Source organism: Equus caballus, chromosome 16 (genome assembly GCF_041296265.1).
Source record: "Equus caballus isolate H_3958 breed thoroughbred chromosome 16, TB-T2T, whole genome shotgun sequence".
Classification (NCBI taxonomy): Eukaryota; Metazoa; Chordata; class Mammalia; order Perissodactyla; family Equidae; genus Equus; species Equus caballus.
Window position 1 is genome coordinate 29,792,192 of NC_091699.1, and position 144,179 is coordinate 29,936,370.

Genomic DNA, 144,179 nt, shown 5'->3' on the forward strand with positions numbered 1-144,179 from the left:
AATATGTCACTTCTCCTATTCCTTACTCCATGATCTCATCATCGTCATCATCGTCGTCATCACCATCTAGTAGCTAACTGACAAGGATTGGGCACATACTGTATGCCATGCCGTCTGCTAAGCACTTGACACGATCGCATTTAGTACTTTCAGTCCTTGTTGTTATTACTCACCTGTCATCTCCTACCTGTTGGGCAGGTGTGAGGATACTGATAGCTTACAGGTATTGAGCTCTTAGAATGATGGATCATATTTATTCATCATTTCATTTAGTTCTCATAACAACCCTCTGAGGGTGGAAGCATCATTATCCCCATTTTACAGATGAGGGAGCTGAGGCTCAGAGACATGAACTAACAGGTAGCCGGTGAAGGAGCCCTGATTCAAATCCAGATGTGTCTCTCAAGCGGTCGAGGCGTACACTCCAAACGCTCTCCGATTTCAGAAAAGGAAGTTAAATGTGGGCCGCCGTCATTTAAAGAGGAGGCGACGCAGAGCTTTGGCCTTGAAGAGCGAATAAGCGAAACAGGAGAGGGACAATGTGCAGGAGTGAAGGCAGAAGCAAGGATGCTCGTGGCTTGTGTAACGTCAGGAAAGAAACCCGCCTGATTAGAATTCAAAGGTGAGACTGCTGAACGAGACTGGGTTCAAATCCCAGAGAACCTTGAGTGCTTTTCAGAGGAGTGTAGGCTTAACGAGACGAGCTCTTAGTTTAGGAAATCAGTTTGGACTTTGCACATGGTGACGGGGAAACTGTCGCTCTAAGGAGAACCACCTGGCAGCAATGTGCAGCATAGACTGGTGCTCGCAGCATTTTTCTCCCAGTGCTGACAGGCACAAGCAAGGGGACCCAGTGGGTCTCTGGTGAATGAAATTGCCTGTGCTCTCCCTGCCCAGTTTCCCTGCCATATCTACATATAAGAGAACCAGAAAAGAACGGAAACCAGGAAGAATTTTATCTGACAGGATTCTTATGAAAACATAGGTGTTCCACTAGGAAAAAAGCAGTTTGAAATCTACTGTTTTATACCAATGGAATGTACAAGAGATCGATTTACAGATCAGATTGTCAATTAATTAATTTAAAAATAACTGAGTAACTGGAAGCACTTAGCACTGGGATAGGATTCAGGGGTTCTCATCAGCTTTAAGGAAGATTGTGAGTCAAGGCTGTGTTCTGGAGCCCCGCCCACTTTGTAAGGAAGATGGATCCACTCAAGCAGCCCAGTAGACACGTCTCCTGCCCACTCTCCCTCTCTCTCCTCCTCCACCTCCAGCCACTATGATGAGGGCCCATTAAACAGACAAACACAAGAGAAAATGGAGGGGAGAATGCTGTAATAAGATCATAAAGCACAATTACCTCGGCTCATTGGCGAGGGCTTGGAAATACTTTCATTACAGTGAATTGCATCTATCGGCTCGAAACGTTTTCAAAGTAAACAAATGAGTTAGCAATTTACCACTTAGGATTCTCAAAGTGAGAGTTTATCCCACCAAAAGTAATTTTCCATCTCCTCCCCCTCAAGCCTATGCTGTCCTTTTGGCTACAGCATGGGCCAAAGGTTGATAATACTTCTGTATACATTTAGCAAACCCAACCTCTACCAAACTAGGAGAACGGCAAATGATACCGGTGGATAGAGACCCAGGGTGCTTTAACGTCAAATGCACAACTTGATGGCCGTCTCTCACCGTAGGACAGTGGAACAAGCAACTGCAGTGACTCAACATGAAGGGCAGGAATCTCCATAAAGTAATCTCCTGTTATCAGGAAATGTATTTATAACTATTTTGTAGATGGGTACCCATGTCTCAAAGAGGCATACGTATAGTCGAAAAAAACTTGAAGTAGGAAGCAGGAGGACCACGATGTACTCCCAGCTCTATCTCCTAGTTCCTCGGAGATGAAATCGTTTGAATTCTCAGTCTCCTCGTTTGTAAAGCAAGTGAGATGACTTATGGTATCTCAACATTCCTTGTATCTGATTGATGAGCTCATCTAAGACTGATTACCTGTTCAAAACACTTACTCTAAACTTAGTGAGTTTACTTGTTGAGCCCTACATGTGGCCAAGATAAGGAATTTAAATTTGCTTAAAATTTTACCCCTGACACATACAAAAAGTGCTCTGTCACCAAATATTTTGGAAATGCTGCGTCGCACCAAGTTGGCCTGACTTCTTCTTACAGGACTTCTCAGGGCCTTTAATGTGTTATACAAATTGCGGCTCCTTAAGAGGTCTCCAAATTTATTTGATAATAAGACTCAATATTTTTCTAAGGAGAAACACTCACTGGCAGATGCTGTCCTAGGGTCCTCAGCCTCCAGTGTTAGACTCATTCTGCCTAAAAAGACAAGCAGGATGCCTTTGATAGACTACTTACCTTGAGAGCAGAGGTACCAGTCTTCTCTCCAAACTCTGACAAACGGACCTGCAGAGCAGAAATACTGATCACCTGTTTCCCTTACAAGATCTGAATCCATTTTTTTAGGGAATCCCTCTGGAAAAAATCCTGCCAAGCCAATGATCTAGAATTGTACCTGTTCTCCGCCATTTTGTTTTGAAGTCTTGATCTCAGTTGAAAGAGAGAGAGAGGAGAGGTTTAACATGAGTTTGAGGAAAATTCACATCATAGTGAGCGTTTTTTGCTTCTGGTTATTGGCTACCTATATTTTTCATGGCAACATTTAGGTAAGGCATATAAAGAGGAGAAGAAGCTGTAAAATTGAAGTATCTAGCGTCAGACCTACCTGGGTTGAAACCCGGCTCTACTACTCAGAAGTCACTGTGCTTCTGTGTAACATAGTTAGTCTCTCCGAATCTCACTTTCCTCATCTGTAGAATGAGGACTGTGATAGCAGCTACCCTGGAGGGAACTGGGGGTATTATGTGAGATGTATTGAGATTTACTGAGTACCTCCATGTGCAAGGCATAGAGATAGCAAGGCTTTACATTTGGAAATGGAGGCTCTGTTAACTGGTTTCTGTCTTAAATTCCTTTATCCAGATGCCTTATTATTCCAAGTCCTTTTCCTTGGTAGAAAAATAAATATGGTTCAAATTTAGGGGAGAAAAATTAATTGCTAAATGAAATTTACTTGTGTGGAATAGCTAATAAATATTGATCTGAAATAATAAAGAAGTAATTATCTAGCCCCAGTTTTTATCTTAAGAAAACTCTTTAGGGGCTGGCCCCGTGGCCAAGTGATTAAGTTTGCGTGCTCTGCTTCGGCAGCCCAGGGTTTCACCGGTTCGGATCCTGGATGCAGACCTAGCACCCCTTATCAGGCCACGCTGAGGCAGCGTCCCACAGAGCACAACCAGAAGGACCTACAGCCAGAATATACAACTATGTAGTGGGGGGCTTTGGGAGAAGAAGAAGGAAAAAAAAAAAAGATTGGCGGGGCTGGCCCCGTGGCCAAGTGGTTAAGTTCGCGCGCTCCGCTGCAGGCAGCCCAGTGTTTCGTTGGTTCCAATCCTGGGCGCGGACATGGCACTGCTCATCAGACCACGCTGAGGCAGCGTCTCACATGCCGCAACTAGAAGGACCCACAACGAAGAATATACAACTATGTACCGGGGGGCTTTGGGGAGAAAAAGGAAAAAATAAAATCTTTAAAAAAAAAAAAAAAAAAGATTGGCAACAGATGTTAGCTCAGGTGCCAATCTTTAAAAAGGAAAACAAAAGAAAACTCTTAACTATATGAGACTTTCTCTTTTTCTTTTTCTCTCTGGAAAGTTACCAGATATGCTGCAGATTTGCATAACAATCTCTTCCTTTTAATGGAGTACGTAATATATAAGCCTTAGCCTGAAGGCCCATCTTAAGTGCTAAAAATATGTATTAAATATATTCAGCATTATAATGAATAAAACCTAAATCTTTTAGAACTAAATGTTCATCCTGACCCCTCGTATTATTTCAAATGCATTTTATATTAATTGTTTTAAGAAAACTCATCCTCCTGGATTAATATTTCAACTATTTAAAAATAGGTAAACTTTATTGTACATTATCACTTCGATAGACCAAATAATTTTAGTGCCTCCATAGACAATTGGCTTTCAAATTGAAGCATGGTGATTTATTTTTTAAAATAAAGAGAAATTATCAGCATTGAAATAGATTAAAATAGATGTCTTATTTAGAATTACAAAAGCAATTCCATTTTTCATATGTCACATTTAAAGCATGATTATTATTTTAAAAAGATATTTCAGACTGATATTGTGGGTTTGTTAATGAGAAAAGCCACTGTGTAATAGTGATAAAGGATAAAGAGTGAAAAAACAAGCAGACTATCTCTTTTACTTCTTTTGAACCCATCTAAATGAAAATCATTTACACAAAGACAAATGGGACTCAGTTATGAAATTACCAGGCTCACCTATATGCTGTAATAACCAGAAGCCATACGAAGAAGATACACAAAATGTAATCCTCCAGCAAGCTGGAGTCAATTTTAAAATGAGAGCTTCATATACAAGAGTAATAAAATTCTCTTCATTCATATAGCGGAGACAATGTTGCAGCCTTCCAGTTCAAGATGGCAGACCAAACACACTTGTATTGCCCTTCCTCCTCAAATTCCACCATCAAATATTTGAGCACCTACTATGTAACAGGCCATTGAAATGAAAGTGCATTTAATGAGCTAGTGGGCCATCAGGAAGCCAGCTGTTGGGGAAAACTCCCAAACTCAGGAAGCAGAAGGATTAAACTGACAAGCCAGAGAGAACATCAAAATTACAGCCTGTACAGGACTAGGAAAATTTGGTGGTAATCTATTTGCCCTGAGGAGCAACAGAGAAAGTCCAGACTGCTCTTCTTCATCTTCATCTTCTTCATCTAAAGCAGGAGTCGGCAAACTTTCCATAAATGGCCAGATAATAAATGTTTTTAGTTTTGCAGGCCATACAATCTAATCTCTCTCTCAAAAATACTCCACTCTGCCCTTGTAGTGTGAAAGCAATCATAAATGAGACTAGACAAATAAAGCTTTATTTGCAAAAACAGGCAGTAGGTCACAGGGTTGGCAATTTGCCATTGTGGCTATATTCTGTGAAATAGAGAAATAAAAAAATTTTAAGAGGAAACTACCTTGCCAGAATTTTATCTCCAGTCCAGTCTCTCCTCTGCACCCCAGGCCTGTTTCCTGCCTTTCCCCACACCCAGTAATTTCCAGCACTCCCAGCACGCCCGCTGTCAATAAAATGAATATCAAGGATACAGTGAATCCTGGGGATGAATCTTGATGCTTCCTTCTCCACTCTTTGTCTCAACCAACAGTGAACTCGATCTGTTTCACTTCTTAAGTGAATCAGCTCACTGCTGTCCCTCTTTCCTGCCAAGGATGTTAGTAGAAGGCCCCTGGACCACTACCACAGCCTCCCATCAGATCCGTTCTCATCTCCCCTTTCCCACCTCCAATCTCTTCTCCACATTTTCAGTAATTTGTTCAGCGAATATTTATCGAGTGCCTATGTGCCAGGCACTCTTCCAGGCACTGGAGATAAATTGGTGAACAAAAGACAGTTTTTAAAAATCCCTGATCTCTCAAGGCTGGCCCCGTGGCTGAGTGGTTGGGTTTGCGCGCTCCACTGCAGGCGGCCCAGTGTTTCGTTGGTTCGAGTCCTGGGCGTGGACATGGCACTGCTCATCAAACCACGCTGAGGTGGCGACCCACATGCCACAGCTACAAGGCCCCACAATGGAGAATGTGCAGCTATGTACTGGGGTGCTTTGGGGAGAGAAAGGAATAAAATAATATCTTTAAAAAAAAAAAAAATCCCTGATCTCGTGGAGTTTATATTCTGGTCTACATGTGGGGTGGGTGGGGCGGGGCAATAAACATAATATAGAAGAAAATAATAGTGTGCTAGAACATGTGAAGTGCTGTAGGACAAAGCAAAATATGAAAAGGAGTCGAGTAAGGGACATCTGGAGTGCTGGGGCAGGTGTGAATTTAATTAGGGTGGTCAGGAGAAGCCTCCTTGAGAAGGTGAGATTTGAGCAAACTCTTGAAGGAGGTGAGGGTGTCCATCATGTTCCTGTCTATTTGGGGGAAGAGCAATCCTGAAAAAGAAGTTTCAGGACGAAGTTCCCAATGGAGGAACAAGCCTGTGTGTTCTAGGCCCCTCCAGGAGGCCAGTGTGTCTGGAGCAGAGCTGGTGAGAAGACACACGGTAGCTATAGTAGATGAAGCCAAAGACCTAGAGTGTCTGTGAGGGAAACGAGAAACTACTGCAGGGTTCTGAGCAAAGAGTCTGACTTACATTTTGAAAAAAGAGCTAAGGTAGCTGGGGTGATGAGAGGATGTAGAGGGCAAGGGTGAAACCTCCAGTCAGGAGGCGATGACAGTAATCCAAGCTGGAGACAATGGTGGCTCAGAACAAGAAGGGCAGCCATGACAGAGGGCAAGGTGGACGTGGTTGGATTCTAGATATATTGTGAAGACAAAGTCAACAAGATTTCTACATGGGTTGGACATGAGAGAGAAAGAGAGGGTCAAGGGTGACTCCAAGGTCATCTGAGAAGGATGGAGTTGACTTCAACAAAAGAGATTTGGAGTAGAGGCCACAAAGAGTTTGGTTTTGGACACTTGTCACACCGCAGTGGGGGTCTTCTTTTCAAAATCTACTCCTGTCATGCCTGGATATCATTATGTTTTCCCTCTTTCCCGGCCATACAAAGACTGAGACTACCAGTGTGGCCTAGGTAAGGCCCTCATTGGGTCCCTACCATCTCTCTGGCTCTGTATTTGTATGAGACTTACCTTTAGACTCATTCTTCCAGCCACACTGGCCTCCCTCCCTTCAGCTACTTGAATATGGATGCTCTTTCCAATCTCCAGCACAAGCTAATGCATGGAATGCCCTGCCTGGAATGCCCAGCCACCCTCTACTCCCACTGCTCCCATTCTTTATCTCAGTGACATCCTGCTCAGGCTTCAGAGCTCAGCTTAGATGCCACTATTTTAAGGAAACCTTAGGTCTCCCCATATGCTCTCTCCTAGTGCACGACATTTGTTTCCTGTAATTATATAATTGTATGATTATCTGACTCACATACTTCTTCCCCCTAGACCATAAGCTCCCAGGGGGCTGGATTCACGTCTGTTTTGCTAACATTGTACCTCCAGTGCCTTGCACAATATCTGGCATATAGTAAGTACTTAGTAAATGTCTGTTGAATGAATCAATTATGGTTTACTATCCACTAAAAGAAAATGCCAGCTTATACATTTCCTCTCTTCCAGATTCTTTGTGTAATTCTAGTATAAGGAATACTGAACTAGAAAAAACATGAAGGAATTAAAACAACATTATCGTTTATAATAATTAGTAATATCATTATGCTCATTAAGGAGTCTAAGCCATGACTGATCCCTTTCCGTAAAATGTGGCAGGGCTCACCGGATTTCTGGTTCTCAGAAACCAGCTTCTATTACAGACTTGCGTCGTCCATCCTCTTGAAGACAAAGTCACGTGACTTGTTTAGGCCATTAAAACATGAGCAAAAATGACGTGCCTCAATTTCAGGCAGAGGTGTTTGACAGCTGGTGCGTAAACCACTAACTCCACCCACCTGTATTCATTTCCTGTGGCTGTCAGAAGAAATTACCACAACTGGGTGCCTTCAAACAACAGAAATCTATTCTCTCACAGTTCTTGAGCCTAAAAGAACGAAATCAGGGTGTCAAGAAGGCCACTCTTCTTCTGAAGGCTCTAGGGAAGAATCTCTCCTTGACTCTTCCAGGAATCCTTGGTGTTCCTTGGCTTGTAGATGCATCACTTCCATCTCTGCCTCCGTCTTCGCGTGGCATTCTCCCTGTGCGTCTCCTCTCTCCTTTCTCTTATAGGGATATCAGTCATTGGATTTAGGGCCCACTCCAATCCAGTATGACCTCACCTGAACTTGATTACTTCCGCAAAGACCCTACTCCAAATAAGGTCACATTTACAGGTACTGGGGGTTAGGATTTGAAAATAGCTTTTAGTGGGACACAATTGAACCCGTTACACCATCGTACACTGGCAATCATGAAGCACGTGTTCAGATGGAGCCGTCATCAGCCTGGGTCCCAGAGTGACCGCAATGAGACAGGTTTGTGTCTCCCAGTTCACCTCAGTTCAGACACACATCCGCTGAGTAGAGTGGCAGGCTGAATCACCTGCACCAGGTAAAGTACTCATCCCTGTAGCTTTCTGATGACTACATTTAATTGATTCATGTAAATTAAATGTGTCTACCCTGTACATCATTTCTTGTGCCCTGTCTCCAGACTGTCCTCCATAGCATATATTCCTGTTGATCGTCAATTACTTACTGAGTGCCTGTTGTATGTCTATCATTGTGCTATGTGCCAAGAGGGATGTGTGGGAAATTAGACACAGGGATCCTAATCTCAAGGAGTATATAATCTAATCTGGTGGGCAAGATAGGAAAAACTATATGAGTATTAGCTGAAATTGTCAGAGGACACCAAATAATAAGACTTGACAGGCAACCCTACCAGGGCTCCCAGTCTATTCCAGGCCCTGTGCCAAGCACTCTACAGGTATTACTCTTTAAACCCCATGGAGGTGTACCCCATGAGGCTCGTATTTTATACCCACTTTACAGGTCAGGAAACAGAGGCTTAGAAAGGTTTCAGCAACTTGCCCAATGGTCACTTGGGATTGCAATCCAGATCAGTCTGGGTCACAAAAGCAGGGTCCCCTGGACTTTCCTGTACTGCCTCTTCAATTCAGCCGAGCCTTGACGGGACGCAGGAATATGGTAGTCTACACTCTGGACTACACAAAGTTAGGTTCTGCTCACACAGTTCCCCGTGAGCTGAACTGCTCATGTGGCTATATCACCAGGGTGCAGTAAGAAGTAGAATAGAACAGTTAAGCTATTCTTCCATTTGTATTTCAGCGTTGGCAGGTTGGCCTTCCTACCTAACTGGTTTTTACGAACTAATCCAAACTCAAATTTTCACCTTTCCTGTTATAAGATGGGGCTAACTTTCACACTTCAATTTTCTGTCTCAGCCATGGATGCAAAGATTTTTCATTTGGGGGCCTCCATTTCTCCTCTGAAGCATTAAAACAATTAAAAGAAACAACATGAAACCAAACCAACCCTATTCTTAAGTGCTTCCAACCCTGTTTCAATACAGCCTTATGAGGATTGTTTTCCAAACAGCTGTGTATGAAGCCATCCACTTTGAAATCTGTTCTTCCTATGTAGACATAGCCTGTTGTCTATGCTTGGAGAAGCAGGGAATACCCAAGCTGGCACTCAATAGTAGCAAATATGAAATCGACCATTAAAAAAAGAAAAGTTGTAGGAACGTTAAAAGCCAGGTTGACTGGTTTTTACATTTCCCCGGCAGCATTCCCATGCTAGCGTTGGCATGGAGACTAGAAAAAGAAACTTTCCACCAATCTGTCACTTGCTACTGTTTCCACTTATTTTACTGTAAGTCCAATTTTAACAATTTTTTAAAGTTAAAAAAAGAGTTTGATTCATTTTGTTTTCTGTTTCAGGATGTTTCTCAAACATGAAAACACGGGTAAGAAAGGTTATAAAAATAGTCAAAGCCTTGGTTCTCCCAATATTCAGCTGTTTAACATTCAGATAATTGTCTGCTTTTTTTTTTTTTTCTTTCCACAGTTTGTCTGAGTGCTTTGGCATGGGGGAGCCCCACAGTCTGAAAGTAACTTTGTCCCGACTCTCCTCACTGCATTTATTAAAGAGGCTGAAAGACATATCTGCTTCTCAACAATTTGTGGATCTGAAGGGAACAGGGAAAGCTGGAGCTCCTGACGATTCAGGAACAAAGTTGGTCTTCTCAAAACTTGGGTGCAAGCAAGTTTGGCGAGGTTACACTCAGGTATTTTTTAAATCATTTTCGCTGAGGAAAAACAGGCTCAAGATTTGGAGTGAGGCTAGGGTCAGAGGTGGAGACAAACTTGTCGCCAGTCCTCTCATGGGCTGCCTAGAATCCAGGAGGCACTCAATTCATGTTTACACAAACGAACGAATCTCAGTAACGCTGCATGGCATCTTATAAGACGGAAAGGTGATTTTCCTGGGTTGGAAAGGAACAGAAGAGAGAGCTGCCTACCTAGGGCTTAAGGGGCCTCAGGCTGGCACCCGAAGCCAGGCGTTCTCATTTCCCTTTGGCACCATCCTGAACTGCCAGAAGCTGGCGCGATGCTAAAGGAGGGAGGAAACGCATGTGAGGAAAATCAGAGAGGAGAGGCTCGGGAACAGATGTGAGTATAAAGGGAAAGCATTTGAAATGAAAGAAATAAATTGGACTCCCACAGCTGGAAGGACAAACCCCTCCATGTCGTCAGGGATGTGGGATTAGGGGTGATTTCGCTCTCTCTTTGTTCTTTTCCCCCTCATCCACGTTTCCAGTTTATGTGTTTGATGTCTGTCTTTTCTGGTCAGTTACCGGACCACGAGGACAGACCCAGTGGCAGTACCTGGCATAGAGCTGGGTATGAAAGACTTCCTGAACAAATGAACACCGTCAGAGGCTCTTGTTCCCACCCCACACCCCCGGGCCCCCCAGCGCGCTCCCCCAATGTGGCCACAGCGCCTGGCGCGTAGTAGGCGCTCCCTAAACATCTGTAGAGCAAATGAGCTGCAAGTTTTCGGCGCGGAGCACGTGGAGCTTTGGAAACCAGGACGGCCGATGAAGTGGGTGTCAGATCACAAAAGCGACCCGGGCGCGTGCGACAGGCGGCGGCGGGCGAGAGGCGAGAGCGCTGCAGGGCGCGGGGCGCGGCGCGGGGGGCGCTGCCTGCGTGGCGCCCGAGGCGGGGGCGTGGGGGCCGCGCGCCGGCACGTGCTCGGCTTGGCTCGGCTCGGCCGCTGGCGGGGCGGCGAGGGGCGCGCGGGTGCGCGTGCGGGCGCGGGGTGTGTGCCCGCGCCGTGCCCCCTGCGCGTGCTGCCAGGCGGGCGCCGGCGTGAGTCACGGCCCTGCTGCCTTTATAACGGCCGCGAGGCGCGCGGAGCCGCCCGCCCGACCGCTGCTCCGCGTTCCGGCGAGCGCGCCCGGCCCGCGCCCCCAACGTCCCCCAACCGCCGGCCAGGCCCGAGGGCGCCATGAGGAGCCCGCGCTGCGCCCCGCTGCTGCTCCTGCTGCTGCTGCCGCCGCTGCTGCTCACGCCCCCCGCCGGGGACGCCGCCGTCATCACCGGGGTAAGCGGCCCGGGCGCACCTGTCTGCCCCGCTGCGCGCCCGCTGCGCCCCGGGCGCTGGGCAAGGGGACGCGAGGGGCACGGGAGGGTCGCCCCGGGCGGGGACACCTGCCTCAGTCGCCTCTTGGCGCACTTGCAAGAGCGCGCTGCTCCAAAAGCAGCAGACGGCCCGGGAAGAAAAAGGGACCCAAGTGTCACCCCACCGCTTTCATCACCACCTCTCCCGCTTGCTTCCCCCTTATCCCCCTACAGCCTCTCTCCCTGGGTTTGGTCTCTTTTTCTGTTAAGCAGAAAGAAGTTTTCTTTCAGTGTCTTCTCAAACGCTTTTTCGAGACCTTCCAGCCTTGAACCTTAAAATTTCAGGGCTCCTTCCTGAAACGCAAGGAGCAAGACGAATACCCCAAATCCCGAGTCTTAAGCCCACAGTGAGGAGTTTGCTCCCCAATGCATCCTCCGCAGAAACCCTTTGAAATAACTTGGTCGTGTGGGCTCTTCCTGCTGGGTTCCAGGGCTTTTTTTTTTTTCAGCATCTTGAGGTTCTCCCCGTAAAAGTTTTCCGTTTCCAACTCCTGATAAAGCACCTCCAGCGCTCCCGGGTGATTATGGAGCAGGTTGCCATGTAGATGTTTCGACTTAAGACGTCTTCATCATTTGGGGAGATGGGAACTAGTTCAAGCCCCTGCTGCTCCCACCAGCAGTTTTCTTTGTGTGAATCTGAAGGATGAGTTTACAGTACAAAGTAGAAAAGTCTAGTCTTCTTTACATCAGCAGTGCAAAACCGCTGCCATTTCCTGGTGGTTCAACTGCTTCACTCTTTTTTTTAAAGTCTGAAATTATTTTACACCTCCCTTAAATTATTTCGAATACCTAAGTGCACATTATAGGATTCAAATGAAACTTCTATGTTGAAATGATGATATGTAGATAATGAAATAACCTTTAAATTTAAGGGAAATGTCTTTTTGTCTTGAGAAACTAAACCTCTTCTTGTCTCCATGTTCATTAATAGGCTTAGAGCATATTGAAAGCCCTTGTACTTTAACAATATTTAGTTATATCCAATAGATATTTAGTTATGTGTCATGTTATTTACTAGAATAGTTTCGAGGTTTTTTAAAAAATATATTTGAATAGCTTTGTCAGTAGCCAGTCCATGTGGTTGAAAAGAAGTTTTTCCAGGTCTTTCTAATACATGAGAATTGAAACATGATTGGTTTTTTCTCCCCTCTTCCCCTGCTGGCTCATTTTAAATTTCTGCTAATCCTCTGAGCCCAAAATTCCTGTGCGATATAAGTATCTTTTTGTTCCATTCACAGGACAACACTGTTTGAATAGATCTGCAATGAGTTAAGGATGAAGGGCATTAGGAAAACAGCTGTCTAATTAAAAATATATAAACCTAGGCAATTCTTTGTAAATATTTCCAAGAACTGGAGCTTTTTGTTAAAGAATGAAATTTTATCACATTGGATGTTTATCTGTTAGAAAGGTTTAGACTGAGCTTATTATATAGTTATGTGTGCTGTTTTTGTTGTTTTAACTCAGCATTGCAAAAAGAATTTTAAAAAATTTCTCTAAAGCAACGTGGCAATAAAGAAATGTAGTTATGTCTCCATGACAGGAACCATCTGGAGTCAAATGAAAAACTCAGTAACTTATCTAGATACATCGTGTATAGGATGTTAAACATCCAAGTGATTGATTGAATTTTAAAAGATTTTGGCTGGATTTTGATTGTCTTATAAAAAGAGCTGGTGGGGCTCCGTAATTCCTGGTCTTGAGCATCTGTTGAAATAAAATACTGCCTGAAACCTTCACCTTAAATATTTACCTTTTTTTAGTAATATGTGTAGTTATTTAAAAATTGATTTATATGTCCACATAGATTTGTTAAAAGCATATTGGAAAAGATTGCGTACTGAACATCTCGTTTATGGAATGTAATGGCCACGTATACATGATTTCTGGCATACAGATAAAAATTGGAAAATGGAAATGTTATTTTCCTATAAATGTTCAAACACCCCAAGGTCAAAATTGTGGTTTTGGTCCAGATACTTGTTTTAAATAGCCTGAGAAAAAAAATTCTAATCGGGGAAATAGACCAATTCTAAAGCAAGATATTTAGTTGGTCACTTTTAATGAAAAATAACAAACAAGGGTGTGCCCATATATTTATGTTTTGAGAAGCCCCCCAGACTAAGAACTTTGGAGTGTTTTAGTTGTTTCCAATAAATGTGTATTTAAATTTGGGTCTGAATTATAGACTTTTTAATTTCTTACATACATAGTACAGGATGTTTTTACCTTATCATTAGCAAAACAGATTACTGCCTTCCATTCGAACAAAGCATCCTATTTTTTTTGTTGGTTCTAGGAAAGAACAGTAGTTCTTCAGATCTATTTTCATGCAAATAAATTTAGACTTCATTATTTCCATTTAGTAGGGTATGTGAATTCCTCCATAGTTGATTCTTTGATTATGTGTATTTACAGTTTTTATGTTGGGAACAGATGCCTTGAGTAAGCACTGTTGATAGCTGCATGTGTCACTTGCGTTTCTAAATCTGATGGATCTTATAGAATAGTTCAGCTGAGTTTGCAGTGTACACAAAGGTATATCCTAAGCCAATAATTACCTTTTTGCGGGTTACTCACCCCAAAAAAGAGTAACATAAAGGCAAAAGTCTTGGTCTGTCCACTCTCACCCTATGAGATTTCTTTCTTTAAAGAGGAAATGGTGAAAATCAAGTCAGTGGTGTGAGAAACATCAAGTCTCATGAACCAAAATGCAAATATTTGAAAGAGAAAATGAGCACTTCTGAAATTTACATCAGTGCCTTTATGTGTCTGGAGCATTTCATGCCAGATTTAGAGACCATTTAAATCCCTTTTTAACATTGGGCCCAATGTGTTCTGCAGTTAATAGTCATAAAATCCTGTGATTCGATTTATGTCGTTCCTAATGGCCATGTATGGTATAAGACTAATATAGACTCTTTCTTCAAGTTCAAAGCCAATTCAGCCATAAAGCACTAGAAAAAGCAAGCTGCTTTTGTTTTTTTAAAAATCCTTGTTTATTTAAGATTTTCATAATGTGTGGGCCATTATCTAGGCCATTTTTTAAAAACTAGGAAAATCTCTTCTGATCAGATTTTATTGTGAAAATGTGCAAAGCAAAAGCAAGTGAAGATTACAGTTCTTTTTTATATATGTGATTATTAAAATCATAGCAGTTGGAATACCCTATGACCCAGCCATCCCATTACTGGGTATCTATCCTAAGAACCTGAAATCAGAAATCCCAAGAGTCCCTTGCACCCCAATGTTCGTCGCAGCATTATTTACAATAGCCAAGACGTGGAACCAACCTACATGCCCAGAAACTGATGATTGGATAAAGAAGATATGGTATATATACACAATGGAATACTACTCAGCCATAAAAAAAGACAAAATTGGCCCATTCACAGCAACGTGGATGGACCTCGAGGGTATTATGTTAAGCGAAATAAGCCAGTCAGAGAAGGACGAACTCTATATGACTCCACTCATAGGTAGAAGTTAGTATATTGATAAGGAGATCTGATCGGTGGTTCCCAGGGAAAAGGGGGGTTGGGGGGAGGGCACAAAGGGGGAAGTGGTGTACCCACAACATGACTAACAAAAATGTACAACTGAAATCTCACAAGGTTGTAATCTATCATAACATTAATAAAAAAAAAAATGTACTTCAACCAGAAAAAAAAAAAAAAATCATAGCAGTTGGATATTTAAAGAGCATTTTTTTTTTTTTGCCGCTAATTTTAGATTTCCTTAGTTTGAGTCTTACCCGCTATCTACATTTATCTGTTTGTTTATTGCATTTCAGGCCTGCGACAAGGACCCCCAGTGTGGTGGAGGCATGTGCTGCGCTGTTAGTATCTGGGTTAAGAGCATAAGGATTTGCACACCTATGGGCAAAGTGGGAGACAGCTGCCATCCGCTGACTCGTAAAGTTAGTATGTATATTTGTATTCATGGTGGTTCTCTTACGTTTTGGTGCTTTAACCCTGAGCAAGGCGTGTATGACATGACCCCAGGGCAATGTGCGTGAAATGGGAAGTTAGAGAAGATGACAACAGAAAACCACCGCCTCTCTCCTCTCTGCTTCTGTTTTAAAGAATTGTGTCCTCTACCATCTTTATTTTGGTGATAATTTTCATATCATTGCTCTCGTGGCATTAGAAACATTTCATTAAAATAATTCTAAACACATGAATTTGCTTAAAAATTATTTAGGACTATATATATGTATATATATATGTGACTATATGTGTGTGTGTGTATATATATATATATATGTACTGTGTATCTTCTTTGCAGACATCAGAGTCTAGAAGTTCTTGGAAAAGACTTTTGGTATCAGCCCTACCAATGAGGCAGAAGTAAATAAGTTTGTGTTTTGTTTTGCTTTTTTGCAGAACATCATCGAAAGTACAATTACTCTTATATCTTAATTTAAAAGTCCTATATTTTGACTCTATCTACAAAAGATTGTTTGTCATCCTAGAGGTTAATGATATTTAATTTTTCAATTTATCTTATTATCTAATAGCTCCACACTACAGTGACCTAAACAACGCTTTTGAAAAGTTATTGACAATGAGTGGCGTGACCGGACGATGGCGGATTGAATGGGGCTCTAGCCGCTGGGTTGCGGGCTCTCCTGTCTGTAGGGGCCAGGCGCATTTACGTGACCTCAGGCGGGGTGGGTTGGAGACAGGAGGGAGCAGAGAAGTCTGTGGACCCTGGAGAGTCCTTGCCCTTCAGATTCACAACTTTTGAAACACAGTTTGATGTCAGCAAAATCTCCTGGGGATGCCAGGTTGCAGCGTCTTGCTCTCCCAGTCCCACCTCCTGGTCTTACCCAGCAGGAAAGTGAAGTCCAGAGGCACCGAAGGATGCGTCCGAGGCTGGGTGGCCGGTGGAGGCCCAGCTCAGTCTCTCTGCCACGTTCTCTCTACACATTGTGTACTCTCATTTTAAAATAGACTGAATATTTTCAAAGCAAACTGAATTCTACCTTCTGCCTTTTTTTTTCTCATGTCATAGAGTTTAAAACTGTGGTAGAGCCAGACATCTTTCCTGTACTCCACAGTTGCAGAAAGCAGTTACTGTTCGGGCATTGCTGGAATGAACCTCATGAAATAAACTGGCTCAGGTTTAGTGCTATGAGCTGTAATAGGGACTCTGGTTGTTTGGACCCATCTGAAGACTGAATTTGGCTTTCCTGTGGTTTCCTTGAGAAATACTTCCTGTTACGTGTAGACTGTGCCTCCCCATGCTTTTACCACTCGAGACTAGACTGTCATTTTTAAACATGACATGCACCTTCTATTCTTGGCTGTTTTAGAACGGGAAAGGTTCTAAACCATTAGTCGTCTGTCTCCATGCCAAACTCCCCACAAGGAGGTGAAGCTGGCCCAGCCACCTTTGGCACTGATCTCCATTTTTTCATCACCCTTATCGAATGTGAGTCATCTTTTGTACTTTTGAACTGCTGTCGCTGAAAAGTTTACTCTTGACTCAGCCTTCTCCTTTAAGAACGAGGTTGTTTTCGTCCAGTGTGGGTATAACCTCACACGCCCCAGGTACTAGAACCATGCAGCCTGTTTGCTAAAACAAGTGACGAGTGACACAGTCCCTGGAACTGTTTTTGTATTAACAGCAGTAAGAGTTGCCACTTGATGAATGCAGTGATGTACCAGACGCTCTGTGGTAAATGTTGTATTTCTTGTTTAATACTCACAACAAGTCTGTGAACTGGGTTTATTTTTGTCGTGCTTTCCATACAACAGTAAGCCTTGGAGGGCTTTCATAACTGGTGGAGGTCGAAGGTAATAGGTCAGAGGGCAGGCACTGGACTGGACTTCTTTCTGAGGCGCCGTTGTCTCTGCGGTCTCAACCACCATACTCTTCTACCTCCGTGAAAGCTATCATGTTTAATTTGAACATTTTTTAGTCGAGTTAACCAAAACTGATTCGTGTGGGTAAAATGGTCACTGAAATAAAGGATAACGGTCCAGAGTGGGAATTTGTCACATCCTATAGTTCCGATGAGTTTTCCAAATTTGAGGTATCTTTAAAAGAGAACCAAATTCTGTTTCCCCGGTTCCTATATAGTTTCTGGTTCAGGTTTAGTGCAGGGTCAGATCTGAAAGTAAACAAAATCATTCTTCTCCCAAAAGTCCACCGGCAGCTCTACGCTTTTGATTTTATCAAGGTTTTAATAATGAAGCCTTTAATAACAGATTATGGTTTTCATAGCAGAATTGAATGATAGAAGAACTGAAAAAAATAAAGTTTTACATCTGATCTGAACTTTCCTCATATTCAGATGCCCACTTGAAATGTGTTTCTAGGGGCCGGCCCCGTGGCCAAGTGGTTAAGTTCACGCTCTCCGATTTGGCGGCCCGGGGTTTGGCCAGTTCGGATCCTGGGTGCAGACATGGCACTGCCCATCAGGCCACTCTGAGGCAGCGTCCCACATAGCATGGCCAGAGGCGCTCACAACTAGAATATACAACTATGTACCGGGGGGCTTTGGGGAGAAGAAGAAAAAAAAAAGATTGGCAACAGATGTCAGCTCAGGTGCCAATCTTTAAAAAAAAAAAAAAGAGCTGACTCTTTCTCACCAGTGTCAGGCTACTTCTAAAAAAAAGAAAGAAGAAATGTGTATCTAGAACTCAGTGTTACAGCTTTTCCCATTGGTTATTTTACTGTCTTGAATATACATTTTCATAGGTCATTTCAGTGACCCGTTTTTAGTCCCAGAGTTGTTACTTGTACTGGATGAAATTAACCTATCATGGTAAAAATCTAGTTTCTTCCAGAATATCTCTTGACTATTTTCTATTCAAAACAACTTGAGAAAAAAATTTTTTATAAATATATCCTAGTGAAACTCTGCTCTGAAGTTTAATGGCTCATTAGTAGATGGTACAAATGTAAACACCCTATAGAAAATTCTGTTTTAATGTGATGTATTCATTACCCCCCCCCCCCATTTTTTTTAGAAAAAATGAATTAACTCCTTGTAGTCAGAGGGATTCGTGTTTTAAAAACACAGGCTATGAATATGTGAAGGTTACACCTGTTCACATTTTAAACTTTCCATTCTGGTTTGGCTTAGTCATTAACCACAGAAGTCTGTTGTTTTAATAAAGTGAACAATATTTGATGAATGAAATTGAGAACTGTCAGTAGGAACTGATGGCCACGGAGTTCAGCTCACTATTTTATTCCAGATGCATCAATTAGCTTGTACCGTTTAAAGTCACTGTTTGGCTTTCATTTTGTAATTGTACAGTTTTTAACTTTACATTTGGTAATTCAAAACCGGAATAAAATATAAGTCCACCTAAGAAGAACAGGATGCATGTTTTCTAAACACAGTTTTAAGCAAATAATAGTTTTAGCCTGTATTCATTTTGAAGAATTAATTTTTTAACAAGAGTGAGTTACTGAATCATTTGTCTACGGGGAATACTTGGCTGTTTTTAAAAAAAAAAAACGCTAATTTCTATTAATACCTACACTTTTCAGAGTGTACAAAGATTGGCCATTTCCATCCCATTCTGATTACTGATTGACTTTGGAAGTTTATGATTATGTGATTAATACTCATATTTTTATTGCTTATTATGTTATTAATTTTTTCCATTTAAATAGCTGTTTCCTCAAAAAAATTCATCTTGTTTGTTTATTTTGCTTATGTTTATTTTGTTTTATGTTAAAATTTTTAGCATTAGTTTTGCTTTTTTTTTAGCTGCACTTTAAAACTTGACCAATACATTTTCCTTTTCTGAAGAAAAATATTTCAGGTTAAAATGTAGATCTTGTTTGTGTAAAAAAAAAAAGTGGAAGACTTAAAAAATTATTAGCTCTTTTTATTTTAGAACCAACCTAAATGGATGGTTGGTTCTAAAATACACAATTTCAGAATAGAGTGTAAAATTTTTTTAAATACTAACTAAAATATAACTAATATAACTACAAAATTTATTGAAAGATGTGTGGTAGAAAGCACAGTATGCTAATTTCCTCGCCTTTCTTGTCACGGATGTCAAGAGCCACCATCTCCATTTGGCAGCATCGTAGCTGCGATTACAGGTTCAAATCGACAGAGAGACTCACAAGACATAAGTGTGCTTGAGTCTGGTGCAGGGTTTCTCAGCCTGGGCTCTGTTGACTTTTTAGGCTAGCTAACTCTTTGTTGTGGGGGCTGTCCCGTGCACTGTAGGACGTTTAGCAGCATCCCTGAGCTCTATCCACTAGATGCCAGTAGTCCCCCTCCCCAAGTTGTGACAACCAAAAACGTCTCTAGACTATGACAGATGTCCCCTGGGAGGGTTTGTGGGGTGCAGGTTGCCCTGGTTGGGCACCACTGGTCTAATGCTACATTTACAGGCTTACAGGACACAGTATAGGAGATGCAGCATCCTGATTTCATTGGGAGCTTAGCAGCTACCCAAGCACACAGTTGCTTTTGCCTCTCATCCACATGGGGTGCTTGTGGCTGCCACAGATGAGAGACAGGGTGTGTGGGGGCTTCCCTTGACCCACGGAAGCTACTGCCATTATTTCTTGCAAATCTTTTATGCCTTCCTAGTCCCAGAGGCCCAGGGGCATGAACAGCTCCCCCAACCAACTGAGGCCAACCCCCATTCCCTGTTCTCCTTTAGTCTTTCCAAGGACACAGTGCAGTGGGAGGCCCAGGGCCATGTCAGGGCGCCTCCATCAGCCAGGGCCACGTGTTAACCCTTTACTCACAAGAGGGGAGTAGGTAAATAATTGCATTATTTAAAGTTATATGAATATATACCTATTCCAAAAGAATTTGAAGAAACAATTTGAAACTTTACCAAATTAAGATACAATGGCGCTCTTCATAGTTATTAAAACCAGAAAGTGTGGGAGTGTAGGATTTTTAGTTTTTATTTAATGCACTATTATACCATTTGAATTTTTTTGAACTATGTACTTCTATTGAAAAAGCTATAACAAAACTGATTTTATCAAAAAATATAATAAGACCAGTGCTTTTTATGTCACATGACTAGGCTTTTTTCCATGTATCTCATTATATTTTCTTCTTTGACGTAATTGGCTGTTTTGAGAGAAATCACAAAAAATACTTTTGTTTCATATCAGTGCTATTTTTTCTTTTAAAGTGTTGCAAGTGGATAAGAATCATACCTTCCTGAAAGTGCTGAAGGTTCTGCCTTGGGAATTTCTAGAATTTACTGTTTGGAATTCTAGGCTATTGGAAACGTTGAGTTGAATGCATAGTTGGTTCTAAAGTAAACCGTCAAGTTTGGGCTGAATGGCTAGCTCCTTGGCTGTATTCATACATCTGAATATGCGTCTTCTGTAAACACTCTGTCATGCGTTTGTGACCTTCAGACACCTATTAGGGTCGTCACACAGTGTGTGTAGATCTAGAAGTGAGTAGGCCGTTCAACAAATGGGCCAGTATCTACTGAGCGTATCAGATCAGAAATCGCGGTCTTTGTGGTTAGGAGCTCAGAGATGGAAGGGAGAGGGGAAACTGCTACGAGCTGGCGCAGTTAAGAAAGGCTTGCGGGAGGGAGGGAGGAAGAAACGCAGACTGGATCTTAAAAAGGGAACCGGATTCCTTAAGAAAAAGAAAAGGGCATCCAGGTAAACGAGGACCTCCAGGACAGTCTAATCCTGATGTTAAGGTTAGTTGGGACAGATCTCGGTTGAAGTTTATACAATCTTGCTGCCCTCAATAAGAAACTGAATAATACAAAGATGTTTTTGAAAGTGTCGCAAAAACATATGAGCTTGTGGACACACTGCTGGGGTCCCTTCGAGGCCCTGGAGGGGCCTACACAAGTGAGGGCCTGTGGCTTCTTCGGCTGCGGTGTAGGTCCGTCTGAGTTTGGTGTTGTGAGTCACGTTGGCCCTGCCCAGTTCCGGGCAGCGGTGTGCAGGTCATGGGAAGCCCCAGGACCTGAGAAGGTCACCCCTTTACCTTCAGGAGTTCACAGCCTATGGGGGGGCATTGGTGAAAGACGGACATTTCACAGATCTTTTCTTTGAGTGTCTCCTGTGTACCAGGCTGAGTGCTGTGTGCTCGTAACTAAGAGTCCCTTTCTGAGAGAGCTTGGAGTCTGGGAAGGGGTGCTGTTTGAGAAGAGAGCAAAATTTGGAAGAAAGTAGGACTGGGTTTGACTATGACCTGTTCCCTTTTTAGCTGGGTGACCTCAGGCGGGCACATTACTTCACCTCCGGAGGAAGCCGCTTAGCTTGTGTCAAAACAAGGCAGAAATCTGGCACACGGGTTTGGTGTGATGTTCAGACACGATGCCTTATGATGCTTGGCCCGTGGCAGGCTGCCAGTTTGACATTCCTTTTCTGCTGCTTTCAAGGCACCAAGAACCAACCTGACAGGCCAAGGAGTAACCGGGGTGTCATGATACACCAAGCGCAAGACTGTAAGCACCATGAGGGTACTTAGTAGTAGCTGACACTATCTTACTGGTTATCTATATTTCGTCAGTAAAATTTAAACTCCATGGTGGGCAGGGGCCTCTTCCTGTTTGTTCATCACTGTGTCCACAGCACCTAAAACACGGCCTGATATGTCGGTGACACTCAGTAAATGTCTCTCGAAAGAATGAGTAAAGGAAATGTGCTTGGTGTTTTCCATGTGTAACAGCTTGACATGCTCCTGAGAGTTGTAGTTCACTTATTTCAGGCTCCTTTTCCTTGAATATTGCCGCGTATGTTCGTTTGTCTCAACCTCGGCCCTGTTTGGCATTTGGGGCCAGATACGTCTTTGCTGTGGAGGGGTATCCTGTCAATTGTAGGATGTTTAGCAGCATCCCTGGCCTCTACCTACTTGATGTTATTAACACCTCTTCCTCCAAGTTGTGACAAACAAAAACATCTCTGGACAGATGTCCCCTGGGGGCCAGAATCGCCCCCAATTGGGAACCGCTGGCCCACGCAGTAGTTTCAGGCTTAGTGAAAAGAAGCTCTTAAAGTCTTAGGGTCAGGACGGATCGTAAAGGTCGTGGGTTATACCTTCTCTACTATCCATTTATAAGTGTCCAAGCCAATCCAGCTGCACCCACCTCCTCTGACATATTCTCAGTGCCAACAAATGAGCCAGCCAGCCATGCACCCTTTGACACACACAGTGACGGAACCATTCTGAGCACATGGCTGCATGGAGCCGGCCAGGCATGGTGCCCATGTGTAAACACTGTCGTTAACGCCTTGAAAGCAATGCCCTTGCAAAAAGATGGAGTTGGAACAGCTCTGCCTGATCGCCACATTCATGCCCTGCCCTCCTACTGCTTCCCTTTCTTCCCTTTGTTTTTATTGATCTCAATCATCTCCCTGGCCCTTCCAGAAGCATTTTGAAAATGGAAGGCAGGAAAGAAGAAAGAGGAAGAGGAGAAAAAGGAAAAAGGAGGTAAGAAGAACATGAGTGTGGCACCACCCAAAGATAACACCCAGAATAATTAGCCTTGACCATCGTTGGGCTCCGTAGAGTTGGATCTGTCCTATCAGTGCAACCTAAAGATGAGGTTGGAATGGTTCTGCCACTGTCTGCAGGCAGGCTTTCTCTAGGGAGAAAGAAATTGTTTAGAAGGCATCTGGAAGGTGCATCTCAGAGTTTCCCATAAGGACAGGTAATTGGTTTGGGGCGGCCTCTTTTAGTGGAATAGAATAGGAAATACTCTAGAATGATACCTAATAAAGCATTTGAGTTGGGAAACAGGAAGGATGCATTTTTCTGCCCTGTGTAAACTGTAGAAGGATCCCTGAGGTATGAGTCTGTAATATCTTGCCTCTCTCGCATTACCCTGAATTGGAGTAATTTGCCATCCTGTTTCATGGACTATCAACTGCCTCCAGGCCTGGGGTTCAACTTTCTCCCTCTAACTTGCAAAGCAGGCAGATTCTCAAGAGGGCGCCATTCCCAGGGGAGGGAGAATGATTTTTGCTCTTCACCTCTAGAAATCATACATATTTTGAGGGTTCTGCACTTGCCCCTGGCACAGAGAACTACCATGCCGGTTACTGGTTGACCTCCTCGACCCAGCTTCTCTGGTGGCAGGGCTCTTAGAAATATCAGTTCAGTGACTCTTGGAATGACGCTGACGTTTCACTGCTGGCTCTCCCTGTATCGGGGTTTGGTTTGTTCCGTTTCTGCAAATCAAGCTTACCTCCTTCCCTAATTTTCCTTTTGTTCCCCCCCCCCACCATCACCACTGGAATTTTGACTCCTTCTGACATCTGTGTGTGAACTTATATATCCCTCATTGTCAGTGAATTTGCATTTGCTCATTGTATAGATGTGGTCATGCCCATAATGTTATGCTCTCTTTGAGGAGCTTCAACAGCAGGACACTATAAAAAGAACTAAAATGAGAAAAGTAAAAGGCCGTATAGCTTGGTGGTTAAAAGCTTGGTCTTTCTGATCCAGCTGCCAGCCAAACTGCAAGTTCTGGAGATGTGACCTTGGGCAAGTTACTAATCTGTCTGTGCCTCAGTCTCTCATCTGTAAAATGGGTGTAATTAAAGTATTTGCTGTCTTCACGGAGTGGTTGTAGAGATGGGAAAGGATAATCCATGGAAAACTGCTGAGCATATGGCTTGATGAATAGTTAACATTCAATAAATGCTAGCTAGTATTATTAAAAGAAACTTCTCAAGAATAGTTTGGCTTTTTTTGGTTTTTTTGATGTTTCCTGCTCTGACTCAGTGTTCTGTTTTATTTTAGGTTCCATTTTTTGGGCGGAGAATGCATCACACGTGTCCATGTATGCCGGGCTTAGCTTGTTTACGGACTTCGTTTAATCGATTTATTTGTTTAGCCCGAAAGTAATCACTTTGGAGTAGAAACTTGAAATGTGAACAGCCGCACGATGTCTGTAAAGTCTATTTACTTGTGATTGTGCCAAACAAGTAAGATGCCAGAAAGAAATGCTGTTGCTTCCTCAACTTTCCAAGTAACAGTTCTAGCTTTGATTTTTAAATGATGGTTTTTTTAAATTGAAAGAGGATTTTAATTTTGGACAGAAATGTAAAGTGCAAGGCATTATGGAACCAGTTCTCATTTCCCTGTTTGTGTTTTGGTTTGGTTTTGCTTTTTTTTTTTTTAATGCCAATAACTCACCCATTTTCACAAAAATGAGGAGAACAAGAATTTGATATTTTGTTACAGAAACTTATTTTTCCTTAAACCCCTGTCCCCAAGCCCTGGCCCCAGATACACACACACACACACACAGCCCTTTGAGTCTCGTCTCTCACTCGTCAAGGAATTTTAAGTCTGTCACTTTATTCTTTGCCATTTCCCTCTCTGACCTTCTAGCATTTTAAAGTGTGCGCGTGGGGTCCATGTCCTTTAACTTGCTGGCAGAATCACTGACAAGAATCAAGCTTTTTGCTTGATACTTAAACAGTGGAAAGAGTCTAGTGGAACCAGCTGCTCCAGACTTCTCTTCTGTGGGGTGGAGGTTGGGGTGCTTCTGAATTTCCACTGAACTTGCCTCTGAGATGGACTTCAGGTCTGCTGTTTGACTGGGGGGAGGACAGGAGGCATGGAAAGTCAAATTAGTCCAGATTTGTAGATTTGGGGTTTTTTTTTTTTGAAGGCTTTTCTAATACAAGATTACTTTTATTTCTCTTTCTCTTTATAAAACTTTTTTTAAAGTCTCATAGTTAGAGATGTTCCAGAAAATGTCACTTGAAGAGGAAGTATTGATTTTAATCTGGCATAACACTAGTTACCATTTTTAAATCGGTATTACGTTGTAATTTAAACTTTATCTGTAACCAAAAGGTCTGTTGTAATGGATTGCCTGACATCCTGCCATTTGTACCTGTATCAATATTGTGTAAAAATTCTGTATCAGAATAATGACAGTATTGTATATCATTTGATTTATTTTAATATTATATCCTTATTTTTGTCACAGTTGTCGTCAGTTTTTATTACAAGGAAACTCCTCTATAGCTCACATTCTAAAGTGGGTAAAGACTCCAAAGTTGGTAAAATAGCACTAACGGCATGTGCATTTTCATTTTACATACAGGAAAGTTCTGTTTGCATGAATTTTAAGGTAGTACAAAAAATAAACAGTGTGTAAATCAGTGAGGTTTTGGAGCACAACGGAAAATTATGACATGCAAAACTGACTGTAATCAGGAATGGACTCATGGGATTTCACTGTGTTGATCTGGCCAATAGTGCCGGAGTGTTTGTCATGGTTAGGCAGGTGCTAGCCAAAAGGCGATGCCCGTGTAGCCTGGCCTTGAAAAACCCACGGAGTATTGTAAATGATTGAACGTCGCAAATAAACAACTTATGAAATGCGTTCAACTGACTAAACTTGACCATGCCAACCCACTAACTGTTTCCAAAAAAAAAAAAAACTGTCCATTTGTAGTTCTTTACTCAGCCAGGGCTTACAATTGTACATTGTGTGTAACTTTACCCTTGGGGTTAACACGTCCCATGAATGTATGGGATTTTGCTGTGCTAATTGCCATACTTCATCATAGAAGTATTATTTTTGGTTCAGTTAGTTTGTTTTCAAGAAGCTTTCCTCAGCCCAATGGTGTAGTGGTTGGGTTTGCGTTCTCCACTTCAGCAGACTGGGGTTCCCGGATTTGGATCCCGGGCATGGACCTACACACTGCTCATCGGCCATGCTGTGGCAGAAACCCACATACAAACTGGAGGAAGATTGGCACAGATGTTAGCTCAACGGCAGTCTTTCTCAAGCAAAAAGAGGAAGATTTGCAACAAAGGTTAGCTCAAGCCCAATCTTCCTCACCAAAAAAAAGAAAGAAACATTCCTCAGTGAATTTGTTGAAAAAAAATTCAAGTGGAATTGTGGGAAAAGAAACAGGCACTTCCATAATTTTGCTCAATGTTGTTTTTATATAGTGTTTGATACATCCTTTTTCATAAGTGGTGAAAACTTAATAGGGTCAATCATCGATTTTCACCCAAGTTAGAAAACATATAGCTAATTTTTATAAAATTTTACTTTTACGGATACCAACTCAATTTTTCGAAAAATCACTACCTAAAGAAGTAGACTGGGGCCAGCCCAGTGGTGCAGCAGTTAAGTTTGCATGCTCTGCTTCAGTGGCCCGGGGTTCACTGGTTTGGATCCCCAGTGCAGACATGGTACTGCTTGGCAAGCCACGTTGTGGCAGGCGTCCCACATATAAAGTAGAGGAAGATGGGCATAGATGTTAGTTCAGGGCCAGTCTTCCTCAGCAAAAAGAGGAGGATTGGCAGCAGATGTTAGCTCAGGACTAATCTTCCCCAAAAGAAAAAAGTAGACTGTGTGTTCATAGCCAAGAGAACTGTACCTACTGACTCACTGCCATCCAAAGAAAAATGGGACTTTGTCATTTGTTACCTTTCCCCTGGGTTATTATTTTTATTGAGGAGTAATGCTCCCTTTTTTTAGTGTACAGTTCTATTTTGTTATTATTTTTTAACTTTTTATCAAAATTAATTTCAAATAATTGTTTCAAAAAACTTGTAATCATGCGTCGTGGAGGTTCATACAAAGTTTAGTGCTGTAAAGATCATAGTATTGCTGCTTCTAGCCCTGGGGATAGTATCTCCCTGAAGCTGGGACTTCATTGGCCAGAATTTCTATAAGGTTAGGTAAAGTGAGAATTTACACAGGAAAAACTAAGTCAACAATCTACGGTGATGTAATTTTTTTTTGCTGAGGAAGATTCTGCCTGAGCTAACATCTTTGGTAAAGTTACTCTTTTTTTTTCTCCTTGAGGAAGATTAGCCCTGAGCTGACATCTGTGCCAATCTTCCTCCATTTTGTATGTGGGGCACCGCCACAGCGTAGCTGGTGAGTGGAGTAGGTCTGCACCCGGGATCTGAACCTCTGAACCCCGGGCCGCGGAAGCAAAGCACCCGGAACTTTAACCACTACAACACAGGGCCGGGCCCTACTTTGAGGTAAATATTGTGAATGGATTCCATCTATTCTAAGGTAGAAATAGATCTGATGCCAGAAGCTACGGACCAAATTCAAGTGCAAATTTGAATTTCTTTGCAAACTTTGACTTTAATGAAAAATGTCATTTCTGACTTCTACCTTTTTTAAAGCAACATTTTTTTAACCATAAAAAAATTTGTGCCAAAACCATTTCCATAGAAACCCTCCTGTCTAACTAAAGGTCTCCATCCTTCCAGCATTTCAGTCTATGTAGTCCTTTTGTTGGAACTTGACAAAGTCAGTCCAATGATAGATCAAACACGTAAACCAATTTTCCTCCTCATTGATTTTAATAGCAGAAATCTCATCCCACTCTTTTCTAGCTTCATTTTATAGAATATTAAAGTTGGGGACCATTTTAATTTTAAAAACAGGACTTTTTGGTATTCAGTGAGTGTCACTGTCTAAAATTCACCAGCAACATTTTATGATCTTTCTGTTTCAACATGTTGCCATGTATTTCAGGTAATATCCTCAGAATTAATATTTCTTTCATTCTCTAATATCTTCTCCCTAATTTGTTAATCCTCAGTGCTTCCTTCTGCATTAAAGAGGACTGTGTTTCTTCTAGTATGTTCTCCTGTGTCTCGAAGACAACAATCATTAACAACATAATCCTTAAATTTTATTACCCTCCTCCCTGGCACTTCCAGAGAACATAGTTCCCAGAATCAGAGGTGCCATTAATATGCTGCTCTTGAAGTACCACTCCATTGTTTCCATCATCTGCACCCTCAGAGATTCTGGTTCCATTTGTCTGGGGTGAAGCCTGAGTGTTGGGATTTTTTTTTTTAAGCTAATCGTTTAATTCTAAGGTGCCCCATGGTTGGCAGCCACTGAGAAAGAAAAGGAATACGCCTCTATAGAAAGGCTCCTGCTTCCACATGACATCACTTGATGAGACACTTTCCTAGTTAAATTAGAAGTCAGGAGAGCAGCTAAATGTCTTTTCTTGCCCCCCTCGAAAGTTCCCATGATGCTCAAGCATAAACGATTCCACTTTCTTTCTCCCATCGCTACTTCTAGCGGGAAGCTCGCAGAGGGGTCCCACTTGAGAATGTTAGTGGCAGTTCTGTAGCTCATCTGAGGAGTCTATCCAAAGTTCCTTAGAATTAGATTAGGGAGGCAGGCCCGGGTCTGGCAGGGCAGGGAGCCGCAGCTGCCCAAGATTCATGCCCTGCCTCTTCCTTTGGGTGCCCCTCCCAGGTGAGTCAGTCTCGGAACTCCCGAGCAGGTCCTCCACTCTCCCATCTCAGGATTTGTCTATTTTACTGGGCCCGTAAATCATCAAAATGCTTTAGAAAGTCCAATATTGCAGCAAATTGTAACTGAGTAGCTCAGACTAGTAGGCATTTCAATCAAACATATATATGTCACAAAAGAATAAAAGCAAGACAGTGGAAAATTATGGCGTGAGCATGATTTCTGATGATGAGATGCACAGGCTAACCGCTATTATGTACATACAGAGTATGTGTCCTTGTGTCCACGGGGCATTTTCATTATTATGAAGCCTGGAACACCCACTCATGTTGTGCCAGCTAGGCAAAACCATGGCCTGCTCCTTGAAGAGACCACTGCGAATATTTCCAGGCATTCTCTCACTTTAGCCCAGGATTTCTCAACCTTGGCACTACTGACTTTCTGGGCCAGATAATATTTTTGTTATGGGAGACTGTCCTGTGCATTGTAGGATGTTTAGCAGCATCCCTGGCCCCTACCTACTAGATTCCAGGAGCTCCTCTGAGTTGTGACACCCAAAAATGTCTCTAGACAGTACCAAATGTACCAAATAGGTGTGGGGAGGGGTAAATTGTCCCCCTGGTTGAGAACCACTGGTTTAGTCTGAAGATATTTTGTGTCTGCTTGTGTAAAACTTGTTTCAGTATCAAACAGAATTTGAAATGACAGTATTAAAAAAAAAATTAAACCTCCAAATGAGGCTTTACAAAATTGGCATCCTAAAAATAAAAAACTATTGTTTTGCATTCAAATTAGTGGAAAGCTAAATATTTGATACACTGTAATAGTCAGTCAAAGAAATATCAGTTATCTGTCAGCTCTGTAGTTTACTGTTTCAAGGAAGAAATTTTTATATTGTCACTCTTTCAAGCTGAAAGCAGAGGGCTCAGATAAATTGACTTCAATCATAGATGAAAGATTTCACATCTTTAGAGTGCACTTATAAGCAAATTTCCACATTGTTTAAATTTTCATCATCTTGATTAAAATATGATGTAATTTATGAAAAATGTTTTTGTTGCAGAAATTCAAAAGCTTTACAAGGAAAATTGGAGAAAATGATGTTTAAGTTAGATCTGAATAACTGTTGAGAAGTTTCACAAATTGAGTTTTCTCAGTCTGTCTGAGAACAGACACATTCCCCATAGACAAGATTGAGGCTGGCACGAGTGTATTTGCTTCATTCCTGAAAACAAACTAGCAAAACAACAAAAAACATTTTATTATGGAAAGTTTTAAAACATAAACAAAAGTAAACAAAGTTGTATAAGGAAACCTCATATATCCATCATTCAGTATTTTATTATCGGTTATCATCTCTGTGCCAGTCTTGTTCCAGCTCTACCCACCCAACCTCCACCTCTCCTGTATTGTCTTGAAGCAAATCAATTTGGTCCCTTCTTGATGGGGTCCACTAGTCACTATCCACTGTGGGAAAGACAGCCATATTCTGTGTGTCACCAATAACATCAATCTTTTTTCGTACTTTCTTTCTTCTTCTTCTTCTTCTTTTTTTTTGGTGAGGAAGATTGGCCCTGAGCTAACATCTGTTGCCAATTTTCCTCTTTTTTTGCTTGAGGAAGATTGTTGCTGAGCCAATATCTGTGCCAATCCTCCTCCACTTTATGTGGGATGCTGCCACAGCATGGCCTGACAAATGGTGCTGGGTCCGTGCCCAGGATCTGAACCCCCAAACCCCAGGCTGCCAAAGTGGAGTGCACGAACTCCACCACTACGCCACTGGGCTGGCCCCTAATCTTTTCTTTTAATGACAGCTCTCTGCTTAGATGTTTCCAAGGTCCTTTCACTGATCAACCTGTACTCTTGAGATATATTTTTGAAATCCCAAGTTGGCTTTGAAATGGAGGAACAAACTATTTCAGGCCCAGAATGTGTACACGAATGAATATTTGCTCCTATATAAAATTTTAAAAGAAAATATTTGCTGTGCTGGCCCCATGGCCTAGTGGTTAAAGTTCTGCATGCTCTGCTTCAGCAGGCTAGGTTCATGGGTTTGGATTCTGGGCACGGACCTACACCACGTGTCAGCTGTGCTATGGCAGTGACCCACATACAAAATAGAGGAAGATTGGCACAGATGTTAGCTCATGGCTAATCTTCCTCAAGCAAAAGAAAAGAGGAAGATTGGAAACAGATGTTAGCTTAGTGTGAATCTTCCTCAGAAAAAAAAAAGGAAAAGAAAATATTTGCTGTTCAAAGTAAAAGATTTACAGAGGATATTGTCAACAATGGCGGTGTGATTGGGTTCTGGAGAGCTGAATGCTGTCTGCAGTCGTTAGTCCTTTGGGCAGCAAATGTTAGTACTCCATTAATTTTCCTGGATTTGGTTAGGAGAGGGAAAATCTCAGAATGGAAGACATGGCCAGCAGACTTCAATTGTTTTCCACAATTCATTCATCCATTCTCATTTTTTTTCTCTCTCTCTCCCAATCCACCACCTAGTAGCTTTAGCTGGGCACGTGACCGCTCATCTAGACATCTAGGGACTGCATTTACCAGCAGCCTTCAGCTAGATGTGGCTGTGTGACTAAGTTCTTAGCAATAGAATATGAGCAGAAGTGACCTACCTCACTTGCTTCAAAGGAAATTGCACCCCACTTCCTCTCCAGTGGGGAGATGCAACAATGAATCTGGCTACTTTGGACCCAGAGAATGAAGGCCACTGGGGAAGAGAGCAGAGTTGACCCACCAGCTGGATCGCTGGATGACCTCCTGAGGCAGTCACCCAGAGCCCCAGAGAAACAATTAAGCCACCCTTATTTTGGGTCTCTGTTAAAGCACGTCCACCCCTACCCTAACCAATGCAAATAGAACCCTTCTTTTCAAAAGTGTATCGTTTGGGTATATTTTATACTCCCTTCTGTTGCCTTTGAAACATTGTTTCTGTGTTCTTTTTTAGTGGTTGCTTTGCACAGGGTGGGATCAACCCTCCATCCAAAATGGGTTTGGATGTTGCACTGATGATATGGCACACATCAGGAGGATGGGACAAGATTCATCACTCACAGCATGGGATTTTCTGGCGACAATAAAGCAGGTGCAAGTTGGTCCAAGTGTCAATAGCGAGGCACTTTGGTTGGTTTTAGATTTTTGGGGGCCAGAAGGCAGAGAATTCCTACCTGCTGGGGCTGGCTAGCCCAGGTGTGGGGCACAAAGGAGAGGGGAGGGTGGGGCCTGAGAGCTGTTAGTGTTCAAACATCCAAAGTAGAGTTTTCCCTCTTTATCACAATCCTGAAATAATATCTTAAAAAAGAACCTGATAACCAGATGGAAGAATCATCTTCAAATCAGAAATGGTTAAACTTACTTCTCTACTTTGGTCATGAGAGCATTAATATTCCAAACACAAAGACAAGGTGTAAATCCCTTTCTTGCTGCCACTGTTCCAGGTTCTGAAAGCTGTCATCTATCTACGGATTAAGAAATGATGGAGACAGGGAAAGGCACTGAGGCCCATTACAACAGTAAATTTTCTTATGATGTGTAAATGAATTTTAATCTGGCCCAGAGATGCTAGAAGAAAAGAAAAAGAAATAAACTTTCAATGACAAACATTCAGTGAACAAAGCTGCTTTTCAAACTAGCCAAAACTAAAGTAATATGCCGTTAGCAGAAGACTAGTCACACCTTTGTATAACTGTGTTCCTTTCAAAAGAGGCAAGTTATTAAATATATATTTAAAAGTGTTTAATTCTAATAGCCTTTAAAAAACTTACTAGGTAACTTACAAATGAAAAAAATCTTTTGTCAGACCACATGTCACCATACTTATAAAGGATTAGAACAATTATGCAAATAAATTCTAGAAATAGCTCTGGGTATCCCATAATTCCTCAAGATAGGTATGCAAATTAAGCTGATCATGCCTGTGGGTTAAAGAATTACACACTGTACAGTTACCCTCTTTCATGTCACTCTGCAGAATGAATACCTGTGACAGAGGTTCTTTCCTGTCTCCTCTCCATCTTCCTCTTCTACCAAGCAGATTGTCATGCAAATTGGTCAATTCTCAGGGAAGTATATGGGGAAAATGTATGTGGGAATAAAAGGGAAAGAAAGAAATGCTAAATGAAAAAGACAAGGAAAAGTTTCATCTTGTGGATTTTAAATTTCATGATCTCTAGAGAATATTTTAATAAGGTATGTATTCAGTCAGCATTGAAACTTTAATAATATTTCAAAGCCTTTTGAAATTACAGTACATCTGTATCTTCGAGAAAATGAAACCATTTATTGCACTGCCCAGGTTCCAACACAGATTCTAACTAAAAGGCAATGTGTGCTGCTCAGATATCACATCTTGGCAGAAAATAAGACTTCCATCCTAGAAAGCAATGCAGACTGGCATAATTCAGGTAATATAAATGTATCAGAGAAATTTTTAAATATACACTTTTCCAACAGTTTACATGTTCTCTACCTAGAGAAGGCTGGCCACTTAGAAACTTAATTTATAAATGACTAAATTATTCCTCCTAGAAGCCAAGCAATAATAGCTTTAATTTACCTGTCTCCTTAATGTTACGGAGAAATAAGAGTATTGCATTTACGCCTTGACATTGCAATTTAAAACATTTTGTGTGTTTGCTCTGTGTAATTTGAAGTGACTTCAAGACTTCAGGCTTTCAGATATAAATTTCAACCTGTTTATTTTTCTTCAATGCCTGCAACCAGGAGACAGAGTGGGTTGAGTACCTACTCAAGCTTTTCCTCCTCTTTTCCCTTGACTAAAAGCACAAAATACCCTTTTTTGTAATGTAAACTGCTACTCCCCCTTCCATTGGGAGGGGAGTACAGTGGTCTTGAGGGCTGCCTGTTTGATTTTGATTCAGTTCTGGCGTATTTCTAATCAATAGCGTCTTTGCTGGCTCTCCTTGCAACAAGATTTTATGTAACAAACTTCCTCCATTCAAATGACCACAGGCCTTACTGGCACTCGAACTTTCTGATAGAATCGCAACAGAAAACTTTGAAGAGAGAATTTATGTGGTTTTATTTCACTTAGAGGAATTTATTTTAAAAATGGACTCCAGAGTGAGGAGAACACAGGCATCAGAAAGAAATGTAAGAACCTAGGAGGAGGGAGAATATGGAACGTGGACAATTTTTGTTCCGGTCTTCTGGTTTCTCCTGTTTCCTCAGTTGGGTAACCAGAGATAGAATGCCTAGGGCCCTTTGCAAACAATTATTATCCCCAAGCTCTTTATCTAGATCCCTCTTTTGGCATCTGTCATGTTCTGCCTTGATTTATGCTTTGGGGCACGTTTGCCAAGTTGCTCTGATTAGCTTGCTAACTCATTAGCAAGAGAACTGGACCTTGCTAATCCCTGTGTCCCCATGCACTGCCCAGCACAGAAACTGGCTTCTTTTTAGCTTACAATACTATCGATTACATGGATTCATTCAGGTGGTCTTCTGGATTCCCGTAACTAGATTTATGATATCAAAAAGCTTAAAGATACACTGATCAAAACAGTTTTATAAAGTGCATTTAAACAGAACTAGCCTAGTAATAGATACCTTGCTAATCTTGTAAATTTATTTCAATCTAAGAAGTCAAATCAAGTCTATCTTACCATATTTCCAGAGCTGGGTTCATTTAACAGTTAACAGCAGGCTGAATGATCTGATAGTTGGAAAAAGTGAATTAAATAAGTCTTAAGTTTTAAAAAATTTGTGAATACATTTCAGGATATTAAGCATACCTGTCAAAGGAGTGGAGGAGACGGAGCAGTTTTAAGTGTTGTAGCAGTTAATTGTTGAATATTAGTGCCTGAAGCAATAGTAGTTTTTATTTCAAGACCAGAAGTCTAGAGATATGAAGCTGCTTTTTTGGTTAAGCTGCTCAGCAAGGTTAAAACAGATGCCTACTCTTTATCTTTCTGGTCTGCTATCGTCACTGTGTTGACAGTATCTCTTCTCATGGTTGGAAGATGGCTGCTGTGGCTCCACACATCACCAAAAACATCCCAAAAGGAAAGAAGAGACAGGACAAGAGCATTCTCTTCGTGGGCTGGGTTAGACCCCAAAAATCTTGTTCAAGTTGGAGAAAGAGCATAAGGAAGCCCTTGGACTCAGATCAAATTTGCTTTTAGCTCCGTGTACTCCAGAAGCAGCTAATAAACAGTGCAGAGGATGTTGATATCAGTCTAGAAGATGGGTGGGTGGAGACAGTTTTCCATTACTTCCTTTGCCCCTCACAGAGGGGGTCCTGAAGTTCAGTGGTCTTGGCAGGTCACACAGAGTGACACATCTGCCTGGTGAATGGAGAACAGTATTTGGGGTCTGCTAGATTTTATAACCCCAGCTGCCTCAGTGCTCAGACAACTTAAAATGCAGTAAGACAATGAGTCTGCTACTTAGAGGGCCATGGCACTCGGACCTAATGACTGAGTTTGGAGCCTTGAAATTTTACAGGGCCTGCACAGGACATTCTCCTCCTCTCGGTAGAGGCTAGTCCACCCTTTCTGTCTAGGAGTTCACTTCTTATGTCTGATAGCTTAACAGCAGTTGAGTTGGAGAAAGAGGGAGTGAGGACTTTGGACACAAGGAGCAATACACACAAAGGCATGTTGGTGTGACACTGTCTGATATGTTCAGGGCACTGCCAATGACTTGGAGTGGCTGGAGTACAGGTCCTTAGAAGGGAATGGGAGGAGGTGAGACTGGAGAGGAAGCAGGAGCCGAAGGCATGCATGAAGCCCAGGAGTGCAGACTTCATGGAGGTGAATACAATGTACCATGAGAGCACAGAGGAGGGGCGATTGGACCAAGAAGGGCTTCCAGAAGTCTTGGATCCAGGTCCAGCACAGATCCGATGTTCAACTAGGACCCAGGGCTACAGTTGTACAGGTTAGTTAAGCCCATGCCATCCTATTGCTAAGCATTGTGAAGCTTTCCAGGGAGAGCTTATACAAAGGTAATCAGAGAAAGGAGAGATGGAAATATGATGGGAGGATGAGGCCAGGGTGATGGAGGGGCCAGACCATGAAGGGCCTTCTGTGGCAGGCAAAGAAGCTTGCACTTGATCCAGTGGGCCTTGGAAAGACAGTGAAGGGTAGACCCAATCCCACCAACTCAACGACCCACTTGCAAAACTGAACTCTGGCTCAGCCCTAGGACCCAGGACCCTCTTACCTCTTAGAGGACAGGGCATTTGAGAATGTAAATGGCTGATGGTGAGACCAAAGATGGTGGAAATAATTGTCATGTTTTATTTATTTTACTTTTGGTGAGGAAGATTGTCGCTGATATAACATCTGTGCCCATCATCCTCTATTTTGTATGTGGGACACCACCACAGCATGGCTAGATGAGCAGTGTGTATGTCTGCACCGGGATCCACACCTGCAAACCCCGGGCCGCCAAAGCGGAGCACGTGAACTTAACCACTATGCCACTGGGCCGGCTCCTGTGTTTTATTTATTTTACAAAGATAAAAGAAGGAAAAGAAGAAAGGAAAGGGAGGGAGGGAGAGAGGGAGGAAGGAAAGGAAGAAAAGAAAAAAGAAAGGGAAAGAGGAGAAAAGGGAAAGTAGAAACCAATATGGCAAAACTGACAAGATCTGGTGAGGCTGAATGATGGGCAGAGATTATGATGTATCACTATGGTTATTGATGTGCTATATGATTCCTCACTTTGCTGGAGATGGTTCATTTTTTTAAAGATGAACAGACACTTCACTTGGAAATGTAAATAGATATCGTCTTTCTTCAAAGCTATTTATCAAAAGACCTAAAAATGCTCATTTTTGACCCAATAATTCCATGCTGGGACATGCAGACAAAGATTTATATACAAGAAATCTGTTTTCATTGCTTCAAGGACAGTGACAACTCTCCCCTGGAGGGCAGGGGGAGGCGTGCTAAATTAACTCCCCAAGTAAAGAAAATGAGCTATTTTAAGGGAAGTCTTCCCCAAATACACTGTATATACTGTACCTGTCCTGGTACAACGAGTAGAATATTCTGAAACACAACTAACCTTTTCCTGATGACTTTTTATTAACACAATTAACAATCAAAGTACATGCTAACAGATTCATTGATCCAAAAGGCTGTGGAGGTGTGAGGGGCTTTTTGCCCCTACATGGCTTGTTTCTCCGCCTCTCTTGGTTCTTCCTCCTTTTTCCTTTACAGTCGGCTGTCATTTCTCATTACTCCTCACTTGAACTCTCATTAGAAATCACCCATCAGAATAAAACAAAAACAAACCCAAACCAGACAACCCAGTTTGTACACAAGGTGTGTAAAGTAAACCACGTCTGAATGGAGGCCTGGAGGTATGCCTCCAACCGTCTGGGGAACTTGTTCAAAATGCTCTTTCCTCCGTCCCACCTCAGTCCCTCCTAATACGAATCTCTGGACCCTGCAAGCACTTAAAGTCGTTCTTATAAATGTAAAAATTTGAGAATCACTGGCTTATGGATTCTCCTATGAAAAAACATCCATGAACTCAAGGCCATATAGAGCCAAAGGGTTGTCTCTGTGCAGTCGAGCTGCCGCCTAAGGCTTGAGTTATTCAGGAGTTGGCCGTGATGGCTGGGGTCCTGTGTCAGGCCAGGTGCTAAATAGTCTGAATATCACATGGGCTTAGTGACTTCTATTTTTTGAACTTGCATCACTTGGGTGGGTGGGGGATTCGGTGAAGAGAGGTTTACTTCCTGGTCCTCTCTTGTCTTTAGGTTAGCTGAGATTTCTGATGAGGGGCCCTTGGATAATCTCATGACCTGGAGAGAAATAGGGTAATAATTACTCATATTTTCCAAATATGAGACTGTCTGCCCAGACTCATTGACTTCTACAGACAAAATAAAACAATGCAGACCACTTACCAGAGATAAATTAAACTGGCCACATCCTCTTATTATGACTTACCATAATAAGACTGAACTTAGTGGACTGAACATTTAATAGTTTATATTATGCTCAACTAAAATAAGCTTCAATAAATTTACTGCACCCATTTTTAAGTATTATTTTTATCAAAATGATTACTTTGTTCACATTTTTTTGGTATGTTCATAAAAAACAGTTTTAAAGCAGTATACATGTCTACTGCTTTTTCCCTTTAAGGAGAAGATTTGCAGATTTTTATCTTTCATTTTAAGTTAACAAGCCTCTGAATGTCTTAGATATGCTGATGGTCAACCAAACTAAACAGCATGCACCAAAGGCTAATAGAACATGAGTACCACACCTAGATGCGTATTAACTCTAGTCACAGCCTCAAACAACAGCAGCAACAAAAAACCACTCCAGAATGAAAATACTGGTATATTTGTATAATGCAAAGAGAAATACAGATATAAATCCTCAAAACGGAAGGTACATTAATAAAAATGTAGCATTATAAGCAAAAACTATACAGTACTTGCAGAATTTAGTTGTTCAATTTAAGGTTACGCGTCTAACAAAGATTATTCGAAATTATAGTTCTCATTATTAATTTTTAATAACCGTCAGTAGAACAGCACAGCTTAACCTAGCAAACATTTTAAGGAAATGCTTTATCTCCTAGAAGTAGAGTATCATTATATTCCATTCATTTATACCATGAACAAGAGAAGAACAATTTTCAAAGTGGAAATCAGTTTCATAAAACAGAATAAAACCGGGCTCCTCAAAAAGCACAAGCTGCTTCCATAAAATTATTTTAATTTTTATTGGCAAAAAATACCTAAAGTTTTGATTTAGCACTCTGCTTCTCGGAACCCTCCCTGTCCAGGAACCACAATCAGCACTTACAAAAACATGCAATACCGTACTTTCTCCACACCGTTACGAACCAAAACACTTCACTCTTTTGAAAGTCACAATTTTACAGAAATGTTTCCACGCAAGATTGGTATAATACAGAGAGCAGCTGTCGCTGACGTGTATTTTCTAGCGGTATAAAGTAACGTGGGAAACACATCTTGTTACTTGTTACTGCTTAAGAAACGACTGCCTTGCTTCTCGCTCCCATTTCTGCTCTTCAAATTCGGGATCGACCCTGAACAAAGTTCTCAACACTTTCAAGAACCAGAGCAGCCCAAGTGAGCCCACGGCTGGCAATCCAAAGGGAACTGAAGACAATCTTGCCCCCAGTCCCCTGCTTCCAACAGAAGACCCTCAAGAAATCGAACTTGTGAAGTCCCCTAGGTTCCTCTCCTTCACTGCACAATGTAATGCCACTTGAGGTTGTCAAAAATAGCTTCTGTAGAAAACTGGCCATGGTCTTTAGGAAACGTTGCATGAAGAAAATTAGTTTAGCCTTTATTTAAAAAAAAAAAAAAGAAAGAAAAGAAAAGAAAAAAGAAGAACACACGGAGTAAAAGACGTCAGTACCAGTACAAAGACGCCAGGGCCTATTGTCAGGATGAAAATATATTCAGGAGACCAATGCGGGGAGGAGGGGTGGGGCTGGAACACGGAAACCCACCCCTTCCCGCAAAAAAGGAGTCTGTACCATCCAAGGGTTTATCCTTTTGGAGAGTCATTTTGAAGGCAGCTTAAAAAATTAAAAAGGGGGCAGAAGGGGAGAAACGACGTCACCGTCCAAGCCAATGGGAAAGGCCGGGTTGGGGCGCACATGGTGGGAGAGCCCTTCATAGCCCGATGCCTTTCAAGTCGCAGGGGAGGGGGGCCTGGCTGGTCTGGGGGCTCTGGCAGCAGGGGAACTGGGCCCGGAAGCAGTCCCTCAGCTCCCTGTTGAAGAGGAAGCACACGACAGGGTTGATGCCGGCCTGCGCGAAGGTCAGCCACACGGAGGCCGTCAGGTAGGCCTGGGGGACCGCGCCGGGCCGCACCAGGACCCGCAGGTAACTGGCCACGACGTAGGGCCCCCAGAGCAGCAGGAAGAGCAGCGTGACGGCGTAGAACATCTTGCACAGCCTCTTCTCCGTCTTGAACTCCTCCAGCACGAGGAGGCGGCGCGCGCCGCGGCCGGGCCCCGCCGGCCGGATGCCCACGAGCGCGGGCGGCGTGGGCCCGCGGCCGAAGCCCGCCGTCCAGTTGGCGGCCGCCTGGCCGGTGGCGCCGGGGCCGTGGAAGGTCCAGTCGTGGCTGACGGCGGGCACGAGGCGCGCGGGCCGCATCTTGCGGCGGTCGTGGATGAAGAAGAGCAGGCGGAGGTAGACGAGGTGCGTGGCGCCCACCACCACGGCCAGCAGCAGCAGGAAGCCCAGAGCCCCCGGGGCGCCGTCGGGCCGCTGCTCCAGGGCGCACGGCGCCTCCTCGTCGTCGCCGCCGCCGCCGCCGTCCAGCACGGGCGGGAAGGCCGCGGCCAGCGCCAGCGCCCAGGCGGCGCACACCAGCATGGCGGCGCACGGCCAGCCGGCCAGGCGCTCGGCGTAGAAGCGGTGGTGCGCGATGGCCAGGTAGCGGGTGACGCCCACGCCGAGCAGCAGGAAGGCGGCGTGGAAGCAGAAGAGCGCGGCCAGGAAGGCGAGCAGCTTGCAGCCGAGCGCGCCCGGCGGCGCCCCCGTGGCGGCCGCCGCGCGCCGCGCCGCCAGCATGACGGCCGGGAGGCAGGCGAGCGCGCGCAGTCCGTCGGCCAGGCACAGGTCGAGCAGCAGGTAGTACGGGGCGCGGTGCAGGCTGCGCTCCCGCACGATGAGCAGCGCGAACAGCACGTTGCCCGCCAGGCTCACGCACAGCAGCAGGCTGAGCGTGGCCAGCTTGAGGCCCAGCGCGGCCGCCTCGCCGCCGCCGCCGCCGCCCGGCTCGCTCGCGTTCGCCATCGCGGCCTCCCAGGGCCGTGCGCGCCGCTCCCGGGCCGCTCCCGGCCTCGCCGCTCCGCAAGCCGCCCGGCCGGGTTCCGGCGCCGCGCGGGCCCTGGGCGAGCTCCCGGGCCGCCGGCGCTCAGCCCGCGCCCGGCTGACCCCTCCTCGGCTCCCCGCGCCGCCGCCGCGCCGCCGCCATCTCAGGAATGATGCGCGCAGGAGGCGACGGCCACTCCCTGCGCCGCGGGCGCCGCGGGCTTCACTGCGGACAGGGCCGCGCCGCCGCCCGCAGCCCCCCGCATCCTCCTCCTTCTGCTCCGCCGCCGCTGCCGCCGCGCCTCCTGGCTCTGCCCCCCGCCGGGCCCGCCGCCGCCGCTGCTGCCGCTGCCGCCGCCGCCGCCGCCGCCGCGGAGCCCCCTCCCCTCCGCCGGAGCGCGCAGCGTGGCCGCGGCCGCCAGCTCCGCCGAGGCCGCCCGCGCCGCCCGGGCCGGGCCGGGCTGGGGGCGCCGCCGCGGCAGCTGCGGGGCCGGGAGGGAGGCAGGGCCCAGGACGCAAGGTGGCGACAAGTCGCGTTTGGCCCCAGGTAACGGGGGTCCGGCGGCGGCGTCCGGCGCCCGCCCTCGGGTCACGGTGGCCGTGCGCGGACGGGAGGATGCTTGGGATGGCAGGGTCGGGAGGCCTCCGGGGGGACAGGAATATCTGGGATGAGCCTTCTGCCCGCAAGCTAGTAATAGTTAACAGTAGTAATCACCATCCTCCTCATCATGGAATCGCTAATGTTCAGGGAGCGCTGATGGGGGTGGCCGTCTTCTGGGGAGCTTTACAAGTATTAGCTCCCTCTCAACGGTCACAATAACTGCGAAGTTGGTCCTGTTCTCAACCCCACTTGTACCTGAGGAAGCAGAGGCTTGGAGGTCAAGGGAGTTGAGAGCCGGTAAGTGGCGGGGCTGGCGTTGGAATTTCACTGGGTCTGATTTCCAGGGCTGGACTCACAGCGACTCTGGCCACCCCAAAGTCCCAGTGAAGACATATGTCAGGGACAAGAAATTCAGCCTTCTCTTCAGTGACTTGGAAGATGAACCCCATGACCCCTTCCTCGCAGGGTGTCTATTTTCTGGGTAAGCCTGAAAGGGCAGCCCATGTTCTGGTCCTCAGACACACCGAATTCTCTCGAGGCTTTGCACATGCTGTTCTCTCTGCCTGGTCCAGCCCCACAGAGGGCTCCCCATCCTTTGGGGCATCCTTTTGACCTGTCATTCTTACTCTGTATCACTGCCCATTCATTTCCTTCTAGCACTTATAATTTACCATTACATATTTTTATTTCTTTTTAAAATCTTGTCCTTCCAACTAGTCTCTATGCTCCGTGAAGGCGAGGGACCATGTCTGTTTTCTGCACCACTGTATCTGAAATGCCTAACATAGCAAAGCCAGATTTAGGGACTCTGTTGTTTCTCAGGTACACTAATTTTTTTGTTTTTAATGCAGAACCTTATTATTGCCTACCTACTACGTGCATGGCAGGCACTCTGAGGGGCATTTCCAGCATAGCACGGGATCATACAAGGCCTTGATGGTTAGGGTGAGGAGTCTGAACTTTAGTCTGTAGGCAGGAGCCTCTGAAGGTTTTTGAGGAGAGTGACATGATTTGAGCTGTGCTTTGGGAAGATGATTTTGGCAGTAGTGTTTAAGAGAACTGACTGAGCATAGCCTGGAAATCTAGTCCAGAGCCTCAGACTTTAACATGCACAGAAATCTCTGGAGACCCAGTTAAAATGCAGATTCTGATTCAGTAGGTCTGACATGGAGCCAAAGATTCTGTGTTTCTAACAAGTTCCCAGGTGATGCTAATGCTGCTGGTCCACAGACTACACTTTGAGTAGCAGGGACCTTGAAGACAGTTTGGACATTTTGCACAAATCTAAGTGATGGCCAATGATGACCAGACTTAGGACCTCCAAGTGGCCAGGGGCAAGTGGCTGACCAGGCAGGTGTGCAAATATTTGTTGATAAAAAAGAGAAATACATTTTGGGGGATATTTTGGTTAGGTATTGCATTTTGATAATTATAGCTAAAAAATGTACATGAGTTTATTTTCCTCATAAACAAGAAGTCTGGAGGTCAGTGGTTGCCATCATTGGATTACTGGCTCAAGGACTGAGTCTCTGAAAACCCTTTTAGCACTTGCCTTGTGATCAGTAGGCTGCTGACACCCCAGTCATTGCTTCTGCATTCCAAGCAGAAAGAAGAAAAGAAGCAAAGAGCAAAAGTGTTCCTGCCATCTGAGTAGGCCCCCTCTGAAGAGATTTTTAGAAGTCCTATGTTATTAAAAAAAAAAAAATCTTACACGTCACTGGCTACCACTATCAGGAAGGGAGGTTGGGAAATGGTTTCTTTATTTTTTAGCCATAGAGAATGAGATCCACCTTGATGTGGACATTAGCACTTGGGCTGCCTCTGTTCCTTGTAACCTACACAAATACACCAACTCTGGTTCCTTTATGATAGTATTAACGGCAATCTCTGTTTACTGAGCAGTTGCCGTGTGCCATGCACTGTGCTGAATACTTGATGCGTGTTCTTTCCTTTAATCATTATGTGGCTCTGTGTGGTGGGTCCTGTTACAGTCTTCATTTTGCAGATGAAGTAGAGAGATTACCGGATTTGTTCTGGCTTTCACCACAAGTAAATGTGGGAGCTGGGATCGCAAGGCAGAAAGTCTGACTCTAAAGCCCACACTCATAACTACTATACATATTGCCTCTTAATCATAACTGCTGAGAAAGGTATTGAGTTTATAAAAATAAAAAATCAAAAAACTGCTGATGTTCATGTTCACAAAATTATAGCCCCTTCAGAGAGAGAAGGATTTTTCAAAACCATCTAATCTAACACTTTTCTAAACATACTCATTCATGACTGAGTGGGACCTAGAATCCTGGTTTTCTCCCTCCTAGGTCAGTACCCTTCCCACTTAGTTGAAATGAAATAATATTATTTGTTCTAATGAACACATGGCATTGGACAAGTCACTTAACCTCTTGGAATCGCAAATGTTCCCTTTTACGAGATAGGACATTGGCCCAAATGATTTCTGAGTGTCCTCAGCTCTGAAGTTCAGCTTGTATATAAGAAAATGAAAGTTAGATGGTTATATAATCATCCCAAATGGGGAGAGATTTATTCCTCAGAAAAAGACAAAAGAAGAGACATTAGTCCCGTATAATTTACATTTCTCTGTGTTTTCTACTTCTCTCTATGGCTCACTATGCTTCTCTTTGGGATTTGAGTTGGTTTGGTCATTTGCCCAGGATCAAATAGCAGAAGCAGCAATATAAATTATATAAATCATGGCTCTCACAGCATTTATATGTCTGCTTCTTTCATTCTCAACATTTGTTCAGTAGATTAATACTTAAGGAAAAACTATTAACATTTCAATGCCAGAATCACCTTATTTTCCTTTTATTGTTTCTAGGAAGCTTCAGACAAGAATTTAAAATAGTTTCTTAGGCACCAAGTTATGTGTCTGCATCTCAAAGCAAAACAGCTCTGTGAGATTTTTCCCTATAAGAAAAATTTCCATTTTGCCTATAACCAAATTCTTCCTTTTTAAAATTTTTTATTATTTTTTTTTGAGGAAGATTAGCCCTGAGCTAATATCTGCTGCCAATCCGCCTCTTTTTGCTGAGGAAGACTGGCCCTGAGCTAACATCGGTGCCCATCTTCCTCTACTTTAAATGTGGGATGCCTGCCACAGCATTGCTTGCTAAGTGGTGCCGTGTCTGCACCCGGGATCTGAACTGGCGAACCTGGGGCTGCCGAAGCGGAATGTGCGAACTTAACTGCTGCGCCACTGGGCTGGCCCCCAAATTCTTCCTTTTGCACATAGATAAGTTGGGATTTCCCCCCAAAATCAGTTCTGTCCCTTCTGTGCTGTACATGTTGATGGTGTGAATGGTAATGGACATCTGGACTGTTGAGAGGAGCTAGTTGACATAGCTTGACAGATACAGTCAAGGTCAGAGGTGCTGTGGTCAGGGGAGTCAGTTTGGCTGATGTCTCCTCCCAACCTTGGACCCCTGGCCATTGAACACCAGGTTAGAAGAGGTTGGTTTGACACTACCCTATCCCAGCTCTTAGAAAATGTGAACCAGAGTCTATGTCCAGTGAACATTGGGTTATCAAAGGATAGCATGGAGTGACCTCTCCGTGGGAGGGAGTTATAGCTTCAGGAATGAAAATGGACTTGGGGTTAGGTGTATCTCGGTTCATCTCCTAGTCCCAACAATTACTAGTATGCATCCTTAGCCAAGTCCCTTGCCTCCTCTGAACTTCAAAGTCATGTTGTGAGGAGGATTCCATTAAATGTAATCTATTTACAAAGAGTGTAGGACAAGGTGTGCACACAGGTGATGTGTGATAAATGGTAACTACGGTTCTTCATGTTTGCCCTTACCGGGCTATAGATGCCTTGGCTAACCATGTCTTGATTGACTTTTATATTCCCCACCCCATCTTTGCCTAACCCTATACATAGTGGGTTCTCGGTATTTGTATAGCAGTTATGAATGTCAGTTTATGCAATTAGGGGTGCAAGAGATATAACCGCTTTCTAGAAAACTAATTCTGACTCCGAGTCGCCATTTTCCTTGCTGGTGGGAAACAAATGTAACTTTAGTGCTTCTTGGATTTCCTCATGGCCCTTTGCTTCTTCAGGATGTGATATAATCCCAGGGTGGTGCTCAGGTTGCATGGTACACAGACACTCAGGGTAGTGTTTGTGTGTGCATGTGGGGTATCCCATCTGATGTTTGGTCAGTTGTTGCCATGTTGTTCCTATCCTTGCAAGCCATTGTGGTTTAGTGATTCTTTGCTGCCTCATGCCAGACTTTGGGTTGAGAATCTGGGCTGAGGATGTGCATGGTGTAGACACATCCACAGCCACTCCTTTCATCAGTATGTCTGGGAAACTGGGTGCAGACCCTCTCCTCTCAGTACCCTCTTCTCCTCTCTTCTGCCTTCATCTCTGGGGACTCTCTATCTGCTCTGGCAGAGGGGAAAACAAGTTCTTCTTTGTTTCTCAGGACAATATAATTGGTCAGTTCCCCTGGGAATTTGTGGTCCCAGAATTTAGGTGTTTGGGAAAACAAAAGCCAGGAAGCTACCTTGCCATAAACCTCTCCTAGGCAAGGAAGCCTAGAGCCTGCTATAAGCTTGAATGTTGAGAGGGAAAGGGAAAAATAGAGGAAGAAAAATTATCAGTTCATATCTCAAAATATTGTTCTTAATGCATATATTCCTTGAATGAATGACTGAATATGTGTATATGCATGGCCTATTGTCACACTTCAGTGAAAACTGTTTAACAGCTGATTTTCTCCACATGCAAAGGAATGAAGTTGGATCCCTACCTCACACCGTGTACAAAAATCAACTCAAAATGGATCATAGACCTAAAAGTAAGAGCTAAAACTATAAAACTCTTAGAAGAAAACATAGGAGTAAGTCTTCATGACTTTACATTAGACAATGGTTTCTTAGATATGACACCAAAAGGACAAATAATGAAAGAAGTAGATAACCTAGATTTTATTAAAATTGCAAGCTTGTGCTTCAAAGAACACCTTCAAGAAAGTGAAAAGACAATCTTACAGAATGGGAACAAATATTTCCAGATTGTATATCTGATGAGGGATTGTATCCAGGGTGTATAAAAAACTTATAACTCAACAATAAAAAGACAACCCAGTTTAAAAATGGGCAAACGTTTGAATAGACATCCCTCCCAAAAGACATACAAATGGCCAGTAAACTCAAGGAAAGATGCTTGATTAACATCATTAGTCATTAGGAAAGTGCAAATCAAAACCATAGTGAGATACCTCTTCACACCTACTACTTATCAAAAAGACAGACACTAACAAACGATGTGGAGAAGCTGGAGCCCTCATGCAATGCTGGTGGGACTGTAAAATGGGGTGGCTGCTTTGGAAAATAGTTTGGCAGTTCCTCAAAAAGTTAAACGTAGAGTTACCTTATGACCCAGCAGTTTCACTCCTAGATGTATATTCAAGAGAAATGAAAACACGTCCACACAAAAATTTGCACACAGATGTTCATGGCAGCATTTTTCATAATAGCCAAAAAGAAGAAACAATCCAAATGTCCATCAAGGGATGATTGAATAAAATGTAAGATAGCCATACAATGGAATATTATTCACTCATAAAAAGGAGTGAAGTGCTGATACATGCTACGACATGGATGAACCTTGAAAACAATGTACTAAGTGAAAGAACTCAAACACAAAAGACCACATATTGTACAATTCCATTTATGTGAAATGCTCAGAATAGGCAAATCCATGGAGATAGGAAGTAGATTAGTAGCTGCCAGGGTTAGGGGAGTAGAGGGAATTGGAGAATGATTGCTAATGGGTACTCGGTTTGCTTTGGGGGTGGTGAAAATATTTTAAAATTAGTGGTGATTGTTGCACAACTCTGTGAATGTCCTAAGAAACTACAGAATTGTGGGGAAAAAACCATTTCATATTAAAGTCAGGTTACCTCTGTCACCTTTGGAAATATCTTTATTAAAAGGTGGCTAGGGGCCTGGAAAGTGACGTGAACTTCCTGTTTTTCCATTCTTAGTAAATGTAGGCCTTCAAGGTGTGACTTCTTGTGCCCTCCATTGGAGGTGGCCACAGAAATAAGTCATGCCTTGCCATATGGCCACGTGTTGCCCCTTTGATCTGCTTCAGCATTTACGTGCTTTGATGCTGAAGTGAACTGGGGGGAGAGATTAAGAAATTCTTATTCAGTCAGTGCTTTCTATTGCAGTGTCTATCCACTAGAAAAGTACCATTTTTTTAGATCCAGTAGTACACTAAGGAGTTTTGCATACTTTAATTTATTCCTACAAAACTCTGTTCCCCCATTTTACAGATGAGGAACCTTGAGTCATAGTAATTAGAGCAGTTAATTACATACTCTGTGGCCACACAGCACAAAGTGGCAAAGCAAGGTTAAAATCTAGTCTGTCTGGTGCTGGCCTGGTGGACTAGTGGTGAAAGTTCCATGTTCTCCGTCCGCTTTGGTGGCCTGGGTTCACAGGTTTGAAAGCCAGGCATGGACCTACACCACTCGTTAGTCATGCTGTGGCAGGTGACCTACATACAAAATTGAGGAAGATTGGCACAGATGTTAGCTCAGGGCTAGTCTTCTTCAAGCAAAAAAAAGAGGAGGATTGGCAGTGGATGTTAGCTCAGGGTGAAGATTCTTCAGCAAAAAAAATCTAGTCTTTCTGCTCTGAAAGCCTGAGTTTTTAATACACACAGGGCTGTGTCAACTAATACATAATTGAGGGGAAAACCTATCAATATAATACAAATATTAAACTGGGGATTGCATCACCTGTTACAGAATTAAGAAAAAACGTTATGCTGTAGGCAGTATTTTAATCACCTAAAAATGAATACTTCCAATATTGAAAAGAAACAAAAATCTACGCTAAGATGTTATCACCATTTAAAATCTCATTTTTGAGGGGCTGGCCACGTGGCCGAGTGGTTAAGTTTGCCCGCTCCGCTGCAGGCGGCCCAGTGTTTCGTTGGTTCGAATCCTGGGCATGGAAATGGCACTGCTCATCAAACCACGCTGAGGCAGTGTCCCACATGCCACAACTAGAAGGACCTACAACGAAGAATATACAACTATGTACCGGAAGGGCTTTGGGGAGAAAAAGGAAAAAATAAAATCTTTAAAAATAAATAAATAATAAAATAAAATCTCATTTTTTATATTTCTGTGATAATTTTTGCCAAAGAGTTATAGCCATGGCTCCAAGTGAGAAAAAGCCTTCTATTGTGGGGCTCCTCTCTTTTCCATTATATTTAATAGCTATTTAATCTCCCTCTTGTGATTAAGTCATGTTGCGATCCTAAGTTTTACTTTTTAAAGGTTGAATGCAACCATCAGGACAAGGGGGCTACCATGAGTGCAGAAGATTATAGGATCAAACCTGTTCCTTAAATGTTCTCTTCTGTGTGTGGAATAATGGTGTGAATATTATATAGCAAAGCTGCTACTGCCATAATCCTCTCCTCTACCTCCCTCCTCTCTTATTTATTCAAAAGTCATGTAGTGCATTGACTGTTGTTACTTTCTATTCTAGAGAATTATGGAGACTATACTTTTTAAGATACAGATTTTTGGGGGGCACATCCTTATAAAATGCTCTAAGCTATGGAACTGAGGCCCACAAGACACATCTTTAGGGATGTACCTACTATTTCTTGATTTTCTATCTTGATTGTCTGTTGTCCAGTGACTTTCTTATAACAAAGAGTGGAAGGCGAACTCTTTAAAATACCCGCCCTCTATATACCTACATCCCACACACATATGAATTCTTCCTCTCCCCCAAAACCAAGGTTTGCATTGGGTTTTGATTTAGATAAGGCACAAACTCTTTCATTGGCCAGAATAATTGTCATTGTTGGGGAGAGTATCTGCAAAATTAACACGGAATCTTACCTTAGAGACATGGCAGACAGATTTTTATGGTGAACAAGTCTCATAAAAGGGACGACTTTGGCATATTTATCCTTAGCCTGCGATATGACCTCGAGGAGGTCCGATTTCAGTGTCACAGGCATTTTGGTTAAACAGCTACATTTCTCAAAACCCCTGTGCTGCCACCCTTCCACCACTTTCTAACAGGCACAGAACAGTTTCATGAGGACAAGTTAGAGTCTGCTTGGCATCAGTGAGGTGTGGGATTGTAAACTTCCACCCTGTAGTATGGTTCACAGCTGAGTCATAGATTATAACTACATTTTGTAAATTGTACAACTTTTGGTTTTCCTTAGAGCTAATGATTGTCTTTTTTTCCCTGCTTAAAGCAGTATGTGCCTATAACTTACTTGACCCCAAACTTTCTGACAGAACCACACAATTTCACTCAGTATAGACAAATTCATCATCCAATCAATTGGTTGTATTTTTGTCCTTGGAGACGTCTATCCTGGAACCTGCATCCTCTTTACTTCAAGCTGGTCTGCACAGCTATTGCCCTGTCACTTCCCTTCAGCATCATGCTGGTTTCTTCATTCCCTTCCTATATCAGAACTCTTGTTTCCTGGAATCCACATCTTTCTCTTTCTTGTTTTGTTTCATTTCATTTTGTTTCATTACATCAATAGCTTCCTGAGAAAGGTGATTTGGAGGTAAATGTTTTAAGATTTTAAATAGCTGAAAATGCCCTTATTTTACCTCCATACTTAATTGATAGTTTAGCTGGGAATAGAATTTCTACTAGGTCAGAAATAATGACTAACGATGTAGAACATCTTTTCATGTGCTTATTTGCCATGTTTTCTATGTTGATGAATCTGTTCACATTTTTGTCCATATTTTTTCATTAGGTCATTTATTTTTTATTGACTTTTGAGAGTTTTTTTATGTATTCTGGAAGGCAGATCTTTTTCAGATATATGATTTGCAAATGTGTTCTCCTAGTCTGTGGCTTGTCTTTTTAATCTTTTAATAGTGTGTTTTGAAGAACAGAAGATGTTAATTTTGAAGTCCAGCTTATCAATTTGGGTTATTTTATGAATCATGCTTTTGGTGTCCTATCTAAGAAATCCTTTCCTAAACCAGAGTCACAAAGATTTTTCTCCTGTGTTTTCTTCTAGAAGTTTTATTTGTTTTAGGTTTTACATGTAGTTTTATGTTCCATATTGTGTTAACTCTTGTAAATGGAATGAGGTGTGGATGGAAATTCTTTTTTTTAATTTTTGCATATTGACCATGTGTCTTGAAATTTTGCTAAACTCACTTGTTAGTTCTAGTAGTGTTTTTGGTTAAATTCTGTCAGGTTTTCTATGTAGACGATCGTGTTGTCTGTGAATGAAGACAGTTTTACTTCTTTTCCAATCTAGATGTTTTTTGTTTCTTTTTCTTGCCTTATTACACTGCTAGAACCTCAAGTACAATGTTAAATAGAAGTGATGAAAGTGGACCTCATTGGTCTCTTCCCCTACATTACAGGGGAAACATTTGGTTTTTACCATTAAGTGTGATATTAGCTGTAGGCCTTTGTAGACCCCTGTAGATGAAGTAGTTCCCTTCTGCCCCTACTTTGCTGACAGTGTGTTTTTGTTTTTTCAATCAGGAATGAATGTTGGATTTTGGCAAATGCTTTTTCTGAATCTATTGAGATGATCACATGGATTTACTTTTTTAGTTTGGTAAATGATGAATTATAGTGGTTGACTTTCAGATGTTAAACCAACCTTGCATTCCTGATATAAACCCCACTTGGTTGTGATGTATTATCCTTTTTATATATTCTTGTATTGTACTTGCTAAAATTTTGTTTGGAATTTTTGCATATATATTCATGAGAGTTATTGATCTCTAGTTTTTTTTTATTATTATTATGCTGGTTTTGTCTGATTTTTGTTTGTGGGTGAGGCTGGCCTAATAGAATGAGTTGGGAAGTATTCTCTCCTTTACAATTTTTTTTGAAGAGTTTTTGTAGAACTGGTATTATTTTTCCCCTTAAATGTCGGGTAGAATTCACAAGTAAAGTCATTTGATGCTGGATTTTAATTTGTAGGAAGATTTTTAATTACGTATTCAATTTCTTTTATGGATATATGGCTATTCCAGGTTGTTTCTTCTTGAGTAAACTTTGGTAGTTTGTGTCTTTTAAAGAATTTTTCTATCTCATCTATGTTATTAATTTCTTGTCACAAAGCTGTTAATAACATTCCTTTGTTATCTTTTACATATCTATAGAATATGTATTGACATCACCTATCTCATTCCTGATTTTGGTAATCTGTGTCTTCTCTATTTTTTCCTGAATAGTCTGGCTAAAAGTTTATCAATTTTTTGGATCTCAAAGAACCATATTTTGATTTTATTTGTTTTTTCTCTTTTATACTTCATTGGTTTCTGCTCTGACCATTATCATTTCCTTTCTTCTACTTAATCTCAGTCCAATTTGTGCTTTGTTTCTAGTTTCTTTCTTTTTTCCTCCCCAAAGCCCCAGTGCATGGTTGCATATCCTACTTGTAAGTCCTGCTAGTTCTTCTATGTGAGCCACTGCCACAGCATGGCAACTAACAGAACTCTTGTTCTGTTATGTGGCCCGTCTCTTTTCCATTATATTTAATAGCTGTTTAATCTCCCTCTAGTAGTTAAGTTTTTGGTGGATAGCATATTGTTGGATCCTGGGGTTTTTGGTTCTTGTCATTGTTGTTTGTTTGTTTAACCTGCTCTGCCTGGTGAAGGTAGAAGCTGAAGTTCCCCTCTTGGTCTTGCTGGCTTGGGTGGACATGGGGTCACAGTTTTTCCCATGGTGCTTGGTTAGCGTAGAGCAGTTATTGCATAAAAGTTTTCTGTCTTGTAGGTTTCTCCTTTTCTTGTCCTTTGGCTAAAGAAAGAAGACTTTTCCTGGGCTTTTTTTTTTTTTTTTTTTTGACTCTGCTTGTTGGCATTTCCAGGGTGCCCAAGTATGGGATATATGAGGCAAAAAGAAAACCGAGGGAACTCACCACCATGTCATTCCTTGGGGCCCAAGATCCCCAGCAGGTGTGCCACCTTTCAGAGTCATCTTACATTTGTTTTATATATAATGTTTAGGTTTTTCATTGTACTTAGTGGGAGGAATTAGGAAAAGCATGTCTATTCCATCTTTGTGGAAGCAGAATTCTTCTCTGTTGTTTCTGAAAAGATATTTCACTGGATATAGAACTCTAGGTTGACAGATATTTTTTCTTTCAGTGCTTTAAAGAAATTGCTCCAGTGTCTTCTTGCTTGTGTTATTTCCTATGAAAAATCTTCTCTAATTCTTATTTTTGTTTCTCTGTTCATAACATGTATTTTTTCTGGAATTGAGCAGTTTGATCATGCTCTGCCATGGTGTGATTTTCTTCATGTTTTTTGTGTTTGGAGTTCACTGAGATTCTTGGATCTAAGAGTTTATATCTCTTAAATGGTCCCTCTCCAAAAGCAGACGACTCAACCAAACTCATGGCGAACGCTAACCTGCTGTTACTTTGTAGTTGAACTCTGAGGTTTACCATGTCCCATATTGTTTAAAGTGCAATACATACACATACATACAGGCATTAATGTAGGCATACGTTAATAGGCTTACATATGCTTTGTACACCAGAGAAACAAGCACTTTTCCACAGTGCTCTGTTTTGAACGTTTTGGGGCATAATTTGAATACTTCCCCAAGTCCAAGGGTGACCTCATTTTTCATATGATCTAGAGATGCCTTCAAGGAGGTGAAGCTTGCCCTCAAGAGGAGAGTCTGCAAGTGTGAGAAGCACAGGCTTGGAACCCAACCAACTTGGGTTTGAACTCCGTATCTCTTACTGTGTAATTGTGGGAATGTTGTTTAACCATTTTGAGCCTCCAGTGTATAAAATGGGGATCACAATCATACCTACCTCCTAAAGTTGATATGTCGAGTGGATGAGATAAGTAAATGTGTATCATAGTTGAACACTCATGAAATGGTAGTTGTTACTGCTGTTGGTATTTTGTTATTGATAGCCTTTATTTTTTAGAGCAGTTTTAGGTCACAGCAAAATTGAGGGGAAGGTACAGAGATTTTCCTTGTACACCCTGTCCCCACATATGCCCAGCCTCCCCCACTATCATAAAGCCCACATCAAAGTGATACATATGTTATAATTAGTGAACCTACATTGATACATCATTATCACCCAAAGTCCATAGTTTATATTAGAGTTCATTCTTGGTGTTATACATTCTATGGGTTTTGACAAATGTATAATGACGTGTATCTGCCATTACAGTATCATACAGAATAGTTTCACTGCCCTAGAAATCCTCTTTGCTCTATTTATCTCTCTCCCTACCTCCTGACCTCTGGCAACCACTGATCCTTTTACTGTTTCCATAATTTTGCCTTTTCCAGAATGTTTTTGGTATAATGTTATGTGGCCTTTTCAGACTGGCTTCTTTCACTTAGTAATATGCATTTAAGGTTCCTCATGTCTTTTCATGGCTTGATAGTGCATTTCTTTTTATCATTAAACAATAGTCCATTGTCTGGACACAGTTTATTTATCCACTCACCTACTGAAGGACATTTTGGTTGCTTCCAAGTTTTGGCAACTATGAATAAAGCTGCTGTAAACATCCGTGTGCAGGTTTTTGTGTGAATATGTTTTCAGTTTCTTTGGGTTAATAACAAGGAACACAATTGCTGGATCCCATGGTAAGACTGTGTTTAGTTTTGACACACTTTGGTTTAGTGTTAGACAGCCAAACTGTCTTCCACAGTGCTTGTACCATTTTGCATTCCTACCAGCAAGGTATGAGAGTCGCTCTTTCTATACATCCTCGCCAGCATTTAGTATTGTCAATGTTTTGGATTTTGGCTATTCTAATAGGTGTGTAGTGGTATCCCATTGTTGTTTTAATTTGCAATTCCTCGATGACATATGATGCAGAGCATCTTTGCATATGCTTATTTGCCATTTGTATATTTTCTTTGTTGAGGTGTCTGTTCAGGTCTTTTGCCCATTTTGAAATCAGGTTGTTCATTTTCTTAGTGTTGAGTTTTAAGAGCTCTTTGTATATTTTGGAGCTGTCAGCATTTTCATTTGAATTATTGTTATCTTAATTGCTTGAGCAAGGGCTTCATTGAGACCTCAGCATTCTAGGCTGCAAAACATGAAAAATCATTTTTCTATTGTTTTGGAGGGAGGTGGGAAATTATCTTCACCTGAAAAGACATAAAACATGTTCCTCTAGGATTACCTTGATCCAAAAAGAATTTCAGGCTGCCTCTTACGTACGACTTTGACTTCACAGGCCCTCCATGCTATAAATCTCTCCCCACAAAATTAGCTCATGCCATGTGTTTCTCAACAATTGCCTTATTAAGTAGTGAGAAAAGCCTGTTCAACATAGCATTGCATTTCTTCTGTGTCTTCCTTGGAAGTCTGTGGATGAACGAAGGATTCTGCTGTCATCAGCAGTGGTGACAATACACCTGTTAGCAAGTCACTCCAACTTCCAGAGAACTGTTCTGGCTTAGATCATTCTGTAAAAAATAGTCACTAATGCTATAGAAGAAAAATATGTCCCACTGTAGGTGAAGGAGGTGTTTTATTATCTGATTTCCATTCTCCCACCCCTTCACTATGCGTCAATAGATTTATATCATGGGATTCATTTTCATTTTATGTCTTTTTATTTACGCACCAATTCTTTTGCAAGTAATTTTAATTCTCCTTTTTATGAGAGTGAGGCTCTGTGTCTGTGTATTCCTATATAAAATTCCTATATAAAATAATTGTTTTTAATGCAGATTTGAAAGAAATATAATGGATTTCAGCTACAACGATTTCTCCCTATTTAGAGGAGATGAACACCTAGTTAGATGAAGAGCGTCATTCCTCGTATAATTTGAATACATACTGTTTCCATGACAACTTGTACTTACCAGCTTGCCTGGTAAAAGAAGTGTTTGAATTCTTTCTTTGATAAAAGATTTGACCAAACACCGGGGTTCCAGTTTTTTAAATTCCAATAATTTAATTCAAGTTGGGGGCTATTTTTGCTTTTAACTTGGGCTGCTTTTGAGGAAGAAAAGCCTAAAGACCATTTTGGGGGTAACTTCCCCTTCAAAATAAAAGGAGAGGATTCACAGGCCAAATGCTAATGAGCATAGGAAACGAAGATATTTTTGCAGATCGTGATCATTTCTGATATCTTCCAGTTAAATTGAATCAACAGAGATGATGCAACAACTTATTAAGATGCTATTTGATTTGACAAAGAATGATTCAGTTATTCATTTCCATCTGGACATTATAATCATTAGGCTTGTTTCCTCACTGCTAATTTATATCTTGCCTTTATGGGTGGTTTGTGCCCTCTTACTGCTGAATTTCGATTCTTCTTGCAAGGAGTATGGTTTTATTAATGATTTTCCCTCAGAATGAAAGATAGGAAATTATTTGCATCATTAACTGTGCTTTTGCAAAATATGAAAAAGATGTTACCATATGTTATTGACAAGATTATGCTTCATATAATATAAAATATTTTAGTCCATAAGACAAGAAAACATGACCCTTGGGCATTTTAGGAATGAGAGAGAATTAACTCAAAGTTAGGATAATTCGGAGTTTAGTTCTGAGGGATCTGGAATGTTTTGAAAGAACAAAAATGATTCTTAGCTATCTCCAAGATCATTGTCAATGATAGTAAATATTTGTAACACAAAACACGTGCAGACTGATCTGTGGGGCACCATGTTTATCATAACCCCCCCCACACACACACCTTGGAGAGACCACATTTTCTAACAGACTAGTGTGATCAATATGTGCATATCTTTCACTTCTCAGAAAAAGACAGCATCTTACCATAAAAACTAAGAAACTTCTAAAGAATTACCACATCATGCAACTTAACATCATATGCATATTATGTAACAAGTGAAAATCAACAGAAAAGGAGTAACAAGTTAACAGTATCTTTCCGTACTGGGAGAATGCCATTTCTGCTGATGGTAAAAGGAAAGAGATTAAGTAACTGCAGAGGTTTCGTTGGCCTAAAACGCTGTCTGAACGCATCTTCATGATTCCTATTGCAGCACTTTGCACAGTAGTTACGGTTCTGAAAATTTTATGCAATTACAGTATTTTTGGAAAACAAATAATGTGGCTTCATTTCAGAAATTGCTTTATTTTTCCTTTCCTAATTGCCCATCAATTGATAATAGCTTCTCAAATTTTAGTGTACGCAGCTCTCAGGAAGTAAATGGCTTATAAAATATTTCAGTATACATTTCAGTGAATATTTTAATCATAGAGGGATTCATTATCCAGATATTTACTGAAGACCCACTACATGAGCAAGCTTTACAATCGTCTGTGAGGGCTACACAGGTGAGCTCCCCACCGCAAGGAGCTTAGGCATCAATAACAGGGCAGTACGGTACAGGGGGTCATTTCGTAACACGGCACAGCACCTCCTAGTATTTTGCTAAGTTTATATTTTCTGTATCAGGATTTCTTACGCCGTAATATGATGTGATTATTTAAGCTTAAAAATAAAGCTTTGGAAAGCACAGTGCCCTTCCTCAGAGTACTGGCCTGCAGAATGTTCCCCTAAATGATGTCTGAGCTGTAACTGAAAGCTCAAAACAAAAGCTTATCCCAAAAGCAGCTAGCTTCTTAGCTGCAAAGAAGTGACCAGCTTGCTGCTGACTTATCTTAATATGCAAGCAATTGTCAGCTTGCAGGGGCCAGTGGGGGCCTGCACGATGAATGCAGAAAGCCAAGTGGCAAAGGCCGTGCTCTGTGGACCTGCTCCTGGCTTGACCAACCATTCCCGTTTGTCAGGACTGAGGAGGGGTTTTCCTGGACTTCCAGGACTCAAGTCCCAGTAGTCTCACGCAACTGGGACAGCTGGTTGCTCTATACACTCCTCTAAATCTCCAAAGAGCACAAAGGAGAACACCCGTATTGAACCCGCGTAAAGCTGTGGGGTTATCCCAGCAGGAAGTGTAATAAGGAAACAACAGCTGACTCTTGTGTGGCACCTTATGGCTTGGGCATGGCCTCCCCTCCAGACAGCACTGTGACACTGCTATCATTAGCGCACTCGTTTTTAATTGACAAAAAAAGGAGACTCAACGAGGATAATTGATTTGTCCCCAAATCACACAGCTGTTAAGCGTGAGCTCAAACATACATTTTTGGATTTTCCTCTGATCACATTGCCTCTCTGCTGTCCATCTTTTCCTCTCCTTTAACAACTGCCAAAAACCAAGTTGAAGCTTGCTGGCCTTCCTCTCCAGGTCCAGTTTTTAATCTCAGTGATGCTCACATCTCTGGCTGATTGATTGGCCTGGGGAGGCATTAATAACTACTCTTTGATAAGGAGCCAGTGATTTGCAGAATGTATTTATTGCAGGGTTGCACATGATGGAGGGGAACCTTGGTAATCTAAATGCCCGACAGTAGGAGTTGGTTATATGAATCATTGGCTCTCCGGTCAGTAAAATCCTGTGCAGTCACAACAAAGGTCCCTTAATCTGAATTCTTAGACTGGCCACAGAGCCAATGTTTCTGAAATCATGGGACTTTTTTCTTAACCACGGAAAAGCATGGTTAGTTTCCAGTGTTCCCTTTGCCAGGGCAACGGGGTTCCTGCGGAAAGTAGTTTGGGTACCTGCTTAGCGATGGCTCTTGAGCTCTGGATCTCCTGCCCCTTTCAGGAGTGTTTGGTGACTGAGCTCCTGTGATGGAACTTGCCCTGGCCCTTGAAGGATGGTTAGAGCATGTGGATGGCCAGAGAAGAAAAGAAAGGTCTCAGGCCAAAGTGTGGACATGTGAGCGCACACAGTGTGTTTACTGAGTGGGGAGTAGACAGATCATCGACTGAGTCAAGTTGAACCTCCCATGTGCCGTCCTAGGAACCAGGGAGGCAGTGGTGGAGGAGTGGTGGAGCTCAGGTCGTGGCAGAGCTGAAGGCGCACGAAGGGGAAGAGGGTGTGTTGAAATATATATATTTCCAAATACCTATGTTTAACATATATTTATATATTTCCAAGTACATGTAAATATAGGTATATATACAACAAATGTATTAGGAAATATGCTTGCAAATGCACTTGGAGAGGTGGGTTGGGTGGGGAGGACTTCAAATGCTAGACTGGAGATTTCAGAACTCAGCCTGTGAGAGCCAATCAGCCATTTAGGGCTTTTGAGCAAAGAAGTATCAGGGGAAAAGTACTTTTTAGGAAAACAAATATGCTGTCCACAGAAAGGATAAACCAGCAGAGGAGGAAGACTAGAAATGGGGAGATGAATTCACAGACTTTTTTCTTTTTTTTTTCCCCCCCAAAGATTGGCACTTGAGCTAACAACTGTTGCCAATCTTTTTTTTTTCTGCTTTTTCTCCCCAAATCCCCCTAGTTCATAGCTGTATATTTTAGTTGCGGGTCCTTCTAGTTGTGGCATGTGGGACGCTGCCTCAAAGTGGCCTGAGGAGCAGTGCCATGTCCTTGGCCAGGATCCCAACCAGCAAAACCCTGGGCCGCTGAAGCGGAGCACGCGAATATAACCACTCGGCCACAGGGCGGGCCCCCAGTCACAGACTTTTTTCAGTCAATAGCTGTTGTATACCCAGTTCCTTTCCTTAACAAATCTGGGTGGTGTGCCATCCATGCGGCCCGCCCTGTTCTAGGCACCAGGTGCACAGACGTGAACAAGAGGACCCCAGCCCTCTTGTAACTGATGTTCTGGTGTGGGAGACAGGCAGTAGATCAGTGCAGCTTTGACATGTGCTATGAAGAAAATAGTCGGGGAGGAGAGAGGACCTGCTCTAGAGCTGGAGGGTGCGGAAGGTCTTCCCCAGGGTGCCTGAGCCGGAGAAGGGGCCAGCCATGCACAACCGAGGCATTGGAGGCTCAGGAGAGGGGGCAGCATGTGCAGATGCCTCTCGGCCGTGGAGACGAAGGAGGGAGTGCAGCCATGCTCTTAGAAAGGCAGGAAGGATCCAGAAGATGCCAAGCCCTGTTGGCCACCGGGAGGTGTATAGGCTTTATCCTGAGAGCAGTAGGAAGCCAGTGAAGCAGTTCGGGCATGATCAAATTGGCGTTTGGGGACAATTGTCAGACTGCTGTCTGGCAGTGGGTTGGAGGGGCAAGTGCTAGAAGCAGGGAGACTAGCGAGGAGGGTATTGTGCTTGGCTGGAACTCGAGGTGAGGACTAGGAGTGGGTGGTACCACTGGGTATACAGAAGGGAGATGAATGCAAGGGGCAGGAAGAGCAAAACAAGAACTCCAGGGCTGATCAGTGGATTTGAATGTGGAGCGGGGGGACAACTGAAACTCGACGTCACATTTTCCAGGCGTGGTAACTGGGAGGACCTCAGTCTCCTCATTGCAAATGCTTAACAAGTGCTATTTCCTTCCCCCTTTCCCCTTCCACCTGCAACTTGGAACTAGACCCTCAAGGATCTTTTAGATTCCAGATAAGTAACATTGGTTGAGCTTTTTCTGTGTGCAGCTTGCAAGGCACGTTAGACATATTTTCTCATACATGCCTCAAAGCAGCCCCCTTAGGGAGCTCTCGCCACTATTTCCATGTTCAAGATGAGGAATCTGGAGCTCAGCAAGGTTAATAACTTGCCGAGGTCACACAGCTTACCCCTGGCAGGATCTTGGTGAAAGCAGGATTTAATCTCACTAAAGCAAGCACTCTTAAACCACGCTACAGTCTCCCCCGACGCCCTCAGTGTCCCAAAGGCAGTTCCAGCCTCCCCCATCCCTCCAAGCCATTGCCCTCAGACTGACCGACTGCAACACTTGCCTTTGCTGGAAGTGTCAGTCAGGGCCTGAACCCCAGGCCTTTGCCTTCCTGTGCTCCGTATCTAGGGACACTGAGGTCTGCCATCTAGTGGTCACTGCCTTCCTCTTTCTTCTGAGCTTTTAAAAGAAAGGAAAACAGAATTCCCACATACAAGACAGCCCTGCATATTTATAGCATCACACCCTGTAAACAGGAAACTTCTCAGTCTTAGAGAAGCAGCCCAGTAACATAAACATAGCACATTGCCAATGAGTTCCTCCGCCCATTCAAGAAACATTAAACATTAAAAAATATATATGTGTGTGTATATATATATGTTCATTCCACTGGGAAGTAAACTCCGTGAGACAGGGATTTCTTTTTCTGTATTCCTTCCTAATGAATCTCAAGAGCATAGAACAGTGGCATTTGCATAGTAGACATGCAACAGATATTTACTGAATGGAGAATAAATGAATACCTAACATTTGTTCCATCTTACTATACCAGGCACTTGACATGTACATTTTCTCATTTAACCCTAATGATGACTCAAGAGGTAGGGACTGTTACGATGCCCATTTCTCAGATGGGGAGACTGAGGCATAGAGAGCTTGCCAGATTTCGAGAGAGCCAGCTTTTGACTCAGGTTTTCTGACTTTAGAGAGCCTGGGTTTAAGTACTGTGATAGTACCTCCTATGGACATCTGCTGTATGCCAGGCCTTGTGTGTGGCATAGCCACCATTTAGACAAGTGGTAGAAGCACCTCCAGGAGACCACGAGCCATTACCCTCCCATGTTTTGACTCTCTTGAATGAAGGTTCCCTTCCTGCAGGGCTGTGATAGAGGCGATAAATGGAGTGAATTCAGGAAAGGCTGGCTGGCCAACGAGTCCCTGTCATTAGCTGGCTCTGTGACTGTGTGACCTTGCACAGTATACCCGAACGTCAGTTTCCTTATCGGTCAAAGGAAGAGACTGAGTTAGGATCCTTGCCTTCCCTTCCAGCTCCAACATTCTGTTCCTGTGACTCCCAGGGAGCCGGATGTGAGTGGAAGAGAGAGGACCACTTGTTACTAGGCAACCAGCACCCGCCTCACCCATGTTGCCATGGTGATGATGAAAGTTGGGCTGATGGGATTACCAGCTCCTGCTAATTGCATATGAGAGCTCAAGGTCTCTGTCTCTTTCTTGCTTGCTCGCTAGCTCTTACTTTCTCATTCTCCTAGGGACTGTGGAGAGATCTCCTCTCCTCCATCTGCAGCATCCCTAAGATAGCCCTAGTGCAATGGAAAGCAATTGGGAATGGAGCCTGGCTGTGCCCATGAGTAGCTGTGTGACCTTGGGCATGTTACTCAGCTTCTCTGGGCCTCCATTTCCCCATTTGGAAAATGAAGGTGTTGGCATAGTGATTCCTGTCGTAAGGCTCTTCCCAGCTCTCAAATCCTTTGATGCCTAGGGAACATGTCAGGGGAGCAGACCACACTGTTACTAGGCAACCAGCAGGCACCCTGCCCAAGTTGCCTTGGTGACTGGATGCTGAAGGGGAGGGGTATAGCTGCTGCAGCTAATTGCTTAATTATTTATGAGTGCCTCAAGTCCTTTTTGTTGTTTTTGTTGATAGGGGCTGTGGGGTCACCTTCTCTTCCTCCCTCCTGCCACCCCAAGTCGTCTGAGTTGCGTGTTAACGCAGTGGGAGAGCACGTTGGCCTGGATCTCAAGCTACCCACGTTCTAGTCCTGCCTCTGTCATTTCCTAGAGCTGTGGCCTCGGGTAAGTCACCTCACCTCTCTGGGCCTCAGTTTCCTCATTTCTAACATGATGGGTCTGCTTTGATAATCTCCAAGTTCCCTTTCTACCCTGAATTTCTAATTCCTGATGTCTGGTTGCAAAGTGGGGAAGGTCAGGGGAATTTTCCTAATTTGTTATTTTCTAAGGATGATTGTCAAGAGCAATAACAATAGTTAAGTCCCTTAGACATTTCAAACAGAAAGGGACTGGAAGTTACGCCCATCATTCTCTCCTTGCCTCTCCCCTTAACCATGTTGCCTGACCTCTTTTATTAATCTTTAGATCATTTACATTTTATTTTTTTGTATATCACCTGCTTCCACAATAGATTTGAGGGGTTCACAGTATAACATACATATGTGCGCAATTAGGTCATTAAAATAAAAATAGGAATAAATTAACATAAAAAGAGTGATGGGTCTTCCTTGGTTAATATTAATGTTATGATTGAGCTTCAAATGTAATTCTGAGCATCCTGGAAGCCAAAGCAAAAAGGAAGGGAGGTACATAATTGTTACTCAATAAAGAGAAATTGCGAAACTGTTCCTACTTCTAAATGCTGAAAGTAATTTATCATGTGATGCGTGCTCTCTTTTAGAAACGGCAAATAAAACTTTTAAAATAACCCTTTCTTGCTGAGAGTATTGGTAAAGGACATAAGGAAGAAGCTAGACTTGACAGTTTGACTAGTTCTAATCATTAGAAAGCAAAAACTCCCTTTCTACTGTAGACTTTTACAAAGATAAATGTCACTTAGTAAATATAAATTTTCAGAATCAACCATTATTTATAAATCAATTATACATAAATTCCTGTAACCACTTTGCACAGTAATTTAGCAATATGTGTCAAATTTTTTAATGCAGGCAAAAATTCTACCTCTCCAAATTTACTCTGAAATAAACTTGTGCAGATGAGAAAAGACATTAAATATAAAAATGCTTATGGTAGCATTATTTATAAAAGAAAATGACTGCAAACCACACAAATCTTGAGGGCTTGTAAATTGAGTTATATTACATCTTTTGAATGGATTCTTTGCGGCCCTTAAAATGAAGTAGATCTGTATGTTTTGATATGGAAAAAAGCCTTCAAATATATAATGTTGAGTAAGATAAGGAGGTGAAGCAATGGTATAAAATGCTTCCATTTCTGTTATAAAAGATACAGATAGGTATACAATTTATATATCTAGCTATATGCTTTTATGGGCATACTTGCATTTTTCTGGAAGGAAACTGGTAACACTGGTTTCCTCTGGGCAGGAAGATTGATAGTGTTGGGAGGGGGGGAGCCTTACTATTCATTGCCTTATTTTTACTATGAGGACCTGTTAGTTTTCCAGTTAGACAGACAGTAGAGCTTGACAGTTAAAAAAGCCTAGACTCTGGAATCTGAATTACCTGTGTTCAGATCCCGGCTCTGTCATGTACTGTGTGACCTTGGGGTAAGTTTAACTTCTCCATTCCTCATCCATAAAAAAGCTAATAATAGTACCTTCCTCATTGGATTGTCGGGCAGATTAAGTGAGTTAATAAGTATAAAGTGTCCATAACAGCCTAAACAATGCCATAAATGCATTTTCCTGAAAGAAATAAAAGGAAAAAATAAACAAAAAAAAAAAATGCATCTAACCAAAAGGACCCACAATATCTCAAAGCTGGAAGGACTTTATAAATATGTCGTTGCTTCCAGTATCACATGTTGTATAGAAATTATGTTTGAAGCGGAGATCCCCTAGCAGTGGTCTTGTTTTCATTGTTGTCTTTTTATCTGACCTTGAATACCTGTTAGAGGAGGCACCTACCCTGGGCTTCAGAACAGGCATTCACGATGCCCGTGAAGCCCCAGAACCCACCTGGTTTTGCGGTTCCTGTTCGAGACCATCCCAGTGAATGCTCTAGCTAAGAGCAGAACATATGCTAGGCCAGGTAGAAAACCTATGAGGAGGTGGAACTCTACATCCACAGCTCTTAAAGGCCAGAGACGGACTATCCGGAAATTCAAGTTTAAAGAGGGTGTCCATGCTCATGCCGGTTATGACGTGTGCTTACATGCTTTCCTCCTCCTTCCTTGCAGGTGCTTTGGGGCAAGCCTGGAAAATTTTGGCTGACTTTGGGAACCCTTCTTTGAAACTGGTCACACTTTGGGCCAGGCTTGGGCCCCTCACTGTGGGCACATGGTGGCCCCAGAGAGGGTGGGATGGGGACCCTGGTTCCTTCAAGTCAGCTGGGTTAGGAAATGTGCTGTCACCAGGAGGAATGCAAAGCTGACCTGTTACAACCACATGCCTGAGCCAGTGGTACCTGGCTTCTGTCTGTCTGGCCCTTTCTTTCTGCACTCTTGAGCATTCCAGTCTCTTTATCCATTTGGCCAGCGGTTCCCCTTGCCATCTATCTGTCTCATCCAACTGTGCTTCCATCTGCCCTTCCATCCTTCCTCCAGCCATCTGCCAGCTTTGCCACCCATCCTTCAGACTACTGGTATCTCCATCCACCCTTCCTCCCCTCCCACGTGTGCGTCGGAGACTCTATCCACTGGTCCATCCATCCATCCATCCCTCCATCTTTCTACAGCCGGCCTATCCATCTCACCGACCTCCCGTCTGTCCGCTGAACCAGCCCCATGACCTCTGTTCCGCTCACCCCCATAGTCCGTGAATCCATCCTCAGCCTCTGCTCTGCCCTCCCTCGGGCCGGCCTGTCCATCAGTCCCCTGCCCTCGGGGTCTGTGCCTGTGCCGAATCTGCCCTCGACCCCCCCGTGGGCCGGCCTGTTTTTGTTTGGCGGCCGGGGTCAGGCCGTGTCCCCAGCGGCCCCGCAGCGCGGTTCCCAGGCCCGGCGGGCGGCGGGGCGGGGCGGGGCGGGGCGGGGCGCGCGGGGCGGGGCGGCCGGGCGGGCGGGGCCGGGGGTGACTCAGCCGCCGCTCGCCCCGCGGTCCGCGCGTCCGCCGGCCTGGCAGGCGGGGCGGAGAAAATGGCGATGCCCCCGGCCGCCGCGCCCCCCGCAGGAGCCAGGGAGCCGCCGGGGCCCCGCGCCACCGCCGCCGCCGCCACCGCGCCGCCGCTCGGCCTGCAGCAGCTGTCGGCACTGCGGCCCGAGCCGGGCGGGGTCCCGCTGCACTCGCCCTGGACCTTCTGGCTCGACAGGTGAGGGGGCGCGGGCCGCCGCGTCCGGGCCCGGCCCCAGCCTCGCCACCACCGCCGCCACCGCCGTGCGCCCGCCGGGCCTGCACCGCCGCTTTGTCTCCGCGCGGCCCCGGCCCCGTGCGCTTGGGCGGCGCGGCCCCGACCCCGCTCCGCGGTGGCTCAGACCCCGGCCCCGCCGCGCGGCCGCGGCCCTCCGTGCGCCCGGGGACGCGCGCAGAGCCGCTCGGAAGCCGAGGTTCGGGCCGGGGCGAGCGGCTCTTCGGCGGCGTCGCCTCCCGACCGGGAGAGACTAAACGCAGCCCCAAAAGTTTCAGCAGCACTTTCCCCTTTTCTTTCCTGCAGAAGAAGGATGCCCGCGGGCGGTGGGAGATGGTGGGCCAGTCGGGGGTAATCGGGTCCTCGGTGTGAAGTGGGGAGAGTGATGCTGTGCTGGTTACCCCCTGGGGCTCTTGGGGAAGCTCAGGACACGACCTTCGCCTTGACAGCGCTCGGGAAAGTTGGGCAGCCCCCTGGGAAATGTGCGGGGTGGTATCCTAACGGCACAGGGACAGCGGGCCCCTCCACCCGGGCCCCACCGAAGGACACCGCTCTGAGTTCTTTCTCATCCACTGGGCAGGCACTGCTTGAGCACTTCCAGTGGAGCCACGTACCTGCCAGGCGCTGGGGATTGAGTGCTCAGCAATTCCTCACCTTGTCGGCAAAGTGGGGACAATTATAGCTTTCTCAGGGGACAGCCCAGGTGCCATCTCCTTAGAAATGCGTCCCTGACTGCTGCACCGAAACTTGCACACCCTCTCCCCCATCATTCCGTAGTCTCCTGCCCTCCCCTGTTTTTCTTCATATTTAATGCTACTGCATTGTTTTATGTATGCATCTGTTTATTTTCAATCTGTCAACCCCTCAACACTTCCCCTCTGTTAAAGGTCAAAGAGCAGGGACTGTTTTGACACTTGCTGTCCCGGTATCTAAAACTGTGCTTGCTCCGTAGTAGGAGCACAAGAAATTTTTGACAAATGAGTAAATGGATGAATGCAAAGCCCCTTCTTAGTAGCTGTCACGCAGTGGGTGCCCAATGATAACACCTCAGGCTTGTCCCAACAACTTACAGAAATTTTGATGACACTGTTTCTACTATGGTTAAGTCTTAGGAGGAAATGTATGTGACAGTTTCTGTGAAATTTACTTAATAGACACAAATCTGGTCTTAAAAGGCCTTGCATAAAGTGCCTGGAAGACTTTTAAAACTGATATTCATCTTTTTTAGAAAGATAAGCTCATTCCTTTCTTCCTGTTGGAATTAGTGCTCATTTATAAAAATTGACACTTGGAACCATTGTCGTTTCTGGGGACCCAGAGAAGTTGGGGGTAGGGGAGATATGTGAGTCTCATTTTTCAAAACATTTTCACTTTCATTATGAGATGCTAAGAGAGCATTTTACTGTCATAACAAGAGTGGTTTTGGCAAACTTTAGCAGAATGAAATTATGTGTCTTTGCTTTCAAAGGTGTGCTGTAACTGCTGTTGTTACCTGGTGTCTGGTTTCAAGGTATTAAACCTGGACCTCTGGTCTCAATTGTGGGACTGTTGACTGGTGGAAACAGTATCAAGAGAGTTTCCTTTTAAATAGGTCAAAAATTAGTCTACTTACAGGAGCAACATTTTAAGAATGGTCTAAGATATTAATACTACATAACAACAAACAACTTTTTAAGAATGTCTGGGAGCTTTTAAAATAAGAACTCAGTAACTTCAATGAAGTCACAAACTATAGCTTTCCTACTATCTATTTGCACATTTTTGTTCTCTGAAAGCCATTAATCAAATGAAATATGTTATTGCCACAGTGTCCAAATCTTTAATAGAAATGGCTATATTAACTTAAAAATTATAATTAGTTCCAACGTTGCACATAGGAATTCATTTCGCTTGATCACTCATCCCATGGCTTTTGTTGAACTTTCTCCACTTCTCTGGGAGTCCATTACACTTAGGTAGTCTGCCCCCCATCCCCTGGGAGTTGTGAACAGGTGTTCTAGAGGTTCGTTTGTAACTTTTCTCCTGGAGAAACAGGATTCTAGGGAGCGTGGTAAGGTTCTCAGGAGAGCCCTCCAGGGCAGCCTTCACCCCAGCATGGCTGATGTCTGCCACCCATGGCATCACTTTTGAGTTCCCTGGCATCCAAAGGCCTCCCGCTACTTAAAACCTTCCTTTGCCACCTACCTCCTGGCCTGTCCTACCTTCCAGACTACTGTGTGATGAAGGACAAGCAATCTGGCCTCTCTAAACGTCCCTTTCATGTTTGTAAAATGGGGATAATCATAGGATATACTTCATAGGGCTCTTCTGAGGATTAAAGAAGAGCAGTGAATGTAAAAGATCCACACAGGTGTCTGGTATAGAATAAGTGCTTAATAAATGTTAACTACTAACGTTGTTATTCGATGCCGCAAATGACCAACCCCTCCTCCCCAGCAGTCCCTGGAGCGGCTTGTCTGAATTCAGTGTTAGGAAGCCAGCAACCTAAATTCATTCCTCCCATGCATGAAGCGGAGAGCCCTTCCGTAGAGTTATTGCATTTTCAATAGTAAACTCCAATAAGTGCTTATTTGGTTTTTAAAAAATTATACTGTATGGCTGAGGATTTAAGTACTTGGTGGGTACTTCTGGTTGAGGGTATAGGAAGAAGAGTTTTCCTTGCCTTTTCTGGATATTTAAAATCCTGTCCTGTCTTGATTCTTGGGGGCCACTCTTGGTTGTGTATCTCCGAGTGCTTTGTTTTCATCTCGTGGTGACCCCCTTTCCTCTGAGTTTTATCCACAGGACTCAGTCGTCAGGCCGCCTCTTGTCCCCATCAACACCAGTGATATCCAGTCACAAAGCTTTCAGTTCCATCTATATGCCAGTGATTCCTAAAACTTTACACTCGTGCATCCAGCTCCTCCTCTCTGTCTCCATGTGGGTGTCTGATACACATCCAAACTCAACATGTGCCAAACCACCTCTTCAACTTCTCGCCCAAACTTGCCTTCTTCTGTCTGTCCCATCTCAGTTAACAGCAGTTAACAGCAACTCCATCCTTCTAGTTGCTCAGCCCAAAAATCTTGGAGTCATCTGTGACTCTCCTCCTCATCTCCCTCCCTTTCTCTCTCCTCTTCTCCATCCTTCTCCCTCTCTGCTATGTCCATTATCAACAAATGCTATTGATTCTACCATCAAAATGTATCCAGCGTCCAATTCATTCTCACCACCTGCATCCTAGACGCTGGACCACACCATCTCTCTCACCTGGATCAGGACACGAGCATCCCAACTGCTCTTCCTGCTTCTACCCTTGCCCCCTACAGTCCATTCCCATCACAGTAGTGAAAGTGGCCCCTTTAATATGTGAGTTAAAGAATGTCATTTCTCTGCTCCCCATTTCACTCAGAGCAAAAGCCAAAGTGCTTATAATAGCCCATGAGACTCTGCAGCATTTCCTGCCTGCCCAGTACACCTTCCGCAGTACAACTCCCCCGTCTCCCTGTCACTCTCCCTCCTGCCCTTGCCCTTCTAGCTCACTTGACCCTTGCTCTTTCTCTGTCATCCCAAGTGTGGGCCTTTACCGCCAATGGTGCCTCTTGCCTGGAATGCTCTTCCCTCAGTCATCTGCTAGGCCTGCGCTTTCTTCTCCTGATCTCTGCTCAGATGTCGTCTTCTCAGCAAGGCTGTCCGTGACCACTGATAGAAAATGGCATGCACAGCCTGACACACTCCCCATGCTCATGACCCTGCTTTCTTTTCTCCAGTGGATTAGTACTATTTGCCTGCCTTCTCTCACTAGAATGCAAGCTTCACAGAGTTCTTTTCCCCAGTGCTCTGTCCTCAGCTCCTAGATCAGAGCAAGCCCGTCAGCCTGCACTACATATATGTAGGTGGTGGTTGAATTCTACCCATAGTGCCTTTCCTGTCTCCTGTGGTGGTTCATACTACTCTGATTACTATTTCCAAAGCTGCATCTCTAACTCTAACCTCTCTCCTGAGTTCTGGACACACACTGCCTACCACGTGCTGGTTGACTATACCAGCATCCTACAAGTCTCTCAAAGTTGGAATTTTCATTTGGTCCCTGACTCCTCTTCTCTCTCAAGTACCCTACTCCACCCAGTTCTGTCCTTCAGATTATTGGTTCACATTGGAAAACTTCCTTCAAGCCTAAGCCATCCCCTCCTCTCTATGTCCTTCCCTCTGCAGGCCCTGGTCCCCCCTAGCCCCTGTTACACACTGGCCTACCTGCTCCCAAGCTCTTCCCTCCTCCAGGCATCCCCCACCTGGGCTAGCAGGATTAGTCTTCCACCCCGCACGCCCCCACTGATCTTGTCATTCTGACACTCCCCTGCCCCTTTTCTCTGCCATGGTATTGGGTTTTACCTCTGTCTCTCACCACCTAAGGGTGCCTCTGTTGTGGAATTGTGTGCTCCAGACAGGTGGGATTCTGCATCTCGACCCCTACTTTTACCAGAGCAGCTCTGATGGTTTTGTTATTGTTTCTTTGTTTTTAGAAATGGACCACTTTTCTCCAGCTTAAAAAGAAAAGAAAAGAAAGAAATAAAAAACCATAGACTTACAGATTGTGGTACAAATTTCTACATTCCTGTTTTTAATATGACACCCACCTCCTTTTTAGCCTCATCACCTACCTCTTTCCAACTCCAAAATACCACTCAGTCTGTTCAGTAACAGCAAACTACTGGCCCTTTTCCTGGATAAACCATGGACTTGCCAGCCTCTGAGATTTGTCTCATGACGTTCTTTCTGCTTGGGATGCTCTTCTTCCTTTAGTCTACCTGAAAAGCTGTGATGCATACTTCAAGGGCCTACTGAGATGCCAACTCTGTAATTGTCCTTGAATAGTCCCTGGTCCCGGCAGGATGAAGCCCACCACCTTTGTGTTCCCACAGCATATTTTTATAGGCCAGTATTTGTATTATGGATCATTGATGCTTCCTCTGTCCCTCCCTCTTGACTGGGAGACTCTCACTGCCTCCTGTCTGACTCCCAAGAGTGTACATTACAGTGCACATAGTAGGTGCTTAGTGAGTATTTGTGTTCTGTGTTTTTAGTCACAAAGGTGGCCCATCACATATGTCTCTCACCAACCCCACCCTATCAGAGTTTAGCTCCGCTCAGCCAGTGTTTCTCAAAGTGCAGCCCCTCACCACGTACATCACCTGACTGTGCTCCTTAAAAGCAGGCGCTGGACCCTGCCCCAGAGCTACTCAGTCAGACCTCCGAGGTGGAATGTGCATTTGTAATAAATGCCTTAGGCATCAAAAGTTGAGATTTACTGCTCTATTGCTGATCAGGTTAATTGAGCATGTTACTTGCCAGTCACTGTTCTAGGTGCTGGGAATGCAAAGATGATGACAACATGGGCCTGGGCTTCCCAGGAGGGGTGTCTCACGTGCCATATGCTTCAGTAGCATCAGTGAAGAGTTCCGCATATGCCGAGTTCTAGAGGGACCCACCTCTCAGGGTGTGGTGCTTTCAAATGCATTCCAATGGTGTGCTCCATGATAACAAATCTCATATGGGAAGGTGGGGCCAGGCTTGACAAAGAGGATCCCACAGTCATCCTTGTTCATAGAGTGGCCTCGTGGGACTGGGTGAGAGGAGAAGGTTGCGTGGAAGGCTATAGTTGATAGGGAGAGAGTGGCTGGCATCTCGACTTTTCCTATTTTTTCCCACCTTGTTGCCCTTCTGAACCCACAGGCACTCTTAATGGCCCAGGATTTTATTTTCTATACAAGGCAAAGGGTCTCTGGGTAGATCTGACAGGGAAAGGACCTGAACAAGGGGCTCACAGCCTTTCTAACTGTGGGTCAGTGGTGGTTTCCTGCAGACAGGCCTGAGGTCCTTAAACATCTTAACTCAGAAAAGTACTAGTCCTTACCCGTACTAGCTGCTCAAAATATATATTTTCCTGCTTTTCATATTACAGATGCCATTTACTTATTTCCAAACGTGAGGCAGCTGGCAAGACTTTAGTTATCTGGCATGATGACAGTTCAAAATGTGGCCTTACTTAGTTCTCTTGTAACTCTTAATGCCGTTATAGTCATGCATTGCTTAACGCTAGGGAGACATTCTGAGAAATGTGTTGTTAGGTGATTTCATCATTGTGTGATCATCATACAGTGCACTCACACAAACCTAGATGGCATAGCCCACTACACACCTAGGCTACACGGTACTAATCTTATGGGACCACCCTTGTATATGCAGTCCATCATTGACCGAAACATCGTCATGCCTCGCATGGCTGTACTTCTCTTACACCCAGCCCCCATGTTCTGAAGGATTAGTTATATATCAAGGTGAAAAGAACCCCAGTTGCTATTTTCAAGGAGCTTATAGGCTAGGAGTGACAATAGATGAAAACAGGGAGAAATCAAAATCAAATAAACAAACATGTAAACATAAAATGTTTAGATTGTGTAAATAGTTTCACTAGTTTCGTCATTAACTGTTAATAATAGGCCTTGGACCATTTTTGTATGTGACTCTCAAACAGGAAGCTAGTGTAGCCACAAGCCACAGATGTATCTAAAAATGATTACAGATGTATCTAAAACTGATTACAGTGAAATCATCATTAATGGAGTGGAGGATGTACAGGGGGTGTCGGTTGCCATCTTACTGGGTCAGTGCAGATTTTCCCTGCGGTGGCTGAGCTTGAGGTTAGTAAGTTCAACAGGAAGACTGGCTTTTAGGAGATAGATCCCTGGCTTTAAAGTTTTCCCCCTTAAGGTTGTTCTCTGGGTTGAAATGAGATGATCTCTCATAGAAGGTAGAATATTATCGTTCATTTTGTCACCAGCCATTTATTGTGTGCCTGTGCAATGGACATGTGTATCCATGACTTGGATATATTGTACCGTGTTTCGCATATTGTGCCATTAAATTTCAAATGTCTTTTCCACTTTAACCTTTTAATATTAACTACCATTTGCTTCAGTGCGCTAGGCACTGGACTGGGTACTGTTCACAGTTATCCACAGAATCCTCACAATGAGATAGGATGTATCAGCAACATTTTACAGATGAGAAAATTGAGGCCCAGAGACGTAAATTATCTGACATCACACAGCTAATAGAGAACAGAAACAGGATTTGAATTAAGGACTGTGTGACCCCAAGCACTGGCATCCCTAACCCCACTGAACGCTGCTTCCCTGTCATTGGGATGCAGTTCTCCCATATTCCTTATCCTAAAATACGGGAGCTGCACAGGACTTGAGAGGTAAGCTGGCCCCGTGATTTAATTTCACAAATAAGGAAACCAAGGGCCCGTTTCATGGGAGATAATTAAACCAACGATTCCCTGCTTCGAAATTTGCAGAGAAAAGAAGAGAGCCCTGCCTAAAAACCCGTGTTTATGTGCCTTTGTAGGCTTGTCCTTCACATTTAATAATAATCTCATCTTGATCATCTCTTTAGGTGATGAACAAAAAAAATCTGTGAGAATGGTCATTTTTACATTTTTCTTTTGATGCTATCATTCGTTAGCTTTTACTTCCCAAGTGGTTAGCATTTCTCTGGTGACTTGATTTAGATGACGTTGGCCAGCATGTCTCAAACTTCAATACAGATATGAATCACTTGGGATTCAGAGGGCCTGGAGACTCTGCTTCTCTAACTAGCTCCCAGGAGAGGCTGCCAGTTGATGGACCACACTTTGAGTGGCAAGGATGCGGCAGGGTTTGAGGAAACTTTCAGCTTCTCTTTGTGAGAAGCATCTCCAGGTGTCCAGGTGGCTGGTAAGTGGTGCTGTGGCCCACTGAGAGCTAGCTAGGCAGTAGGATAATTTCCTTAGGTGTTTACAAAGGCCACTGTCCCTATAAACTCTATTCATGAGCATAGCCTGCAGCCTGTCTTTAAGGGTGGAGTTTAATGGAGAAGACACATTTGGACTACTGGGAAGTCTGAATTGAGGATTGCAAGCTGAAGGAGGGTTGGGACTATGTTTGGTGCAGAGTTGTGTTCGTGGCACCAGAGCGTGGGTCATGCAGTGCTCAGTTTAGGCTGGTGACTAAGAGCAAGGTTGCCAGGCAAACCTTGGTTCAGGTCCCAGCTCTGCCACTAACCAACTGCGTATCTTTGGGCAAGTCTCCTTACAGCCCTCAGACTTAGTGTGCTATCTTAGTTTGCAGAGTGGGGGTGCAACTGTTGTTTACCTCGTGGTGTTTTAATGAGGATGAACTGAGATAATGCATGCATGTAGCACATGATATGAGTCTTTCCAATTATTGGGGGCTCAGTAAGTATGTCTTGAATAAGAGAGCAGTTAAAATGCCTTGAATCATTTCAGACTTAAACTGGGCTGAAATAGTTCTGTCTTATGGGGATTCTCAGAGACCTGCTTTAATGGGTAAAGATGATTTGTAAATAGCACATTAACTTTTTGCACGTAAATGGTGCTTAGGTGCCTGGAAACCATTGAAGTAGAACAGTTGGTTCAACCTTATTGGAGTTCCTGCCTTCTCCTGACTCTCCAGATTAAAAGGAATTTTAACCAGTTCTAGATAGAGAATCTTAAGATGCATTTCCTGTCACTGTGTTAAATTGAAGACATACGGGAGCAATATAAAACTGGACTTGGGAGTTTGGGTCTTAAGTAGCATTAAGAACTCCCCTGGCATCTTTGCACTAATCATCTACTTGACCTCGGAAGATCCCTTCCCACTTCTGCCTTATCCATAGCAGCTTCTGGATTCGCCGGGTCCGAGTGGAAGCAACCCTCACTGTAGCTGTGGCCTTAGGCCCAGAGAGGCCGGCACCTGATGGGCTTTCTTTCAGAGGCTGGATGTAGGGGTTTCTCAGCTCTGCGTGTAACTCTCACAGACTTCTTAGCATTCTTACTCTCTGCCCCACAGATTAGAAAATGTGCTTGATGTCTCTTAGTTTGAATTGCTTTCTCTTCTGTTCCTGTTCTTCTGCCCATGATGATGATGATGACGACGATGATGACATCAGCAACGATTGCTTATTAAATGCCAGGCACTGTGGAAATGCTTTTTATAGCAGTAGCTCATGTAGTCAAAGTAGCAGAGCAATGGGGGTAGAACCCGTGTTCTCAGAGAGGGGACGTGAGGGTCAGAAACGGTCAGGCTTGTCACACAGCTGGTAGGTGGCAGAGCTGGAATTTGAATTCAGATCTGTTCGTTCCAAAGACTATTCTCTTAATCCTTCTGCTTTCCTGCTTCAGCTCATCTGTGGTTTTTGTTTGGTAAATATCTTTTTCCCATGTCCAGCCCCAGAAAATGACCTGTAGATATGTTCTTCCTGAATTGGGTTCCTTGTCTCACATTTTGGGGTCTCATTATTGCCAGGGACTCTGGTGGCAACCAACTCTGTCCAGCATCTCTGCTTCTGCCCCCTCCCAACAGTGGCTACATGGATGGTGATGGAGGAGAGGATGGCAGGCAGGAGCAGTGGGTGGGCCAAAGAGGGAGTAGATGGCCTCAGAAGGAGTGAGAGAGGAATCATCCTAGGATGTGCTGTATGCCATGCTGACAGTGACTGCCTGGTTCTCACTGAGAGGCGTCCTCGTCCAAGAGGAAGACCATGGGCATCACAGCCAGACAGACCCAGAAAAGAACCCAGATCTGTTACTTCAAAACAGGCTCACTAAGCCTCAGTTTCCTAATTTGTAAAGTGGGGATAATGATACCAATTTGACAGGATTGCTCTAAGGATTAGAGATAATACATGCAAAACCTTCTCGTATAATACGTGCTTGATAAAAAGAAGCCATCATTACGTTAATATCCTTAAATCAGAGGGGAAACTCCTGGTGGAACAATTCAAACCCCTCAATCTGATCCATCCAGGGGGCATTTATTGTTCCATTGCTGTGTTCTCAGCTCCGGCTGCATACTGTGGGAGACTGGCATCAAATTCAGAGAATGAAAATAGGTCCTGATTCCCTGATTCTGTGATTTTCCACAGCTCTGATTCTCTCTCCTTCTAGGAATGGTCATCATCAATGTGTGTATTCCTCTCTCAGCTTTCTCTCCCACTTCCTCCTTCCCAGGCAAATAAAAGAGGATCTAAGTGTTGTTTCTTTGCCTTCTGGGGAATTCAGAGAGCAGGGGTGCCAGTTCTAGAACATAAATTCCATGAGGACCAGGGCTTTGTCTAGAATGATCATCGCTGTATCCCCATCAGCTAATAAAGGTGTCCAATGAATCTTTGTTGATTAAATAAATTATACATCCTCTGAGACTATTTGTTACTTGTCTGTGGCAGGGTTTCTCAGCGTTGACTCCACTGACATTTTGCACTAGATAATCCTTTGTTAAGGGACTGTCCTGGGCACTGTAGGAGGTGCCACAACAGCCCAGCTTCTAGCTACTAGATGCCAGTAGCATCCCCCTCAGTTGTGACAAGCAAAAATGTCTCCAGATATTCCCAATTGTCCCCTGGGGGGCAACAGCACCCCCAGGTGAGCACCCTTGTCTGCAGAGAGAAGGTTTGGTTAAGCTTCAGTTGGGAGGTTTAGGTTTGTAACATGAATGAACTAAAAAGATTTTTAAAGATATGAGCATATACTGTATATATGATAGGAGTAAAAATGTTCCTTTCCTTGAAACCCGCTACAAACATTTACCTTCTAGTCGCTACAACTGTCTCTTAGAGTGACAGGGAAGACGGGCTGTCGACTGTCTGCTGCCAAGGCTGCAGCTTTGCCACGAGCAGCCTGCACTGCTACTTTAAGAAACAGTAATAGTAGACGATACAGCTTCGGCTTCAACTTTGAATCAGCAAATCCAGTACAGACTGACCTGTTTCCAAGGCAGGTCATTTAAAAGTCTCAGCTTTTTGCCCTTTTAAAATGGGTTCTGTGGATACGGCCCAGTTTTGCTTGTTAAAGATGTCTGAGGTTCAGGCACGAGGTTGAAGCACGTTGCTGTTTTTCGGTGACTGTTGGAATCAGATTTGGCTTGCAGAAGAATGCTGTTCCTTGCACAGGCCGAGCCAACCATTTACTACCCTCAGAAGTTCTGACAACATTGTTTTTTACTTTGAAACCTGGATATTCATAAAATTGTTCAACAGCTGGAAGGAACCTTTAAGATCACAGAATCCAGCCTCCTCTAAGAAATTAGGAAACTTAGGAGCCGGCCCGGTGGCGCAGCAATTAAGTGCGCACATTCCGCTTTGGCAGCCCAGGGTTCGTTGGTTCGGATCCCAGGTGCGGACATGGCACCGCTTGGTAAGCCCTGCTGTGGCAGGCGTCCCACATATAAAGTAGAGGAAGATGGACACAGATGTTAGCGCAGGGCCAGTCTTCCTCAGCAAAAAGAGGAGGATTGGCAGCAGATGTTAGCTCAGGGCTCATCTTCCTAAAAAAAAAAAAAGAAAAGAAATTAGGAAACTGAGTTTCCATGGAACCTGACACGTTTTCTTTCAAACGCCAATACATATCATCAGATGTTAATCAGAATAGAGCTGTCATTGAGTGTGGTCCTGTTGGTTTTAGTGAGGATCTTCTCTATCCTGGTCCATTGGAAAGACTATTCTAAGAAAGTTATATGGACTACTATCTTGTATTTAAAATGGAATTCAGCAAAAATGATAGCCTTGATGAGAACACACAGAGGATTAATTGCAAAAACTCCATTAAAGAATGTCACTGTGGGGGTCAGCCCAGTGGCATAGTGGTTAGGTTTGCACAATCTGCTTCAGCGGCCCAGGGTTTGCAGGTTCAGATCCTGGGCGCGGACCTACACACCACTCATCAAGCCATGCTGTGGCAGTATCCCACATACAAAATAGAGGAAGACTGACACAGATGTTAGCTCAATGAAAATCTTCCTCAAGCAAAAAAAGAGAAGGATTGGCAACAAGTGTTAGCTCAGGGCCAATTTTCCTCACCAAAAAAAAATATGTAAGTGTGTATATGGCTTGGCTGGACAGTTCAGTCAGCGGTAAAGAGCAGGAAATCTCAGACAGGTCACCTGTATTCACATCACATTTTTGTGGCCTTGGGCAAGTTACAAGCCTTCCTAAGCCCTGGCTTGCTCACCTGGAGAATGGTGACAAATAGTATTGACAGCTGCAGAAGAAGGTTTGCAAGGATTCAATGCTGTAATGAAAGTAAAATGCTTATCACACTAGCAAGGTTTCAGTCTACACAGATTAGCTGTTGCCATCCTTGTCTTACACTGATAAGCACTGCCTAGTCGTCATTTTGTTCTAGATCCCTTTCTTGGACTCTGGATAGTAGATTTCTTCAAAAACACATGGACAGTGAGATCAAGCGGACCCTAAATGACTTTGTATAATTGTCTCCTGCACTAGAATATGAGTAAAAGACCAGAACATGGAGACAGAGGCATTTAAAAAAGAGGCATATTAAGCAGATGTTTATCAATGGTTTTTTTTTTCTAGGTTAAATGATATTATCCTGACATCGTATTTGCTTAAATTGATGTAATGCTGTATGAGGTGAACATTCAAATTATACTCATTCTAAACTCATTCTATACTCCTTCTAAATCACGAATTGAAGTGTAACTTTAAAACATAGTAAACATATGAAATACACAGTTTTAAAAATGAAAAAAATGCCAAGTACATTGCCTCCCTTTGGACCCTAACAACCCCCACCCCACCCCGTATCGAAGGAGGCCTGTGTATACCCTCCCGTGTGCTTTGGGTGATCCAGGGATTATTTGCTGGGCATATTTGGTGGAGAATTCAGCTAAACTTTTCAAAGGAAGAAAAATCAGATTGGAATAAATGCCAGAAGATTTTCTTATAAAAGCAATAGATCGTTCATGTGAAAATCTATTCAGAAAAAGTTCGAGGTTTTTTCCTTTTAGTTTTTTTCCCCAATCCTTTTATAATTCAAACTAAAAACAGCATAAAACCTCCATTAAATAGCTAATTGATATTTATCTAAGTCAATGCTTTCATATCCCCAAGCCCAGGCAGTCCAGACAGACTGATGGATGTGTCGCGGGCCCCAGCACTGTCATAGCAAGATGTCGAGTACCTCCCTCTTGACCACACTCTTCATCTGTTGTTTTAGGCTTCATGTCTGGCAACAAAATGCAATCATGGTGGTTCTTGTGGATTGACTTTTTAAAAAAACAATGTCCGGCATATTTATAAACAACTAGAAAAGAGTTGTAAACCCAGTGCTTTCGGGTAGATTTATTTATCGGACTTCGCCTACTCAACAAGGGTCCCCCGTTTGTGCCCATGCTAGTCCATACTTGTCTTCCTTAGTGACCTCCAAGCAAGGGAACTGTATTCAGAAATGCATTTTTGATATTCCAATTAGACACCAGGGAGCATTCATTGGTCCAGGGTTCCAAGAATGGAGTCTGAGAGCCCTGCCACTTGTGCCTCCCGCCCACCCCACATCTGGGCATGGTCCTTTGCTTTGCCATCTTCCCTCCCTCTGAGCTAGGTGAGTTTTGTGCACATCTCTAGTGTGTAATGGTTTAATTACTGTCCAGAAAATTCAACACCTTGAGGTTCCCTGGGGACTGTGTCTCTGAGGGTCAGTGGCTGCTAAAGAGCATCCCTTTTATAGATTCCAGATCCTAGTGGGTCACCTGGGAGCTGATACTTTTTCCTCTCAGCAAGCCTCATTTCTCACCCAGCAACCAGACACAGGACTTTCGAGCACTATGTGAGCGGTGAATTTTCATCTTAGGCCTGATGTAACTGGACCCCAACATTCTTGAGCAAGAACTGCTAACTCAGTATAGGGAAAAGGAAAAGGTGGCAGCAATTGAGAGTCTGAACTCAGGATCGAGGAGAGCGTGTCCTGTTACCCCCAATCCCAGGAGATGGTGTGAAGCTCGCAGTATCGCATGGTTTTCTGGGGGAACAAACCTGTAGTGTGTTGCCATCTAGTGGCACATAGGCAAACTAAAGATTAATGTATTCTGACCACAAAGTTCAGCAGAGCTAATTAAATCAGCCGGAAAAAATAACTGAAAGTATTCCCTAAAGGCAAGTGTTTTGGAAACCCATGCAAATTCAGGTGAAATTAAAATTGACTTTTAGTAATCATGTTTTCTTAAAGTTGGCAGAGGTCACTGTTTCTCAGGAGTTCATGAATATTTGCCACGGGGAAATTAACAAGTTTTTCCAACATATAGCCAGGTCAGGACTCTGCATTTTCACTGTCGTCAGTACGATAGGCACAGTTTCTTATCCAAAGCCCTAGGCAAAAGGCTTGGTTATTGCAAGGTTATTTTAGTGTTTTTTAAAATGTGATTTTAAGGTTTCCAATACTTTTTTCACTTACATTTGTGTTTTTAAATTAATTTTCCACAGAATAAATATGCCTATTTTTAGGTGAAGCAAAGACGTAACTTCACAAAGTTGGAATTTCACATTTTAAACTCTAAATAGCATCCCAGAAATGCCCAGTTCTGTGGTAGACCTGCAGACTTGCACTGTGAACTGGTTCATGAACACTGACGGCCTGTTTCGTTGTTTCTTGCCCTTTTGCTTGTTTGCTCAGATCCCTCCCTGGTGCCACAGCAGCTGAGTGCGCGTCAAATCTGAAGAAAATCTACACAGTGCACACAGTACAGGTAAGAGCGAGAGAGGGACGCACCTGAGTCACGTGGGACGTGTGTCAGTCACTTAACCACCCAAACTGAAAGCTCCCTCTGCGCCACAGCCCTGTCCAGGGTTCTGCCCTGGCCTCGGCTTTCACATCCACTTTGCTGCAGCTGCCCTTGACGGGAACTACCCCATGGGCTGGCTGACCATGTGCCTAGGTGGCGTGCTCTTCTCTTGATGACCTGCTAAAACCATCTACTCCCTAAACCTTTCACAGACCCTCATGAGAAGCAGACTCTGGTGTGGTTTTGAAGATGTCCGTCTGTGTTCCCATTCAAACACCAGCTCCCTCCCTGAGCTCTGTTCTCATCTGGGAGAGGCCCTGGCACCTATCTGCGGGGTTGTTGAAGGTTACAGGTCACAAAGGAAGTGCGGGATAGTGTTGAGCTTGAAAATGGAAGGTCTCAGACCAGTTTCCTACTTCACATTCAGATTCCATCATCCTATATTGGGCCAAGTATCATCCCCTTTATTCTGTAAAATTGGTATAATGATAGCACCTCGTGGGTCACTGTGAGGATTGAAGAAGATAATGTTTATACTGTCTCCAGCAGAATACTTGATGCAGAGTAGCTTCTCACCAAATGTGAGGTCTTAGTTCTCTTATTTCTCTCTCTCCAACTCTTAGGATGAACAGTTCTAAAAACCCCAGTATTCAGTTGATCACATTTCTGTTTTTTCCAAAAGCAAATTCTGTCAAGATTCTCCCCCTTTTCTAGTTTAATACACTGTTATAGACAGAATAAGCCTTTTAAGATTGCTTCATGCTTGCACTGACCATATGTCCTGAATTTTCTAGAAGGGCCAGATTTAGATTTAAATAGTTTTCCTGTTGTGCCCCTAAATCTTCTAATGTCTTAGAAATTCCAGTGGGTTGGCATCTAGATTGTGTCTCTTAGGCAGCCTATCACATGCAGAAGTAGCACAAAGATCCTTTTTTCAGACAGTGCTTCTAGGATCTGGTTCAGAAAATTGGGTATTCATAGTTATGCGGCCCCAGGAATCTGATTGTAAGGTGCCATGCATAGCCACTGAGGGCAGTAAGCTGGGTGGAGGACACAGTCCTGACCATGGGCCATTTCTGATCTAGTTGGGAAAATGACATAAGCATGTGGAAAGCAAAATAACAGTGCTGCTGTAAATAATCATTTGGTGCCAAGAACAAGCAGTGTCACAAGGGAGCACGTGGGCCACTGTCCAGAGGGATAAATGTTCTCAGAGTCGAGGAAAGGCCTCCCCTTGCTTCTCGCCTGTGGGACTTTATAGATTTTTGTCACCTCTTCCCAGCAGCCATTGTATAAACCTCCGGGCACTTGACTTTACAGCCTGTCCTCATATGGAAGTTCTTAGATCCCATTGATTTTTTGAGGTACTCATTAGCCTTTTTCTACTCCATTATGATATTGGATCATCAGAGCTTTGCCTGGGATGGCAGGGCACACGTTGGTAAAGTCAGATTAAGGGGTCAGTTTGTTTCCCTGACCCAGCATGATGACAACAGAGCTTTTGGTTGCACCTTGGCATCTGCATCAAGTTAGACAAGGGACTGATTTAAAGGACCCAGGCTGGCATATACTAGGAAATACTTTCTTTAAAACTTCCTTAAAAACTATATTGGGCTATAATTTATATTCAGTAAATGCAGATTTCTTAAGTGTATGGTTTGATAAATTTTGACAAAGGCATGCAAACATGTAACCACCCAGATCAAGATAAAAAAATTTCCATTATTCCAGAACATTCCTTCATGCCCTTTCTAGTTGGTCCTTCTCTTCCAGAAGCAGCCACTGTTCACGTTGCTATACCATACATTCATTTTGTCTGTTATTGAACCTTATATAAATGGAATCACAGAGTATTATACTGTATTGTGTCTGGTTCCTTTCACTCGGTGAATACTGAAGCATTGAATAAATGAATGAATGAGAAAAATAAATGAACCCCTTTCCTGAGTCACAACAGGCTCCTTGCATAAGGATCCATTCAGCTGTAGCCCACACATTCTCAATGTGGGCAAAAATTGATTCTCGGTGGGGTGAAAAAAATCTTATTCTTTTTATGTACAAAGCACAGATATATATGCAGTACATATACAGATATATAGTCTCTCTGTGGTATTAAAATTTCACAAGGGAGTAATTAGGAAAAGGGCTTCTTGGGGTAGGGGGTGATAATGAGACACTGCTTTAAGTGGTCAGGAAGCCCTGTCCTATCTCTGATGCTCTGTCCCCCTCAGTTTCCTCACCTGTAACACTGAGATCATAACAGTGCCTACTCCCCGAGGTTGAGCGAGGGTTAAATGAGATTGCATATAGTAGCTCTTAGCAGTGCTTGGCACTAGTGAGCCCTCAGATGTTGCCAGCTTTTACTAAAGTGTTGTTGGATTCTACCCCTCGGCTTCGTCAGTTGACTGGCGAGGCTGTGGGCGAGGGTGTAGGATGGTTACACTTCCTGGGTTTGTGCTGTATCTGGTACTTACCAGCTGGGACAAGTCGCTTAACTTCTCTGTATCTGCTTACTCATCTTTAAGATGAGAATAATCATGATAGCGATTGTATCATGAGGTTGTGAGGATGAAATGGCACAAGGAAGTAAGAAGCACATAGTAAGTGCCCAATACTAATAATAAGCTCGTCTGCCATCATTTGCCTACTTCTATGGAACAGGATTTTTTACTTTCCTCAGTCACGTTGTACATCAGAAAACTGTGTCCCACTACTTCTGGATTGCGTATTTCAAGCAGTTATTCCCCAGATTATCCCACTGCTAACACTTCTACTGATGAAAACATATTTAACTTATCAATAACTTTTGGGATTCGAGCCTGTGAGTGTCCTTAATATCTGTGAATAGTCCTTAGTATTTAAGAACTAGCCTGGGTGCCCATTTTAAAGGCAGCTGAGGACATGCTTTTGTCCCACCGTCTTTTTATTCTGTGATTGTAGGTTGATTCTTGAACTCTCACTCTGTCAGGACTAGAAAACCGCATCCCTAACCACGCCTGTGTTTTCCTCCCATATATGTTCAGATGAAATGTAGGAATGGCGTGTTATTAATGATTGCTTTGCATAAGGACATAATACGTCTTTTTGTACTTGAGGCTCTTCAGGAAATCAGAGATGTCGGTGGGGATGGGGGAGGGCTTATTTCCCCATTTATTGGGTGGAGAGACTGAGGCTGAGAGCTTAGTGGCCCAGAACAAACAGTCATCCGTGCCTCTGGGACCAGAACTCCCTCCACTTCGAGTTCAGTTCTCTTTCTCTTACTCTGCCCTGAATGAGGACAGACTGAAGAGTGAGGAGGTGCGTGCCTCCAGACGGCCCAGTGACCCCTGCTGAGGACACCCTCCTCAGGCCAACAATAATTCTCTCTGCTTGGAGTTAAATTTATTTCCTACTTCCCTGCCCTGCCTTTCTTGGAAAATTCCATTTTTCGTCTAGATGTGTATTTTTTTTCAGACGCATATTGATTCCTTTTACTCTTTTGTAAACATTTCCAAATTTTCCACATTTCTCCTGTGTTTTCATGTCCTAAATGGATGCAGGAGAGAATAGAAGACAGCTTCTGAACAAGCCTGATCTTACCTGTGGGAGAATGAAGAACTACTTTCCGTATCTTTTGCAAGAGAGGGCTCCCTCGTCCCCGGGGTCTTTCAGCCTCGCTACCGCAAGACCAAAAATTCCCCCCCTGAAAACTCCTTCCTGTCCAGCATTCTATCCCCCCTCAATTATTTGTGTTATCATCATCAAGATTTTGCCATACTGTGTTCCTCTTGTACTGTGTTCTATACCCAGTATTTCCCATAAATTGGCTTTTTACTTAAATTTTCATAAAACAGAAACTTTATATTTCTTCTGTAAATGGATATCCAGCATTGTTTATCATAAACAGAAGGTCTTAATAAAAAATATATACAGTCTATTAAAATTAAGAGGCTGTTCCTTCTGTACCTGTGTACTGCCGATGATATCAAGACATCATCCCTTATCACGAGGTTGTGGAGTCGTGGTGCTGTCATAGGTCCTTAAGTTAGACAACAGATTGCTTTCCAAATCCTTGGGAAATGGGGCTCTCCTTTTCAGGAGGAGAGGTTTTTTAGGTCAGTATTGATAATGGAGAATGATGGAAAGATTGATTCAGAGGACTCACTGCCCTGGACACAGATGGGCAACCCATAGAATGACCTAGAATGAACCACTTGGGTGAAGGGAGGGGTCTGAGGGAAGAGAGAGAGAGAGACTCCACACTGAAAAGACAGAGAAGGACCTGAAACAAGGTCTGGTTCATAGTTCTGTCTAGCGCAGTCTCAATACCTAGGATAACAGGATTCTTTATCCATCATTTCATTTATTCATTACATGTATAATGGGATCAGCATGTATAGTCATAACCCAGTTAGGCAGAAATAGAACTGAAGTCAAATTACCTGTGGTCCTCTGTGTCTGCTGGCAGTGGAGGCCCTTATGTGGGTGGGGTGAGTGTTGAGAGGGGAGATTAAATCTTGCAAAGTAAAAGTAATTTAGTCACTTCAAATGTAAAACTGGGTCTCTTCTGGAGAAGATCAGGTTATGCCATCCCCAAATATGCCACTTTAGCATAAGGATTATCTTGAGCTGAAGGCAACTGAGAAACAGCAGACACAGGAGGAGCGCTCTGCCCTGCTCCTAGTTGCCTAGAATCAGGGCATAAATTTCCGTTTGTAAAGGTATCCCCCTGTCTCATCACTTGAGCCTGCATAACAAACCTAACTAAACAATGGTTATCTACCGTATATTTCCTGGTCTCCTTCCCACAATTTACCACTTCTGGAGACCCAAACCCCCTTGTACTTTGGTCACTTCTCCACAGTTTGTCACCCTTTGTTACAGTGGCATAGAAGCTTCCCGATCCAACCACTTCTTTGGGTTTTCACTTCAGTTCTGTGAAGACATGTGCCCTTAAAAATAGTAACATCCATAAAGAAACAGATACCTGGGGGCTTTACCCAGAAAGCAGGGTAAACACTGCTCTGCTCCGTTTCCCCAAACTTTTGTGGAGGGCTCTCTCCTGTTCTTTCAAAGTTTGAACCCCGTTTAGCTCCTCAGCCCAGACTTTGTTATCCATCGACTTCCTGTGTGGTGGAAACGGCCCTAACATCCTGTCCTTCATCTTAGGTACTCTTATGATAGGTCCTCCAAACTTTGGTCTCACTTTACGTCAAGCCTTTTTGGAATTCAAAGCAATACTCATCTCTGTCTCAAGTACCCAGCTCTTGCAAATCAGAAGCAGTTTGCTTTCAGCCTGTTGTGTCTTCTGTGAGTTAAAAACATCCATTAAGCTCTTCAGTTGCCTTCTTTGTTCCAGGCTCTGTCTGCCCTCCTCCTAAATACCATTGATCCAGTTGGTGGGAAGCAAGCCCCAGACAATTAGAAATACATAATGAACAAAAATATTTGTTTAATATTTCAAAAGTACTCTCCTGCTTCACCTGCTATGCCCCTCAGAAGAAATGCTGGACATCCTGGGTTTTTGGAGTTGTATTTGCTGGGTGTTTTTGTTTGTTGTCTGTCACCACATGGCATTTTTTTCTTCTCAAGTATGTTCTCTTTTATTTTCTTCAGAAAATTCCAATAGAAAATTGAGGAAATTTGAGGAAATTTGCCAGTTTTCCTGGTAATGAATGATTATCTACTGGGCAGAAGACTGTCCGATGAGGCATAATTGCTCCAATCAGAACTGGTAGATTTGGGATTTATCACGTGGTCACCATTACACACCTCGCTTCCTTACATTAGGCCTACCATGCACTTTCCCTTAGCCTTTAATCATTAGATTATCCAATGAAATATCTGTATCAGACCCATTCTACAGAGAAGGAAACTTGCATTTCAAGGGCTATGTGGCCTGTGAAGGTTATCCTGAGAAGCTTGGTCTTAAATCCAGGTAGACTCCATTGGACAACCATCAGCCCTCCCTCAGTTCTTCAAGGGGAGGTGCCAGAATGATGCTCGAGAACTTACCCAACAAGGAGAGGACTCCATGGGCAAAGGGTGCCCCTCATACATTCCGCTCAGTTCCCTGAGGACTGGTCACATTGCTCTGCCCCTAATTGCTGTCCACAAATGTTGTCTGAATGAGTGATGCCCAACACTTACACCTCTCCTTGTCCTTGGGTTACCATTAAGGCTTTTGAAAAAAGCCCTGAACCATTATTAATAAATATTGTGCTTGGTTTTGCTTTTACTACAATCTACTGTTCTCAGGCCAAATACAATTAATTATAAATCTAATGGATTTTGAAATCTACTTGCAAGGCTCTATCTATAGTAAAATTTAGGTGTTTCAACTAAAATTAAAATGTGTTACAGAGAATACGATCAAGAATTATCAGGCTTCCAGGGAAACAGCCCTTTCACTTCCAAGTCCAGGGTTCCAAGGAGCTGTGTAGTGCTCGGTTCCTTCCTTAAGATATTTCCCTGTCATACATACCTAACAAATATTCCACATGTTGGTTGAGGTTTGCAAGAAGGAAACAGACCGATTTAATGCCACTTACTTCTTTAATGGGACTCTTTTCCATGGTGTCACCAGACGTTTTGTTCCCACTTTGTGTTCTTGCACAAATGGGTAGATAGGTGCTTCAGTAAGGACGTTGTCAGAGTGAAGTCTATCGCTGTATCTTCTTGGGCTGTAATCTCCTCCTGTCACATTTGCCAAGACTAACAAAATCAGTTGTCTCTTCTTGTTTTTAAGAGAAGCTTCTAAAGCTACAAACCTTAGCACGATCCTTGCAGTGTTGTTCTTACCTTTGGAACAGGAGAAGCATTTTGTTGTTTTTTCAAGGTGCTTCAAACACCAGGCAAAAAGTCAGGATTTGAGATCTTTGGCAGGGGTGTGAGGGCAGGTGCTCTGGTTTGGGATGCCTTTTAGGAGACTTGAAGTTTGTCAGCACCAAAGTCCTCTTGGTTTTACCTAAGGTAGGGATTTTTAGTTTAGCATAATCTTGTTTATATATTCCTCACAGGTCATTACCACATCATAGCTAGAGTCCCATGCTAGAGCTAAGGCAAGCTACCATACTGGATGTGGTTAAGAGCGTCTTCTGGTGGGAAAAGATCTTCAAACATTCCCTCATTCTGTGACTCCATGACCTGGTCCATGGCTTCCACGACTGGAGAAAGATGTGCCTAAGACATTGTACCATCTTCAAAGGAAATAGCTTAGTGGTTAAGACACAGGTTTTGGAATCAAGCTGCCTGGCTTCAGATTCCAGCTCCACATAGTCATGTGCACAAACAAAATGAAATATTAGTGTAATCTTATTCTTAGCACCCAAGAGCAAACCATTTATAGGGTCCTCCATAAGGACAGATACTATTTGAAGACTTACTGTTACTTCAAATCTCTTTTCAGCTACTCCCTACATTAGCACCATTTTAGAAGAAGGGATCCAAGGTATTTCTAGTTAATAAATCAACTGACATGTAGTTTTTTGCTTTCAATGTTATCTTACCATTTATTGTTGCTGCCCTTGCAATTACTTCAGCTTTAATTTTTACACAAGACAGGCTCGAACATCCCATAAGGGTCGTCACTCAAGATAGGTAAAATTTCATTCCACCAATGCTACTCCATTCATGATGCCCTCAGATTCATTTTTCTCATTGTTCTATTGCTTGTGCTGTCTCCCCAGATCCACTGGGAGACCCAGACAATCCCCCTTTACTCACCTTACGCATGGCATGATATTTCTCATTTGTGCAGTAATTCTATGCATATAGATTATAGTGTAGCAATTCCATGGCCCATTCCAAACAAATGGGGAAGGGTTTTCTTTTTTGTAAACTCCATCTTCATCCTTATGCTAAAGGTGATACCAAATAGTCATGCTTGGACAGGTTAGTCTCTGTGCCTCAGTTTCCTTATTTATAAAACGAGGATAATAATTGAACCTCCTAATGAGGTTGTCATTAGGACACTTTACATAAACATGTAAAAGTTCATAGACCAAAGCCTGGACTATTACTATTATTGCTGTTACTGTTACTCTATTGTTTTTACATAACTGTTTCTATCTATCAGCCACCCTGTGCCTTGGTTGGTTCTGGCTGCTGTAACAGAATACCATAGACTGAATGGCTTAAACAACAGACGTTGATTTCTTACAGTTCTAAAGTCTGGAAGTCAAAGATCAGGGTGCCAACCTGCTTGGCTTCTGGTGAAGGCCCTCTTCCTGGCTTGCAGACACACAGCCACCTTCTCATTGTATCCTCACATGATGAACAGAGAGAGGGCTGCTCTCTTCCTCTTCCCATAGGGACACTAATCCCATCACGGGGCTCCATCTTTATGACCTATCTACCTCCCAAAGGCCCTTCCTCCCAATACCATCCCGTTGGGGGTTAGGGTTTCAATATATGAATTTGGGGAGGACACAAGCATGCAGTCTGTAGCACCATGAATCTTGGGCAACTTGTTACTTCAGCCACTGAGCTGTTCGCTGTTCCATCTAGGAGGGGAAAGGAAGGAGGATAGAACATCTAAGGTGATTCCTCTTTTCCTCCTCCTCTATACCCCGTCCCCCAATCCGAAGGGTAACAGACTCCTTCTAGGCTTAGACAGGAGACAGAGTCTGTGTAATAAGGAAATATGGTTCAGTACATATATCCTGCACTGCAGGCTTTCTTAGATGCCATCTACCTGTCAGAAAAATCATTAGCAAGATCCTTTCCCAGTTTTATGTGGAGATACTTTGCATAGGAATGTTTGCTTAACAACCATAGCTTCCTGAAGTGTAGAACTTGGCCCGACTTCAGCAAGGAACATTCTTTAATGTTATGTTACATTTTCTAGCAGAAAATTAGGAAGAATACTGAGAAAAATCTATTTATAATAGATCGGACTTAATGAGAATCTGATTTTTTTCTTTAATGCATTAATTTTATAATGTAGTGGCATAGTAAATCAATACTGGGTGTATTAAACAAAGTGTTTTTCTTTTAAAGATATTCTGGAGTGTGTACAATAATATTCCTCCTGTGACTAGCCTGCCTTTGAGATGTAGTTATCATTTAATGAGAGGAGAGAGGCGACCGCTTTGGTAAGTGTCTAACATGTAATTTGAGGTAAAGGTTGGAAGGATATGGCTGAGAACCCCTTAAAATATTTACTTCATGCCAAATTGGAATGCCAAAGTAATTTTCTCCCAGTGATGTTGGAGAGTAATTTTAGCTATTACTTAATTATGAAATAAGCCCCTGCCCACTACCCACTTCACCTTGGGCTCTAGGATGCTGAGTCAGTGCCTCAGTGTTCCCCCACTGAGCACCCCATTGCAGTCTCAACATAAGTAGTCATTATTAGCGCACTGAGGTATGATGCAGGTCTCTGTATGGGGTGTTGCCTCATTTTGGTTCTTTCATTCGTTCAACAATGACTCGGACAGTGGAGGGAAAAAGCTTATTGGCTGGTGGGGAGATGAGGGGAACAGATGTGGTCTCCACGTCTATTGTATGGTTGAACAAAGATCACATCACCTCAGACATATCTGTCTCATGGACCACATAGAAAGTCTGTGTTACTGATCATGCCCAGGGCCTAGGGGAAGGCGTCCTGTAATAGCTTAGTGTAGTGATGAGGGTGGGGGCAGTAAGCCAGTTTACTTAGGCTGGAGTCCCAGTTAGTAATAAATCCTTATATCATGTCCCCCAACTCTTCTAAGTTATTTACTCCTTACTAAAATAGAAATATATCTTGGCTCACTTGATAGCATATGACAGAAACCTAAGCTGAGGGAGAAAATGGAGTTTTTTTGCCCCTGCAACTGAGACGTCCACTGGTAGGGCTGATTTCTGGCAGATCTGGGTGCTCAAATGTTAGTAGGAATCTGACGCTCTCCGTCAGATTGTCTTTGCTTTCCTCTGTGTTGGTTTAACGTTCAGGCAGGCTCTCCCATTTGTGGTGGCAAAATGGCTTTCGTAAGCCCCAGTCTTACACCCTACAAGGTTACCAATGACAGCATTCACCAGCCCCAATAAAATGCCAGGGCTGCCTCTCATTGGCCCACCATGGGTCGCCTTTCCTTCCCTGGCCAATCACAAAGACTAGGAAGAGGCAGTGTGCTGTAGGCAGCCCTGGGTCATAAACCCGTCTCTGAAGCTAGGATGTGGAATCTACCCTATCGAAATGGGTCTGACATAAAAGTAGGGGACAAGTAGCTCCTTAAAGGGAAATCGGGGTGCTCTTACCAGAAAAGGGAGCAGATACTAAACAGGGGAATACAGCGATGCCTACTACAGGGGCCAAGTCTCCTCTTAGGCCTGCGAAATGGAAAGGCCTTCACACAGGTGAAGCACTTGTATTAATTTGTCCATCCCCAGAAAGTCTAGGAAATCTAATCCCCACCTCCTTGAGGATGAGAACCTGGTGTCCCGTCACCTTCCCTGCCCTTGTGGCCACTGAATCCTACTTCCTTCCCTCCCCATCTCCACCCTCTTCCTTTTTCTTTCATCTGCTTCTCTTTACAATAAGAGGACTGGGGGAGAATTTATTGACGAATGTGCCGTTGTTTTTTGTTTTTAATGTCATTTATTATTAAACTAAATGTCTATAGAACTACTTAATTGTTGGGTATAACTTTAAATGTTGGTCTTTGATCCAGGGAAGAGGAGAGTAATGCAAAGGGTGGCGTATGGAAGATGAAAGTTCCCAAGGACAGCACGGTAGGTTTGTTCTGATCCCTTTCAAGGACTGGCTAAGCTTGGGATTGTTGTTGAGTGCATATGATGAGCATCTTGTGCTTTTTAGACAGTCTGCCTTGTAGTCTCAGAATAGGACGGAGGTGAGAGATTTCGTTCTGACCTTGGTGATTTTCTGCCTTACACTGTCACCTTGAAAATGTATTATTGTGTTTCTCTATAGAAATGGTTAAGAGTATGACTGTATCATATAGTCTGAAGACCTCCATGCCTGGAAACTTTCCAGAAAAGCTGCTTATGGCAGTCTTTTCCTCACCAGCCATAACTAACCTGTAGGAATAGGTTTACATGGTGAGAAGCAGGATCCTTCCCATCCGAGGCCCGTCCCTCTTCCCCGGGGGGCAGAAGCAGTTCTGAAAATGCCCATGGCTTGGGGAATGGGGATGCTCGGGAGGCCTTGCATCTCACCATTCTTTTCAGTTTCATGGGAGGCTGTGCCCGGCCTCCTTCTGGGGCTGAGGAGAACCTGGTTGGTGGGATGGTCTGCTGGGACACCGCTTTGCAAGCCTCAGAAACCTAGATTTCCCAAGATTGGGGTCTAATTCATCGTACTGACTGAGAATGAACATTCAGATTTATTCTTAAGCCCCGGGAAACCAAAAAGCTTCTTTGAAAATGGATGAAAGGGCAAATGCTACCCACTGCCACCTTTTCCTGGTTTCTTTCATGTGGATAAGCTCAAAGAATTGAAAAGTCTCCAGGGACTCGTAGGTTTAAGCTGGAGCCATTTCACTGTAAGCACAAACCTGAAGATAGGACCAGATTTATTTGTTAAAGATGGAAACTATCACCAAGGTGTGTAGCTCCAGGATTTGCCGATTCTTCGGCATATATGATAAAAAATGTCGGGGGAGCAAATAACAAACCAGGCAGGGCTAGGAAGCTCCTCCTGCCCCTCTAAACAGGAGGGAAGGCAGAGAATATAAGAGAGGGAGAGGGGGTAAGTTGTTTTTCATCTCAAGAAGAACAAGCTTTCCTTTTCATGTCTTTTATTTACTCACACTAGACTTTGAATTCTAGTAGAAACAATCGTGATGTCAGCATTCGATGAAAAGTGGCTGAAAGGCACATTTGTCCTTTCTCTCCTTGTTAGCCCACTTGGCCACATTCAGTCACAAACAATAGTGCCTTCATGTCTGTACAAATGTCCTCGTCCCAAGTAGTTCAGCCCACTCTGTCGTCACCAAGTGGGAGTCTGGTGGCCAGCCTTGTCTGAATTCAAAACAAGACAGGGAACTTTCCCTTCCCCTAACTTCCTCTCTCCACCCTCAGCTTTGTCCCTAACGTGTAAGAGACTGCACATGGGAGAGAGAGAAAGTGGAAAGGATGCTCTCTACATGGCAGACAAGTAGACCAGAAGGGAAGGTCTAGGAAAGAGAAAAGAAAATCCTCCTTGAGAGTGAGAGGTCATCATGGTTAACTGCTATCGTCTTAGTTAAAAATTCAGCTAGGCTGCTTTCAACTCCTTAGAACATGGTAATAAACACTCTTATTATAGTTAATGTGTACTGAGCACCTGGCATATAGCAAACACGCAGCTATTTATGGAATGGATCTTAAATGTTGAGTCCTTTTGTTGCAATCACAGTGCTAAGCCCTTTGAACGCATTTGTTGACTAATGTCATGGTCACAACAACCCTGGGAGGTCGGCCTTGTTATTATTCCCTCTGCACCTAAGGAAACTGATGCTCAGAGAGGTTGATAACCTGCCCAGGTCACAGATACTAAGCAGCCTGTCAGAATTCAAACCCAGTTCTGGGAGAGTTCAGAGCCTGTGAACTGTGGCAAGGAAGATAAACGGGACCAAAAACGTTTTGATGGAGAATATCTAGAACTTTTAGGCCTCCAGTAACCTGTGAGTTGGTGCTGGCTATTCATTGGATGGCATTAGTAGTCCTAAGTAGAAGGGTCTCCAGTTTTTCTCACTGGTAGGAAGTAGACGAAAGTGTGTACTAATTCTTCCAGGGAACTGCATACGTCTACCCGTAAAGTTCTGTCTCTTATCATAAACAGTCTGTCTCAAGTGAATGGAAATTTGCAAGTCTTTAGTAGTCAAGAAACGAAATTTCCTTAAGTGTTCTTTACTTGTATAACCCTTGAAGTACCTTATAAACTGCAAGAAAAACAGAGGAAAGGGTTTTGAAGAGAAGGATTTGACTAATAGCATTCAAATATAAGCAGTTGATACATTTTCAGGCAGTGAGTGGTAAAGAAACCAGAAGGTTATGTCATTTGAATGCATTTTTCCCTCATTCTTCTGAACTTCATCAGGAGTTTCACTAGAAATTAGCTTTGTAACTTTGGACACCAAGTTTTTTGGACACGGAGTCTGTGACTTTGGATCACTTGTATCTATCTGAGTAAAGTTATTTGTAAAACGATACAATATGTGACACTATTGTGAGTGTTTACGCCTGTGATTTGGAGATGTGGGCGGGCTCCAAATATGGGCACGGAAAGTGCATGTGAAGTTAAAGAGAATGTGACTTGTTTAGCTCCTGAGGATAACTGTCTAAAAATACATATGTGTCTTTTTTTTTTTGTTTGGTTTGTTTTTTTGTTTTTTGTTCTTTTCCCACGCCAGTCCACAGTTTGGAAAGAGTTGTTGTTAGCGACTATCGGGGAGCAGTTCACAGACTGTGCAGCTGCAGGTAAAGAAGCCCACTGCTCCGGTCGGTGCCGCTGCTCACGTGTGTGTGGCTCATGCTTGTGATTTGCAGAAGTTTGTTTTTGTGTGTTTGACTTTTGACATGTTTTGAAGTTATTTTATAACTGTGAAGTTACTAGGTTTTTCTCATGTGATTGTGCCCTCTTTCTGTTATATGTGCATGTACACGTGTATATCATGTGTATATTATATTTATGTACATATGTGTATATGCATATATGTTTTCCCCTGTAGCTCATCTTAATAGTTGCCATAACCAGCTGTCCAAAATAAATAGGCAGAAAGAAAAGGAAATTTGGTATCAGTTGGGCTCTTCCCACAATACGTGGTAGGTTTCCTATTTCAGTTCTTCCAGAAGGGGAAAGTGCCTTTGGTGTCTACTGGTTGGGTAGGCACAGTCTTTTCTGTCCCTACCACTCCCTTCCCCCTGCCCTTTCTTGGTCCCCCCTCAAAGAAAGTATAAAGGGTAGGCAGGGATGCGCTCAGCATTATTACCTGTGACCCCATAATTGAGACTAAAATATAAGGTCTTCAGGACTACACTTTGGAGACCATTTTCAAACCCTGAGTGGATTTCTGAGAGCCTCCGTGAGTACATTTTTATTTTGCATTGTTTTTATCATGAAACCACTCAAAGAAGAGAATCGAATTGCTTGTTTAAAGTTTTTTTTTCTTCTTGAGTAGTTCCTTCTGAATGCTCCTGCGGTTAACATTTAGAGTAACATTTCTTCTTGTTCAGCTTTTAGTTAAGTTTTTTTTTTTCTTAACTAGTTGGCATTGATTAATTTGCCCTTAGATTTCTTAGCTGGTGCTCTCTTTGGGAGCCCGCATAGGCCAAGCCAGTGCCATAGCAAGTTTCAGATTCATCTCACTAGCCATTTCAAAAATTCTACTTTTGTTTTGCTTACCTCTTACACCACTTTTTATTCACTTAAGGCAAAACCTGGGTTAAGATGAAATTGTCTTAAAACTACAGATTCCTTCTGTTTTCATAAGGAGTAGTTAAGCAACCTCACGATATGCAGCCAAAAATGCGTCCTAGGCATAATTATAAACACATAAATCTCTGGGAGAGGAGGTTTCTGTATGAATTATTCCTGTTTCCAGAACCAGAGAAAATAGTCTAAGTAATAATAAATAGCCAGGATTGAGTAAAGAAGACCTATTGTTCTGTGGTTGACTTGGGAAATAAGAGGACCATTAACTATTAATCATTAACTCTTCCATTAACCCAGCTCTGCCACTTGAAGCAAGTCAACTAATCTCTCTGGGCCTCACTCCCCCATCTTTAAACAGAGGCTCCTCCAAGCTCTAATGTCTTATGCTGCCAGTACCCTAAAATAATCAGGGTTTTGCTGTTGATTCTGCTTATGAAGATTACACGCTTGCTGATAGATCTGCCTTTGTATGAGAGCTGCAGCCTTTTTACCATGCCGTTTCCGAAAGTGCGGGGCTGGGAGCTACACCCAGTTCCCAGAAGCCAAGCCAAACTGAAATACTGACAGTTCAGCATGTTTAGCAGCCATCAATTATAGCACCCTCTGACCAACAGTGTGGAAATGGGCAAAACCAAAAGACTGCAGAAGGCCGATTTTTCCCCAAAAGGCTGATCTGGTGACTTCCTGGTCATTCTTGAAAGTGGTGAACGATAAACCTTCCCTCTTAACTTGATTTTATGTTCACATAAAATTTAACATTAAGCTCTAGTAAGTATATTTTAAAGGTGTAAATTGAAAAAATAAGAAACCTGTACATAAAAGACATTTCTTGATGGAATAATAAGTTCCTATGGATGGCCGAGATGAGGTACTATTTATTTCTTTGGAAATTTTTGTTTAAATGTGACATATATACAGAAAAGTACACAAACCATGATGTGTATAGACTGATAAATAGTCACGAAGTAAGCAGATCCCTGTAACAAGCCTCCAGATCAAGGAGCAGAATATCACTGACCCCACAGAATCCTTCCTTGTCCTCTCGTCCCACAAAGGTAGCCACCAACCCAACTTCCAACACCATAGGCTGATTTTTCCTGCTTTCAAACACTTATGTAATGGAATCATTTAGTGTCAATTCATACACAGTTAGCCAGGATCAAATTCATTTAAAAAGAAAAGAAGGGAGGGAGGGAGGGCATGGAAGGAAGGATGAGCGAAGAATTATTTTACTAAAGATGAACTCCTTAAGTAAATTGAACATGTCCTTATTTAAATTGTATCTGAATACTAGAATGTTTTAACCTTCAGAAAAAAATTGGAAAAACTAATGGCATAAATATTTAGATTTACAGAAAATTAGACAAATTAGGCAAAGCATGTTAACGAAAGCAAAATTTTCTAATTTCAATAATGTTTACCTTTCTCATTTGACTTATTGATGCTGAATAAGCGAGTGCAGAGAGCTGAGCCTGTCTCATTAATAGGTCCTAAACATGTAAACCAGGAGTCAAAAGTCTTTACCCCTATCATTTTGCTATAAATTACTGTACACAAAGTGGCTGCAAGGGAGTATATAACAGTACAACAAAACCTTACTTATCCAGCCAACGTTCTCAAATGTCTACAAGGCAGCCCCACATCCAGAATTTAGTTTAAAAAGAGAAAAAGACCTCCATTAATCGATGTAGTTAAATGCTTTCATGACCATTCACTGAAAACTGTAATAGCAGAGCCACTCTCAAGAGATATTTACTCTTGCTGTATACACAGTGCTAACAGATGGTCATTCATTCTCTAGCCCAGAGTTAAAAAACCCAAAACCAGCAGCAGGATGGCTAGAGGGAAGCACTAGAGAGCAGGAAGAATTAACAGGGAAGGAGCAGACAAGCAAACCACAAGAAGCAGAAGGAACAACTCAGAACACACTGTCTGGGGCCGGTTAATGTGGGGCAAATAGCACTAACCACCCCAAGATCCCTGAACGCTTGGCAGGAGGTCAGGAGAAATACTCGCTGTTCTTAACAAAGACAGTCAAGCATCGAGGAAAAGTTCATGTGAGTTCACTTGGCTTTCGAGGGCAAAGTATTATGCAACTCACTTTAGAAAAAGTCACAACAAAACAGTAAGAAATAGTCAAAAAGCTTTGGTAACATGTTAAAAAGGGTAAATTACTTATCTGGAAAATCGTTTGGCTGGAACACTATGTTTATCTAAGTCCCTGGATAAATGCAATGTGACTGCTGCAGCTTTTGCCCACTAACTTGCTTTTGTCCAACAATTCCCCTTAGAAACAGTATTTATTACAGGTTCTCTCGTGCTACCTTTTTATCTTCTTATCCATAACTTACAGATAAACTGATAAGTGCTTAAAAAACAACGCAGGCAGACTTGAAATTGTCACTTATTTCTTTTTTCCCTGCCTTCCCCTCAGATGACGAAGTCATAGGAGTCAGTGTCAGTGTTCGAGACCGAGAAGATGTCGTCCAAGTCTGGAATGTAAATGCCTCTTTAGTGGGTGAAGCGACCGTTTTAGAAAAGATCTATGAACTTCTGCCCCACATATCTTTTAAAGCAGTATTTTATAAACGTAAGTGCTTCATTTCCACTTATTACTTTCTAGCTTATTCTCTTATACTTTTAAAGATAGAAACTGTGTTTCAAATGAGGTAAAGGCAGAATCACTTGAAATTCTATAGTCCAGAAAATAATTCAATAAGATACAGTCAAGTGTTTAAAAAAAAACCAATTTAGTCTCAGAAATTAAAGTGAGATTTTATTTTCGCCTAAACGTGTGGATCAGAAAAGGAGATGCATATTGTATTTGTTATTTCAAAAATTTAAACCTGATCTTACATTTGTCATTCTTAGAAGAAATTGCCTTCTATTGGAAGCAACAATAACAAAAATGTTATTATGTGAGCTGGCAGGTAGATATTCAATCATCCCTTCATAAATAGGAATTTATAATGTGTAACATCTGTATTTGTGGAGGAACTCCTGAGCACAGGCGTGATTGAATGTGCTACTGGAATGCTAGTACTTCCTCATTACGGGCAACCGTGACACAGAAGCGGAGGAGCATTCACGCCTAGTGGTAAAATGTTAACAGTATGAATAGGTGTGTGGACCATTGTTTCCATCATGATTCATGTTCATTGCTTTTGTGTGCTCTTTTGAAAAAGTCATCTTTTTCATAATGAAAACAGCTTAGTGCTATTAAACCAATGTTTGGTAGATCAAACAGCAGGTTACACTTTTAACAATGAGTTAGAGGAAAGGATTGACAGCCCTACACGTATATGATACATTTCCTATTTTGCACACTGTGCTGAGAGTCAATAACCCAATTCTTTTAACTACTGTATTTCACTGAATCTAAGATGCCCTTGATGATAAGTATTATTTTAGTATTACTAAAAAAGAAAAATAAAAGGCTTCCCATCAAACTATGACACATATTGATTCTAGGGATCTTCAAATGTGGGTTGGGCGGGTCGGGGGAACGCATCTTAGAATTGCTGAAATACACTTCAGGATTCTTTTGCTTTTCCCAACCCTTTGCCAAAAAGGAGGAAAAAAATCAGATTTTATTTCATGATTGTCTTAGTATGATAGAGGATGTCAACAGCAAGGCCTCCCTCGAAGGAATCATGTAATCACAGGCGGAATGATTGAGAGTTTAAGCAGCGGGGCTGATCAGGGGCTGCGCATATCCAGGAAAGGCTGGGCGTTGAATTTTAAATGAAAGTTTCAATAAAAGAGATGGAAAGATGGCGCAGCAGAAGTCGCTGATTGGCTGTGCAGTGTGGAAATTGCACATTTGTAGATGCAATTTTCATTCCTTAGGGAACATTAATTGTATTTTCAACCCAGATATTAATTGAAAGGTCACTGAGGGGCTTTTCCTTGTTCCACTCCACAAGACTAACCCCAGCAGAAACTCTGCTTCTGGAAGGAAGTGTGTTTCGTTGCCATTTATGAACAGGGCTAAAACATTCTTTCCACCTTTGAACCAGCTGCCCATTTGACTCAAAAGAGGAGAAAAGCAATTTGGAATCATTAAATCAGGCACTCTGGACCTTTGTCCCACTTCAACAGCATGACCTTGAGCAAGTCACAGCTTCTCATCCTTTCTCTGTCTCATGTAAATATCGAGGAGGTTGGTCTTAAGTGATCTCCAAGGTCCCTTCCACTCTAAAATTCTTTGATTAAATTTCCAGGGAACACGTTGGTTAGCATCAGGTTCAACATGATACGAGTGTTTCATGAGATAAATAGGCCACAGAGTGGTTAGGCTGGTTTTTAGGGCAGCGGCCATAATCAAGTAAGACTGAACAAGGAGAAGTCACTGCTTAGCTATCGTGATGGCTGGGGCAAGAAAAAAGCCTAACGAAGGGGGAGCTTTGCAGCCTGGCTGGTTGAATCAAGCTGAATAGACACCAGAAAGATAGAGGCCACTCTGAAGTTTGTGAGTAATGCAGAACTGGCTGCAGGTCTCAGCAGAAATCCACATAATGGCGTAAATTAACATTTAAAAACTCAAAGATGATTCAAAAAAACTAAGTTGGAAAAAACAAGCAATTCTCTTTATTTTATAGAAAGCAGGCAGTCCTTTACTCAGTAGGGTCATACACCACGTGCTGCAGAATTGATTTGGAAAAATGAGGTTTGGGCAGAAATCTTATTCCCAAAATGATGAAGAACAGTCGTAGGGTGAGCTGAGTTAGAAATGGCCAAGTCCACGCTTTTACGCCATCTTGTTAATAGGATCCTGCTGTAAGTATTCACAAGTGTACAGGAGCTAGGTGACAGGGCGGATTTTCCACGTAGAAAGCCCTGGCGTATTCGTGAAGGCCTCCAGCAGGGTGGGTGAGGAACGGGCTGTTGATCGTTAGATATGATTTGCATTCAGATTGGTTATTTGACTGAGAAACTCACAATGTACAGAGACCCCCCTCCCCGCAAATTCTCTTAGGTTCTTCAGAGCAGCTGAATGACGAACGTCTTTTCCGATGTGAGAATTGTTTAGAGCAGAGAATTGTTTAGAACCTCAAGCCACATCGGCCCCTTCCCCCACCTGCTTTTGGATGAGCTGCAGCTAAGGAGGTTTTTACATTTTTAAATGGTTGGAAAAAATCGAAAGAAGAACTACTCTTTTTTAACACTTGAAACCTGTATGAAATTCAAATTTCACTGTCCATATGTATATAAAGAGTACTGGCGCCTGGCAAAGCCCATTTGTGTACTATCCTCTATGGCTGCGTTGGTATTACAGTGGCAGAGTTAATAGTTGGGACAGAGATCCATGGCCCGCAAAGCTTGAAGTATTTGCTTTCTGCCCCTTTCCAGAAGAAGTTTGCTGACTCCTGGCTTCAAGCGTTTCTGTATTCCCTGTCTCCCAAGGCAGCCTAAGGCTGACAGAACTTCCTCTGTTCCCAGAACTCTCCCAATTCTGAATGTTCTGTTCTATTATCTCTACAACCCATCAACATGGCAGTACTTCAGTGTCTCAACCATGACCGCCTCAGACTGTCCCTCGCACTTGGAAGTAATAAAAACCTTCCAACAGTCCATATCTCTTGATTTATAATTTGGAGCCCAACATCGCTGAGAGGTCTGTGGCTCCTCCACTTGACCCAGTAGCACTGTATATTTTATTGCAGAGCAGACCATGTTTTCTTCGGTGTCTGCCCTAAAAATCTTTCCTAATAAGAAAAAACAAAACATACAAAGTAAAATATTTGTGAAGTTCTACATGAATAAATGTTCAATTAAATCAGTTTGGATTACAAGGCACTCTTGGGAATTTGGCCAATGTGAGGTTACCGTGGGAGCGGTAAAGTGCGTTTCTCTCACTGTTTATGCTAGGGAAGGGCAGGCTCAGGTGACATCCAGGATGATCCTGAAGGAAAAATGGTCCTGTTCCCTACCCCCTACTCCATATTAGACTGAAGAATTTAGTCCATATGAAAAACAGAGAATTCAGGCACCTGCCCTGTGGCCACGTGGTTAAGTTCACACGCTCCGCTTCGGGGCCCAGGGTTTCACTGGTTGAGATCCTGGGCACAGACATGGCCCTGCTCATCAAGCCATGCTGAGACGGTGTCCCACATAGCAGAGCCAGAAGGACCTACAAATAGAATATACAACTATTGGGGCTGGCCCCGTGGCCGAGTGGTTAAGTTCGAGTGCTCTGCTCCAGGCGGCCCAGTGTTTCGTTGGTTCGAATCCTGGGTGCGGACATGGCACTGCTCATCAAGCCACACTGAGGCAGCGTCCCACATGCCGCAACTGGAAGGACCCACAACGGAGAATACACAACTATGTACCGGGGGGCTTTGGGGAGAAAAAGGAAAAAAATAAAATCTTTAAAAAAAAAAGAATATACAACTATGTACTGGGGGGCTTTGGGGAGAAGGAAAAAAAATGGATTGGCAACAGATGTTAGCTCAGGTGCCAGTCTTTAAAAAAAACAGAATTGGGAGGGGCTTAACAGGTGAAATGGGCCAGCTCACTGATGCCTTTCAACGGCATCCTTCTCTGCCTGTGGGGTTAGGGTGTGGAGGGACAAAGCCCAGAGGGTCCTGAGTCACCCTTGACTTTATCATTCCCAAACCACAGCAACTTTTCCCCTTGAGAGAAGAGGAGCTGCCCTTGCTTTATGATGATGGTCAACCAAGTCAGAAAATGGATTTTCAAACTTGGCCTCTGCCTTGGACGAAACGTTATGTGTTTCCTAGGTCTCCCGTCTCCCACTTCCGCTTGATAAAATTTCAAGTCTTCGGAAAATATTTTTGATAGCATCATCTTTTATTCTAGAATTCCTAATTATAATTAGTCATTTGCAAGCCAGACAGGAGGGATGAAAAAAAAAACCATGATTGGGAAAAATAAAAGACCCATCAATTAAATGAAACGTCATTTCCCACAGAGGGTGTTCAGAGGTGGCGGGGGACATAACAGACTTGCTGCCACCCTTGTGTTCTTTATGTTGTTTTATTTTTGTTTGATTTTATTTTTAAAGCTAGGCTGTGAACAGCCCTGTCCTGGGTACTATCAGGTCCCCATGCCTTCTGCAGGGCACGTAGTCCCCTCCAGCATCTGCTTGCAGCCCCCCATGTCCTCTCCATCAGCTTGTCGGGATTACTCATCCTCTCCAGCACAGCGAGAAGATTCAGGCAGCATGCCCACTGCTTGTTTATTCCTTGTTTTAATTTTCATTATTACGTTTCTCAGGAAATGCACGCCTTAGCTAACAGTTACTGGCACAAAAAGGTATTTGAGTTCTTGCCAACATTTGGGGAAAGTGAATGAGATGCCTTAGAGAAGGGTTGCCCCATCCTTTGCTTAAAGTTTTCTTTCCTTTTTTTCCTTTTTGTTTTTTTCTGTCCTTTAGCCCATGAAGAGCATCATGCTTTTGAAGGTGGACGTGGAAAACACTAATTGCACTCTGTAAAGAATTCTTTGTCCTTTGCTGATTGATTTTGGAAACGGTCTTAACAGGAGGGAGAGTGAAGAGAAGACTTGCCGAAGCCCGATGCTGGTCAATTTAGAGTGGGTTTCTGTCCTTGCAGATTGGGCAATTAGGACTCAAAGTGGCAGGTGGGGTGGGGGAAATTGTGTGGGTTTCTCCCTTCACATTATTTGCTTTTTTTTTTTTTCAGCTTTCTAAATTCTCTGTTCTTTTCACTCTGATTTTTTTTTTTGCCCTTTTAAATTCCTTATTCAGTCTAATTATTGTTTTCTACACTCCCCTTTCATTGAGGCACAAGAAATCGGTTTCCCTTTAAGTAGCTCTGCTGTACCTAGTTAATGAGAATATGCATAATCATGACAATACTGCTTTTGAAAAGCACACTGTACTCGGAGGAATACTAGCTTGGTGAAACCTGTCTTTTGATTATTTGTTGTGACACATTCCTACATACTATGCACTGGGCATTGTTTTTTCCTGTCCCAGGGAAAAGAAAAACCATACTCAATGTGATTTTGCACTGACAGCACACACATCTTTTATTTTTCCTTTTTAAGACTTTTAGCGATGAAAGGAAAATAATAGTTGGGTTGCCTGACATGAAAACTATAATCACAGTTGACTGTCAGGATATAAATCGAACTGTAGGTCTTCGGACTCTCTGTGGAAATATTTCTAACTAGAATTTCAATTTGGCCATTTCAAAGGAAGACGTAGAGTGGTAGCAAAGAATTTCTCCCGAGAGGAAGCCTTATATTTCTGATTTAAAGAGGAGGTGATATTTTAATTGATGGATTTAAGCTGCTTCCAAATTTTGAGTGTGTGTACCAGCCGCTTAAGGCTTTCCAAATCAATTCGAACACGTTTTGTTAAATGATCCCCTTTTCCTGCTCACATTGTACGGTTTCCAATAATCAATAGTCCTCCCGCCTGGGCAGCTTCCCCCTCCCTTTCTCATTTAGGAGCAGGAAGTTAAATCTGATTTCCAGGATGAATGTGAACATTCAAGGAGTCGAACTTTGAGTGCATTCTGTTCCTATTAACTTTTGGAATTGTTGATATATTGTGTTATATAAAGAAATAGTTTTAGTAGAAGGAAATGGCCACCCTCTGGAACACTGAGACTCACTCAAAATGTGCCGATTGCACTCTCTTCAGTTGTGCCCTCTCTTCACTCTGCCAGGCCTCCTGCTTTTACCTGAAAAAGGGCAGGGCCGTTTGAACATGCTTCCGCCTGCTGGCTGTTTCTGGAGTCAGAGGAGCTAGTGCATGCTTCTACATTTCACAGAAGGGCCAGGCACTCAGAACTTCACTGGACTCAGGATTTGTAACTCCTCTTGCAGTACTGACCAGCAGAGAAAGGTGGGGCTACTTCAAGCCTCCAACATGTGTTTGTAAATAAAATTCCCATACAGACGTTTTAAAGGACTTTCAACAATATCTATTTATAAAGTTGTGCCCTTCCCTTGCCTTACTAACCACATCAACCACTAGAACAATGATCATAGTTTTGAAAAAATGCTTTGTTTCTAAACTTGAGTTTCTCCAGTGATTTCAAAATGAGGTATAAGGATTTCAGATCCGTTTTTCAAAAGCCTGGAACTTATTTCTCTAAACATTGTACTAACATCCAACTTGTTTTTAAATTATTCATCGAGGATTTTAAAAAATTATTCTGGACATGAATTAAAATTCTTTTTTATAATATAAGTATTTTTCTGATAGATTAGAAAAAAGGATCTAATTGACTTATCTTCATTATAATTGTCATATATATTTCCATAAGTAAATGGATTTTGAAGTATTTTTATTTTTGGACTTTATTTAAAGCATTGTGATGACATGTTCAACTTTTGCATGTATGTAGCCTTTGAAGTAAAAAGAAATAAATAAAATAAATAGGAATGTTAGGCTCACATTAATGTTTTCTAGTTTCTATTGCTTATGATCACGAAACATGGCTTAACACACAAAGTAGATTTTTGTCCCAGAGAACTTGTGCAACTCTTTCTGACCCTGTGGAAAATACCAACCGTGCGAAGGATTTAATTTGCCTAGGTTAAGAACCTATCATCTAAGTTACTTTAAGAGAGGATTTTGTCAGATTTTGCTTTGGAAATTGTTTTAATTGAATATTTAGTTCATGAGAGACGTTGTATGAACTAAGCTGATTTAATCAGTTTAAAAACCTCTCATTACCTCCTTGGATTAAAGAAGCTAATACTCTCGAGATACAAGGAAATGTTTTGTGGAGCATGTGACTTTTGTGGTAGGCCAGCGTACCCATCCCGGCCAAGCTGGGGAAAGTGGGAACTTAAAGTAGAATCTGGGTTTTTTCAGCTAAGTCCTTGCAGACGGAGCCTGTACTCCACACACAGAGCCATACAGAAGCCCAAGAGCTCACCTTCTTGTCTTTGTCATTCCTGGGGTCTGTGATGCAGAGCCAGGGACTCTGATGGAAACCAGGATGCTGCTTCTCCTCCCATTATTCCCTGGGTTGTCAAACCTCAGGTGCTTGATCACATTGGGAAAGTCACATCCCTTAAATAAGGACGAATAATATCCATTGAAAGTAACTTGTCTAGATTTCAATTTTCTTTGTTAAGCACTTTCTGAGGAGCTAACTTACTCCATTTTAAAACTCCCCCTCCCCCACTTTTCCACCTTTTGGAAATGGGGGTGTAGTTTACAGTGAACATGTACATTTAATATAATGTGGCTATTAAATTCATGGTGCAGTTGACGGAGAAAAAAACTTAGAAGAAAAACACAACTCCAGCAACCTTCAAGTGGGTTTAACTTGACTCTCACCTTCTCAACTCTCTGCTTGAATTTAGCTCACGTCTATATCATACGCACAAAGGACTTCATAGTTGAAAGAAACTCCAGGTATAATTAGGTCCACTAGATACAATGTACAATCTGCCGACAGACCAGAGCCTTGACCAAACCTGCCCCTTGTGAAAGGACTTGGGGCTGGCAAGCAACAGAGCTGGATATTGGAGTCGGTAAGCTACATCCCAGGCCAGGCTTCCGGAACCCGAGAACACTCAAAGTCTGTCAGCCTGACTCCAGGATCAAGCACTAAATAGCTGATCCAGTCTGGCCATTGATAGCGCTATACACAGTGAGATGCCCTCGTTATAAACAGGTCTCATTCTCCCCCTCTCATTCTCAGTGACTGAAGCGGTGTTACAGTTCAGCGTTTGAAAATAACCTTATTACAGGAGCTGGGCCTTTGCTATGAGGTGCTCAGCTCTGACAGGATCCCAACTCTTGTACTTACACAAAACTGACAACATGTGGAGCGATCACATGGTGGCGCTGCCTTCCAGCCAACAGTGCTGGCTCAGCAGCATGATTGATGCAGCTATGTTTGTCTAATTATTTTAAGATTCGACTGCATTTTGCTCTTAAGGTTTTATGAAAATTTGATGAGGTACTACCAGTGGAAGTTTAGCTCTCCTACACCTAATAAAAATATGTCAAAGATAGAACTCTCTGGATGTGCTTTAAAAATCTCAAATCTTAGGCTCTCGATGAGCCTATAAGTGGTTATGAAGAAAAAGAATGAAATAAACTAACATATGAAATACCCGAAATGTTTCATCAAATATTGTGCTCAAAAGGAGAAGTAAAATTAGGGTTTATTTTTTTTTTAGCTTTCCAAATATGGAACTCCCCTTTAAAAATGTAAGTCTATGATTCACCTTTCACATGTTTCTGTAAGATTTCACTCATTACGAATGAAAGTAGAGGACTGCCTGTGGGTAGTTTATTTCGTAAAAGAATATATGCAGACCGATTCAAAATTACTTAAGAGTTTGGTGACTCAGGATTGTGAAAGCCAGGATAATTGCCTCAGCAGCTGAGAGGAGTCAGAGGTGAAGAGGAACAAGATAGAAATGGAGGTGCAGTGACAAACACTTTGAACCTGTGCTCCGGGACAGCAGTTAGAGTGAGTTCTCTGCTTCTCCCATGAGGAAAAAAGCCCCAGCAGATTCCTTACACATCTGATGATACTGTTCTGCTTTTGTTTTCTGTTTTTACATAGGCATCAAAATCTGGGAACACTTCCTATTTAGGTTAACCCATTGAGGCCAAAAGTCACTCTCTTGTGTTGTAGAGATATTTTCACCTTGCTGACACAACTCCATTGTTAAAACTCACAGACTCTTAGAATTTTAGAATGGAAAGGACCTTTGAGATCATCTACCAGCGCTTCTCACACCCCTGAGCATGCAGAGGAATCACTGGGGTGCTACTTAACATGCAGATTTCTCTACCCAGCCCTAGAGATTGTAATCCAGCAGGTGTGGAAGGCCCAGATAGCTGCCTTTTTTAGCAAGTGTCCAGTGATTCTAATGCGATGGTCCTCAGACCTCACTTGGAGAACCCCTGATTATAACCAACCCCCCGCATATAACAAATGAGGAAAACCTCCCACCTCCCAAGCCCTCTCAGGTGACCTGGTTCGAGTGTATAATCCCAGCAACCTCAGGAAAGCTGGAGAAAGCCATTCTCACTAAGCCTTGAGAAGATGATGCTCGTAAATAAGAACTTTATGGCGAGGACCACAGCAGTAATAGGGAGCCCCTCTCTGGAAGTCTGTCATAAAAAACCTTCAATACAGAGTGGTGGCTTTTCCCTTTTCTAAATACCATTTCAGCCTGTTAAGGAAAAAGAAATTAATGTTCAGAAAAAGTAGTTACTCCATATGTGCAGTAACTGCTTTTCTATAATGTCTTATGGCATCTGGGGTTCAGCATCATTGAACAAAGATTAAATGAACGTTACAGAGCTATAAAATTGCATGTAAAATAACGCAAAACTGTTCAAATGACTATCAAAGTGGCCTGGGAATGAATTTCCACTAAAATTAATTGTCACTCCTAGACATAGCTTAGCAAAGCTGTTACTAAACTGGAGGGGTTCTTTGATACATAGAAGTGTCAAAAAAATCAAATAAGGATTCCCTAAATCATGTGAATGATAAGCAAAAGTCATTGTGAAGTCAATATTTTTTTGTTCATCATTGCTACTAAAATTTAGAGTCCCATTGTATATGTGTGTGTTGAATGTACCTTATTAGAATATCCAATAAAATAGCCTTTTGGATATTCTATGCTCCTGTGTCCTTCAGAAATCGTGGGGTTGACGGAATCTGTGTTAAATGTTTTGTTTTGGTTGCTGCCTTGAAAAGATTATCAGCTCATTTAACAAAATGCAAGATTTCTTTACGAAAATTTCAACTTCTAATGTTGAAATCAGAGAATTTTTCTTAAACTTTTATTTTGGAACAAGTGTTTGAGATTTATTAACCGGGAAACTTTGCATTAGAGAACGGGGCGTGAAGTAAATATGACCATTTCTGAGTTTTCTATAGAAAATTAACGGTATCTCTCGTCTTTTGACATAACAAAGGTTTAAGAAGGTGAAAATTTTAATTTTAGCACTTTATAGGGTGAATGGGGACTATTAAAGGACTTTGAGCATTTTAATAAACTTACAGGGTTTCTGTTTTCAAATGGAGCTATTAATTTTGCGGGCATATGTTAAATTCCCCTGAAATAGCTCAGACCTTAAGCAGATAATATGGCTTACAACCACTGTATGGTTTTTTTAAAAAGTTTTAACTCTTCTCAGTAATCATTTAATGAGTCACCATCACTTTCCACATATCCTCAGCAAGGTTTTGGTTTCATTTAAATTATTACACAAAAGGATTTCAGAGTTTAAACTAGTGAACACACTTTTGCTTGGACATCTAGCACCATTTGTCCCACATTTAAAATCTTATCAGTTGCCATCAAAATTATTCATTCTTTCGAACTGTCTTACCTGGGTAAGTTGAAGCAGGTTTATTCACCGTATGTTTTGGATCTGCTGTGCCCCCCACCTCCCCACTGTATACCATCTGTGCCCTGTGCATTTGGGGCCCTTTCACATATGGCTACAAGCTGGTGCAATGCCCTTTCTTTTGATCTGGCTTCATCTAGTGATTTGCTCAGTATTTTTAAGGTCAGACTGAAAACTTTTCTGTTCTAGTTATTTTTGATTTTATATTGTGTGTTGTGTTTGATGTTCAGATGCATGTGAAAGTTGCTTCTATAAGTCAGTAATTTTTATTCCAGCATTTTACAGCAATAAGGTAAGACGAGACTGAACTTTTCTTACTTGAAAATGTAGTGATTTATGTGTTTAGGGCAAATGTTTAGACTTTCCATGCAAAAGTTCTTGCAATTTTCTAACTTGGGATGATATTGCTATGAATTTGTGCTCCTTCCTTTTGAATGTTATATCTTCGTGGGGTTTGTTTTAAATGTTTATTAGTTTGTAGACCTTTATGTTGAGAAATTTTCTAACTTGTTGGCATCTAAATCTCGCTCTGTATTTGGGTCCTGTAGTATAGCAGTGTCATTCTTCTCCCTCAGGATTACGATATCATGCAAGTTTGTTGACCACATCACTTCATCTTAATTAGGTTCCAAGTCTATGTGTGGTGATTGTCATAACCGTGGTATCCAGCACCTATTGAAACTTTCTGTCCAACTTCTCTGTGTGTGAAGCTCCTAGCACGGTGCCTGACACTTAGTCGGTTGTGTCTGGTACTCTGCCCAGAGGGAGCTCTTTTTATTTCTTATGCTCCCCTATTGAACATATTTGGTGATGGGCTCATCGTAGTCTCTTAGAAAACACATTTTGTGTATTTTAGTTCTTTTTCTCTGCCCTTTCCTAAGAATGGTTTCATTTTAGAATAACCCCATTACTCTGGTTTCCCTTTTGTCCTCCAACTTACCTGTAAGATTCAGTTGTCCCGCATTTAGCCCAAGTAAAGTGAATTTACTCTTCCTTTCTGGCGGCCTCATATATCCTTTTAAAAACAAACAAAATACCAGCAAACTCTTATTTCTCCCATTCGTCTGTAGACTTTCCTCTCTCTCACTGTAGAAGCAAGCAGTTCAAGGCTATGTATGTGATGCCCAGTTAATTTTCACACAGAGAATTTCCTGGGATCTGTGAGGGGCAGGGCATAACACTCTGAAGGCTTTAAGATGTCCTAGGGTCCCCTGCTCATATCTGAGTCTGCTTACTGCTGCCGTGTAATCTGTGTGTACTTTATCATCTGGTGGTGATCAATGCACTTTGTGGAATGTGTTCTTGGTGGTTTTATAAGCATAGGCTCTGCCTTCCCACCTAAGATACAGTTTTTTAGAGATTGACACCCAGGTTTCTTTTAGTGTAGTAACTGCTGTTAAGGAACTTTTAACTGCTTTCACTAATGAATGTACTGTATTAAAAAAAAAAAAAAAAAACCTCTGGAATCCTACCGGAAGATAGGTCTTTTGTTATAGGAAGGAAAGAAAACAGTAGCATTTACAAGGCTGAGCAAGTGAAAATGTATATCATTGAAATATGTATTTATTTCCTATCATCTGGCTAGGCTATGGTGCTGACTACCTTATTTCTTGCCAGAGAAAATAAGTTTAAATCATAAGCATATTTAACTAGGAAGCATAAATCATAAGGCCTTCTAATCATAAGCATGTTGAACTCTGGTACCATTTGTACAGATGGTATGGTTAAATATGTGTGCTCCTCCCAGCCCTAAAGATGTGGACAAACTCCTACTCCCCAATTTCCTCCTTCACTCGGGAAACTTAAATCATTTGCTTTTTGCACATACAGAATTGTAGAAAGCACAGAACTAGAGGAGGGTTTCAGATCCTAGGAAAGTTTTGGGTTTTGTAACTTACTCTTACTGGAGAATGATGAAAATGAAAGTTAAATACTGAAGCGATGTTCCCCTTTTAAGGCAAAAATAATTGGCGTTTCATGAAGATAGTCATGTTATGAAGGAGAGGACTTTGATTTTCAGAATGTATCTTTTAAAAAAAAAAACACATCATGGAGTCATAAATAAAATTTCAACAGAAGTCTGTTGGCTTTCAAAGAGTATTCCCCAGGTGGCTGGTTCTACAGAAATACTTTTAGATATTGCAAACAAAGCTCCTATTGTAAAATATATATTTTTAAGTATTTTTAAAAGTGTAGTAAAACAATAACACATCTATACTGGCATGCACTGTGTGGGAAAATGTTAACATCTTGGAAGCCAGTAAGCATAATTTATGTACTATTGATTTTGTTTTATGAAACATCACTTTTTAAAACCTTTGCATTGTCAAATAAAACAAAGATACAGAAAAACACTCAAAACAAATGTGTAACTTAGTGAATTGTTGTAAGAACACTCTTAGAACAGCACCCAGGTCGAGAAACAGAACTTTGCCAGCCCCCTCAGGAGCCCCCTTCACGAGTCCCCTCCCAGTCACGGCCCCCACCTTCCTTACTAAAACAACCATTACCTCGACTTAGAGGAAGCGCTTCCTTGCATTTCTTCCTGGTTTTATCACTCAAGTGATAAACATCACTTTTATCTTTTTATATAGAAGCTCCTCTGCTTATGAAAGTTGGGTTCAGAAAAGTTATTTATAAGCTCTTTCAATGATAAGTGCAGAATGACACTCTGTGAGGAATTACTACCCCCGTCAGTGAGTGAGTGGGTGTGATTTGATGTGCTTCTGCTGTAATGTGTGGCTCTGTTCATAGCTACAGTATCAGTAATAATAATAGCTAATGTCTATGGAGTTCCGTGCCATCTAAGCACTAGATTAATTAATTGACTTCTCCTCCAAACACTGCAAGGTAGATACCTCTGTTGTTGTTCCCATTTTCTGTATGTGGAAACTGAGGTTCAGAGAGGTGAAATAACTTGCCCAAGGCCACACAGTTAGTCTGTCACAGAGCCAAGATACATCTAAGGTGGTGTGGCTCCAGCCTGTTCTCCCACTGCTGGGCTCCTTGCTGGAAGTTGAAGATTCCAATGTCCAAGAATTTTGAGATTCCTTAGAAGATACTTTTCTAAAGGAAAGGATCTACAGCTTTAAGAAAAAGATTGAAAACTCGCTGGTCTAGTTCAACCTTTTCATTTTACAGATGAAGAAATGACCCAGAAAGTAGAAAGAATTTGTTTAAGGTCACACAAGCAGTTGGTGGCAAAGTTGCAGCCAGATCCCCAGATCTCCTGGCTGTTCAAATCAATGCTCTTTCCTTCATTCCGTACCTTCTGTGGAAAAAATACACATTTTCTAATCTGCTTTTTTTGCCTCCGTTCCCCACAAGCAGATTTGACTTGAAACCAGTTTATAACTAGGAGACACCATCCACTTGCTTATTTTCTCAAGGTTTTAACTGGAAACTAAAGAATTTATATCTGAAGTTTGCTTTTCTGTCTCACTTATTGAGTACCCAATCTGTAGATGCACATGCCTTTCGGTCTTCTCCAAAGAATGTACAAGAATAACACGTTTGACTGGTGTGGATGGCAGGTGAAAAAGAATCACTGTTGTAGTGTGGGTCCCTCAGCATATTCACGGCCAATTCTGGATTATCCCAGCACAGATGGATGCTGCAGAATCCCTCGTCTACTTCTAACTGGTGACCTTCAACTATTTGTGTTTGCAAATGCTTCCACCAGAGATTGGAAAGGAGAAGAGCAGAGAAGGTGGAATTCGGTTTCTTGACCTGAGTGTTAGGTGTCCTGGTGATAGGTTTGGTGCTTTTGGTGGGAGACTGTGGGATTCTCTCTGGGTTGAACTGCTCTGGGATGCCCAATTTAGCCTTGGATGTCAACAATCAGGAGGGAAGCAAACTGGCATAAAGAGCTCAGTTTGGCATTTGCTTTCTTGGGTTGAAATCCTATTAGCTTATGTCTTGAACAAGTTACTTATCTTCTCTGAGCCCCAGTTTCCTCATCTTAGAAGGGAAGAAGGTAGAGCTTCTTCAAAGCAAATAACGTATTTAGGCCCCCAGCCCGGGACTTTGCTCATGTAGAGAGTTAGTAGGTGGTACTTCCGTTAGGTGACTGTCCCCGTTAGTCCATACAGTAAAGAGAATGAACTGATCCAATGAAACTTTCTCACTTTACTCTTGAGGTATTGGTCCAGCTTAAATTGTTCAAGGTCCTGCAAGTTGTTGGTGGCAACATTGGGCTCCTAACACTGGACTCCTAACTGCTTGTTTACTGCTCTTTCTACCTCATCAGGCCATATTGGGAAAAACAAATCTGCCTTCTTCCCTTGAGCTTTGTATACCTGGCTTCTGAGTCGATTTGTCATGAACTAATTTAAAATCTGAGTGAATCTTCCAATTAATTATTTTCTAAGGATGTTATTGCCATCATTACTCAGGAATATAAGGAAGAAGTTCAGTTGATGAAAATGTTTTCCAGGCTGAACAAATTCTCGTTGAAGCATAAGTTCCATATTGTCCACTGGATTGTCAGCACTCACACTTACTATTTGAAGGGGACTGTAGGGGCTCCCGAGAGTTCCTTGTATTACATGTGTATTCTTTTAATCCTGGATACCTTAAAAGAAGTTGATAGGTGCTAATATGGCTGGGATATGGATTGTATGAGATATTGACTCGTTCACTCAGCAAGTATTTATTGAAAAACTGTGATATGCTAGGCGCTGAGAATACAAAAATAAACAAGACAAGACATCGTCCCTTCTTCGTGGAGCTTACAACTTAGTGGATTGGTAAATATCACTAAAACTTGAACTACTAGACCGTAAGAAAGGCAGGAAGTATATCTTAAACATCTTTGAGTTCCACATACCTGCACATACTACAAACTGAATGCATGTTTGACTGAAGGAATGTTTGAATGTTGTCGTAAGCAGAGGTTTTGTTTTTTTTTAAGTCCAAATATCTTTCGATTTCTAAAGCTCAGTGTTTTCACTAATCTCATTATTGTTTTAAAATTCTCTAATAATAGTTTTGACACTGAACTCAGTAACCACAAAGGCTGCTTATAATTTGTTGGTGCTTTTCAAACATCTTTAAAAGCCAAGCGAGCCCTTGACTTTTGCTTGGTAATTTACTGTGTCTTTGTGTATATACCTGAGGGGTAACCATCAGAAAAAGGCCCGTGCACCAACATGCTAAATAGAGGGATTCTTACACTGTGGAATGTCTAAAGATTGCTTCCTCTGTAATTTTTAAAAGCCCTGTAATTCCTTATAAAGCGTATATAGCATCTGAACAAGAAATACGACACTAAGTCTAGGATTAAATAATATCTTGGGGCCACTACCTTATGCGTTTTCAGCAGTTTGGGAACTCCACTAAGTGCAGGTTAACAAGACCAGAGCATCATAAATGAGCATCTGTCCCATGACCCAGCTGGAGACCCCTTCCGATTATTCATTCCAGAAGCACATGCTGACAGCGAGTTCAGCCCTCTCGAATCTCCCACTCGCAGTGGTCTTTCAAGATTGGCAGGAGGTCACATCCTTCCCTCCCCCCTCCTCCCTTGCTTTGTGGCCTGCGTAAATGTTTTCTGGGTCTTGCTTTGTAGCCCTGATAACTCTTATTTTCAAAATTAAAGTAAACAAAAGGAGACCTTGGACAGGAAGCGATCCAGCTCTGAACACTTGCGCGGAGCAGGGGCTTTTTTTGTTGCTTTTCTTAAGTGTTTTAAATGAGAACAGGCAGCTCTGAGGACAAGAGCTTGTTCCATTCAGCACCACTGTTCTTTCGCCCGCTGACCTGGGCTTTTGCAGCCCAAGTTCATCCTTCCACTTCAAAGGCCTGGCTCTGAGCGGATCACACATTTTCCTTGATGACAAATTAATCAAACTTGATTTCTTGGATGAGATGGATACAAAAGAACTACAACTCCCCAAGGCCCGAAAGTCAATACGGCCCTTCTGGCTCTGATTAGAGCAACAAAAGGATATCTGAGAGCCATCTTCTTCGCTGCTCTGGCTGTGGGACCGAGCTGAAAGCAAGGCGGGCTTGTAAAGGAGAAAGGCCTTATTAAAACACATTTCAGCTGCGACCGAGTGCACGGCAAGCCCTCCTGACAAAAAACCTTTCTTTTTCATGGATGCTCACCTTTTGTCAAGAGCAAAGTTTCCGCTTAGAAGAACCTAGAAGACGTAGTATATTATGAATCTGAAATGTTTATAGATCTCCCCCTTTTATGTTTCTTCTGTGAAGATGAAGTTAAAGAAAAAAAAGCAGAAATTGGCCTGTGATCTCTGGCAAATGTTAGCGATAGCCCGAGTTTGGATCAGGAAATTTACTTCTACCTGGTTAGAAAGGAAATTCCCCAAGTCCAGGGATTTATGTACCTGTTAAGGCAGGCCTAGGACAAGGTGAAGTCGTGGGCTTCAAAATGCAACTGCTGTGGGTCTGCTCGGGCAACCCACTCATGTGAGAGAGTGAAATAAGCCTTCTGCTAAATCGGGGAGCACAGGATTTCGATGCAAAACCCTCTTAGCAGCTTTGTCATCCGCCTGTTCTGTGGAGCATCCAAGGACACCGCTGGCATCCTTCTTGTGATTGCTCTGCGTTCTATATTTAGAAATTGCTGTTGCACAAAATATGGTCCCCCGAGTATTTTACGCCTTTCCCAAAAAGACTTCAAAAAATGACGGGTTCATACCTTGATTTCACAATTTTGGAAAGAAGGCCCGGATGGTTTTTCCCTTTCCCGTGTAGGCAAAACACACAAATGTAAGCCTGGGCGTTCCTGATTTATAAGTTTGTGGGGTCTCCGTCCACGCGGCTGCGCCGCCGCCCTCTACCAACCGCGGGTTGATGACCCTGTGCGGAGTGAAGTGGGGTCCCACTGGCCCATGTCTCATTTCTGACACCAGTATCTTTCTGATCCTGATGGGCAGTTTCCAAAATCTTTGTGGCATTCCAGGACCCTTAATAATTTAAAGCTGTATTTTAGATTCCAGCAATGAGCAAAATATCCCGAGGGGTCTGCCTCGCCCTGGAGCTGGCTGTGCTGCTGCCTGCTCTCGACCTGGGGGCTCCGAGCTGTGGCCGGCCAAGCCCCTGCGTCTCCAGCCCTCTACTTCCTCCCCTCCCTGCTCCCCTCTTTCCAGGGCTCCAAGGGTGAGCCAAGGCCCCTCTGCCAGGACCCCTCTGCCAGGAAGCCTGTTCTGATCTTTCAAGCTTGAGAGGAGTCCTCCTTCCCTGCAGGATTATTACAGGAGGCCCTGGAATTTTCCTGTAGCTCTCCCATGGCCCTTGGTTCATTCTAGTGTGTGTGCTTATTGGTAAGTGTGGCACTAACTATGAGAGTTCCCAGGCCTTTTCACACACCACCTCACACACAGCCCTTCACACAGAGGCTCTGCTGTTTGTTGAGTGGAGGAGTGACATGGCCACAAGCCCATCAGAGGTCCCATTTTGAGAACCCCATCCTTCACCCGTGGGGGATTGTTTTTCTTGTTGGAAAGAGCACTCTATTTTGAATGAGAAGACCAGCTCCCGCCTCCCCACACCTCAACCTGCTAGTTTTGTGACCTTGAGAGAGCTACCTGGCTTTTCTGAGCCTCACTTTGCTCACCTGGGTAACAGAGAGAATGAATGCCCCCAGCACTGGGTGAGAAGACTAAGTGAGAAAATATGTGTGAAGGCCCTTTACCAACTGTTAAGTGCTGTTCTTGTGTGGGTCTTGATGCTAGTACTTCATGGCACTGCAGTGTTCTGGTCAAAGTAGGCCTGTTTTTTTGTAGATACTTGGCCCCTTGTTTTAAATTCACATCCTAAAGTCCAGAAACCTTTTATTTTTTATGAAAATCCTTTTTTTAGGATAAACGTAATACATGCTCATTGTCACACATGCAAACAGTGACAGGAATAGCCCCCCCCCAAAAAACTTTTTTTATTCCTAAATGATATTAGTAGGAAATAGCAGTGTTTATGGATATCTGAAGATATGCAAGAAAATTGGGCTGTTCAGGGCCAGGCAAGGGAGATACAAAGGTGGTAAGGAACACTGAAGACAAAAAAGGAGGGAGCAAAGAAATGTCGTGAGCCTTGCAAAGAGGCAGCCGCCTTACTCAGGTGGGACTGAAAAGTCATTTATTAACACCTGGCTCCTCCCCGTGTTTAGGAAATTCTTTAATGGAAGTGTAGCCATTACATTTCATTTGTGTGAGTCCAACACCTATAGGACTTCCTCAGCTCTGCACCTGCAGAGGAGCTTTGAGGGTAGATGAAAGCCCCCTTAGACTTTCTAGCGTTTAGAAACCCCCCTATAGCTCATTAAGTCGTCACTCACCTTGATCAACACATGTGCATCATCTTCACACCACGGGCAGAAAGTGTTGGCCCTGAAGAAACCTCAGTGGAGGTGTGTAGTCTTACATCTGATTATTTTTCTTGTCAGTGTTGTATCTTGTCCCCAGGAATGGTCTGTGCCCCTTGTGTTTATGTAGCTGAATTATAGTCATCGTGACAAGAGTTGTGCCCCGTGAATAGTTGCTACTGGACATTTTGACATGTGTGTCAAATTCCAAGAGTATAAAAATGGGAGTTCCTGTGGTCTTCTTTTCTGTTCTGCTAAATATTCTGATATGTCTCTTTGCCACGTGGAGCCCCCAGACAGAGCAGCCCTAGGATGTCCTTCAGATGAGACGGCAGAGGTCCGAGTCGTGTTAGGACTTTGCATCTCCTCGTGGAATTTCAGGCTGAGGCGGTGGTTTCTGCCTGTGCCAAGGCATCAGGGACTCTGACTCTAACATCCTCTTGTTCTCACAAATCTCAATAGGCACTTTACGTATCCAGTTGTGTATTTTATTTTTCACAAAAACAAAACTTAAAATCTCATGTTGCAGACAAAAACACCTAATAAGTTCCTAGATTGAACTGTTGGAGAATAAAATATATTTATCCATGACAGAGTACAGGTTTTAAAGGCAGATTGCGTTAAAAGTCTATTACAGAGACAGACTTCTACCAATTCTTATACTTTCTTCACTGTAGGAACTTCAAAGTCGGTGAAAGCGTCTATTTTTAAAACTGGTAGCAATTCTCAGGTTAATATTTAGCGGAAGAGGGAAGCAAAGTGCTCAGCCCTCAGCTTCTTTCAGAGTCGCTGCCCGAGTGCCACCTGCCAGAGAGATTCCATGATGGGGAGGTTGGACCGGGAAAGTCCTTGCTCTCGGCCGGCCAAGTGGTGGAGGAATGTTGGCTCTTGAGCACAGTAGGGCTCCAGCCAGCCTGGAGACCCTCTCCCGGGGCTGCCGTTGGAGATTTCCAAGTTGGGTCCTCGGGGGTTTGTCACTCACATAATTCCTCTTCCCTGGGCACAAGCCAATGCTGAGACCTTCTCAGCGGCACCTGCCGGATACAGACAGGAAAGTGTGGACTTTCCTGGAAAGCAGATGCACCTCCATTTACCTTTGGCTATGAATGGGCTTCCTAAATCTGCATTAGTCCACGTTTGATTATTCAAAAGCAGCCTGGGAAGAAGCCACGTGCCTGAGTCATGGTCCCAGATAGTAACACGCCCTTATTTCACAGCTGTGGATACTGAAGCTTAGAGAAAAAAGGTCCCTTGCTCAAGGTCACAGAGCTAGTGAGCCCCAGAGCAGGATCCCCCTCACTCCACATCCAGTTCCCTTTTCCTATGCAACTATAAGTTTACAGTTACTTAAATAATGCGTGCCCGTACTCTACTCTGCCTTCATTCTGAGAGCTCAGTTTATTCCGTACTTGAAATTTTCACTGAGATATTCTGCTTAATGTAAGAATTTAGCAACACACCAAATCTTTTTCAGTTGCATATAACATTAGGTGTATAGTAAGAGAAGGTCACAATGCAAGTAACAGTAGCACCATTGCATTAGGGCTACTTTATCACAAGTGACAGAAAAGCCAACTGAGACTGTCTTAAGAAAAAGAAAGTTATGAATGACATAACTGAAAAGTTGTGGAGCAGTGGCTTCAGGCACAGTTTGATCGAGGAGACCCAATCTCTTTGTTCTTTTCTTTGTATTGTCTTCCTACATCCTCCCTTTTCTAAGTCCAAAATAGAAAGAATAGGCCTCTTTCTTTCTCTCTCTCAAGAATCCCAGTAAATCCCAAGGTTGTATACCATTGACTGTAGCTGGATCACATTCTTATTCCCGAGCCAATGATTGTGGCCACAGGATGGCAATGCTGTGACTGGCTTAAGTCCCACCCCAGTCCCTACAGCTGGAGTGAAGTCATGGAGGTGGTTCTCCAGGAACGGAGGTGTTGATATTAGGTGACAAAACTCAAAAAGTTCCACTACAGCATCAAGTCCCAGTAACCAGAGGACCCAAGGCAAGTTACCTGACTGCAAAGCCTCTGTTTTTTGGCTGCAGAATGGAGATGACAAAGGCACTGACCTCATTTTGCATAGTACCCTAAGCTTCATATGTGGTCAGGTTCCGTACATCTTAGCCATTAGCAGGAGCTCAGAAGGCTGTGGGCTGGAACTTGGTGATGCGGTGGCTCCCAGTTGCCCTGTGGATAAATTCCTGACTCCTTGGTAAGCCCACGGAGAGCTAAGTTTCCAGCCTTTTCTGGATCCACTCCCATTATCTCTCTTCCCCCTGTAGGTGAGTGACCTCCCCAGGGTGCCATTGCTGCACTGTGCTTCCCCCCTCGTCTCCCCACCTCAGACCTTCCTCACGAAACCCCCTCCCCACCTCAGCATGCCCCGCACTGTTCTCTCTTAGAGCCCCTCACCTCTCCGAGTATAGCACGTAGCATATTCTGTTGAGAGTGCCTGTCTGTCCCTCCCCCACGACTTGGTGCAGACAGAGGCCATGGTCATCACTCGGGAGGCCTGGCTCACAGCAGGCATTCGAAGGATCTTTGGTATGTAGAACACTAGGCAGGCAGGGCATGTTCCAGATGAAGGCCTGTGGATTTGGTGCCCCCATGGATGAGGGGGCTTCGCCGTGACCTGTAGCTGCAGGTATTGCTGCCAGGTCTAGGCTACTGCCTTGCAACACATCCTGCTGATGCCCAGGGAGAGTGTGCTGGGCACAGAATAGATGCCCCCACCCCGGGCACCGTCCTCACCGTTGGAAAAACCCCAAGACCTAGGCCGATAGCTTGGGAACAGTCGCTTGGCTGACTGCAGAGACTCTTAACACTCCTTGCTAGGTTTGTAGACACTCCTTGCTAGGTTTGTAGACAACATTGTAGTTTTCTAATGAATTCTTACTTAGAAAGGATGAGCTGCTGCTTGATTCAAAAACAGGTTTACATCCACAAAAGAACTTTCCAGAAAGTATTTACTGCGTTAGAGCTTTAGGGTTGCTCAAGGGAGAAATATCCCTGACTAAGGGAAATTTGCTTTGGGAGGAAAATCAAAAACGTTAAAGAAACACAAATTTGGAAATAACACCGCGGGCCATTGGCCCCACCCTCTGCCTGCCCCCTGCCCCTCCTCAAGTAGGAGAGGCTACTGTTCCTGTCTTCGGATGCGGGTGCCGGCTTGCAGGGAGGGTCTTGGCAATAGTGAGGTATTTAACATAATTCTTTCCAGTCCAGTTTGGTTTTGACTGTTTCCCGCCTAGAACTCCAGAAAGGCTTCCTTTCTGTAGATGCTGGAGGTGAGCTGAAGCATTAAACCCAGCTGCAAAGGCATGCGGTACATCTGAGAAATGACTATCAGGCAGCTGTGCTCCTCGGGCTCAGCTTGCAAACTGTCTTCCCTCTATTTCTGCCCCCAAATTTCCTCCCGTGGAGCCACTCTCTCTCTTATTGGAGTATGTCCCATGTGTTTGCTAAAAGGGAAATCACCACCAAGCCATCTGCGGAGTCTCCAGGCTTTGAAGTACCCACAGGAAACGGTAGAGAGAAATGCAGAGTTACTTTGAGTCTCCCGGGTGGGTGGACATCATGTTTGTTTGGTTTGCTTTTCCAGCAGCTCGGAGTAAAGCCCAAACCCAGCGCTGGCACCACCGGAAATTGAAATGTCTTTGTTCTTCTCCTACCTGAAACAAGAGCTTTTCCCAAAAAATATTTTTTATTCAAAGGAACGAAAAGTAGAAGCACACATAGCAAAGAGTCCCCTCTTTCAAATGAAAATTCAGATCTTTGTGTGCTTTTAAAGTATATGTGTTTCTGAATTTGTAACTGTTTAAATACGTGTAGCATTTAAGAGTTTACAAGGTGCGTTTGTGTTCATCAGCTCAAGTCATCTTTCTAACAAATCAAGCTGGTTAGCATGTTACCATTATTTTGCGATGAGTTGACTGAGAGAAAGACGAAGGACTTGCTTAGCATCACTTAGCCAGTGAGTGGCAGACCACAGCCTGTCTGATCCTAGGGGGCTTTCCAGCTAAGAGACACTTCTTCCAATTGACTAGGGGAAAGTGACGCAATCCTGAGCTATTTTTCCCTCCACGTTCCCCTCAAATTGTGGAGTAATCTCTTTCCTTGGGGGTGGAGGTCAGTGTTCATGGCTCCACAGACAAAATAGAAACAAGAAAGTAAGCAATATTCATAATGCAATTAATAATAACATTTATCAAGCACAAATTCCTTGCCCAATTCCATTATCAACTACATGTATGAACTGGCTTCATTCTCACAGGGACTTGCTTATCATGACAGTGAGCTGAGGTGAGCTGCCGAAGGTCACTTAGCTAGAAAGTGGTGATCCCAGATTCGAATGGAGGCAGTGTGCCCGCAGGCTCCTCCTTGTAACCACTCTGTATACTTATTGAGCCCTACTAATGCCAGACCCTTTGTCTGCACCATCTCATTGAATCATCACTGTCACCATTTTACAGATGAGGAAACCGAGGTTCAGGGTGGTTAAATGACCTGCCCAAAGTCCACGACTTAGGCAGTATTGGAGTCAAGAGCTGACCCAGGCTGTCGGTCTTCCATGCCCGATCTTGGACCCTCCTTCTCCATTCCCAGTCAAAATCTGCTGTTTACGCGGCAATGCATAAAACTGCCAAAGGGCCTTGGGGGGTGAACTCCAGAGGCTGTGCTGCCCAGCACGGAAAGAGAGTGCGCACAACTGCTCTGAGGCCTGTGCTGAACTGCCGAGCAAGCCTCTCTACACCAGGTCTCATTGACGTGTCTCATGGAGGCATTTGACAGATGGGGAAACCGAGGCCTGGGGAGGCTGACTGACTTGCACAAGACCATGAGGGGTGGCACCAGGATCTGAACTCAAGTGCTTTGTACTTAGGGCCCCGACCTAGGCAGTCGGGCACTTGGGAGGGTGCTGAACTTGAGAGGACCATCTGGGAGAACAGCATTTGAGAGCCCAGTTTCCATTTCTGTGCCGTCCCTGTGTCACTCAGGCATTAAATCCCCCTCCGATTCTCCCCTCCCCTCCAGGAACGGAGAGACTGCCACCCACCTTCTTCACAGGAATGTTGCAAAGATTAATTGGATAATTCCAGAATAGTTCTTTGAGCTGCTTGAAGGAAAGGTGCCATCCAGAAGAACAAAGTCAAATAATAATAATAATTATTATATTTAAATGTATTTATGAAAATCTCCATGGGGCAATTAAGAGAAGACCAGCTTGTACTTGTGGAAAATTCACAAGCTGGTGAAACGCCCGTATCGCTTCCGGTCCCCCACGATCCCCCTGGGTTGCTGGTTGGAGAGACCATGTTATGGGGGCAGATCTGAAGCACGTACAGGCGCAGGCCGGTGGGAGCTTCTGAGCCAGAGCCACCCATTCTTCTGTACAAAAATAACTTGCTGGGGCTGGCCCCGTGGCCGAGTGGTTAAGTTCGTGCGCTCCGCTGCAGGCGGCCCAGTGTTTCGTTAGTTCGAATCCTGGGCGCGGACATGGCACTGCTCATCAGACCACGCTGAGGCAGCGTCCCACATGCCACAACTAGAAGAACCCACAATGAAGAATACACAACTATGTACCGGGGGGCTTTGGGGAGAAAAAGAAAAAAAAATAAATAAATAACTTGCTCACCCATCTCAGGCCTGCAGGAGACGGCACCTGTCATGGCCTCAGACTGGTTACCATGCAGTGCTCATGCAGATCTTTCCAAAAACTACACTCCCTGGTCATCTGCAAAAGAGGACTTACTTCTGGGGCTTCAGCGTCTGTCCTATAATTAATTACTGCCCACTTACCACAGGGACAGAGAATTCCTGCCACCTCAGCTGGGTGCCTCAAAGGACTTCTTTCAGATCTGCTTATAGAACCTGTGTTTGTATTTAGCGGTGGGCCTGGCAGCTAATGAGGTTTTGATACCACGGAGCTATTTAGGTGAGTTTATTCTAGGCTCTCAGGATCCCTCGGCTGCTAACATCTGGTCTATTCAGATGTCGCCCTCTCCATTCAGAGGGCCTGGGTTTGGTGGACAAGATGTTCTCTTTTACAATCGACTTGCCTTTGATCTTCAAGACTGGCTTTCCCACTTAAACACCTGGCCGTGCTTAGCCTCTGTAGCAATTCCACACTCCTGCACAGTGTTTCTTTTCTTTTTATACACAGATGGCCATCATGCTGTGTGCAACTGCAACCACGGCCTGCTCATCATCCGAGAACAGGTTTTTTTTTTTCTTCCAGCCGATTCAGACAGGATAACCTCTTAGGCAAACACTTGGGTACCTTCCCATCTCTTACAACTTCATTTTCTGCTCTACGCCACCCCCCACCATTTCCTATCCACCTCGTGTGAGCAGAGGCTGGACCCCCTAGAGCAGAGCTTCTCAAACGGCCATGTACCTATGAATCGTCTGGGCATCTGATTAGAATACGGATTATGATCTGTCAGACAGGCGTGGGCCTGAGATTCTGAGTTCTGATCAGCTCCCAGGTGATGCCAATGTTGTCGGTCCATGAACCAAATGTTGAGTAGCAAAGTCTTAGGTTACTTCTGGAATAATCTCCACTCTGCCCTTCCCCTATAATGTTTCTCTCTCTTCCCCTTTCTCTTAACAAAACGTAACTGCCTTATATTTTATTCCCATAGAAACACCCTCCTGCCCCCAGGTGATTATTTCATACTCAAGCGCTAACAGCTGATAGAGAAGCAGGATGTAGAATCAGAAGAGTGTATCTTAGAGAGCAGGGTATAGGATCTATGTTGTGACCACTGTATGAGAATCACATTTTCAATTGGTGAGTCATCCTTGTTTTTAATATATCTTGATAATATTCTACCTTGATGAAAGTTTTTAAAGGAATAATTTTATTGACAATATGAAATTAGGTATTGACTCTTTTTATAAATATTCTCCCCTCACCCTCAGAGAACACAGAGAACAACAGAGGGACAACTCAGTCTTCACTCAAAGTACCCAACATAAAAATAGCGTCACGTCAACTTGTGGTCCAGAAGGCTAGCTGTGCACCGCCTAGAAACACTTCCATTCTACAGCTGAGACCCGTTCATTCCATTCAGTCTTGAGAAAAGCAATTTCCAGTAATGTCTGATAACATCATTAAAACGTTGTCATCACAACAGGATCCACGCTTGCCTTTTAACAAATCCTCAAGGGTGACATTCAAGATGAGCACGGACATCTGAAATCTACCCGATACAATGGCTCTCTCTAGGAGGGATGCTCTTTTATGCCATTGTTAAATGGGCTCTTACGATTCTCCCATTGATACCTTATGGTTGACAGACACGGAGTTGAGAATCTATGTCACCTAGATTCATATCCTGGTTTCTGGTTTTTACCGTGTTATTTAACCTTGTTTAGCCTAGCTTTCCCCATCTGTATAATGGGTATAAGTATCCTCATTTATTTGGGACTTCTCATGTGATAGGCTCTGTAGAATCCACATCTGTCCCTAGGACAGCTGCACAACACTAACAACTGGTAAGGCAGGGGTACCAGTTAATGAGAGCAAAGCGGCCCTTGCCGCTGGACAGCTCCTAGAGCCTCTGCTGTGCCCACATCTCCCTGTAGTTCCTGGGTTACAAAGTGGCCCATGATGGGTAGGGGGGTTCCAGGGAGAGGCTGCTTCAACCAGGACAGGGGGAGGGTGTGTGTTCTGGGGACTCAAGGCAACTGCTCTTGACTGTCTGGTATGGAAGGATTTCAGGTTTTTGACTGGCCCATGCCTGCTTGGCCAAGGAGAATACTGCGAGTTAGAGAGATTAAGCAAATTACCCAAGACTACACAGCCAGTGAGTAGTGGCCCAGGGGTGTCTCACTCTAGAACCCATGGCCTTACCCACTGAGCAGCCCTACTCAATATGACACGAGGTGATGCAGGTGAAAGTGCCTGATGCAGGATCCTGATGAAAGACCCTGATGCTGGGTACTCAGGAAATCTTACTCTTCTTTGCCCTTCGTCTACACTTGATTCCTGTATGTTTCTCCTTAAATTCAGGGCTGTCCTCATATTGGGGGCTAGGGTGGGGTGGGTAAAGCTTGAACCTTGGTGCTCCTCATTCCCCAGCAGGACCTGGTTGGGGCTGTGACTCACGGTTTCCAGTTCTCCAGCTGCACTGCTGCGCCCAGGGGTTTTCTAGCTACAGGTTGGTGAAGTCTTCCCAGGCAGGATGTTTCCATCCCCTGGAGGAATGGGCACAGAATCCAGCCAGCCCTTGCTTGGCAACCCGTGGCTGTTCTTTCGAGCCTAAGGCGCCCTGCCAAGCCAACGCAGGATAAGAAAACATAGCAAGGGCTGATGCGCTTCCATTTCACAGAGAGCATGATACAAGTTTTCAGGATGATTTATTTTCCTAAACAGGAAAATACAATGGATGCCATCCATTATTCAACACGCTAATGATAACCTTTACTCTCTTCTCGAGGATGATCTAAGGTGGTGCTCAGTTGAAGTACAAAGAATATGCAGAGAACACACACTCACGCAATCCCACGACACTCTGAGCTATGACAGCGGGAAAATTAATTGTGGAACAAGGGGACTTAAAACTAAGGGGAAAGGTATGTTTCCACATTTGCAACTTTCCAAGCATCATAAAAACAGGGACTTTAATTTTAGGTACTTGACTTGGAAATGTCCCCCATGCAAAGTGAATATTGATAACTCAATGCATGCTCTATTGTATTTTTTTTTTTTGCTTTATTGTAATGTTTATAATATGTATTTCTTCTGACTCACATTATTGAAGCCACATGGAGCAGAGGGCACAGAAGTGTATCATTTCCCAAGATCCTTGTTCATGGCCAAGTTAACACCTATGTGTGGGAGGTGGAGGGGGATGGCCTGGAATACCACTGAGAAAACAGCTGAGTGCTTTTTTCCCTGAGAATTACAGATAACCAGGAAAATGTAAAAGATTGTTTTGATTCCAAGCAAGTTTGATAGAGTGACAGAATCTCCCCTTTCAGATGAATGAGGACTTTTTCCAAGTAGAGAGTAAGTGGAATTAAAATTATTAACTTCCCACATGTTTAGTGATGTTATATATGTTCAAATGGATATCAATAAAAATTAAATCAGTACAAATAGCTTATTTCAGAATTAGCACCATAACTCAGATATTGATGTCACCAAACGTACATTCATTTCTAAGTTTTCCTTTTATTTTAAGCTTTTTAGGTAGTTTGTGGACCAAAGGAGTCTGCTAATAGGACAGCCTGGAGGATGTATGCATATGACCCTTATTAATGTCTTCCAGGAGACTCTATTTATTAAAGAAATTTAAAAAATAATAAAGGCAAAAGTTTTTGCTGGTTCCCTTAAATGGTTTTGTGGCTATGAAAATCTAAGCACCCCTAAAAAATTTTAATGGCCTCAGACATTCTCCCCAAATTTTCTCCATCTTAACTTTTAGATTTATGAGTGAAAACAGAAGGCAGCATTTCTCAATTCTGAGTCACAGTGGAATAGGCTGTGTTTGGGAGCAGCTGGGGCTTGGGTTCCGGAGTCGGTTAGCTGGGTGACCCCAGAAAAAAAATAACTCACATATATGTCACAGTTAAAAAAATAAAATGGAGAACTTAAGGAGACTTTCTCAAATAATACAGAGTCATATACTTAGAACTAATAAAAGAAGGTCTGTTTTTATTCTTCCATCCTTTCAGTAAACGTTGATCGAGTGCCTATCGTTTATAAGGCGCTAGGAACAATTTCCTTCTACTCCAGAGCTGGTGACACCTAGCTATGCAAGCGGTCATGTCTAATTTTAAAGGTTTTTCCAGCAGGAACAAATGGCTAGGGGCAATGCTACTAAAACCAGCAGGAGATAAAGTTGAACCACCAGGTCTCATTCTAGAAATTTCCAAAAGATAGTCCTAAAACTATGTTCTTCTTTAGGAAAGGACTTCTAAAATTCTTTAGGCTTAACTCCACCATTCCCTACTTGCAATATCATGTTTAGGATTATTCTAAATGCTTCTGAGACTTTCCACAACTATGTCTATTTCAAGTCTGTTCTCAGAAAATGGAACTCCACAGAAGGCAGTTCACGTGATTTTTAGTCCGAATCTATAAATAATTGGTGTATCCATTTTAGCCCCCAAAACTCCCATCTGGTTCTCTGTTCACACAAGACACTAGGCCCAAAGCTTGGAGGGGTAATAATATCCTGCGAAGCAGAAACATCGTTAAGATCATTGTGATTATAGTAGGTGTTCCTCACTTCCGGGTTTTTGAGGACTGTAACTTGGGCTTCCCCGAGGTAATTTGCACAGGATCAGCAGGCTGGCTGGGGGCAAGAATCACTTGTAGGAGGGCATTTAATTCATCTCCCCCGTTCACTTCACCTGCATGTTTGCAGGCATTAAGACTCTCATGGTTCAGGATCAAGAAGGCTTGACCTATCCCTGCTCCTGTTGCAGACTTTTTATAATTCATGCCTGTGAAAGAGACAGAAGAACACAGCTTGTTTGGGGGATCCCAGATGGAGTTTGCAGGATGGATATTAGAAAAATCATCTCTCTTGACTGGTAAACTGAGAAATTTAAATTGGAACAGCAATGAAAACCCATACATGTTGGGAGGTGGGGTGGGGGTGAGGCAACCCATGATGTCACTTTCGCATCTGTAAAGAGTCATCTTGTAGCGTCGATCTGCACTTTAAGAATTCCTAATGGGTACAGTGAGTTCAGACTCCAAGCTGAATGTGTTGGAGTCTCTGATCATGTTCTTCTGATTCAAGGAGGGGAAAAAAAACAATAACAGACACACAAACACACTCAACAAAAGATGGGACAAATGTGGGCACCAGGCGTGTCCCTGCTGATTTGGGGATGGCAGTTGAAGAGAGAAGAACATTTCAAGTGCAGGGACTGAAGCAAACACAGCCCCCAAACAGGAGAGGGGAGAAGGGTCGGCAAAGGTAAGTTCGTAAGCAAATCAGAGGTTGAGGAGGGATGGGAGGGGTGGAGGACCTGATGCGAGAGTCAGGGAAGCAGAAAGGAAGCTGGCAACACCCACCATGGTGTGCTGCGAACGTTTAATTTGAAACTGTGTTCCCTACAGTGACTGAAAATGGGGCAGTGAAAAAGGAAAGCAGTGCGATGGTGACAGGGCAGGGAGAACCCAAGAAATATTTGACATTCAAATGCCTTTAAAAAAAAATTGCCTTTGTTCCAAAGTTCTTATTTTGCATCTGGTTAAATGCTTATTAATTTTTCTTCCCTCGTTATGAATCACTGTGTGTTCTGTGTCCTCTTTATGGAGAGAAAAGGGGTCTCTGAACGTGCAGAACTGAAGGATGCCCTCCCTGCCTTGCACCAGCAACTCAAACTTTTCCTCTTGACCCTATAGGAGTGATGAGAAAATAAACGGGGTAATCTGGAAAGGAGATGGTTGCAAACAAGAGAATTCTTGAAGGTGGGAGTTCCATTACTCTGCTAGCTATTGGATCGTTTTGTCATTAAAGAGGATAGGGCTTTTACTTTGGTAGAACCCTCGCTACCATGCCAGATCCCCCAGGAGCCCCATCTCATGGTCTTATTTCATTTACCCATAACCCCCCAAACAAACCTGCAGTTGAAACCATCTTTTTCCTGTGCCTTCCCGAGAGTGACTGGCAGCACAGCCAGAGAACTGACAAGACCTGATGAAGGAATTAAATTCAGGCCCATTCACGATGTACATTAGCTTTGTGGGTGGAATGAAACCTGGAGGAGAGAGAAGAAACAAGCCTTAAAGCCTCCAAAAGTTGGCAGGCAGACTTCCGGGATGAAGCTTCTCCATGGAATCTTCTCCTCGCATTAAACCTGGGACTGAAATACATTTGCAAATGATCAGGCTGAAAAGTGGGGTTGGGTTTCCTTGTGTCATGCTGATAGGGGCCCAGAGAGTGTTGTGGGTTTTTTGGGAGATGAGGAGGGAGAAATGATGTACCATGAGAACGCAGAGCTGGAATTTCCGGGCCACAAATCGCTTACTTAGACCAGACTCTCCCTCCGATGTTCTTCCCAGATACGTCACGGCATGCACGAAGAACGCTGCTGCTTAAATGTCGGATTACGCAGTAGTAATCACTGAATGAGAACATAAAGGCCTTTGGAAAAATTCATCGGTTGTCTTTAAGGTTCGTGCGGCTGCTCAAGTATTCTCTGTAGTGTTTGGCCGCCTTGAAACAGCTTTCTTCTTTACAGACCACCATTTTTGACACATTTATCTGCTGTGATTAATTAAAGATGATTTTTTTAAGCCCACATATTTCTTTAAAACGCTGAAGAGACAGCCAGAGTTTTTCCATCCATAAATGGTGGTCATAAACTACCATAAGATGGCACTGTAACATAAATTATGGAAGGAGTCAGCTATATGGTATAAGGACTGAAAGGCTTAAAAGTGGATCACGCGATTTGCAGGTGAGCATACGGAAGGATTCCCACGGAGGTACATTGACAAGGAACCATGTTAAGAGCATGTTACATTCGCGTTGCACTTTAATCAGAGAGACGCTATCCAGGAATTCAATGCAGACAGGCCCTTTTCCATTTTCAGAGAAAATGAATTCAAATGGAACGTGAAAGAAAAGATTTAAAACATAATAAGAAAGAAAGGAGAGAAATCTGACCGAAACCACAAGTGTAAGAATGGAAAGGTGTTTTGCACTCGTGGTTCTGTCTCCGGAATGTAGTAACTAAGGTCAAAATGAAAACCTCATTTAACCATTTTCCTCTTCTCCTTAGCTTCCCTGTCATGATGGGAGAAGGGATGTAGACATTCTCAGTAAAGTGGCCAGCCCCACAGGGCCTGGCTGTGGAGTCTGAGTGTCAGTGCCAGCACATTTATCCCCTTGTTTTTCACAAAGCAAGCCTTGCCTTTTACAGATGGGCACTGGGGAATAAAAAGTATTCTGGGATATTGATGCAGCAGGCATCATTGTCTCTTTTTTTTTTTTTTTTTTTTTTTGCCATGCTCTCTTTGAGAAGGGCTCAGTCAGTGCTTCCTCTGCCAAAGTGGCCCTGGTTCAGTGGCAGTCCCTTAGAGATTAAAGAGGAAAGAGAGAAGGAAAACCTCATCCAAATTCCTTTGTAGGGGCTCCATAGCTTCAGGTGCAGTTGAAAACAGCAACCTCAACAGCGTGTTCTCTGGCTTCATAGAAAAGCTTTTTTTTTTTTTTAATCACAGTTTCTTGGAGATCTTAGGCCATTGTGATACCAAGTGGGTCCTCTCTGTGGCTTGGCATAGAACCAGGTACATGCTTTTCTCTGCTTACCAAGCAGGTATCCAGGCCCTGTTCAAAACCGTGCACTTGGGGGAGAGGTACCAGATGCTGCTGCAACATCCATGCGATGGTTTTCTGGAGCGCTCAGCATCCCTGCAAACTGCATGACTACACTTGGCGAAGAGGAGGTCATTGAGGAGCCTGGCTTTATGTGGAAACAGCAGCTCCTTTCCGTAATGATTTTCCTCCCCAGCACCCCGGTAAAGAAAATAGATGGAACATGGGGCAGCTGACAATCCTGGTCGAAGTCCAGGCAAAAAGGCGTCAGGGGGATGGGGTAGTCTTGAGTGCCCGAGCTGGGTAATGTGGTCACGGAAGCCCGCAGGGCCCAACTTCTAGCTGACGCAAAAACCGATGGGTTTCTCCTCGGGTTGGTTAAGCTTCCATCTTTGGGAAGACAGCTTTGGCTAGTCTCTCTGGCATCAAGTCACATGCCAGACAATCTGTGGGACAGACATGGAGTAACGACCCATCTCATTCTAGCGAGCAGAGTTGAGGACCACCGCAGCCTCTCCGCTCCTGCTCCTGAATCGCTGTGGTATTAAAAGGTCTGTATTTCAGAGTGTGGAGAACATTAAGCGGAGGTTTGTTTGGGGATGGAGCAAGAGAAATGACTTGCTGCTTAATAAACTTGTGTCCTCTGCTTTCTGTTGGCAAAAATCTGTTGTGAAATCGCGTGCAGGCTTTGTTCCTCCACTTACCTGTTTATTTGAGAAGACTGAATTACTCCCCCCACACACACTCTCGCTAATTGTCCTCATAAATGTTATTTTACAAAATATTTTTTTCCAACGGGGTATATATATATTTTTCTCAAATGGAGAAAGTTATATCTTAGTTTATAGATATGTGAAAGTTGATATTTAAGGGTCCCAATTGCTTACCTGAAACCTTTTGTGCCAGAGTTTAGAAGTTGCAGGATTTTATAAAGATACTATGGTGCATAGACCATATATTCCATATCCTATAGCTGATACATTAGTATTTTTGTGGTGAAATGTGTGAATGTTCACACTAATGGTGTAAGTAAATTCTATAAAGATCTCATGTCAGGTCAGGACTTGCCAACATTGACTTAATTTAAAAAAATAAACCTGGGGCTAGCCCGGTGGCATTGTGATTAAGTTTGCGTGCTCTGCTTTGGTAGCCCAGGGTTCGGGGGTTCGGATCCTGGGTGCAGACCTGCACACCGCTCATCAAGCCATGTTGTGGTGGCATCCCACATACAAAATGGAGGAGGATTGGCACAGATGTTAGCTCAGTGACAATCTTCCTCAAGCATAAAGAAGAAGATTGGTAACAGACATTAACTCAGGGCCAATCTTCTTCACCAAAAAAAAGAAAGAAAGAAAGAAACCTTTGAAATTTAGAATTGTGAATAAGGGAATGTGGATCTGTATTGATATTGTGTATGTGTGTTTATATTTTAGAAGAAATGTAAAGTAGAAGTTACATTCAAAATCTATGGATTCTTAAGAAGGTAGCCTTTGAGATCTGGCTCTGAAATTGCCTCTAATCATAATCCTTTACATATTCATTGCTTTCTACTCTTTCCTTCTCACTGACTAATTAGAACCTCAGCCCAGAGGTTGCAAACTTATGTGTTTAAAGGGGCCAGAAAGAGAGTGTAAATGGGGTGGGTTGGGGTACTCAATAGGGAATGGTGAGGACCAGGGCAGAGGAGAGCGTCTGCAGCATCCAAAGAAGGCACCCGCCACCAGGCAGCTCTGGACGATGGCTGCAAAGTGGGAGAGTACCCCAGGTCGGGCCACTTACCAAAGAAATCAGAAAAACATCTTCTAGGAAATATTCTCAATTTTTAAATGTTAGCAACTAATTCAATTTTTTTTAAATTCCATGCAAAACGTATCCCTGGTGATGTTTTCACTAGCGCTCAAAACCGTGTGTACACAAAAACAAAACAAAGCAAATGCCATCTATATACCTTATCCTCCTCCCCCAACCCCAGATGTTTCTCCCATTTCCAGTGGTCGCTGTCATTTCCATTCTGGCTTTGAGGGCCTCCCTACTCAACCTTGACATCCACAGCCAAGTATCTCAGCTCTGCGTTGGACACAGTAAAATACACCCCTCTTCACCTGGACCTCGCATCATTCCGGTTATTCTGCTCGGTAGCTGTGGAAGGCCTCGGTCCAGCGTGCACTCATGCGCCCCTCCTGTCTTCTCCTTTCCTTCACTGGCCCATCTCTCCAAAGAGCCACACAGATTATGCCTCTGGATATTGTCCCCTCTACTCATTCACCATTTTTTTTAAATTGAGGTATAATTGACATATAACACTATATTAGTTTCAGGTGTACAACATAAGGATTCACTATTTGTACATATTGTGAAATGATCACCACAATAAGCTTAATTAACATGTCACCATACATAGTTACAAAAATTTTTTTTCTTCTGTTGAAAACTTTTAAGATTTACGCTTAGTAACTTTCAAATATGCAATACAGTATGATTAACTGTAGTCACCATATTGCACATTACGTCCTCATGACTTATTTATTTTATAACTGGAAATTTGTACCTTTTGAGCTCCTTCACCCATTTCGCCCACCCCCCACCCCTGCCTCTGGCAACCACCGATCTGTTCTCTGTATCTATGAGCTTGGTTTTTTGGATCCTTTTAGGTTCCACAAATAAGTGAGATCATATGGTATTTGATTTATTTCACTTACATAATACCCTCAAGGTCCATCTATGGTTGTTGCAAATAACAAGATTTCATTCTTTTTTATGGAAAATAGTATTCCAGTGTGTATGTATATATCAATCACATTTTCTTTATCCATTCATCCATTGAAGAACACTGAGGTTGTTTCTATATCTTGGCTATTATAAATAATGCTGCATAAATAGTGAACATGGGGGTACATATATCTTTTCAAATTAGTGTTTTCTTTTTCTTCAAATAAATACCCATAAGTGGAATTGCTGGATCATAAGGTAGTTCTATTTTTAATTTTTCAAGGAACTTCCATATTGTTTTCTGTAGTGGTCGCACCAATTTACATTCCCACCAACAGTGCACAGGCGTTCCCTTTTCTCCACATCCTCACCCACACTTGTCACTTCCTATCTTTTTTGATAGTAGCCATTCTAACAGGTGTGAGGTCATTGTGGTTTTGATTTGCGTTTCCCTGATTATTAGTAATGTTGAGTATCTTTTCATGAACCTGTGGACCATTTGTATATCTTCTTTGGAAAAATGTCTATTCAGATCTTCTGCCCATTTTTAATTGGATTATTTGGTTTTTCCCTATTGAGTTGTATGAGTTGTTTATGTATTTTGAGATTAGTTCCTTTTCAGATATATGATTTGTAAATATTTTCTCTCATTCAGTAGTTTGCCTTTTAATGCTGTTGATGGTTTCCTTTGCTGTGCAGAATCCTCATTCACTTTTAATCTGACCCAAGAGAAACAAACCAAGTCCCTGATTAACAAATTCTATGGGGCTTTTTCTGGGTTCTTCTTGAACTCCTATCGTTTGCAACTTTTGACAGTCTCTCCGTCCAGCTGTCCATGCACTACATACTTCAGCTTTCTTCCTTTTTCTCCATCTGTTCACTGACCACAGTTTCCTCCTACCAGGTTCTGGCCTCAGCTTTCTTCTTCCCTAGACTATAGCTCCTTTATTCTCTCCCAGAGCCTAAAGATTATCTCCATCCTGGCCATTCCACAATCTAGACTTTTAGGTGTGCCTCTTCTCCTCAGAGATAAGACCTGAGCTTCCAGTTGGTTATTCCACAGGCTAGTCAAACTCAACCTCTCCAAAATAGGACCTCCCATATTCCTCTCTAATCAACACCAGCTCCTCTTCCTTATCTCCATTTTCCTGTCAGTGAATTAAAACCAGTCATCTGTGGCCCAACACACTTTCCATCTCAACAGTCACTGAGGCCAGTGAGGTACCTCTCCCTCGTGGTTCTTTTTTCATCCCTACTGACAGTGCCTTCCGTACTCTTCTTACTACTGTCCCCGCTCTCGGGCTCTCATCCCTCCAGTCTATCCTGTGAGATTAGAGATTACGGTTCCTAAAACCCAGCAACAACCATGCCATCCACCTGGTTCTCCAGTGGCTCCTCATTGCCTTCCAAATTAAGTTGATTCTCCTTACCAAGCTGTTAAGACTATCTATAAGACCACTATAACCTACTTTATTTTTTATCTAATTGACCATGATTCCCGTTTGTGTTCACTGTATGTCTGATAAACTAGATGACTTGCTGAAACCATCTCATTCTTCTGGAAGGAAGTATGCTCTTCCTTATCTACACTGAAGACTTGCTTGACTGCCCAGAGGCTGAGGTGCAGTTGCTATAGTTTGACCAATTCATGGATAGTGCCACACAAATGTAAGCTTTTTCTGCCATCTCCATTTGGACTTTCTAGAACATGTTGTGTCTTATATCTACTCCTGATGATAAAATGGAAGAAGAGTTGTTCACGGCCTCTGAATATGTTTAAAACCTTTTTTATTGTATTAATTATTTCCTAAGTGCTAAATAGCTGTGAAACTTGGCTAAATAAAAATAACCTATATGGCTGAAAGTCAACAGATTAGTAACAGGTTATGACATACACCAAGCCGTGGGAGCAGGAAAAGTCAGGGTTAAATTTTCTGCTAATAGTGGCTATCAGCAGCGTCTGATAGAGCCATGGTAACTTAAAACTAGTTAAAAATGGGACATATTACTGAAATATGGTTTTATATCAAATATATGGTTCATTCAAAAACCCCATGGCAAGTGAACTTATTCTGTCTAGTGGAAAAGATTTCTGACTCTCAGTTTTGCAATAGAATATGTTAGAAAATACTGTTGGTGCATCAGCAGAGATATGCTGGTTTTTTCACTGGTTCTCATTAGAAATGCAAGTCCCTTGTGTTTTGTCAACACTGAGATGCAGGAATTTAAGCATTTATTTTCATCCTTAAGTCTCTTCATGATGCAATAGCAATGAAAATGCTTTTTTTCTATTATCACTGAAGACAGGTGGTGGCCCATGTACCCCAAGGAAATATCATAGCACCAGGTTAGGAGAGCATTTTGTGGAATCCATCTTTAATATATTTTTGCACTCTCAAGAGAGAATATGGAGAAATACTGGTCTCTTCCTCCTCTGAACTCCTAAGTTCCAAACCCAATGATGAAATTTAGGGGAGGAGGTAAATTAATCTTTCCCCACAGAATTGGAGTTGGATAACCAGCCTTTTAAAATGAATAGGTTATCTTTTTTTAAAAGTAGGCAAATGTATCCTAGCTTTCAAAATTCAAATTCCAACTCAAGTAATTGGAAATACTCACATGCCTTCCAGAAACCATTTGGTTTCTTGAAATATTATTAATGCCAAATTCAGATACTTTAGCATCCACCAACACAGCCACTGTGAATTGAGAAGGTATGATGACGGAGAGAAAACACTGGTGTGGTTTCACTTCCCAGTGAGACAGTGACACTGAGCTATATGAACACTTGCCCATCTGTATGTCCCTCTCTACTTTGAGTTGTGCAGCCTCGACTTATGCTGAAGGGGTCATTTCAGTTCAACCTCAAGGCTGTAGCCATGGCACTAGTGCATTACCAACCTATGGTTAATTATACAGTTATGGGAGCAAGTGTCAAGAGAATGTAATAAACAGTTGAGGCTTTTGAAATCTCCCCATACCAACTTTTTATCCCCAAATTTCTGCACGTGTGGCTGCGTAGCTGGAGAAGACGATTCCAACGTTATTACCCAAAGATAAATTCCAATATCTCCCACACCCCAATTATGTATTCCACATGTTGACATGCCAAAGAGTTGCTGTACACTTATGAGCAGCTTCTAAACACCTGCATGTAACAGATTATCAAGATCTGGCACTTGAAGTTTATTCTGTGTAGAAAACATTTGTCGGCTGAAGATAAATCGCTGTCTGAATCTCATTTGGGTAGCCATCATTTTACCCCCTTGCATAACCACAGTTTTCTTCAAACATCACCAAGGTAATTTGAATAGAGGTTGGTGATTTTGAAACACACTTCAAATGTCTGGTTTTAGATGAAACCTCTGCTCCTGCCTCTCCATCTCATTGATCCTCGCTGTGACACTCCACATCTGGTTGTGTCACTCCCGTTCTGTTTATGTAACATAGCCTGGTGTCAAGTGGTACTGGATTTGGCACAATCATCAGCCAAAGAGCTCACAAATCAAACAGTATTTCTGAAAACTGCGATAGAAGTGCCAGTATATTTTAAAATTTGTTCAGATTTTTTTTTTTTTAAGAAATAGAGCTATTTATTTTAAAGGCTTGTACTTCTAAAAGTTCTTGTTCAAAGAATTGCTGTTTCCAAAACGAGAGGGTAAAGAGTTTAGTTACTCAATTGAACAAATATTTATTGAATGGTTCCTATATGCCAGGCACTGTGTCTGGCACCATATTTATTTTCTGGGCTGCACAGGAGTGAGAGACAGTGTGTCAAATATTCAGTTCAATAAATGGAAATGGTGTGCCGACTGTTCCATGTGCTGACGATGCCAAATTTATGTCTCTAGTTCTCATCTGTCCCTTCAACCCCAGAATCAGTGCGTCAAACTGCCTTTCAGTATCTCCACCTGAATATCCAGTAGGCATTGTAAGCGCGCACGTCCACAGAGACAGAAGGTAGAATAGAGATGACCGGGGTCTGGGAGAGGGGAGACAGGAATTAATGTTTAACGGGTACAAAGTTTCTCTTTGGGATGATGGAAAAGTTTGGGAAATGGATAGTGGTGCTGGTAGCATAATGTTCTGAACAGACTTCATTCATGCCCCTGAACTGTACATTTCAAAATGGTTATATGTAAACTTTATGTATATTTTATGTACATATTATGTGTATTTTACCACAATAAAAAAACAAGTACACATCCAAAAGTAAACTCTTCATTTCCACTCCCCAAACCTGTTCCTCCTGCCATCCTTCTTATCTCAGTAAATGACACCTCCACTCACCGTTAGGCTCATGTTAAAAACCTCATGACACCATCCTGGGTTCTTTTCTTTTTCTCACATCCAGTGTCCAGGCCATCCATAAGCCTCGGTGGCTCTGCCATCAAAACACATCCTGAATCCCACCACTTCTCATCACTTCCATCTTGGCCTCTTGGTCCAAGTCGTCTCTTGCCTGGACCACAGGAGCCTGCTGACTGGTCTGTCTGCCTCCACTCTGGCCCTTCTTTAGTTCCTTCTCCACATAGTACTAGAGTGATCCTTTTAGCATATACATTTGATCATGTTATTCTTCCTCCCCACATGTACCCATGCTTTTCCATCACAGGAAAATCAAACCCAAAGTCCTTCTGGACCTGCAAGGCCCCAGATGATCTGGCCTCTTCCTACCTTGCTGAATGCATCTCCTGCCATTGTTCCCCTCACTTACTTTGTTCAAGCCACGCAGGCCTCCTTGGTGTTCCTGGAACACACCAAGCACCTGCCTACGGCACGGCCTCTAACTAGCTATCGCCTCTGCCTAGGACACTCTTCCCCTGCTAGCATCCATATCCGCTCAAATGTCACCTCCTCAGAGAGCTTCCCAGCCATCTGTCTAAAATAGCATCACCTCCTGCATCATTCTCTTTCCCTCTGCCCTGCTTTGTTTATTTATTGTCTGTTTCTCCTCCACTAGGACAGAAGTTCCATGAGGACAGGATTTGTTTTGTTTTGTTTTGTTTACTGACTTACCACCAGTAACCTGGAACTTTGTGGGCTTTCAATAAATAATATACAATATGCAAGGCACATCACTATTTTTTGCTAAATATCATTCATGGTACGTTAGTTGAGCTTATCACAGAGAATTGAGTTATCTAATAAGCTGCCATTTGGGAATGAATTGGGTTTTTCTCCTTTCTTATGTTAAAATATTTAACTTATGGCCAAAAGAATTTTAGGGCAGGAAGTTAAAAAAAGGTAAAATTTAAAAATCAACAAATCTTAGGCAACTTAAGATTTGGGAAAACATGGGAGCAATTCAGTGGAGGTAAATTTAATTCCAAAACACATGGTTGAGTCAATCGTGTTACTCCAGGCTCTTTTGATTAGAAGACTCAGAGACCCAACTCACTTGCTTAAGAACAAAAGGGAGCTTCTGTCTTACTATGTAACTACAAAATCCAAGGCATAGACTTCAGGTAAGGCTGCATTCAGGTGCTTGCACGATGCGGTGAGCTTTCATCCTCTTCTCCATTTCTCAGTCGCCCTGTCACCTCTGCTGTTGGCTTTATTCTCAGGCAGCTCTAGGATTCTCTCTTCTTTATAGCTGGGAACTGCAAGGGAAGGAGAGCAGCTTTATATCATTACTCTAGCAAAAGCCCCAGGACTGAGTCACATGAGACCTTGGGGTGGCCAACCATGAAACAAATGTAGCCAGGGGGATAGAAGGCATTTGTTTGGCAGACCTGAGTCACATGCCCATTTTGCACCTAAAGAGAGAGGAGAAATTAAGGTCAGCCCCACTCAGCCACATGGACCAAGCACCAAGAAGGGCTTATTCAAAGGGAAATCAAAAGGAGGTGAAACGGATGCTGTAAGGGCAGAAACATCTGCTGTTCGCTAGATCAAGAGAAGAAACAGATTCCACTGGGCTATGTGATGTCATGCACTGCTCTTTGACTTAAATATTTTCAATTGATCTTAACAAGTTGTAGTGGGTTTAAGCTGGTTGTGAATGGATTCACATGGGCTGTAGAATGCGCAAGTGCTGTCCTTAGGACGGAAGAGATTGCGTGTGCGTGTTAGACCATGATGGCGGGAGATCGGAGGGACTTGGAGCATGGAAGCTAGGGGGATTGGGAAGATGCAGCTAATTCCTAGAACTTTCATTGACTCAGATGAGGTTTCTCCTTAAACGAGACAAATTGTCTTTAATTGAAAAAGTCATTGGAGACTGTGCAGTACAATGGTGAGAGCAACTGCATTGGCCTCATGAAGACAGGATTTTCAGTCCTGACTATGCCACTCGCTTTATTTATGTTTTTGGACAAGTTCTTTAACCTCCTCAAGCCTCAGTTTCCTCATCTGCAAAGTGGGCATGATACTGTCTACATCAGTGTATTGTGATTGTTGAAAAGAAAACTCGAGGAAAAGAGCTATGATAGCTCAGACTCGTAGAGCACTCAGTGAGTGATGTCTGTTGAATAAATGAATGCTCCATGCCAGTGACCATGCCTAACTTTAGGTCCCAGGCTTCCAGTGCTGCCCTGTGCCCCCATAGTTAAATTTTCTGGGTCTAGCCATGTCATGAATGGTAGAAACATGCCAGTTAGAATGAAGGGTGACTTGGTTGCAGGCAATAGGAACCAACTCTGGCCCACTTAAGCAAAAAGGGAATGTATTTGTGGGATATGGGGTGTCTCAGAAAACTGAAGGAAAGGCTGGACATCTGGGCCTGGAAAGTCCAGGAACTGGGGTCAGGTCCAGGAGAGAGGTGGCAGCCCCCCTGGGGCACCATGGTCAGGATGAATCGGCTCCAGAAAGCTTCTATCCATGTGTTATCCCGCCCAGGAGAGCACCTGATTGGTCTAGGGAAAATACACAACCCAGGCTTGACCAGTCAGAACACTTCCTAACCACACAGCTGCTGTAGAAAACATCACACCGATATATTACACGTTGTATGCTATGGTCATTGGTTTGTCCTTAAAATATTTATTAAGTCCCTAAATTGTGCCCTTTGCTAGAGTTTGAGATGAGAGAGACCAGTGCCTGCCCTTGTGTAGCTCACAGCCCAACAATGACTGAACTGGGTAGGAACTTTTGGTCCTAGAGTATAAGTTAGGACCTTTGTCCCACCAAGACAAGGTGTGGAGGGAAAAGTGGTTCTTCCAAGGAAAACTGAGGCACTATTAGCAGAAGAGGAGGATGGCTGCTGGCAGGAAAAAGCAACCGCCTGTTCCCCTGCACCTAATTAGTACGTTACTCCATCTTTTCGAGCGTTGGTTTCCTCATCTGTAAAATGGGGATAATGATGATACCCACCTCACAGGGTTATTGTGAAGATTAAATGGGTTAACACATGTGAGATGCTGAGAGTAGGGCCGAGAACATAAAATGCGCTCTACAAATGTTAGCTGTCATCATCATCGTCACTATGCCAAGCCCCTGCTCTTCTATTCTTTCTTGCATGTTGTTTTCATAATGGAGCCCTGAGAAGTGGCAAACTCCTGGCCGTGCCCCAACCCCCCAGGCAATACGACTTTTTGAGCGGTAATAAAAAATAAAAAAGAAGAGGGAGAAATTTGGCAACTTCTCCTTCTGCAATCGCACAGCCAGGGCCTTCTCAGGTTTCCCCTTTGACTGGGGATCTGCAGCCTGTAAGTGTTAATTTAAAGTGAACTCTCTAAATGGCTCTTGTGCGGGAGCCTCAGGCTGTACAGACAGAGCCCTTCTCTGCAGAAGGTTCTAGGCCGGTGGCTTCGATGCACCCCTAACCCTGCACATACTCATAACCCACAACTGACTGAAAGTGATTGAAATGCAAGTTTTTGTTGAGCTGAAATGCTAAATTCAGGATTGGGAGCATATGGATCGCTCCATATTTGTTTTCTGCATATCTGATGTTAGCAATTTAGAACATCACTGGGACGCTCCCGAGAGAATTTCAGTTCTGTAAATGAAACAATTATTTTGGCAGTTTGGGAAAGATATATTCATAACTTTCATGGTATTTAAAGGGGAAATACACCTTCCCCAAGTCCCTTTTTCCCTTGCCAGATATGAAGAATGAAATTCGAGCGTCGAGGGATTAGATGGCATAAAGAGGAAAATTGACAGTCAGTGAGTTGCATTCACAATTGGATTTCTAGGATTGACAGTGAGACAGGAAGTAGAAGGGTTTCTCCAAATCTGGGCACAGAGAAGCTGTGGAGAACAACATGCCTGGGGCATTATGTTCATTCATTCACTCATCTAACAAGCATCTTTGATGTGCTCTTGCTAAGGTCTGAGAGGAAAAGGACCAGTGCTTGCCAATCAGTGACTGTTTACAGTCTAAATTCCTGCATCGTAGGATTCTTTGGTTGCAAGTAACAGAAAAGCAACTTACAACAAGGTTAAGTGAAAAAGAGGAAATGATTATAGTGATGAAGGGGTGTCTTGTGGAACCCAAGTGAGGGATATCCTAGAGGGTGAATAGGTCCTGGACCCAGAGAGTAAATGCTGCAAGACTCAGGCCGTCTGCTCTGTGTCTCTCCTCTTGCATACTTGCTCCATTCTTCTGTGCCGCCTGCTTTTCCCTTTTCCTCAGTCCACACAGCAGAAAATGGCCATCTTGCACTTTCTGAGTTTTTAGATCTCTCCACCTTTGAGAGAGCATCCCAGAGGGAAGAGAATCTCTTTGTCTCAAACGTAAAGGTCTGGGAGGGAAGCTGATTGGTTGAGGTGGGTCAGGTGTTTACTCCAGGTACAATCAGCCATGGGCAGGGGTGGAGTTATATACAACCTGTCGCTCAAAGTGTGGTGCCTGGAGCAGCAACATCAGTATCTCCTGAGAGCTTGTTAGAAAGGTGAACGCTTGGGCCATCCCAGACCTACTGAGTCAGAATCTCCAGGTTTGCAAGATCCCCAGGTCAATCTGAGGGTTAGGAAGCTCTGCTGTAGAACCTACGGGGCTGCCTGGCTGTCACTCTGTAAAGGAGGTGGGCAGATAAGAGGCTTGCTGTGAGCTGAGCTGACAGCCCAGCACGTTTCTGGACAACAGCATACAAATCTTCAGCTCCAGAGGCTACTTCCTGAGAGAAACATTAACTCTGAAGAATATCTATCTGTAGAGGAGAGTGACTTAGATCTTTATCATGATATAAAGGAAATGCTTCAGGCCCATGTGATGTTTCTCAATAATTGCTTGATTCTCTCTTCCCTCCTACGTGGATGTGGCAGGCTTCTAAAGCAGCTCCTCTGATCTCAGATTAAGTCTGGACAGTTCACACCCTAAACTGGTCGTGGGATTGGTTGGTGAACCTGCCCACAACAAGAAAGTCCAAATGCTGGAATCTGATGGCACGTTTGGTGGCTCTGTTACTACTTATCTTGGTCTTATGGGAATTCCCCTGGACACAGGCCACGAAGACCTGGCCTCCTGGCCTAGAATTGCCACAGGGAGTGGCAGGGCAGGGGAGAAGGAGAGCTTTTGCTATGGGTCTTAGAGTGCTAATATCAAAGACCATCCCCAAGTTCATGAGAGTCTCTTTCCCCGGCGCCATTTGCATCCTATGACAGACCCGCCATCAGGGATCCTCAAGTGTAAGGCTGTGGCCGCGTTTTCGGTATTAGCTTTTCATGACGTGTCTGAATTGTTTGGGACCATAGACTTCATCTTGTGTTTTTTTCCTTCCCCGAGGGCACACAGTAGGTGCTCACTTCATGCTCGGGAACACTCAAAGCGTCACATGTTGACTGAAAATGGAGAATGACAAGGGTCCCTTTGCCATGACTTTGCAAAGCCTTCTACTTTTGCTCAACCAGGGCTCACCCAACTGCTCTCACTGGGGATCCCAGACAAGCTCTGGGTGCCCAGCACCCTGAGCCCAAGAAACCCGAGGAGAATCGAGGCCATAGGTCTACCTCCACTCACCACTCACCTCCTCACTTTATGTCCGTCACAGAATTGTTTGCACACCTTAAAACACAAAACATATTAGAACCATAGTAGATGACGTATACAAGTGTACATCATACATCCCCATATGTGCACAGATGGGGATTGCAGTTCAGAATTTCTTTTCTGAGAAGGATGTATGGTCAAAAAGTTTGGAGACCCCTAGTAAAGAGCTGTAGTTTTAAAGCGTTTAATTTTTAATTTTTTTTTTAAAGATTGGCACCTGGGCTAACAACTGTTGCCAATCTTCTTCTTCTTTTTTTTTTTCTGCTTTATCTCCCCAAATCCCCCCCCGTACATAGTTATATATCTTAGTTGCAGATCCTTCTAGTTGTGGCATGTGGGACTTCGCCTCAACGTGGTCTGACGAGCGGTGCCATGTCTGCGCCCAGGATCCGAACCAGCGAAACCCTGGGCCGCCCCAGCAGAGCATGCAAACTTAACCACTCGGCCATGGGGCAGGCCCATAAAGCTTTTTAAAAGGTAGCATACAGCTTTATTTACTTAAACCCATATACAGTGCTTGCCATGTGCCGGGCACTGTTCTGAGTGCACTATGACAAATATTAATGTAGTCTTCATAATCACTCCATTAGACTACGTACTATCAGCATCTCATTTGTAGAAACTGAAGCTCAGAGAGTTTAAGTAACTTGCCCAAGGTCACCCAGCTAGAAAGCGGAAGCTGGGATACACACCCAGGCAGTCTGGCTCCAGTGTTCAGACTCTTACAAACTAATTAGGCTGCTGCTTCAAACAAAATCTTACTTAAAGCCAAATGTACAAAACAAAAATAAACAACTGAGCGGCTCTTGTTTATATGGAGTGAGGAGCATCTTGGCCTTCCCATCAACCCTTTCCTTCCTTCTCTCATCAACCCTTTCCCTACTTTCTCTGAAGTGCAAAGCACCCCAGCGAACACCATTTGGAAATCATCAACCCAATGCAACCCATTCATTTCGAGACTTGGGACCCACCTCTCCAGCGGTGAAGTGGAGCTGTGTTTGACCCTGGGTCACCCAGCTTCTGAATGGCAGGACTGCGAGGATCTCACGTGCAATTCAAGGATCTTTCTGCCTCCCCCAGAGAAGACAAGTAAGCCTTTCTCCAGAGTCTGTACCTTCAGGAAAAGCTCCTGCCACACCACCCATTTTTTTTTTTTTTTTTTTTGAGGAAGATTAGCCCTAAGCTAACATCTGCTGCCAATCCGCCTCTTCTTTTTGCTGAGGAAGACTGGCGCTGAGCTAACATCTGTGCCCATCTTCCTCTACTTTATATATGGGATGCCTACTACAGCATGGCTTGCCAAGCGGTGCCATGTCCGCACTCGGGATCCAAACCAGTGAACCCCAGGCCGCCGAAACAGAACGTGGGAATTTAACCACTGTACCACCGGGCCAGCCCCAACACCCACTGTTTTAAAGAGCACATTTAGGATATCTGGGCATCCTTCCTGGGGTTATAGTTCTTCCCTCCTTTATCCTCGTTGAGTTTTGCATGATTTACCTTCCAGATCCTCCTTTTTGCTCAAGTAATTGATTTCACCAAGTTTCAGACTTGAGATCATTTCAGGCACCTAATGTTAAAGAAGACAGAGTGGGCTGTAAGGAGACACAGTTGTGATGCTAAACATCCGCTCAGGCTGAACTGGCCTGTCACAGCTGCTCCTGCTGACGAGACAGGGCTAGGAATTCACCAGAGCGCACACCGCTCCCGATTGCCCACACGGAAGAGCAGGGGATGGCTCAGGACCTGTTGGACTTGCCTGCACACACTGTGACAGCCCACTTAAAAAAATTATTTGTGATTTGCGCTCTGCTATCAATTGAGATTGAGAGTATTGATCCCAACTGATTGCTGAGGACCAAAATAAAGTGAAAGGGTAATTGACTGCCGTGTCCCCCATCGATCGCGCGCCACAGTTCATCGCCACTGAAATTATTTTCAAGTACTTTGGTTTATCATTCCTAATAAATATAGAAATTGAGTAATCAAAATGACTTACATTCACATCGAACCAAAAGCTTTTAAGGAAGTGTCTATGTTTAAGTGAGTCCATATTCTACACTGGTTTTCCAATTAAGCCCCCAGGGTCCATTCTGACAGCGCTGGGATAAAGCCTGGCTTAAGAAAAAATAAAGCATCATCGTCTCAGAAGCAGGAATCCCAGCACCAGGACGTTTCCAGTGACGTCGTAGTAATGGTGGCCCCTGGGATTTTCAGGAAGAGCCCTCCGAAATCGTCACACCTTCCATCTCATCCATAAAACAAAGATTGTCCTCAAAGCAGCAAGACCTCTTATTTATTTCACTCTCCTTAGCACTGCTCGTAAAAGCACAACAGTTGTTTTCAGGTTTACAGGGATGTTAGCAGTAATGTTATTAAATCAAAGTAATCATTAGCACACACATATAGGCTATACACCATAGGGCGCTTGGCCCTTCAGTGCCTTTGAATCATGTTGCTTTGGTTCTTTTTTAAGATTGTTTTCAAGGAAGATCCAGTCTCCCTTTAAGCAAGTGGCTGAAGAGTAGGGCGGAGATGCTAGAATGGGCTTTAGGAACCGAGGCTCTGTAGCACAGCATTGTCCAATAGAAATACAGCCATGGGTGTTTCTGAAAAATACCATGATATGCAAAATCTTGTGATAAAAAACCATGGGACTTAAGGAGACTGTGGGGTTAGGGACGCAGCGCTCAAAAACTCTCAGTGACATATTTTGACAAAAGATGGGAACTTAGTGAAAACAGTAGGCCAGTTTTGCGTGTGTTAAATGGTTACGAATACATAAATGCTATACTATATATTGCACTTTATCTTGGAAAAGACCTGGCATTTACTTGCAGAAGTGACGTCCACAAGGGCTGGCCCCGTGGCCGAGTGGTTAAGTTCGCGCGCTCCGCTGCAAGCAGCCCAGTGTTTCGTTGGTTCGAATCCTGGGCGTGGACATGGCACTGCTCGTCAGACCACGCTGCGGCAGCGTCCCACATGCCACAACTAGAAGGACCAACAACGAAGAATATACAACTATGTACTGGGGGGCTTTGGGGAGAAAAAGGAAAAAAT

The 144,179-nt window shown here is 43.2% G+C and overlaps 3 protein-coding genes and 1 long non-coding RNA gene across 11 annotated transcripts; 3 read left to right on the plus strand and 1 right to left on the minus strand.

Annotated features, from left to right (window-relative positions):
• The first annotated feature begins 10,631 nt into the window (after nt 1-10,631).
• PROK2 (prokineticin 2) lies at nt 10,632-25,215 on the plus strand. 2 transcript variants are annotated; one of them, XM_070238610.1, is made up of 4 exons: nt 10,632-11,211; nt 15,082-15,207; nt 22,639-22,701; nt 24,016-25,215. In XM_070238610.1, exons 1-4 carry the CDS (start codon nt 11,116-11,118, stop codon nt 24,118-24,120), a joined length of 390 nt encoding a protein of 129 aa, XP_070094711.1. In that variant the 5' UTR covers nt 10,632-11,115; the 3' UTR covers nt 24,121-25,215. The 2 variants fall into 2 exon arrangements, with proteins under 2 accessions (XP_070094711.1, XP_023475855.1); XM_023620087.2 differs by lacking the exon at nt 22,639-22,701 and having other exon boundaries at nt 10,668-11,211.
• A 12,583-nt stretch (nt 25,216-37,798) lies between these two features.
• Nucleotides 37,799-40,812, minus strand: GPR27 (G protein-coupled receptor 27). The gene has a single exon (XM_023621181.2). The coding sequence runs from the start codon at nt 40,263-40,265 to the stop codon at nt 39,132-39,134; it is 1,134 nt and encodes a 377-aa protein (XP_023476949.1). The 5' UTR covers nt 40,266-40,812; the 3' UTR covers nt 37,799-39,131.
• EIF4E3 (eukaryotic translation initiation factor 4E family member 3) lies at nt 39,771-102,921 on the plus strand. 7 transcript variants are annotated; one of them, XM_070238632.1, is made up of 9 exons: nt 39,817-40,100; nt 60,622-60,789; nt 61,238-61,386; nt 79,080-79,152; nt 88,168-88,262; nt 89,823-89,883; nt 92,505-92,571; nt 95,961-96,116; nt 100,926-102,921. In XM_070238632.1, exons 5-9 carry the CDS (start codon nt 88,237-88,239, stop codon nt 100,970-100,972), a joined length of 357 nt encoding a protein of 118 aa, XP_070094733.1. In that variant the 5' UTR covers nt 39,817-40,100; nt 60,622-60,789; nt 61,238-61,386; nt 79,080-79,152; nt 88,168-88,236; the 3' UTR covers nt 100,973-102,921. The 7 variants fall into 7 exon arrangements, with proteins under 7 accessions (XP_070094732.1, XP_070094734.1, XP_070094733.1 ...); XM_070238634.1 differs by having other exon boundaries at nt 39,817-40,088; XM_070238631.1 differs by lacking the exon at nt 60,622-60,789 and having other exon boundaries at nt 39,771-40,100.
• An 18,739-nt stretch (nt 102,922-121,660) lies between these two features.
• Nucleotides 121,661-122,325, plus strand: LOC138918209 (uncharacterized). Its single transcript, XR_011427241.1, has 3 exons — nt 121,661-121,705; nt 121,829-121,977; nt 122,109-122,325. It is a non-coding gene; the product is annotated as an uncharacterized lncRNA (long non-coding RNA).
• The last annotated feature ends 21,854 nt before the right edge of the window (nt 122,326-144,179 follow it).

What these genes read in the sequence shown, in the direction of transcription:
- PROK2 (XM_070238610.1), top strand. Translation starts at nt 11,116, where the DNA reads ATGAGGAGCCCGCGCTGCGCCCCGCTGCTGCTCCTGCTGCTGCTGCCG. An exon ending in ACGCCGCCGTCATCACCGGG is followed by an intron (nt 11,212 to 15,081) that starts GTAAGCGGCCCG and finishes ATTGCATTTCAG; the next exon opens with GCCTGCGACAAGGACCCCCA. An exon ending in GCCATCCGCTGACTCGTAAA is followed by an intron (nt 15,208 to 22,638) that starts GTTAGTATGTAT and finishes TGGCCCTTCCAG; the next exon opens with AAGCATTTTGAAAATGGAAG.
- GPR27 (XM_023621181.2), bottom strand. Translation starts at nt 40,265, where the DNA reads ATGGCGAACGCGAGCGAGCCGGGCGGCGGCGGCGGCGGCGAGGCGGCC.
- EIF4E3 (XM_023621183.2), top strand. Translation starts at nt 64,380, where the DNA reads ATGGCGATGCCCCCGGCCGCCGCGCCCCCCGCAGGAGCCAGGGAGCCG. An exon ending in CACAGACTGTGCAGCTGCAG is followed by an intron (nt 92,572 to 95,960) that starts GTAAAGAAGCCC and finishes CCTTCCCCTCAG; the next exon opens with ATGACGAAGTCATAGGAGTC. An exon ending in TAAAGCAGTATTTTATAAAC is followed by an intron (nt 96,117 to 100,925) that starts GTAAGTGCTTCA and finishes TCTGTCCTTTAG; the next exon opens with CCCATGAAGAGCATCATGCT.